General features: G+C 50.3%; 3 protein-coding genes and 2 non-coding genes across 8 annotated transcripts; 2 read left to right on the top strand and 3 right to left on the bottom strand.

Moving 5' to 3' along the window:
- Window positions 1-4,196: 4,196 nt before the first annotated feature.
- On the bottom strand, window positions 4,197-8,759 carry Gsdmd (gasdermin D). 2 transcript variants are annotated; one of them, NM_001400993.1, is given in 11 exon segments: window positions 4,197-4,598; window positions 4,733-4,809; window positions 4,899-5,043; window positions 5,118-5,290; window positions 5,417-5,506; window positions 5,798-5,851; window positions 6,086-6,188; window positions 6,431-6,599; window positions 7,127-7,319; window positions 7,533-7,756; window positions 8,441-8,759. In NM_001400993.1, coding segments are annotated over 10 exon segments (1,467 nt in total). In that variant the 5' UTR covers window positions 7,753-7,756; window positions 8,441-8,759; the 3' UTR covers window positions 4,197-4,355.
- Window positions 8,760-25,597: 16,838 nt separating this feature from the next.
- On the top strand, window positions 25,598-110,325 carry Zc3h3 (zinc finger CCCH type containing 3). Of its 3 annotated transcripts, XM_087556525.1 has the most exons (13): window positions 25,610-25,681; window positions 26,754-26,942; window positions 27,044-28,355; window positions 29,872-30,068; window positions 57,456-57,606; window positions 81,181-81,365; window positions 87,191-87,233; window positions 87,311-87,469; window positions 87,563-87,632; window positions 89,964-90,095; window positions 107,018-107,202; window positions 107,788-108,134; window positions 109,807-110,325. In XM_087556525.1, exons 3-13 carry the CDS (start codon window positions 27,361-27,363, stop codon window positions 109,836-109,838), a joined length of 2,496 nt encoding a protein of 831 aa, XP_087412651.1. In that variant the 5' UTR covers window positions 25,610-25,681; window positions 26,754-26,942; window positions 27,044-27,360; the 3' UTR covers window positions 109,839-110,325.
- LOC120093992 (small nucleolar RNA SNORA17) lies at window positions 104,740-104,874 on the bottom strand. The gene has a single exon (XR_015626262.1). It is a non-coding gene; the product is annotated as a small nucleolar RNA SNORA17 (small nucleolar RNA).
- Window positions 110,326-116,045: 5,720 nt separating the features above from the next.
- Mafa (MAF bZIP transcription factor A) lies at window positions 116,046-118,837 on the top strand. The gene is given in 1 exon segment (NM_001399773.1): window positions 116,046-118,837. A coding segment is annotated over 1 exon segment (1,086 nt). The 5' UTR covers window positions 116,046-116,439; the 3' UTR covers window positions 117,526-118,837.
- An 8,667-nt stretch (window positions 118,838-127,504) lies between these two features.
- Window positions 127,505-127,611, bottom strand: LOC120093904 (U6 spliceosomal RNA). Its single transcript, XR_015626273.1, has one exon. It is a non-coding gene; the product is annotated as a U6 spliceosomal RNA (small nuclear RNA).
- Between the last annotated feature and the right edge of the window lie 13,540 nt (window positions 127,612-141,151).

Below are 141,151 nucleotides of genomic sequence, written 5' to 3'. Positions count from 1 at the left end.
AGATGGCTCAGCGGTTAAGAGCACTGACTGCTCTTCCAGAGGTCCTTAGTTCAATTCCCAGCAACCACATGGTGGCTCACAGCCATCTGTAATGTGATCTGATGCTCTCTTCTGGTGCTGAAAACGGCTTCAGTGTATTCACTTTTTTTTTTTTTAAATGCCCCCTTCTTTCAATCCAACCTAACTCTCTGACTCCCTTCTTTTTTTTTTTTTTTTTTTTTTCTTTTTTTCGGAGCTGGGGACCGAACCCAGGGTCTTTCCACTGAGCTAAATCCCCAACCCGGCTCTGACTCCCTTCCTAAAGCTAAATTCTATACTGTTGCTAACCAAATAAGCTACAATATAACTTCCGACTTTGTGATAACAGTTCCCTTAGCCAGGACCCTTGCCATTTCCCCCAACTTATTAACCCTTTCCTGTCCTGACACTGCCTTCAGCTTAAACCTAATTTTATGAACTATTAAAAATAATTTAAAAAGTTAAATTAAAAGTTAATTATCAATTATGTCACAAGTAATCAATTCTTTAATATGTTCATATCTATACTTATAGTCGTGATTACCAAAACAAGCCTTATTTAGCCTCCTATACATGTTTTCTTTTTTTTAAAAGATTTATTTATTTATTTATTTATTTTCTGAATGTGAGTACACTGTTGCTGTGTTCAGACACACACAAGAAGAGGGCATCAGATCTCATTACAGATGGTTATGAGCTACCATGTGGTTTGCTGGGATTTGAACTCAGGACCTCTGGAAGAGCAGACAGTGCTTTTAACCTCTGAGCCATTTCTATAGCCCCTCTGGTTGTTTTCTAAATATAGACTTAAAAAATGTCTCTCATTGGGGTTGGGGATTTAGCTCAGTGACAGAGCACTTGCCTAGCAAGCGCAAGGCCCTGGGTTCGGTCCCCAGCTCCGAAAAAAAGAAAAAAAAATTGTCTCTCATTAAAAAGGTATGTCTAATCTATATGCATCCGGCCTTCTGAATAGAGGAAAGAAGTCCTCCTTCACGGTGTCTGATCATACTACAAATCACGATCAAGGGAGCTTTTGCCCCTTCTGTTTCATGGAAGGTTTGTCTTTCCTGAGCTCGCCTGAAAGACAGTTCATGCTTTCAACCCACAATAATTTTCCAAGCCTCTACTATGACACAAAGGTATGAGTCTACTGTTATTTCTACAATGTGAATTTCAGTATAGATTAGAAACAATGATGCACAAAACATCATGACCAAGAAGCAAGTTGGGGAGGAAAGGGTTTATTCAGCTTACACTTCCACATTGCTGACCGAAGGAAGTCAGGACTGGAACTCAGGCAGGGCAGGAACCTGGAGGCAGGGGCTGATGCTGAGGCTGTGGAGGGGTGCTGCTTACTGGCTTGCTTCTCCTGGCTTGCTCAGTCTGCTTTCTTATAGAACCCAGGACAACCAGCCCAGGGATGGCACCACCCACCATGAGCTGGGCCCTCCCTCTTGCTCACTAATTGAGACAATGCCTTACAGCTGGATCTCATGGAGGCATTTCCTCCTTTCACTGTGATCGCTCCAGCTTGTGTCAAGTTGACACACAGAACCAGCCAGTACAAAAGATAATGCAAATGTGTCTAAAAGTTACCTTTTTGTAAACTTAATAAGATTCTTTTCCAGTTTAATAAGATTCTTATAAGCTTCAGTGGCCCTACAAAACTAGAGGATCTTAACCTCCTCGTGACTGATAAGGGTGAGACCTGCATGATCCAGGGAAAACCCAGCCTCACAGAGACCCAGATTGACTCACTCCACAATTGTCTAAAGAACTCCACCCATGCAACCAGGACACAGCTCTATCCGCTCTTTTTTTTTTTTTTTTTTTGGTTCTTTTTTTTTGGTTCTTTTTTTTTTCGGAGCTGGGGACCGAACCCAGGGCCTTGCGCTTCCTAGGCAAGCGCTCTACCACTGAGCTAAATCCCCAACCCCTCTATCCGCTCTTTTTCGCAGCCTTTGCTCTTCACACAAGCCTAGCCCGTTCACGGGCCCGAGGATAAGAATCTATTTTTCTTCTAGACCCATGCCTTCTCCTCTTCTTCCACAAATGGAATTGTGAAGTCTCCAGAATATCAGTCAACCAATTGCTTCTGCACCCATACCTCCCTCCCCCTGAGCATGAACCCACCAACTCCTGACCCTCCCACCCCAGGCTATCCCTCTTCAGCAAGAAGAAGCCAGATCTGAACGGGAGGGAGCCTCTAGACCTAAAGAGGTTGGGATGTTAATCTGGAACCCCTGCTCATCTCTGGAACAAGTTAGGAAACCCCATATGCTTTTCCTTCCCCCAACTCTGCCTGCTTGGAGAAAATTCTGGGCTAACTTGTCATCACTTCTCATCTCAGAGTTTCTGGCCAGGGTCTCAGTTTTTGACCATGGATTGGACACAATCCCAGCTCCTAGATTACATGTCACCACCCCACATCCTAGAACCCTAAAGCACCCTTGCTTTAGCCTGGATGTACAACTTCACTGGCTTCCACCTGTGAGATCGGTGAACCCATCCGAGAGCTGCCTCCTAAGAAACCTGCCTTTATCTACTTTTAATCTGGTCTAATCTGGCCTATGTTTGCATCACTGAGAAAGAGAAAAATCCCACCAGAAAGAACCTCTTGCTTATTCACTTCTCAGCGAACTAATGTTGAGCTGCACTGTGGAGGTGGTGTGGTCCCCACCAAGTACCAAACACTTCTCCCAGCCGCACAAGCTCCCAGAGATGACCAGAACCCCTTGTCCACATCAGTTAGGAACATCTCTCCCTTGACACAGAACCCACGAACTACCCCCTCCTGTGCCATGAGACCTGTTGATTCGCAGAATCTGCCTGTCTGTAGGTCACACTCGTATGCCTGTGACATAGCACTGTTGCACAGGAAGAAGTCTGCTTACCTTAGCTGTGTGCCCTTTGTCCCCTGAAGCAAAGAAGGTCATCCTGTCCCATGTAGACTTACCCCTATACTGTTCTGGGGAAGTACGTGTGGGCATGTTGGGGGTACGGCCATGTCCCACATGTAGGTGTTGTATAGCACTTTCCATCCTTCAAGAAAGCTCCTTAAGACAGGAAGTGACTTTTTCTTTTTGGGGCTGGGCATTTAGCTCAGCGGTAGAGCACTTGCCTAGCAAGCGCAAGGCCCTGGGTTCGATCCCCAGCTCCGGAAAAAAAGAACCAAAAAAAAAAAAAAAAAAAGACAGGAAGTGAACCATATTCACTAGCTCCCTCCCTCCCCAAGAGTGTGTGAACAATAAAGGTGCGAACAGTCACTCCCTGTCAAGCCCAGTTGCCAAACAGACAAAGGCCAAAGAACTGCCCAGAAGAAGCAAAGATCAGCTGAGCTGCCTGGAGGACTTCAGACCAGTCAATCGGTAAGGACGCGCTCCAAACTACTGAGCTACCCGCAGGCTCCGGGTTTCCAGCTTCCAGGAGTTGTCACCCATGCTGGTGAGACCCTTTGGTGATGCAGCTGTCTTTGAGTCATTTTTGCTCCTGTAAGTTATCCCTCCCCCATATTCCTTCGAGTAACCCCAATACAATCAGTTAACTCACCAAGTCATACATTGGTTATACTCACGCTTTGGACTGTCCCTGGTTCTCTAACTGGGGTGTGGTGGTTTGAACAGATAAAACCTCCTCAGACTTGGTTTGAATGCTTGGACCCTAGGGAGTGGCACTATTAGGGGCTGTAGCCTTGTTGGAGTAGGAATGGCCTCGTTCAAGAAAGTACATCGCTGTTGGGGGTCTCCTATGCTCAAGCTACACCCAGTGTGGCACCCAGGCTCCTTCTGCTGCCTGAGAATCAAGATGTAGAACTCTAAGCCCCCGCTCCAGCACCAGGTCTGCCTGCAACCTGCCATGCTTCCTACCGTGATGATCATGGACTGAACCTCTGAAACTGTAAACCAGCCCCAATTAAATGTTTTCCCTTATAAGAGTTGCCTTGCTCATGGTGGCACGTCATAACAATAGAAACCCTAACTAAGACGCGGGGTAAGCAGACAATTGTTCATGTCTCCCCTGGAAAATTCTGTCACACAACAGGACAGGCTCACTTCGGCCTCTCAGGGAGACAGATGAGGTGATAGCCATCATATCCGTCTTGATTTTGGGTGGAGCAGATCCCACCCTTCTCCATCCTACTCATGATCCAGTACCCCTCAAAAACGCAGCACTGTGGGTTTTTTCTTTGTACATTTATTGAGTTTTTCCCAACTCCTGGGTCTTGCTGCATTCTAACCCTGTGACTGAGTTAGGTTCTTGGCCTAGAGGCTGGACTTGGCAAGTTTCTGCCCTGGAGGGTAGGATATGAAGATGTTGTGGGAAGGGTGGTGTGCAGGCTAACACGATTTCTGGCCTAGACTTGACAATAGGGCCAGGGAGGCATAGAGTGCACATATGGGGCCCTGAGATGTTGGTTCCCAGTATACCTGGGGGGGTTCCACCTGCAGCGTTAGGCCACATTCTTCTAGCAAGACCCAGGTGAGAGCCTCCTCATCCCAGCTGTCCCCAAGGAGCCTGGAGGGCAGGGGCACAGATCTCTGCTCCTGCCATGGGGTGCTCTGTTCCAAGACGTGCTTCACCTACCAACAGAAGAGTGTAAGAGGTTATAGATGCGGCCTGTAGTTTGAGCCTGAGGGATGCAACGCCTGCCTGTGTCAACCTTCCTCGCTGTACCCAGGGCCCCATCGCATCCCCCAATGCCATGTCCTCTCACCAACTCTAGCTCCTTTGACAGCACCGTTGCCTCCAGAGCCTTAGTAGCCAGTAGCTGCTGCTGGGTTTCACTCAACCCTGGGGGGAGATCTGGGCTGAGAGAGGGTTCCAGAATGCCCAATATAGAACCCAGTCCTTCCTTCCTGTCCCCTCCATGGGCTGCTTACCAGCCAGTGCTCCCAACAGGTAGAAGACGGGGGCTGCAAGTTCCGGCACCAGTTCTCCAGAGTCGAGCACCAGACACTCAAGGATGCTGCCTGCTGGGCCTTCCAGAGGCTCTACCTGCTCACCACTGCACAGACCCTGCTCTAGCTGAGGAAGGGATGAGGTAAGTGAGGCTGAGCAGGCTTGGGAAGATCCTGCCCACCTCCAACACTCTCACTCACTGAGGCCTCTAAGGCTTCCATGCTGGGCTGGTCCTGTAAAATCCTCCCGATGTCTACTAGTAGCTGTTGTCTCAACTCCATTTCTAAGCTCCGCAGTTCTGAAGAGCCTGCCTCCACCTCCGCACGCAGGCCTTGGAAGTCTTCCCTGATTACTTCTTCCTCATTGGTTCCATCTGGAGGGACAGAGGGAAGCACCACCTGATGCCCTTGACATCTTGGGGGACATCAGTTAGGAGCGGGAGATCCAGGGAGCAGACGCAGAACCCATGGAGTCCCATGATGGTCAAGTGGATACTGACCTGACTTGAGACTCAGCCGCTCCCCGATGGAATGGAGTACGGCAAGCAGACTAAAGTCATGCCGCCTCTGGCCCACTGCTCCTTTGTGGCCTAGGCAGCACAAGAGGATGGTGGGAAAAGAGCTGTTTTGTACAGTGACCCAGGGACCATTGTCTTGTGTCAAAGAGGGCTGAGATTTTTCCTGGACCCCTCTCAGATTCATCCTTCCTACTAATGGCAGTCCAGGGCAGATGGAAAGCTAAGCAGGCCTAGCCGCATCACCTGAGTTGAACCTCATCCATTGTGTACACGTGTATGTGTGGCATGTGCCCATCTCATGCCCTGAGCATAGAACGCCTCAAAGCTCGGGGGTATGTAGGGCCAGAGGGTCTGGGGCCTCACCTGAGGAGGGCAGCTCAAAGGTCCTCTTTTTCTCATTTGAGATGAGAAGAATATCTGGCAACAGGCAGAAGCAAGCAGGTCACCAACTCCCTTATCCCCAGGACTCCTGGGACCTCATGAGGTCCCGCCCCTATCACCCAACTATCAGTTCCTGGTGCATTTGACCATCCTGTCTGGGAGATCATGCAGCCAGATGCTCACAGCATCCCCTGGCTACCTGAAGCTTCCCAGACTTCCTGCTTCTCTACCACATAGTCTGGGCTCTAGGGACAGTCCCTTGCCACTCACCCCATTCAGAGCCAATGAGCAGCTGGGCCACTCGGAATGCAAGGATGCTGCCTGCAGGAATGGTCACCATCTTCTTCCGGCTTTGGTGGCCCTTGCCTTCACCCTGAAGGATGGATATGGTCTCAGGGGTGTAGAGTGAATAGCTATGAGTGGAGTGTTGGTGACGGGCTTGTCATTAATAATGGCCAATCCAGCCTTTAGCAGTTCCAGCTAACTGGGCAAGTGGGGCTATGGCTTGCTCCTGGAGGGGTCTTAGAAGAGTCTTCCACCACTGCCTGTGATGTTGCTCCTGCCATAGCTCTGTGCCCAAGCAGGGAGAGGCAGGTGTTAGGGCTAGCCACGCACCTGCAAGCACGAGGCTCCAGGCAGTGTGAACTGGCCTGAGCCCTCGTGGCTGTGGACCTGGGTGATCTGCACCTCCTCCTTTGTCTGCAGCACCTCGGTCACCACAAACACGTCATCCCCACGATTCCGCAGCTGTTGCAGGATTTTGTTTTCAGGCTGCTGCAGGTGCCTACAGAAAGAGTGCCGGGCCTTGCCCACTATGGACTGACTAGCTTCCCTCCCTACCATTCTACTACAGGTGAGATGGAAAGGCTACGTAATCAAGGAGTCTGTGGATCCCACACTTGGGAACCCTCCCAGGGTACCCCCAACAGTGTCTAGGTGGTTGTTGGGGTATGAGAAGTTCAACCATGGAGAAGTGGACACGTGTACCTGTGGAGGAACTCCATTATGGACAACCCATAAATGCTCCAAGTCCATGTCACTCCCTTTCCATAGCAACCAGGAGCTCAGCCTGATTCTAAGGGTCTTGGCCCCTGCTTCCATATCCTGATCTTCAGGACACTGTCCTGACAACTAAGGCTTAACATCCTTCCCAATCTGCCATTGTTTTTACTGTTCCCTTCCTCTGGGGCTCCCCTTGTTCGGTGCTGAGAGATACTGCCTCAGAACCCTTCTGATGCCCAGAAACCAGCCACCTTCCCAAGAAGCGTGGCTGTTCAAGGTAAGAGAGACGTCATCCCTTCAGGGGCTCACCTTTCACGTTGCATGATCTCCCAGGTCTGCTGAGTCACACGCAGCATACACACATTCATGGAGGCACTGGAACTGCCAGACACTGCAGCCCCACCAGAAATTTTCCCTTGTCCCGTGCCTGACAACGTCACACTGCCCTGAATGTTCCCATCGACGACATCGGAGACTTGGAAGTTGCCAAAACACTCCGGTTCTAAAACAAGACCAGCTCTGAGGTTCCTGTTCCGGTAGCCACTGCCTTGTCTGTCCTCTGTAGCAATGAGGACTTTAAAGAACTCCCTACTCAGGAACTAGGACCAGAGGAGTAGAGCTGAACATGCCCAGTAAAATGGCAGGCTGGGCTTCGCCCACTCCCTTCTTCTACTCAATCTCAGGATGGGGAAGAGGGGGCGGGGAAAGGAGATACCTGGTTCTGGAGCACTGGGCTCCAGGATGTCCTTGATTGACAGGTTGACACATGTATAACGGGGTTTCCAGAACCATGAGCTTGAGAGTTTCCTGCTCAGGAGGCAGTAGGGCTTGAAGCTGGTAGAATTCCGAAGGCAGTCCACTGGGATGAGCTCTCCTCCGCTGCCGCCCACCTCTTTGATCACATTCTTGACCACTCCCGCAAAGACTGACGGCATGATCCTGGAGGCAGAGGACAGAAGTCCATACTTAGTCACCTCCAGCACTCAGGTACCCATCCCATCAAAGTAGTCTTGCCTTGTTAGTCTCTCCACTCTGTGGCTCGCTTATCTGTCTCTCCCTGGGGCCATCAGCATTTGATTGAGGAGGAGGAGGAGGTAGCTAGCCTATAGCAGGTCCTGCTCTATCCACACCATTAATTACTGTGTGTAGCCCTTGGCCGCCTGCTAAAGTCTAAGATACCCTGTTGCCCTCCCTGGCTGAGAGCCAAGGCCAGGGAAGGAACACGAGCACCCAGTTCTGGGGAACTTGGCACAGGAGCCCACAGCACAGCCAGTGTTCCAGGGTTCCGTGGTTCCCTCCAGAGCGTTCATGTACAGCTCTGTGAGCTATCTGACCTGGTTGAACCTTCATGGGTCAGAAGCCAAAACAGGCATGGGACAGACAACCTGTGTAGTGTGGAGGAACAGTTCTACCCCTAGGAAACTGGGTCTCTGGGCTAACGGTGGAGAGTGAGGCAGGAAGGAAGGCTCTTGGGGATCAGGGAGGGACTTATGCGCCAGGGAATCAGCATTCAGCCCAGAAGCCTAGAGTGCCCCCCCTTCCCCGCCTCCCTCCCTCAAACCCCCTATTGTCAAGCCCAAACCAGGCTGGTCCCACTGTATCGCTAGTGGGTGGCCTTCATACCTCTTAGGGTCTCTTCAAGCTGTCTGGTATAGTGGGGCTTCTGGGAAGTGCTGAATCCCCAACTCAACAAGCAGGCATCCAGGCAATAGAGTAGACAAACCAGAGTAGGGGCGGCTGGGTTCCGGGAGGGCTGAATAGCAGGGTGGCTCACCACGATCTTCACCCCTGCTGAGGTATCTGGGCCCACCAAGCGTAGCAGGGCTGTGCCGGGGTGCCGAGGAGGGGTCTCTTGTCGGCTCACCCTGGGAGAAACGGGAGCCACGGGAGCCACGGGGAGCCACCAGCAAGAGCGGTTCTCGAAGAGTCAGGACACAAAAGTGAAACTGTGAAGCTGCAGCCCGACGTAGCGGCGCGTTCAAGGAGCCCTCCCTCCCGGAACAGCGGCGCAGCCTGCCCTAGCCTTCTCCTCCTCTCGAGAGCCCCCATGGGCTTCGGGAAGCCCCTGCGATCGCAATAGCGATCGCGGTTTCTTCTGGTCCGGGTTCCTACAACTTCGCAGCTCTTATTCTTTCTTAAACACCGGGGCCATAGTAAAAGATCTGAATGGGCTTTTCTAGAGTTTTACAACTGTATCAATTGCCAGCAAGCACATCATTAGTTATCAGGAAAATGCAAATCAAAACTAGATAGCATCAAGGCCTTTAGGCTGTCTGGCTGTCATCCTAAGTAAATAGTAGTAAGACTGTAGAAAAACAAACCTCTGAAGCTCTTGCGACAGGAAACTGAAAACAGTAGAGCTGCTCTAGAGAACACACAGGCAATTTTTCAAACGGGTGAATGTAGTTACCAGGTGACCCAGCAATAGGACTTGTAGGTGCATATCCAAAGCAAGGGGTCATCTTGGGGTTCAGGCTATCAACGGTAAAGCATTGCTTAAAAAGTAAGCAGGGGGGCAGGTCAAACAGATATGCGTACACCAATGTTTATGGTAATGTTTACATTTTTTCTTGAGATTTAAAGTTTTTTTTTATTTTATGTGTGTGTGAGTGTTTTGTCTGCTTGTATGAATGTGCACCATATGTGGGTGCCAGGAACTGAGTTCTAGTCCTCTGTAAGAGCACCAAGTGCTCTTAGACCCTGAACCATCTCTCCAGGTCTCCATGGTAACATTTTAAAGAGTCAAGCAAATAAACCTTGAGTGACCTGAATGTCCGTCAACTCATACGTAGATTTAAAAAATAGTAAATCTGCGCAGTATTTTGTCCAGTTCTGGCCCCTGCACAGACTAGGGAAGAACTAAGCTCTGTCACCAACCCACGATAGGGTGCTTGCATGGCAACTGGGAGGCATGAATATACTTCTAAGATACACTGCAGAACCCTGTGGTTGAACCCTGAAAACACAGTCACAAGCAGAAGCCAGACCAAAGCTAAACCACCCACCCAACAAAAACAAACAAGCAAAAAACCCACATGTTACTGTGCAAATCATTTTGTATGAAATTCCCAAAACAAGCCAATCTTTTTTTTTTTTTTTTTCCGGAGCTGGGGACCAAACCCAGGGCCTTGTGCTTGCTAGGCAAGCGCTCTACCACTGAGCCAAATCCCCAGCCCCACAAGCCAATCTTTTAGTGGTTGCCAATGGCTAAAGGACAAAGAGAGAGAAACTCCTAATGGTTTTAGAGTGTTTTTCTGGGGTGTGGGCAATAGCCACACACATTTACATATGTATGCATTTGCTTATTTAATTTAGTTTTGAGACCAAGTCTCTTTAGGTATCCCCTGCTGGCCTGGAGCTCACTAGATAAACAAGACTGGCTTTGGACTCACAGAGATTCACCTGCCTCTGCCTCTTGAATGCTGGGATTAAAGGCATGAACCACCCTGCCTACATATGTTTGAATATACTAGACTCACAGAATTATTCACTTTTAAGTAGCTGGAGTATATGGTATATAAATTGCTTCTCAATACCGGTATTTATTTTAAAAACTCTGGACTCCTTGGGGCCATCTCTACAGCCCAGGAGTTAAGGGCTTGTGCAGTTTCACAGAGGATTCTAGTTCAGTCCCCAGCACTCACATGGTAGCTACTGACCAAGTTCCAGACAATCTAGTGAGTTCTTCTGGCCTTCACAGGCACCACACATACATGGTGCACAGACATACAAGAAAACAAAGCATAAAATAAAAATAAAGAAAAAAATGTAAAATACATCTGGAGTTTAGTAGAAGCACTCAATCTAGCTACAGGCTCCCCGGGGCCATAGTGTTCTGGTATCAGGTGCTGTGAACCTACCCCCAGCACACAGTTCCATAAAACCAGCCCTCCTAGGCCTCTTAGGCTGTGGATTGGAACATTGTGTCTTGAGCCCCAGGTTTTATGTAGGGCTCTTGAGAGTGTCCCCTCTCCCAGATGTGGCCATGGTAGGAACAGGCTACTGTCAGGTCCTTTCCTTGATATCTCCTGGCTCTTCAGGGATGTTTGCCCCCATCTAACATTTCAAACATATTGCTAAACAGAGCTGTTCTCTACCAAGACCTCAGAACTCAAGAAGCTCATTCATATTCTGATTCTAGGGACTCGTAGGCCCTCCGTGTTGGAGGGCCCATACATGTGGTGCTAATCTGGTGTGGTCTCTCCGTGATGAAGACTGGGCATTGGTCTGGATGGGAGCTTGTCTGGTGCAATTCCTTGTTCACATTTTTGGTACTTTAAGAATAATCTGGAATGAAAAGTTTTGGCTTTCTTGGCTCCTGACTCTAGGTATTGGAGGCTTATCTTCTTTGCCTTGTCCCTTCCTGAGGGATTGGCATCTTGCCTTGGACAAGGGGGATGTAAACCAAACCCTGCCCCCCTGCTAATGCAGACCTTGCAACCTGACCTTGGATCTGGCTGGGGTTACCCAGGGCAGAGATGCCAAGGCAATGGATCCCTTTATCCCTTCCTGAGCTACTCCATTCTGCTGCTTTTAGTCTTTACCTTAAAGACTTGTTCTCTCTTTGTCTCTGTCCCTGTCTCTGTCTCTGTCTCTGTCTCTCTCTCTCTCTCTCTCTCTCTCTGTGTGTGTGTGTGTGTGCGCACATATGCATGCATCCCTGTGCCTGGCCTAGGACTTGTCCTGAAGGGTCTGCAAAAGTATGAATTAGCATACTTACTATGCTAAAGACACAAGCTATACTAAGCTAGGACTCTGTGTTTTCTTGTAGCAGGTTCTAGTGATGAAGAGGTCTCTGCCCTACCCTGCAGGTGATTTCTAGTGTCCCTGGAATGTTGCCACTGCCACAAAATACAGTTAGGTTCAGACAAAAGAGAAATTAGATCCAGGCAAAAGGGAAACATCTTGTGTTGACAAAACTCCAGAACCCCGGTTCATCAGGTAGAGGTCTGTGGGGCTTTGGGCACACCTTGAGCTCTGACTGGACTTATTTGCTGGTCATGAGTCCATCTCCTTGTTGGTTCAGTGGGAGTCTTCAAGGAGTGTAGGGCTGAGTATGGATGTATGTGTCCTCGTTTGCTTCAGCTGTCAACTGGATCCCACCGAGAGTCATCTGGGATGGGTACCTCCAGAATTGGCTAGATTAAATTGGCCTGAGGATGTCTGTAGGGCTGTCATCTTCAATGGTGATTCCTGTGGGAAGAGCCAGCCCTGTGTGGGTGGTATCATCCCTAGGCATCTCTAAATGTGCTTGGGCTATATAAGAAAACTATAGGAATATAGGCCTGGGAGTGAGCCAGGAGACAGCCAGCAGGCCGCTTTCCTCCCTGGTATGTGCTACAGCTTGAGCCCCTGTGCTAACTTCCTTCAAAAATGAACCGAGACACACAAACCAAAGAAATCCTTTCCTCCCCAGAGTGTTTTACCACAGCAAGAAGAAGCAAACCCAAACGGTACGTGCATGGTTGTATGAGTATGTCTTTATATCTGTGCGTATTATATTGACACATGCATGTTTACTTGTTTGTGTGTTTGTACCCCTAAGTGTATGTGTTCATGTTTCAATATAAGCATGTGCAAGTGTGTGTATCTGGAAATATAGATGCATTTGTGTTTATGTGTGCACATTTGCACACAATGCATGTGTTTGAGTGTATCAGTGGGGATTGTGCCAGGCCAGGGCTGTCCACTGCAGGAAGTGACTCCATCTCACACACCAGGTCTTCAATCTCCCCTTGGTCCTCTTCTAAGCAGTACTGACTCTCAGGCGCCCTGCCCAGCCTTGCTCCTTATTTTTACCTCTCCAGCAGGGCTAGCTCTAGTCCAGGGACAGCAGCAAGTAGTCTTTGTTTATTTGTTTTGAGACAGGGTCTTTTTATGTATCCCTAGCTGTCCTGGAGTTCACTATGTAGATCAGGGTGGCCTCGAACTCGTGGAGATTCGCCTGCCTGTGTCTCCCTAAGTGCTGGGATTAGGTGCACAAGCCACAGCATCCTACTGGAAGTGGCCTTTTGAGTGCAGGGTGGTTTCGTCTTGTGGGTTTCCAGCAGGTTGTGATAAGCTCTGATTCACTTCCGTTTTTATTTTTCAGTTTTTAAGAATTTGTATTACGGGGCTGGAGAGATGGCTTAGTAAGAGGACTGACTGCTTCTCCAGAGGTCCTGAGTTCAATTCTCAGCAACCACATGGTGATTCACAACCATCTGTAATGGGATCTGATGCCCTCTCCTGGTGTGTGTGAAGAGCGTGACAGTGGACTCATATACATAAAATAAATAAACAAATGTATAAATAAATATATATTAAAAAAGAATTTGTATTACACCTGATGTATTTGTGTGTGTGTGTGTGTGTGTGTGTGCACGTGCATGTGTGTGTGCAAATATGTACACATGACTACAGTGGGTTTGTTAAGTTAGAGGATGGCCCTCCAGAACTGGCCATGGGACTCAAGCTCAGGTGCTCTGGCTTGGGAGTGGGTGCCTTGTTCACTGAATCACCTTGCTGGTTGCTAGTCTACTTTTTTAGAACACCAGTGTGTGGAGAGTCAGGACTTTCTAGGCATGGAGGCCAGGTAGGTGCCTGCCATCCACAGGGAGGGCAAAGCAGGCTGTGACACATTGTGCCTGACCTCTGTAGACAGTGGCCTGAGGTAGCCACTGGCCTGGATGCTTGTGTTGCTGTTGCTGCTGCTGCTGCTGCTGCTGCTGAGTCCCTTATTCACACTTTCAGTTCTTTAATAATAATCCCAAACCAAAAGTGCAGGACTTGTTGGTTCCAGATGGCTGCTCAGAGACAACAGGGTGTGAAGAAGCACAGCAGGAAGCCATTGTGTGCAGGGCCAGTCTTCACACCCCCTCCCTCTGGCCCCATTCACAGGCTGAGGGGCCCTAGTTCCTCTTGAGTGTCCAGGAGTCTAGGACACATTGAGGCAACTCCCAGGCACTTTGTGTGACGGGCTTCTTTTTTCTGACTAGGTTATGGGGTTTGGGAGTCCATGGGGGGTGTCCAAGGCCACTCTGGGCAAAATCTGGACAGACCTTTGTGGTCGAACTGTGACCAGGGCTTGGGACCCTTGGATCAGAATTCTGTGGTGAGTGGGAGAAGGGTCATTTAGGCAAGGTGTGCCTGTGTACGCATGGTCCTGTTAAAGAGGAAGCATACTGCGCAGCCTCCGCCTGCCAGAATTGGCACTGCGTCAAGAACGCTGGCACCCGGCCAGTAACAGCAATGAACTCAGGGACTAACGACCCTGGTCACAGAGACAAGTTGTGGAACACAAGGCCAAAGACAAGAGGGACTCAGGACTAGTCCAGAGGCCAGCCTTGGGGTGGAGGTGGGGGAGCATGGTCAGGACTCTGTAACCAGAGGATCTAGGAATGTGAGGGAGGAGGTAGGGAGGAGCTTCTGTCTAGTTCCTAAGAGCTTGGTTAGGCTGCATGGTGGGCCCGGGAGGGAGGGAGTCAACAGTTTAGCTCCTCCTCCAGTCCTTCAGCTTTCAGCGCATCTGGCAAGCAGCAATGGGCGGCTGAAGCGGAAGCTGAGCAGACAGCGGCGGTGGGAGCAACGGGATAGGCTTTTGGGTCCAGGTGGGATGGGAGGGGTCAGGCGAGGCTGCAGAAAGACCCAAGGTTCTGAGGGAAGAGTGCAGGGAAAGTGGCCTAGCAGCTGTCCCCTGGAGACCGGCAGTGGAGGTTAAAGGGGTCCCATGTTACCTCAAGTAGCCCAGACCCACCTGTATAAGTGCCCAAACCTAGCACGTCCTTCTCGTTCTATTTCCTCTTGAGGGAGTCAGATCCCAGAACCGGCTGGGTGGGATACCCCCACCGACCCACAGCATCTTCCCCATGTCTTTCTGCCCCAGACACTGCTTTGGGAGTAGGGCTTGTTTTTCATCCGTTGGTGATCCCTGAAGGCCCAGGACTTAGCAGATGGAAGACTGGACAATGAGGCTGAGGCAGGATAGCAAAATGGAAATTCGTGAGGGCCACAGGAAGGGAAAGAACACCCCTCACTCATCCTGGGGTCCGATGGAAACCTCTCAGCAGCGGAGAAGCAAGATTAACATTTGCAGTAAAGGCCACTGACTTAGAGATAATATTCTCATATATAGGCAGTTGACCGTGAAAGTAGTGATGCCAGGTCTAAGGCCTGAATGTGTATCACTGGCTAGGGCCTCGCTCGTTACTGTTCATTGTCCACAGGTCCTTGCAGGTGACAGGCAAGGAAGCAAAAGGCTTGGAGAGATGAGAATGAGAACCCCGTGCAGACCGACTTGTCAACCTGGATCAGACTTCCGGGAGTCTAATGACAGGCAGTTTATGGTCAGCAGATTTAAAACAGTACAGTTTAGAGAAAGGTTTTCAGGCAACAACCAGTCCACTTCCAGATGCACAAAAAAGCTTAAGGTGTGTGCCCACATATAAATTCCTTTACAAAGTCCATGTGACCATGTGACCATGAGGGTGAGTTCTGTAGCTCAAAGCCTAGTATCTAGTGTGGGCTTTGTCTGACATAGTATAGAGGTCAGCAGGCCATAGAGTATGTGGGATGTCTCGTCTATGGATGAGTAATGGCCCAGGGAGGAAGTTTCTGGGACAATCATTCTGGGGAATTTGAGGGCTGCCTCTACAGATACACCATCAGGTTGTAAACAAAATCCATTCCTAGCCTTCAGGATGGGAAAACAGGGATTTTGAATCTTCCATTGAGATGAGGCCCCTGGGTGTTTACTATTCCTGGTTTCCCCATTGGTCTGTGAGCACGAGGACTTTTGTGCGCACAACAGATTGTCCCTGAGGAACCACCTGGGGGCCTCAGATTTCTTAGCAGCTTTTTGAAGAAAATTTCAAATCCCACCAAAATCCCATATCTGATTATTGTAAGGCAGGCAGCTATGCTGTCCCCGAGGAGCCTGTGCCTTGCTCTGAGTGATTTCTCTTTGAGAACCTCAGGGTCACACTTTCCATCTGAGCCCCTCTCATTGGTTTAATTCTGGTGCTTAAGCCTATCGTAAAATATGTATATCACACCCCAACTCGGATTCATATTGGCTAGTCCTGACATTCTTTAATGCATCAAAGGTACAAATCCAAATTCGGTCTGAGTTGAGGTCCCTAAGAGTCTAAGGGAACTCTTCAGGCAGCTGAGGGTGACACCGGGGAGCTATACCTTCTGTCTCTGACAAGTTCATACCGTCCACATATCCCCAAGAGCCTGGTGGAATGCCCCGTTCTAGGGTCAAGGAACGTAAACTTTACTCAGCCACCATTAAAAATGGAAGTTTGGGGCTGGAGAGATGGCTCAGCGGTTAAGAGCACCGACTGCTCTTCCAGAGGTCCAGAGTTCAAATCCCAGCAACCACATGGTGGCTCACAACCATCTGTAATGGGATCCGATGCCCTCTTCTGGTGTGTCTGAAGACAGCTACAGTGTACTCATATACTAAATAAATAAATAAATAAATAAATAAATAAATAAATAAATAAATAGTGGAAGTTTGATTCTAAGTAGTTTCTTTTTTTTTTTTCCGGAGCTGGGGACCGAACCCAGGGCCTTGCGCTTCCTAGGCAAGCGCTCTACCACTGAGCTAAATCCCCAACCCTTCTAAATAGTTTCTTATGGGTTGGAGAGATGGCTCAGTGGTTAAGAGCATTTGCTACTCTTCCAGAGGTCCTGAGTTCAATTCTCAGCAACCACATGGTGGCTCACAACCATCTGTAATGAGATCTGATGCTCTCTTCTGGTGTGTCTGAAGACAGCGACAGTGTAATTACATACATAAAACAAATAATTCTTTAAAACACACACACACACACACACACACACACACACACACACACACACACACCCCTATGCGTTGTGGGCCGGGCCTGCAAAGCACAGGTACATGTTTACTGGGGGGGAGGACTCCTGAGAAAGCCACTGTCTCAGACACATGAAGCTGAAGCCTTACTGTGTCTCGTTGTACCGAGTCTAGCCAGAGGGAGCTCATCTGAGATTATCCACCTTCACATTAACAAAGTAAGCCAGGAAAGCCAGGAGTCACTCTGTGTGGCTGAGAAGCTTTGCAATGGGGGCTGACGTGTTGTATGCTGGGTCCTGGCTCTCTCTGCCCATTTCCCTTTCTGTCACTTCGTGCTCTCCTTTGTCCAGGAGGTGTAGGACAGCTTGCCACGGGCCTTTTCCATTGCAGCATTTAGTATCATGCTCATCTGATGGCCCCAGCTTGCTGACGATTGTTGAGTTGGCCAGGGAGGAGGATGAAGAGCCACACCCTGAGAGTGGAATGGAAAAAATTCCCAAACTGAGTGCAGGCTGAGTCAGTGGAGGGGGGAGTAGATGCTTTTGAAGGAATGTGCAGTTGCGGACGACACGTAAACAGAGGATCTAACATTCTGTCCACATTCTCCAGATAAAAATACTTAAAAAAAAAAGTTGATTTTTAAAAATTCTCTTTACATTCTAGCCCCTTCCTTCCCCCCCCCCCAAGTCCCTTACAAATCTGCCCCCCCCCACTGCCTCCTCCCCTTCTCCTCAAAGGAGGAGGAGCCCTCCTTGGGCACTGAGACATGTAGTCCCAGCAGGACTAGGTACATCCTCTCCCGCTGAGGCCCAACCAGGAAGTCCAGTGGAGACACTTTCCCCTTAGACTAGTGCCGGGACACACTTTACTGAGGCAGTATCTGAGAGGTCTTGGGAGTTGAGGCTGGGAAGATATGTATGACCAGGCCTAGGGCACACTCAGGATGACTTGGGACCAGATCAGGATGAAGGTGGGAAGGCCAGAGGAAGCTCTTGCGTTGTAAGAGGTGGAAAGAGTGCAGGAGATGGTGCATAAAAGCAGAGGGGATGGCGAGGGACCAGACACAAATGTTCCCTGGGCAAGGACAAGAAGGAGCCTACTACAGCGTGGGCAACATGGATGAGTGACTCAGTTTTCTCTGCTTGCTGAAAGGCTGGATCTGTTCTCCACTACAACGTGCATCTGGGCTTCTCTGCAAGCAGGCATACTTCATGGAGGAAAAAAAACACAGGCAGAGGAGGCAGAGAAGGCAGAGGAGGGCAATGAAGGCGCGTGCCTTTAATCCCAGCACTTGGGAGGCAGAGGAAGGTGGATCTCTGAGTTTGAGGCCAAAATGGTCCATAGAATGAGTTCCAGAATAGCCAGGGCTACACAGAGAAATGCTGTCTAGAAAAACAAGGGGGCGGGAGGGGGGCAGAAAACCCAGAGGGAGAGCAGGCCATGGGTCAATGGCCACAACATACTGGCTCAGGGTAGGCAAGACAGGAGATGGCACAGCTGTCCTTTGAGCTGGGGGACAGGAAGCTGAGCCAGCATCATGTTTGGTGGGTGGGCGCTGAACCCGACCGACATTCTAACTGAAATACTGGCTTCAGATGTTGCCTCCAGGTCTGCATGAGATGGGGTTGTTGTGAAAACTGAGCCTGGGGGTTGGGGATTTAGCTCAGTGGTAGAGCACTTGCCTAGCAAGCGCAAGGCCCTGGGTTCGGTCCCCAGCTCTGAAAAAAAGAAAAGAAAAAAAAAAAAAAGAAAACTGAGCCTGTCACACCCAGGGATGTGGCTGTGTAGTGGCGAGCCTGCTGAGCACAAGGGTTGGCCAATTTGCGGTTTTTAAATTAACTTTTTGGCTTTTATGTGTATGAGTGTTTGCCTGCATGTTTTGTCCTGCAGTGCCTGTGGAGGTTAGAAGAGGGCATCACATCACTTGGGACTGGAGTTACAGGGGATTATGAGTGGCCATGTGGGTTCTGGAACTGGAACCTGGGTTCTCTGGAAGAGCAGCCAGTCCTCTCAACCACTGAGCTATCTCTCCAGCCCCCATATAAGTGCTTTTTAATCTTTGCGACAGAAGATCCCAATGTAGTCATTCTCGGATATCTTCCCTTCCCTGTTCTAAGTTTCATTGAGATCACACCTATCACACATATATGTGTACACATCATGTTAATTTTCTGTAAAATGTTATAAACAGATTGCATAGTTTTGGAATTCATTAACGATGTGGCACTTGATATTTTTATGTTATCCCTGCCCACGCTTGTTTCCTAAGAATAAAATACTCAAAAAGCATCATTGAGCTGGAGACATAGTTCAACAGTTGCTCTGATAGAAGATCCCAGGGGTTGGGGATTTAGCTCAGTGGTAGAGCGCTTGCCTAGCAAGCGCAAGGCCCTGGGTTCGGTCCCCAGCTCCGGAAAAAAAGAAAAAAAAAAAGAAGATCCTAGTTTGATTCCTAGCATTCACACTGGGAGACTAGACATCGGTTATAACTCCATCTCTTGGGATGTCCCATGCCTCTGGCCTCTATAAGCACCCTTGCTTATGTGCATACACTGCCACTCACATACATACATTCAAATAATCAAAATAAATATTTTTTCTTTTTTCTTTTTTTTTTTTTTTTGGGTTCTTTTTTTCGGAGCTGGGGACTGAACCCAGGGCCTTGCACTTCCTAGGCAAGCGCTCTACCACTGAGCTAAATCCCCAACCCCATATTTTTTCTTTTAAAGGTAGCTAAGGTCTTGACTCACATGGCAAACTACCCTTCAGAAAAATGACATGGCTCTTGAGATGACTGGACCATACACTTCCACTCCTGCTGTGAATTAAAAAAAACAAAAACAAAAACAAAAAACAACTTGGGTTGGAGAGATGGTTCAGCAGTTAAGAGCACTGGCTACTCTTCCAGAGGTCCTGAGTTCAATTCCCAGCAGCCACATGGTGGCTCACAGCCATCTATAATGGCATCTGATGCTCTCTTCTGGTGTGTCTGAAGACAGTAACAGTGTACTCACATACATAAAATAGATATAAATCTTTAAAAAAAAACCCAACTTAATTTAGTGTGCATGTATGTGTGTGTATGTACGTATGCCACAGAGTGCCTATTAAGGTCAATTTTCAGGAATTGGTTCTCCCTTCCACCACATGGGATCCAGACATTGAACTCAGATTGTCAGGCTTGGTGGCAAGTGCCTATACCCACTGAGCCATCTTTCTGGCCTCCGAAGTGGATTGCTTTTCTCTTCAATATGACAAGCATAACTGTCAAGATCATTTTCCGTAAAATAATTCTGACACTGCCCATCTCATTGACAGTTGCCCATCCTTGGACAAGTCCACAAGCCCTGTCCTCTTAGTAAATGCCCAAGGCTCTGTTGTGATGTCAGGACTGGATCCCAGGAGTTGAGAATTCATCCAGCACAGACAAGAACGCACCTTAGTGCTGGGCCTGTGAGCCTGTCAGTTTTTTTGCTGCAAATAAATCAAAATTAAACTTAGTTGCTTAACAAAATAGAAATCAGAAATCAGAAAACAAGGACTGGTGAGATGGCTCAGTGGTTAAGAACACTGACTGCTCTTCCAGAGGCCCTGAATTCAATTCCCAGCAATTACATAGTGGCTCACAACCATTTATAAAGGGATCTTCTGGCATGTAGACAGAGCTCTCCTACATTTAAAAAAATTAATAATAAATTAAAAATAGTTTTTAAATCTGCCACTAATTCTGGGAGTTGGTAGTTTGGGCAGGGTTCAGCAGAGATGACTCCATCTGTTTCCCCAGACATCGTTCAAGTCCTCTGCTCACAAGACAAGAGTGGCTTCACACATGTGGCAGATGGCTGGCTGTCAGTGCTACTAAACTGGCCTGCCAGCTAAGACTGCTCTAGATACTTAGACTAAAGTATTTCTCACAGTCCACAGCTCAAGAACAGATGCTGTGTGCATGGAACAGGACCTGGCAGATTCCTGGAGATGGGCTGGTCTTGCCTTGTCTACTTGGGAGACCCAAGGAAATTCGTTCCAGTATCAGTGGAAGGTGCTGCAGCAACAGGATAGGTGAACTCGCCGGGGACAGTGAGAGAAAGGAGGCAAAAGACAGTCTCAGTCTTCCACTTTCTTTTATCTGGCCGCCACCAGAAGCTGCCACCTAAGCTCAGGGTGACTCTACCTCCTCAAATAATCTGACCAGCAGCCTCTACAGCAGTGGTCAGATAGATGCTTGTGTTTTAGCTGATTCTAGATGCTGTCAGGTTGTCAACTAAGATGAGGCACCACAAGGGCTTACATCCTTGGGCGGTTTATAAGGGTCAGTCTTCTTGCTGTCGTCACATGGTGGTGAATGGGCTAGCTCTCAGGCCTTTCCTTCCAGGAGGCCAACTTTGACTTCTTTACAAGATGGCAGTGTGGGAGTTATGGGAAGTAAGGCTGGGCTGGGCTAATGTACAAGTGCTTCTGAAGAAAAATAGAAGTCTGCAAGTAGAGGTCTGAAGAGATAGCTCAGAGCTTAAGAGCACTTGTTGCTCATGCAGAGGATCTGTGTTTGATTCCCAGCACCCACGTGGCAGTTCATAAACGCCTGTAACTAGAGGTCCAGGTGATCCACTGCCCTTTTCCTGCTCCCTTAGGCACTGCACAGATGTGGTGCATAGGCACACATGCAGACAAAGCAAACACATCCAATCTTAAAAGACTGCAAGTGGAGAGTCCATCTCACACAATTTGGGATATTACCTCTTTCTTCTGAGTCTGCCAAGGCTTAAGTCTCATAAGTGTTGAGGGCAGGGCCAACCTATGGTTACCACTCCTGGCATATAAGTCTCTCATGGGCTTGTTTCCTTAGCTACTCCCTGGGTACAACTGGCTGAAAGTGACTGGAAAGAATCAGAAATATTCCAAAGTTCAGCTGAGAGTGTGAGAGTGAGGTGGGAGACAGACAGGACTGGGTAAAGAAGGAAGCAGGAAGCAACTATGGTTCTGGTAGATTCGACCTCTCCAGAGAGATGCCCTGCATGAGAGTGGCTTCTGACCTTACTTCTTGAAGCCTCTGCGTGGGCCATCCTCCTGCCAAGACTCCCCAGCCTGTTTGTTCTTTTGATCTGGAAAGCCAGGCTTTCTGTCTTGCATGCAGACCTCTACCTGCAGTCTTTTGTTTGATTTTTTTTTTCAAGACAGGGTTTCTCTGTGTTGTTCTGGAACTCATTCTGTAGACCAGGCTAGTCTGGAACTTATGAGATCCACCTACCTCTGCCTTCCAAGTGCTCAGACCAAAGGCATGTGTCACCACTGTGTCATGATCACAGAGATCTTCAAAGTCCCTGTCATTGCATGTAGGTGCCATGGGAGCTTCAGCGGGTGGGGTTCAGGCCATGGGTTATATCCTTGCCTGTGTGAGCAGATCCTTCGTTAGAAGCACAGTTCATGGGCTGGAGAGACGGCTCAGTGGTTAAGAGCACTGACTGCTCTTCCAGAGGTCCTGAGTTCAAATCCCAGCAACCACATGGTGGCTCACAACCATCTGTAATGAGATCTGATGCCCTCCTCTGGTGTGTCTGCAGACAGCTACAGTGTACTCATATATAATAAATAAATAAATCTTTAAAAAAAAAAAAGAAGCACAGTTCATGTGAATCCTTGACACTGTGGGCATTTTACTCATATGGTTAGTTATAGAAACATGAGTTTACTTATTTGTGTATGTGTGTTTGGTTGCACACCCATCATGTGCCTGGAGGTCAGATGACATTCTTTTTAAAGGATTTAATTAATTAATTATTTAAAAAATTTTTTTCTTTTTCTTTTTTCTTTTTTTTTCGGAGCTGGGGACCTAACCCAGGGCCTTGCACTTGCTAGGCAAGCGCTCTACCACTGAGCTAAATCCCCAGCCCAATTATTTATTTATTATATATAAGTACATTGTAGCTGTCTTCAGACACAGCAGAGGACATTAGATCTCATTACAGATGATTGTGAGTCACCATGTGGTTGCTGGGATTTGAACTCAGGACCTCTGGAAGAGCAGGTAGTGCTCTTAACCACTGAGCCATCTCTCCAGCCCCAGGTGACATGTTTAAGGAATCCTTCCACCATGTATATTCTAGGGGTCAAACTGAAGTCATTAGCTTTGATGGCAAGTACCCGTATCTACTGAGTCATTATATACATTTTTACATTATACATTCTATACATCCCTTCATACATAAAATGTTTTGCTGAAGATATTTGTTGTTGAGTAAGATGTTTACATTTAACTAGCACATTTCCACTCCCTGTTTTTATTACTGTAGAACTGAGTTCCCATAGTCAGTGTGAAGAAATTTCCTTTACTTTTACTTATTGTGAAGATCTGTGGTGGATGTGTAGGAAATAAATTGTTAGGGTTCATTTTTAGTATGAGGTGAGTTTACAGCTCACCACAGAGTTACAGCTAAGCAGGAAGCAATAGGTCTCCCTCTCCCCTGAGCTGCTTGACTGGTGTTGGCTTCACTCAGAATTCTGGGGGTTGGGAAATTGCAGCAGTCTGTGACTTAGGTAGGGTTTCCATTGCTGTGAAGAGACACCATGATGAAAGCAACTTAGAAAGGAGAACATTTAATTGGGGGTAGCCTACACAGTCAGTATTATCATGGCGGAAAGTAGGGCAGTGGCCAGGCAGGCACAGTACTGGAGGAGCTGGGAGTTCTATTGCCTTCACTCAAAGGAAGCCAGGAGCAGACTGTTTCCTGGCTCGGAGGAAAATCTTAAAGCCCACCCCCACAGTGACACACTTCCTCCAACAAGGTCACACCTCCCCGTAGTGCCACTCCCTGGGCCAAGCATATTCAAACTACCGCATTCCACTCCCTGGCCCCCACAGGCTTGGTCAAACACCTGACTCTAAGGCAGCCACACCTAGTTATAGCATAATGCAAAATACATTTAATCTAACTTCAAAAGTTCCAAAGTCTATAACACTCTCAACAATGTTAAAAGTTCAAAGTTCAAAGTCTCTTCTGAGAGTCATCCACACACTGAACTTATCCCTTATAAATCAAAATCAAAAAGCAGATCACATACTTCCAACATCATAGGATATATATACATTACCGTTCCAAACCGTCATAGTGAGGAAATCCTGAACAAAAGCAGGACCAAAAGCTAGCTGGAAAACTCCAAACTCTGCATCTCCATGTCTGATTCCAACTCACTTATGTTTTGTTGACAATTCTCTTTGGCTGGTTCCACTCCCTGGTAGCAGCTTTCCTCAGCAGGTATCCCATGACTCTGGCCTCTGGAATATCCTGGGGTCTTCAAGGCAACTTCATTGTTACAGCTTTTTCTCCCCAATGACTGGGATCCACACACAATCTTTTGGGTTCCTCCAAAGGGTTTGGGTCACATCCCCAGCTCTGTCCTCTGTAGCACTCTAGGCTCTGGTTGACTCCACTGTTGCTGCTGTTCCTGGTGGTCATCCCATGGTGCTACCATCTCTAAAACAGTGGGATTTCTCACTGCAATGAGGCTTCACCAATAATAGCCTCTCATAGGTTCCCTTTACAGTGCCCAACCTCAGCTTCTTTGCATGCCCCCTTCAGTCCTGGGCCATCAACTGCAACTGAGGGTTCACTTTCTCCAATGGCCTTCCCTGACCTCTCACAGTGCCAAGCCTCAGCTGCTCTCCATGACTCTTCATGCCTTCCAAACCAGTACCACCTGGGTGACTCTTATACATTACCAAGTCTGTCTACCAGCACGAGGTGCAACCTTGGTTATCTATTCTTGACTCTAAAGCTAGAGCCACATGGCTGAAGCTGCTGAGTTCTGCTGCTTGCTGGAGCTGGAACATGGGCCCCTTGTTTCTATTACATTATTACCAACCTTTTGTTTTCCAACTCCTTCACTGACTAACTTGGCTGTCCTGGAACTTATTCTGTAGATTAGGCTGGGCTCAAACTCAGAGTTCCTCCAGAGTGCCTACCTCTGCCTCTAGAGTGCTGGGATTAAAGGTGTGTGCCACCACTGCCCAGCTATCTACCCCTACTTCTTAATGTTGGTCTTACAGGCATGCACTACCAAGCCCAGTTTCTAGAACTTCTTTTTCAGGTTTAACAATAAACTGTGCAGATATAGCTCACTGGTAGAGACTTGGTTGGACTTGAGGCCTTAGCGCTACAGAGATACTGTACATCCTCGTGTAGTGGTGCACTCTTTTAAACTCTTTTGGGAGGCAGAGGCAGGCAGATTTCTGAGAGTTCGAGATGAGCCTGGTCTACATAGTGAACTCCAGGACAACCAGAGCTACATAGTGAGACCCTGTCTCTAACAAAACAAAACACTGGATAATATCCCATTTCCATGTGAACAGTCATTTGGGTTGCTTCTGGTTAGCTAATATAAATGATGACATACAAGTATGTTAGAATAGATGTTTTCTACTCCTTGGTTATACAACTACATGTGGCATTGTTTGATCACGTGGTAACTCTCGTGAGTTTTCTTCTCTATTTTAGCCTTTCCTACTAAATGACCTCGAGAATAGCCGCAAAAAATAGCCTCCGATTCTTTTCCTAATTCCAGGTCCGGAGGTAATGGAAAGTGAACCTCTGCGAGTTCAAGGTCAGTCTTATCTACATAGCGAGTCCCCCATTTATGTTTCTCCCCAGCCAGGAATACATAGTGAGACCCTGTGTCAAACAAATAAGTTGATAAAAGGAATTTCTGGGTGTAGGAGAAACTGTTACCAAACCATCTCCTCCAAGTCTTCCATGGAATCCCCACCCCACCCCCCCACCAGCGGTGGAAAAGAGGGGCAGGAATTGGTGTAGAAGCCAGACGGCTGCTACTTCCGGGCGCATCAAGATGATGAGTTTTCTCGTTCTGCGCAGGCGCCCTCCCAGGGTTGCCGGGGCGACGGTGCCTTCCAACCCCATATCAACGCATAGTGAAGATCGGCGTTCTCTCGGCCCCGCCCGCGGGAAACAGTCGCGCAGTGATGACGTTGAGGGGGTCTGGCTAGGCGTCGCGGACTCCGGAGATGGAGGAAAAGGAGCAGCTGCGGCGGCAGATACGCCTCCTGCAGGGTGAGCGGGCCGCGGTTCCGGCGTGTGTTCACTTGTTTCTTGTGATCGCCGTAGACCCTCTCAGAAGCGGGTGCTGTCGGTTGCGGTCTCCTGATGGTCGTCATGGGTGGGCATCGGAGCGGCCGAGTCGGGTGCGGCCCGCGGGTAACAGAAGCCACCAGGCTTCTGGGCAAATGAGCGGGCTGGACTTCAGAGGGCTGTCAAGAGTCGACAGCACGGTGGTCTACCCGCGGGTGGTCGCGTCAGCTGACCTCCAGGCTCGGCTGGTTCGGAAGCCTTTCTCTTCCGCTGCCGTTGAGTGTTTTTTGGCCCTATTCAGGCACAGCCCCCTTGTACTTAGGGCTGACTACCAGCTTCTTTAGCTTCAAATTTTTAGACCCAAGTTGGTCTTTATAAGTGTTCATGTCGTTTCCAAAGTTCTCTCCACAGAAAATACTTAGGGGTTTGGAAAGTATGTGTTAAGGAGAGTCCAGGTGGTCTGCCTATTTGGGGCTGCTTCTTGGGTTTCCTTAACACCCCACCTGAGGTGTCTGGCAGGGTTGAGGCAGGCTGTGTGTGTGTGTGTGTGTGTGTGTGTGTGTGTGTGTGTGTGTGTGTGTGTTGTGTGTGTGTGTGTGTGTGTGTGTGTGTGTGTGTGTGTGTGTGTGTGTGGTGGTGGGGTGGTTGGCTGGCAGGGTTGAGGCAGGTGGCAGGTGTTTGATTATTGGGGACCCAGTGAACCTGCTTGCGATCCTTCTCTCTTCCTCCAGTGCTCTATGAGTCATTTCATTGGAAAATCCTTGTGGTATTGGCATCAGGTGTGGTCTGTAGGAGATGTTTGCGATTGGGTCGTCAGTGGGTATATGTGTTGCTGTTTGTTTTGTTTTTGTTTTTGTTTTATTTTGTTTTCTCCTCTGTCTGTCAAGTACTGGGTTAGAGAAACATCATTCTGAGGAGATTACTAAGGTGCAGTCCTGCATTTTTCCCTTGAATGGGTAAACCACAGGGCCTCAGTGGAAGTCTTGTCCTGTTCTTATCCAGGCACCACAGCTTTCGGGTCCCTGACTTTTTTTTTTTTTTTTGTTTTGTATAGGGAGTGACACTTGCTCTCAAAACATTGTAGGCCTAGTAGGACAGTGAGTAAAAGCAGTTATACCTGTCTTCAATGCTGCCATCTTCAGGATAAGCAGACATAATAGTAATATTGATGGAGAAGCGTTTATAGAATTGACAAGCCTAGAGATTTGGATTGAACTCTCTGGTCAGCAAGGGGCTCAGGAAGGTGAGTGGGTCTGGGGTATTAGGGTAGGGGTAGTAGTCTTGATTGTTGCTGTTTTTATTCATATCTCCTAGGTAACTGAGCCTGTGATTCTGCCTTCTCAGGTCTAATTGACGACTATAAAACCCTCCACGGCAATGGCCCTGCTCATGGCTCCTCATCAGCTACTCGGTGGCAGCCACCTGTGTTCCAGGGTGGCAGGACCTTTGGCTCCCGCTACTCCCGTCCAAATCGGAGGGGCTTCTCTTCACACCATGGCCCTTCATGGCGCAAGAAATACTCCCTTGTGAATCAGCCTCTGGAATCTTCTGACCCAGCCAGTGATCATGCTTTGCAGGCATCCCTCCGTGAGGATAGCCAGCATCCTGAACCCCAGCCGTACGTCCTGGAGAGACAGGTCCAGCTCAGTCCAGATCAGAATATGGTCATTAAGATCAAGCCACCATCAAAGACAGGGTCTATCAATGTTTCAGGGGTCCAGCGGGGTTCCTTGGAAGACTGTGATGACCCCTCTTGGAGTGACCAAAGACCCCAAGGAAGCGAGGTTGAGGTCCCTGGTGGACAGCTGCAGCCTCCAAGGCCAGGAAGAACCAAGATGGGTTACAGTGTGGACGACCCCCTCTTGGTCTGCCAGAAGGAGCCTGGCAAGCCTCGGGTAGTGAAGTCTGTGGGCAGAATTAATGACAGCTCTCCTGAGCACCGACGGACAGTCAGTGAAAGTGAAATTGCCATCAAGGCACACTTCCCATCCTCTGTCCTACCCCAACGCACTGGTGTGGCTCTGGGCCGGAAGGTCGGCCTTCATTCTACCAGCTATTCTGAACAGTTTATTGGAGACCAAAAAGCAAATATTGGCCATGCAGACCGACTAGCTTCCTTGGGGTCAGTGGTGGCTCCAGTCAGACCAGCAACGGGAACCAGGCAGGTCAGGGAGGCCTCACTGCTAGTGTCTTGTCGAACCAGCAAGTTTCGGAAAAACAACTACAAATGGGTAGCTGCCTCACAAAAGAGCCCCCGGGTCACTCGGAGAGCTCTCAGTCCCAGAACAACTCTGGAGAGTGTGAACAAGGCCGCTTTTGGTATGGGTGTAAAGACCGAGAAGTCACAGCATAAGGTTGACCCAGGGGCGAGGCCTGAGAAACTGGCCACACCAGCCAAGGCTGGAGCCTCTCCCAGCAAGTACAAGTGGAAGGCTTCCAGCCCCTCGGCCTCCTCTTCTTCCTCTTTCCGTTGGCAGTCTGAGGCTGGCAGCAAGGACCATACTTCTCAGCTCTCCCCAGTTCTATCTAGGCCCCCGTCAGGGGACAGACCAGCAGGGGTACCCAGCAACTCGAAGCCCCTCTTTGGAGAGTCACAGCTCTCAGCTTACAAAGTGAAGAGCCGAACCAAGATTATCCGGAGGCGGGGCAATACCAGGTGTGCTATTTTGCAATGTGCTGTCTAGGTGGGTGGGGCGGGGCTCAGTAAGTGCTTTTGGTTCCTAAATTAGGGAATTTGGATTTTAGTTTCCAGGTTGGGAAAAAAAGCCCATGTTGGGTCTATTCAGCACCACGGATGTGTGACCTACTGGGAGCTTTGAGTGTGATTTTGGGTCATGCTTCTAGTAGGAGTAAGGCTGGAAGTGCTGTTGTCATATAAAGATGTGTCAGGTACAGATGAATGATTCAAGGGCTTGCATGGGGCCCCAGTAGGGTTGGGGAAGCAATTGGCACTGGTAATGCTGACAGACCCATCCTTTCTTCTCTTGGTGAGAACTAGGTTGTTTCCCTTCTAGGTGAGCAGGGTTCAAAAACGTATGGTGCCAAGCCAGGTTAGGTGCTTGGGGAGCAGCACCCTGGGTCTGTCCAGTGTGTAGCAGTAGGTGAATGCTGTATCACTGTTCTGGCCAGAGCAGTGGGCATGTGTCTGAGCTGTGGGTGGCGGACTAGGGTGCTGGGCTCGGTCAGGTGTGCCTAGACTTTCCTGCTCTGTTTTTACTTGGGGGCTTTAGGTTCTAGGAAGTCAGGCTTTGTGGAGCACTCTGCCCGGGTCCAGACGGAAGGATGCACCATTTGTGCTATGTGGAGTGTCTGTGAAAGGGACTGTAGCACTGCTATCCCAGGCTTTTCCTGCCTTGTGCTCGGTTGCCACCTTCCAAGTGTCCTGAACCGTTGGGCGTCCATTGCTCCAGAGGAAGCAGATTGACCTTACATCTCTGCTGGCCCTTTGCTGGTAGCCAAGTGACCAGGCCAAGCTACTGGTTTATGAGCACACATCACTGAGATTCTTACCCTTGGATGCTTGTAGGAAACTATAAGATGGCATCATAGCCCAGAGTATATGGTCAGGGGTCAGGAACTTCAGTTCAGCCACTGATGGCAAAGGTATTGTCTGCTTACCAAACAGAGGACCTGTCTATGCTATAAGACAGTGTTCTTCTAAAAGATATTTACTGTCCTTGTCATCAGTCCCACTAAGGAAGTTCTTCTGCTGTCTTACTTTGGTCCTTGGCTCTCTAGATGCTCACTTCCTCTGCCTCTGTGCTTCAGACATGTGCTGTCTGTGGTTTTCTGAGCCTGACTGCCATGTTCACTGTGCCTAGAGAATAGATTTCTTCTTATCATACTGGTGCCTTCCTCTGTTGTGGGGACCTCAGAGGGGGGATTTTGTGGCATCCTTGAAGATGTGCTTGGGAGATGGCACCTCTTTTTCAGGAATGCTGTCCTTCTCTGTCACCTTTTCTTGTAGTCTTGTACTGAAATCTTGTACTAAAAGTCCATGTGGCTTGGAGAAGGCCTGGGGCAGGGACAGGGACAGGGACAGGGGAGGGTCTGAAGCCACTCTGCTCTGCTTGGAGAACATTGCAACCTGTTCTGTCTCCAACATGACAGAGATGCTTGGGCAGATCTACCCAGTGACCCTGTTGGTAGTTTTTTGTGTTTTATCTTCATAGCCTTCCTGGGGACAAGAAGATCAGCCCCTCAGCTGCCACCACCAACAAAAACCATCTTACCCAGCGACGGAGACAGGCCCTCCGGGGGAAGAGTAGCCCCATTCTAAGGAAGACTCCTCAGAAGGGTCTGATGCAGGTCAACAGGCATCGGCTGTGCTGTGTGCCATCCAGCCGGACCCACCTCTCCAGCAAGGAAGGTATGACGCGGAGAGAGCTCTCGGTACTGGCTGAGGGTGGGCTGCACTGCACTGGGATGACCAGGAACCATGTTAGCAGAGTGGGGTATGGGACCCAAGTGAAAGGCTAGAGAGAGGGCTGGGCTGGACATGGCTGGGTTCCCCTTGGCCAGTTGAGAAGGATGGGTTGAGAGGCTTACAGCTTAGGGTAGAGAAGATGTATAGTCTGCTAGTGTTGTTGCCTGGCATTGTGTGGGGAAGAGCTGTGGAGTCCTTACTGGAATCTTCTAGGATAGCACCACTTGCTTGTGTCTGTGGGGTAGTCTATGGACATATCTACTGGGAACAGCAGAGATTGTCTCCTGCTGGCATCGCAGTGTCCTCCTGCCCCACAGGTGGCCAGAGAAGAGTGAAGGGTGAGGGGTCTTGAGTTCAATGGCTCTACCCATGGTGCCTTGGATATGTTAGGGGCCATTGAAACTGTTGGTGGTGACTCCACTACAAGTGGAGGAATGGATGGTCTCTAATTATAGACAGAAGTGATGACCACACAGTGTCCCTGGTATTTCTGTTGCAGGAAGGGCTCTGGGAATCTTTCTCTCCATTATTCACCGGCTTACCCACTAAGCATGTGATGGGCACCTTGGGGCCAAGAATCGTCATGCTGGTTCCTGGGTTACTGAGCCACATTCTATTGGAGACGAATGGCTGTCTGAGCCCTTGTCAACAGCCTGGACAGTTGGCTTTGGGTGGTAAAGGTGTCCTGAGAACAAGAAAGCAGAGCATATAGTTATGGGCTACAGGGAGTGTGTAAGCACTAGGCAGGCATTAGGAGTGTTTCTTGAGGAGATTTGAGTGAGGAGAGGAAATAGCGCTCAGCTCTGCAGGTGAAGACACTGGTGGAACATAGAGTGGAAGGAAGACCATGTAGCAATGTGCTCTGTGGGATCAGAAAAGGGGATTAATTACCCCAGTGGAAAGGGCACTCGGTAATGGGGGAAGCTCTTTTTTGCCACAGTAATGAAAGGGAATAGGTTCTGTGATTTCAGGGAAGGATGGATGAGGGAGCCGGGAGACAGCCTGTGTTGCTGCTCTTGGGAATATCAGGTGACAGGATTGGGCTAGCAGGCTGGAGTAGACAGGATGGCTAGCATGCAAGGCCTTGTGTGTGAGCTCAAGGGAGAATCATCATCTAAGCAGTAAACGAGTTGTGGAAACAGAAGATGCTAAGCCTGTGTTCCTCAGGTAGTAGGTCCAGAGACTACTACTCTTTACTACTCTAGATAGACAAAGAGCCCAGGGTGGGCTGTGTACAGGAGACGGGAGGAGATGGGAGTGACAGTAATTCCTCTGGGCTGGAGCCTGGATGGATTTGGCTTGTTTTAGGAACCGGCTTGTAGTTTCCTCAGCTTCCTCTTGCAAGACTTACTGTCTGCCTCCTTCCTTGCTTGTCTAAGAATCCCAGCTCTGGCCAGTCTGTTTGATTCCCTGGTCTGGAGTGCTTGCCGTATTGCTGATTAGAGCTTTTCTATCTCCAAGCAGGTGCAGCCCCAAGCTTATGACCCCAGATAGGTGGGGTCAGTGGATAGGGGCTGCCCCCTAAGCTAGTGCTTAGGGTCTTCTCTTTCTGCTTTCCTCCAAGAAAACATTTAGCCCTAGTTCCAGATTTTTCCTTGGTGCCAGTACGCTGGTGTCTAGGGAGGGACCTGATTGATTGCTCAGTAGACTTTGTGTACCAAGGAATTGGGTAGCCTAACTGCTCTGGCCAACCCCTCCTCCAGGTCCCTACCTGGTCCTATTTTGTGGCTTAGTAGCCAGCAGAGGGCGCACTTGCCCCTTTTATCCCTCCTTCCACCTTTTTCTGGTAATTGATTGCCTAATTTCCTCTTTATGTGAAAGAAAGCAGATATCAAGTAATTTGCAGCAATAACCTGCTAATGCTGGGCCAGTATCGAAACTCCCCTGTTCATTTCAAGTGGCAGATAAAACACTAATACATAATTATCCTTGCAAATTGGATTGTTTTAAATAACCAAAAGGCTACGGCCAGAAGAAAGCGATCCCATCTCCCTCGAGTTACTCTTGCAGCGTAATTGCCGCGTTCAATCAATTTCCCTGGCATTAGAAATTCCATCACAATCAACATTAAGCTTTATTCATTGTGATGGCTAAGAGCCGGGCCATTTCTCCTCTTTTTCTTAACTGGCAAAATTAATCAGGGAAAAGATTTTAAACATTTACCCGTGCGAAAGAGGTCAGCGCTGCCACTATATTGCTCAGCAGATAAGGGGGCTAATAAAAAGAAAATTGAATTACTAATGATCACCAGGAACCGAGTATATAAAACCTGGCAATCGCCAGTTCAGGAGAAGGAGAATCAATTTTCTTGGGACAAGGTGCGCTCATTTTTTATTTTGGCGCGTATTATCAGCAATTTAATTTGAGAGCGCATAAACAGGAGGAAACAGTTAGGGAATAATGAGCCTGGAGGTGTAAAGTGCCGTAGGATATATGCTGTACACAATTTATTTGGCACAACAGATAATCGCTTTAATTGAATTCAAAACTGCATTGTTCAGCAGCCATGGGGCTGCTCAGGCCTGGGGACTGAGAGTATCAGGAAGGTTCCAGTCTGATGTAGTGTCTCTCTTCTGGTCAGCCTTTGGTTATGGGCTGGGATGAGCCCCCGAGAGAGCCCTGAGGTGGTCAAGGAGGCATGTGTGCTCGGTCTGCTGCTGAGACCTGCTTAGTCTGCCTCCCATGAACAAATGTTAGAGAAGGCATCTGGGGAGAGATGAACCTTTAGGGATGGTGATTGGTAGTTGCCATGTGTTGCTCTTCCTCTGGTCAGCGTGGGGATGTGGGACCTGGGAGGCTTGGAGTGAGCTCCCACGCTCACTCATGAGGTGTGGCCTAGGCCTAGGATGTGGCTTGGCTCCCAGAGCTGTGTGCATGGGTGCTGTTTAATCTGATATAGCACCTACTGCTCTACCTTAGTACCAGTAAGTCATGGGCTTCTAACCAATAGCCTCTTGGAAGCATTAGCTGTCCGTTGCCAAGAAAGAGCCATTGTGGGTAGACAGGCTGTGTGTTAGCACCTCTCAGGGGTAGGCGTGAATAGGAAGGCCCTCTTCTTTTATCTGCACATGGTGGATATGTGGCCATTGCCTGTCCTTTTCTTCCTATAAGTATGTTAAAATTTTGGTCTTGGGGTTTAGTTAAAAACATTACTGCTTTTGCAGAGGACTCAAATTCAGTTCACAACTGCTTTTAACTTCGTCTCCAGGGAATCTGTCACCCTCTTCTGGACTTCATGCATATGTGCATGCATGCACACATACCTACAGAAGGGCACACATACAGAGATCATTTAAAATAAAATGTTTTTAAAAACAGGACCGGGACGATGGCTTAGCAGTTAAGAGGATGTACTGCTCTTCTAGAGTACTCCAGTTTGATTCCCAGCACCCGTTAGGTGGCTCACAACTGCCTGTAACTCCTGTTCTTGGGACATCTTAACACCCTCAGCTTCCATTGACACCCATGGCGTGCACAAACACACACACACACACACACACACACACACACACACACACTGTTAAAAATAAAATGAATTGCAGGGTGTGGTGGTACATGCCTTTAGTCCTAGCACTCTAGAGGCGAAGGCAGGTGGGTAGATCTCTGACTTCTACGGAGTCAGTTCTATGACAGCCAGGCTATACAGAGAAATCCTGTCTTGAAAAACCAAAAATAAATAAAATGAATGAATTATATAAAAATAAACAAATGATAAAATAAAATTTAAGAATTCTTTCAACAAACCTTGTCCTTGCCCTGGAAATAGTCTTCTTGGTAAAGGATTAATTAGGTGGGTTCTGGGTTAGGGCTTGCTAGACGACTGGATAATAAGGGCTAGGTGAACTTTGAGTTCACCATGCAGACTGACGCCTACCAGCCTCCTAGGTTTTCACCTGAGCCTCCTGGGGATAGTTACCTACCTCCAGGACAGAGTTCTTCAGCTTGTGGCAGGAACCATCCCTTAGTTTACTGGCATAAAGATAAGTAAGGCTCTTGGCTCCTTGTCTGGCCATAGATCACTCAGTGAAGGTCCTCTTGTCCTGCCTATGGTGAAAGCCTGCTGGGATGGGTGTTCATTCCCACATTCAATGGTTTTTAAGGAAGTGCTCAGGGAGTCTTCCCAGTATATGCTCTGTCAGCTTCACTCACCCTGCTACAAACTGGGTCGCTCTTTTGCTATCCTCAGCCTAGGACTGGAACCAATCTGAGGACTGAGGACCCCTTAGATGTTCAGTGTTCTCTCAGAGCTGACCTTACCCTTCATTTCTAGCCATTCTGAAGGCAGCCTCCCCAGAGCTCTGGCCAATCTTTCTTAGTGTCTGGGTGAGGCCTGCCTCCATACTGTGGTAGGACAGCTTCTCCGTTGCCCCTCCTGGCCATTTAGACAAATGTTTTTAAGTCTGATGACCTGATTTTGTGTGCTTTTAGGCCCTGCCCATCAGCTTCATTCTTTGGCCCTTAAAAAGGCCTTGCATCCCCTGTCCTGGCAGAGTTCCCAAGCAGGCTTTTTGGTATACATGGGTCATGGATCATTTCAGATCATGAATCATGATTTTTTTTTTTTTTTTTTTTTTTTTTTTTTAGCTATTCTGGGATAAGGGCTGCTTGCCAGGTGGTTTGGGATATGGGAGGAAACCTACCCATATTCCTCCTGTGCTCATAGCTTCACACTTAGTTTGCCCACTCATCCGTGATACTGGGGATTGAACTCAGGGCCTTGAATGCACAAGCACATGCTCTTCCACTGAGCTCCATCCTCAGTTCTCTTTTTTACTTTTTACTTTTTTTTTTTTTTTTTTTTTTTTTTTTCTCGGAGCTGGGGACCGAACCCAGGGCCTTGCGCTTCCTAGGCAAGCGCTCTACCACTGAGCTAAATCCCCAACCCCTACTTTTTACTTTTAGACAGAGTGTTACTAATCTTTTCAGTGTGGCCTTGGACTCACACTGTAACCCAGAGAGGCCTTGAATTGTGATGTGTATTTTTAAAACCTAGGCTACGTATGCAGCTAAGGATGTTCCTGAACCTCCTGCCTCTGCCTCCCAGTACTGCGATTATTGGCATGAGCCACCATCCTGACTTCTTGCTTCTGATTAAGCCTGCCTTCTCTCTGCCTAGACTTTGTCCTTTAAAAGCCTGCTTCTTTTTGAAAGCCTTACTCCTTCTTGGCCAGGACTTGTTCATTCATGGGCTAGATCCTACCCCTGTCAGTCAAGTCCCACCTCTTCTGGCCAGACACTAGACTTTGCCCCTTCAGTAGGCCCTGCCTCTGAAGGCTTTTCCCATATCCAGTCAGATGTTCCTTTTCTGTGAGTAGGCCCCACCTTCTCTGGCTAGCCATACCTCCACACTCCACATTTGCCTACTTTCTGCAGATATATAGGGTTCCTGCCTTTATTCAAGCAACTGCTAAGTGCCCATGGTCAGCCTTACAAGCCTATCTGCTTTAAGATCACCGTGGAATTCCCACTTCCTGCTTCATTTTCTGTATTGTGTGGATTCTGTGTTAATTGTCTGTATTGCTTCACTAGAAAGGCCCTGTATGAGGGCTTCGTCCTACTCTCGTCACATAGATGTGAGTCTCTTGGTGCCGAGCAAGAAGGTAGCGTATCCCATTTCAGAAGCACTGTCTGGGACAGGGATTCCTTCTGCACAGTATTCTGGATGAAGGTTTTTCTCTCTACTTCTCACCACATATGTTAGAAGCCAATTTCTGGCTTCAACCCAAAGCTTTTATTGGGTGAGCAACCCTGCTGGTTGGAGGATACCTGTTTCATCTGACTTAAGCTGGGTAGGGCTTGGTCAGTATGTGGGCAGAAAGGAGTGCATCGTGGCATGTTTGATGCCTTTTGAAAGCAGCTCTGCTCACTGGGAGATCTCAGGTCCTTCCAAGGCCTAGCCTATTGGAGCATCATTGTATTCAGCCTTTGAGGCTGAGAGTCTGAAAGGGACTGACCTGCGAGGAGAAACAACAGGCCTGCCTGTTGGGATATTATTCCTGCCCTGTGCCAAGTGTTCCTGGTGGGTGGGAGCCAGTAGTGGCATGCTAGAAGGGTTTATGAACATCCCATAACTCCGGCTGGCTATGGAATGGCATTGTCTCACCACTTGTGTCAGTGAGGGCAGTTGGGGAAATCTGGGAGCAGGAGGGTTAGCAGATGAGAATGCTCACAGACTGGCTATATAGCAGCAGTGTGATCTGCGGTCTCTCAGATGCCCAGTCCTCTGCTTGTCCCTGAGCCTTGTGGCCTTTGGGGAGCTGACTTCCAATAGAGTTGAGCCAGAGAGCAGTGTGGCAGTGTGGTTGTGACAGCATCCTTTCCTACTGACCTAGGCTTTGGCAGTAGCTCTTGGTGGTCTTGACTGGCTGCCTTCTCCAGTGCAGCCCAAGGCAGCGAAGCCGAGAGCTTCAATCGGGATCCCAAGTTAGACAGCAAGGATGCATGCTGCTTTTCTCTAGTCATAACTACACTGAGGCAGCAGATGCTATGGGAAGGGTTTTGGAAGTGCATTGAAGCCTCAGGTACTTTTAGGGTACACACGGTGGCTGGTTGCATGTGGTGGGATAGGGCTCAGGGCAGGGATCTGGAAAGAGGCTGGGCTTGATAGATACCCTTTAATGGTGGGTGCTGGGAGCAGCCACATCTGGTATTCAAGTTCTAGGATTTGCCTGAGATGTTGTACACATAAAGTACACATCCTCTCTAGGCTGGTTGGTGCCATTGTCTTCTGAGGGAGTTTGGATCTTCTGTGTTCTTTGCACTACTGTCTTTTTTTTTTTTTTTTAAACATATCCATAAAATTACAGGGACTCCATGCAGATCAAGGAGCTGGACCCTCCGGGTGTTCCCGACTTGTGTGATGTTGCTCTGTGGTGTTGCTCTGTGCTATGTGGTGGCCGCTGCCGCTGCCTGGGAAGCCCTGTCCAGTGCCTCAGGTCTGCGATCCATTGTTGCTCACTGTATGCAGCTGGACTGTTCGATTTTACTATGGCAAACACTATTAAAGGGCATGAGAACAGTTAAATCTGGAGTCCTGCTTTCATAAGGGAAAAAAGAAAATGCTGAATTAGGTTCTGAGAAAGGCATCCGCAGCGATCCTTGGATCTTGCATAAATTATCAGGCACGCTGGAGGCCTCCAATTTTACGTTTGTTGCAACCATGCTAATTAATTATTCCACAAGAATTGGCATGAACACACGTGTGTGCTACTCCTGGTGAGCTTGCCCCTTCTGACTCCTGGCTTGGGAAGATGGTGGCATCAGGGTGGCTGGTGCTTATATCTTTAAGACAGCAGGCCTTCGCCTCCGGCTTAGGACAGTTTGGCCAGCTCCTCTGGAAATCGAAGCGAGAGTAGTTTTCTTCTTTTGTCACTTTCTTCCTGGTCAAAGAATTGCCTATCTTCTCTAGGTCCTGACTGACTTTTGACCAAATACTGCCCCTTAGCCACTGAGCATGGCTGACTTAAGGGTCTCCAGAGATTAGCTTCATACTAGGCTTTGGGCAGCAGAGTTAAGCTTTGTCCATCTGCCCACAGAAGCTGATGACTCCCTTAAGGTTACATTACTGGGTACCCAGGAGTTTTCTCAGAGAACATGGCATAAGAACTGTCCTAGACACTGTCCCTATGGCCTGGTCTATCCTCAAGCACAGTTAGCAAGGCCTACAGCAGCAAGTGTCAAATGCTGGCATAGTGTGACAGGGAACCTGGTTTGGGTCACCAGTTCATGGCTTAGGCTGCCCAAGAGCTCTTCTCAGGTCTACCTTTTCATAGGAGAGCCTTCCCTCTGGAGCCATGCAGAGCCAGGGGCAGCAGCCCTGTGCTTGGTGCTCAGGGACATGAGCCACGGAATGATGCTGGAAGCTGCCTGGCTTAGAAGGGGTGCTCGTGATGGGCTTGAGAGCATCCCATGAGGAGTTATTTTCCTGCTTAAGACACCTGGGCATGGAAAGCAGCCTGGAGAGTGTTCCAGGATAGGCAGGGCCTCCTCTTGTCCTCTTGCCAGGGAGCCTTCCTGGGTTGCCTCCGCTCAGTGAAAGGACTCGACCTGGTCCCTCTGGTCAAGGACACTAAATAGAAAGGGTGTTATTCCTGCAGAATTCCACTGGAAACTCCAGGGCAGCACCCCAGCCATGGCTGGCTGAGGAAGATGAGCAGGCCTATGGGGATAGGGAATGCCTGCTGAGGCTTCTGGACTGGGGGCTGAATGGAGAGCCTAGCTCTCTCTTTGGGCTGGCCTTGTGCAAAGGAGCAGGGTATGACTGCCATTGCTGCTTGCAGGATGCACAGAGACCCTGTTTGACACTTGTGCTTGAGCCCAATGGTGAAATTTACCCAGGGTGTGTCTGAGTTTGACATGAGCAGCCAGCTGGCTGGGCAAGTAGGTCTGGGCTTTAGGACTGACAGCTGTGTCAAGGGTCTCTAAGAATATGCTTTGCGGGTTGGGGATTTAGCTCAGTGGTAAGAGTGCTTGCCTAGCAAGCGCAAGGCCCTGGGTTCGGTCCCCAGCTCCGAAAAAAAGAAAAAGAAAAAAAAAAAGAATATGCTTTGCTCAGAAAGATTGTTCTTAAAATAAACAAACAAAAAAACCCTCTAAAACTGTTCTTTGGCCTTTCCTTCATGCATGGGCGTTCTTAATTTTTAAGGGAAACACATGCCTGGGTGGGGTTCATCTGATTTTAGTTCAGGATGGTCTCCTACACCCATAACTTGATCTGGGCATCAGGGCTGCTGGGCATGGTTGGTGAGCGCCTGAAGGCAAGGGCTGTAAGCTCATCTTGACTCCTGTGTCATGGACCCTGATATGACCAGAGAATGAGGACTGGTTGGGGTTATAGTGCTTAAATGTGAGCAGGCAAGGAGACCGGACAGGGAGGGGCTCATGGTAGGACCCCACCTACCACAGAAGCCAGTCAGCGTGAGGGTCTGAAGAGGCATTGCATGGAACCCAGGCTTTAGATATCTAAATGTGCAGTCTGTTATAATTTCACTCTAGGTGTAGCTTTTCACAATTACTACATTTCATATTCTTGGGGTGTGTGTGTGTGTGTGTGTGTGTGTGTGTGTGTGTGTGTGTACACACACGTGCCATACCATGTATATGATGGTCACAGGATGCCTTCCACCATGTGGGCCCTGGGGATTAAACTCGGGTCAACCAACTTGGTGGCAAGAGCTTTTACATATTAAGCCATCTTGGTGGCTTGCTTTAGTTGTTTTCCGTAAGTTAATTATTTTTGTTTTTCTCCAGACACTTCATAGTTTTTAATGTGATTTTCCTCCTTTGACCTGTGGGTTATAAAAGGTACTTTTTAATTTGCAGACATGGGGGTTTTGAAGTTATTTTAACTAATGGTTTTTTACTTCAGTTTGTGTGTTCAATTGGATTTCAGGCCATTGAATGTTTCTGCAAATTTGTAGCTCAACTTGTGTAAATTGCATTTGAAAAGAATGTTGTTCTGGCTGGCCTGAAACTCAGAGAGGTCTACTTGGCTCTGCCTCCTGAGGACTGAGTCCTGGGATCAGAGGTACAACTCACCTGGCTTTCAATTAGTCCTTTTTTCAAGTCCAAGTCTGGACTTTAACTTCGATGTGCTGCAGCCTGAACCCAGGACCTCCTAAGGTGTTTTGCATGCTCTACTGCTCTGAGCTCAGCATTCACCTTTTATTCATTTTTATTCATTTATTTATTTATTTATTTATTTATTTATTTATTTATTTATTTTTTAAGGAAAACACTTTGCAGTCCGGGTCCTTTATTTCCTTTTTGTACATTATAACATGAATTCATATGGATTGGGCTCCAGCAGCTCAGGCTCTCTTCTGTTAGTCCCCACAGTGGCTTCTCTGGGTGGCACAGGCTGGTGCTCCAGTGGAACCCAGGTGCCCTTCTCTTTGGCTTCCTCTTTCTTCTGATCATTCTCCTTCACCTGCTTCAGGAAGCCGTCTCTGTTCTTTGAGTGCTTGATGTGCTCAATCCACACATTGATCCTCTTGGCCAGAATCTTGCTCTTAACTTGCTTGTTTACAGTGATGCCTGAGGCATGCTGGGTGACATTGTAGACTCTTCCGGTTTTGCCATGGTAACACTTATGAAGCATTCCTTTCTGAACAGTGCCCATTCCTTTGATGTCTACAACATCACCCTTCTTGTGGATTTGCATGTGTGTGGACAAAGGACCAACTCCGTGTTTCCTAAAGGCCTAGAGAACATAGACTGAGTGCCTCTCCTCTTTCCTTTTGTGTTTGTCCTTTTGGCGAGATACTGGAAAATGGCTGAAAGTGCCACTGTACTTTTAAAAACATTAAGATGTCTTGCTGTCTGTTGTGTGTGGGTTTTTTTCCTTAGTTTTGAGTCAAATCTGACTTGCTCCCATGTTTGGTTATTTTATAGAGAGTAGTAGACAATGCGTATGAGAGATTTGAAGCAGCTTGAGGATGGATGTCTTCTTTCAGTTTTATGAGCGGACCTACAGAGTCAGTCTTCTGGGCCAGTGGATGATTGTCCTGCCAGGGAGGGACTCTTCATTGGACAGTTCTGACTGGATATTTTTTACTGAGCCCCAGGAAGAATTGGGGTATAGGTCCATTAAGGTCCAAGGATGCTGGTAGGATCAAGAGTTCACTGTGCTTGATGGCCTGTTAGCTGAGCCGAGTCTATATTAGCTAGGCTTTCTATTGCTACAATGAAACACCATGACCAAGAGCAACTTCAGGAGGGAAGGATTTATTTTGCTTATACTTCTACATCACTGCAAGAAATTATTAAAGGACATCAACACAAGACCTCAAGGTGGGAACCTGGAGGAGGGAACTTAAGCAGAGGATGGAGGCATGCTGCTTATGGGTTTCTCCTCATGGCTTGCTCAGCCTGCTTTCTCATAGCTCCAAAGGTGGCACCACCCACAATGAGCTGGACCCTCCCTTACCAATCACCAGTCAAGAAAATGCCCTACAGCCTTGCCCCCAGGTCACTGGGGTTGGGGGTGGAGGCATTGTTTTCATTTAAGGTTCCTGCTTCTCAAGTGACTCTAGCTTGTGTCAAGTTTACATCAAACCAGCAGCAAGCAGAGTCTGTTCCGGAAGAGGAGGAGAGAGAACAATAGGAACCCCTTAGTGAAGCCCTGTGGCTTTATAAGCCTTGGACTCACTCTCTCATCGGCAGGCTGGGTGTGTGAGGTGCTCAGCCCAAATTGTCACTAACAGAAGAAGGCTGCTGTGTCTTGGTGACCTGTGTGTAGCTCACTGACCTGTGGCTTCTAAGAGTTTCTGGAGCAGAGTGGTGAGAGGGTTGCTTGGTGAGTAGGGCAGCTTTTGGGATCCTGGAGGCGGCCTTCTTCCTGCAGTTTTCTCCTTGTTCCAGCTCGAGGCCCCTGGGAGAGGCTTGTGAGAAGTCCGGCCTGGTTAGGATTCTGAATCCACTGTATCCACTGTAGCTGACCTGAGGTGTGAGGCTGCGGAGTTTGGTCCAAGTGGAGACTAATGATAAAGCTGAACTTGGGTGAGACTTTCTGTGTTTGCGCATCGCTCATAGAGTGGGCTGCTGGATGAGATTGAGTACTAGTTGCAGGGTAGTAGTGGGTACTGGTACTGATAGCAACTGAGGGAACTGCAGGGAGAGTCAGGACTTTGGAGTGCCCAGGGCAGTGGTCTCTGATGTTCAGGCCTGGGAGGAAGTGGTGAGTGGTCTCCAGTACTAATTTATGTTTTGCTTAAGTGCTGACTGGCTCAGGGACATTGTAGAGTACAGCAAAGGAATAAATAGGGATAACCCATAACAAGCAAGGCCTGGGTAGGTTGGGTCTTGGGTTTCCTGAACAGCTTGCTCCTTGTTCTTGTAGCCCATTATAGATAGGCTAGTGCTATTGTCAAGAAGGTAGCCAGGGAAAAGAGCTGGAGGCTGATGGGGCCACTCCTGGTCAGGAGACCAGCAGGGCCTTTGCTGTGTCCTTGCTCATTGAAGAGTTACCGAAATCAGAGTCTAGGTCAGGCTGGGAGGCCATTTGTGATGCTCTTGGTTGGAACTCCCTAGACTGAGCCCCTTGCTGGCCTTCCTCTTGACATCTGCAGTCTTCCTGACTCACATCCTCTTTGGGAGTATGACCCAGATGGAGTTCCAGCCTCTCATGATAGCTTGCCCACTGGAATCTGGAGCTGAGTGCCTTTCTTTCACTTAATGCTGGGGTCCCTCTGGTGATCCTGCCAAAGGAAGATCTTTAGGTACAGGATCTGTCTCAGGGCCAGGCTGTGTATGTCTCTCCTGTTGTCAGAGCATCTAGGTAGCATAGGAAACCCTGGAGAGGAGACTGCAGCCATTGTGGCCTTCTGCTTGTTAGGGAGTTTCTGATCGCTCATCCCTTCCTTCCCTTGTGGCCACGGGCATGGTGGTGGCTAAGTATTGCCAATAAGGATTTGTTTACTGTAAAGGGCTCTCATTCTCTGTATGAGGCTAGTGTCTTGCCAGGAGGAGGAGAAGGAGGAAGAAGAGGAGGAGGAGAAAACAAGGCATAGGTTAGGCTGCTAGAGAGGAAGTCTTCAAGGTTAGGAGTAGCCAAGAAAGCAGCACAGTCATATAGCTGGGGGTTTTAGGGCTCATGGCTTCCAAATTGAAGATTTAGTCTAAATGCATAGAAATTGATGGAATTTGCAAAGAAAATCTATAGCTGGGTCCGATGACTGTAAATCCAGCAGCTTGTGATCATTAAGTGTCCAGTTATTTGTGGCTTTGTTTGAGTGTCTGTCTCTTAGGCCTGGCAGATAGGAACCCTGGCCTTGGAGATAAGCCTGTGTCCCAATCTCCGTTCTGATACTTTTGATCCATCTGTGAGTCTTCGCCGGCTTCTTCTTTTTTTTTTTTTTTCCTTTTTCTTTTTTTCGGAGCTGGGGACCGAACCCAGGGATTCGCGGGCTTCTTTAGAGGCTTGCAGCTGTTCATGACCTGCATGCTTATTTCCATTGGTGCCTGGCCCTACAGGGTCAGTACAAAGCATCTAGTTTAGGTAGGTTGATGGGTAACTTGTGTGGGGGAGTCTTCTGACTAGAAGCCAACCACTGTCTTCTCCATTCTCTCCTACAATACTGAGTCCCAGAGCCTTCTAGCCCCAAGCAAGAAAATAAAGCTTCTCCTTTGTCCTGAAGGTGTTGCCTAGGTGGAGATGTTGGCGCGCGCACACACACACACACACACACACACACACACACACACACACACACACACACAGACGCACGCACGCACGCACGCACTCAGGGGGGCTAGTTTTTTTTGGGCACCTGTCACATAACCAGCCACAGACTGCCTGGCTTTCTTCTAGTCTGAGGTGTGTGGAGTAGGCTTGGGGCACAGCTGACTCTGAGCCTCCTGTCTCAGTTGGGTATCTCAGCCAGGTAGTGTAGTTCAACATAGGGCCCGACTAGAATCTTCTGTGTTCTTTCTACCTCCTCCTTGTGGGGCATTGTATCTAATTGGGACACTAGAGTTCAGATAAGTAGCCCAGATGTAGTCTGCTGTTTGTCCTGCTGTGGGTCCGTGTCACCTACAGAGCATAAACCCTGGGGCGAGACCTCTAGTACTTTTTGAGCCCTAGCCACCTGAGATGAAAGGTTTGGAAAGGTTAGGGCTGTCTAGCAGCTGGCAGTACAATCCTCATGAGTGTCTCTCAGAACGTCCTGGAATTCCGAATAGCTCACACGAGGACACCGAGCCCTTCTGAGCTATGGCCACACCACAAGTCTAGTCCTGTGTACAGTTGTCAGCATATGTTTAGAAGGTTGAAATTAGACTAGTGTTTTAGAGATTGTCTCCTGAGACTTGTTTGCCAGGCTCAGACCATCTATTTGCCACTCTCCACTCATAGTAGTGCTGTGAGCATTCTTCAAGCCCAGCTGAGGAGCCCATGCTGGGCTTGCCATCCTGGGAGGTATAGTTTTAGAGCACTCATTTCTTTTATTCTTTTCAAGACCCTACCTCCCCCGACTCCAGAGGCCAATTTAACACCTGTCTGTCTCCAGAAGCTCCCACCTTGCGTCTTGGAGAAGCCCACCTGGCTTCTGACTATGCCTCCTAGATGGCAAGGGCAGCAGTAGCAGCTCTGCCCTTATATCTGGGTTTCAGATCCCACGGTTCCTGTAGGTCTCGTGGTCAGGTGGGCCACGGGAGCAGGCTTGGGTTGTTGACACTGTTTTGGGATGATTCGGGGTTACTGCTACTGTGTGAAGCTTCCCTGTGGTGCCGTTAGCCCAGAGGAGGCCTCACCCTGGAACCCTCAGTCCTTGGGCTCTGTAGATGAATTAGAGGGCTGCACCTGTGTGTGTGTGTGGGGGGGGGAGGGTGTCAGTGCTGTTTGCAGATCACTCATCCGTCTGCCACCACAGATGTCTACCTAATTCGAGTTGACGACTACCTGGTGGGCTTTGCACCCCTTAGCCCTTCTCCAGACCATAGCATAGTTCCTTCTGCTCCTTCCCTCCCTGTTCCTACCTCATTGGAGGTTCCTGTGGTCAGAAGTATTTCTGGCTCCCACAGGTGCTGTGCTGTGTTGAGGACCTTTTCTCTCCAGGACACCCTTTCCCTGGCCTCATAAGCATTTGCTGCTTTTTGGCCTTAGGCCCTAGCAGGTTCTTTGTTCCAGGGTAGACGTTACCAGGAGATGTTGAAGCAGATTGTGCCATTGCTACTGGCTGGGAGACTCTTGAGGAAAAGAATGTATTTTTCACATTTTTTTTAAAGATTTATTTATTTATTATATATAAGTACACTGTAGCTGTCTTCAGACACACCAGAAGAGGGAATCGGATCTCTTTACAGATGGTTGTGAGCCACCATGTGGTTGCTGGGAATTGAACTCATGACCTCTGAAAGAGTAGTCGGGTGCTCTTAACCGCTGAGCCATCTCTCCAGCCCTACTTTTCACATTTTGAGGGTGATGGTGCTTATCCTACCAGTGGGCTTCATTTGAGGCCAGGGAGGGAGCCCTGCTGCCTGCCGGGATCTACACTGGGCTATGGGTTAGGGAGGTTCCTGCTGATTTCTCAAGACCCCAGTCTGTATCGACAGCTCTGTGGGTAGTGTACACACACACACACACACACACACACACACACACACACAAGTGTGAATGTGCAGAAGTACAGGTGAACATGTTTTCTGAAAGCTGTGATATGAACAAGATCTTTCCTGAGAGTGTAGTACACAGTGCAGACTCAGTGACATATTCCCAAAGAGTACTTAGTATTTAGCTCTAAGGGTTTCCCTCTGCAGCTGGCTTACTGCTCCATAGTAGAAGGCCAGGGTATTCCAGAAGGAAAGTGAAGAGTGGCCAAGAAGGGCCTGGTAACTCAGTGTTAACAAGAGGAATACAGCTTCTTCTTAGTTGTGCCTGTTTTTAGAGTGTGGTTTTCAGGCTTCTTTTCAGAGCATCTTTTCTTGGTAGTAAGAAGAGGGAGCCAAGAAAAGGCCAAGTAGTGGTGAACAGGATGCTTGTGCTCTCAGGGGAGGTTTACAAGATGGAGCTAGAACCTCAGGCAATCTGGCAGCCACTCAGCCTTGAGATCTATCCTCTTGACTTCTGAGTCTAGCCAGGCTCCACTAGTAGGAAGGTTACATGTGGCTCACTGCTATGGATAGGAGGGAATTAGCCTCATGATGGTTCAATCTATGGCTTTTTAGGGTAAGCTGAGGCTGTTTCCTCAGCTCCAATCTATTTCCTCAGATTTTCAATGAAATTATTTAATGACTTTAGGAGCTCAGGTTCTGGGGGCCTCAGATGCAGCCTGTCCTTTGCCCTGTCCTCCTACTTTGCCTTGAACACCATGATGTTCAAGGTGCTTACATGGCTGGTCTGGAGTTCTGGGGATTTAGTTAGCTGTGACTAACAGAAATTGAGGGGACCTGAATCTGATTTAAAAGGTCACTATGGCCTGTCCCTTGAAATTGAGTGAGGAGGGCCTGAGCATTCTGCCTATGCCTTACTCAGAGCTTGGAGGTGCAGTGCTGACACAGGCAGGCCCTGTCCTCTGTCACTATGCTTCTGCCCATGCATGTCTGTGATTTGACTAGCTTCCATGTGAGGGCTTGGTCTCTAGAGGGCTTTGGGACGTAAACATCCCAAGAAAGAGGGTCACAGGGTCTCTAGGTCACAGGGATGATGGAGCAACGATGAACCCACCTGGGCGAGTTGGGGCTATACCTATCTTTAGAGATTGGAGCATCAGGTTTAGGAGCATCTCTAAACCATCTCTGGTGTGTGCTGCATTATGGTTTGGGGGCTATAGGTGGTCCTGTGGCACAGGAGGAGCACTGTGCCTCTGCTTATTTGGAGCTAGTGTCGCAGCAGATCAACAAGGTGAAGCCATCATGATCCATAATCCAGCCAGGACTCACAATACAAGGAAGGTCCTTTCCCATATGCCCTATAGAATATTGAAGTGGAACAGGCTACCTTCTAGTCACCTGGGATCTGAAGTTGACTGGGTGTAGCTGTAAGCCAGTTAGGGGCTATCTGAGTGGTCCCCAGAAGTGCAGGGCAGGCCCACCTCTACTATGTTGGTGGCAGCTCTCTGATGGTGGGTGGCACTATCTTTCCTTCTTTTCTCACCAGCCTTTAAGGTCGGATAGAGTGATGGTTAGAAGGGGAGGGGAGATTCACCCCCCATAATCTATAGCGACTGTCACACAGCAAACTACTCCCATTTCATACAGGCGGGTCAGGTGTCGTGCACGATCGATGGCTAGCGCACAATAATTACAGGAACTAGCAGCTTGTGTTGCTTGAGTGACTTTAGGAAGAGTAGGGTCTCAATCTTCCCTCTAATAGGGCTCTGACAGTCTGAGGCGGCAGCCGCTTTGGTGGCTGAATGTTGGGCTGACAGTGTTGTCATTAAACACCAGGTAGTGTGGAACAACAGAGAACACGGATCTTGCGCAGGGGGACAGGGTGGCTGACAGCGGTTATTTATCATCACCGAGCTGCCCAAACTCCTCAGACTGCAGTGCGAATGGCTGCTTAGGGTGACTTATGGCTCTGTCTGGGGCTGCTGTTGTGATTTGATAATCTGTAAATGTTTGTCAAAGATGGATTTCTTGTTTCCATGGTGCTGCAACAAAGGCTGATGACAAGCCTGCTGTGGGTTAGGAGATGTGGACAGTCACTTGACCATGTACACTTGAAGAGACAGAGTGGCTGACGTTTCTAGGTCTTCAGGAACCTGTGCTGGGAGATGACACCCAAGAGACTCTTCCTCTCACAGGGCTGGCTCTTGCTGCTATTTCAGTGTTAGGTGCACACCTGTGTCACTGTCCCTTCTGAAGCTGGGAACTAGAAGACCAGTTTCTATAGCTGCCTGTAGGGCTATAGGTCCTATCTGCTGGCAAGAACTTGAGGCATATTTTTCTACCATTTTGGGATTCTGGCCAGGCCTTTCTAGAGCTAATGAACTTCTGCCTGCATGTTGTTCTGCTGCTGTTCCAAAGGGGCCTTCTGGACATACTAGCCTGTCCTTAGAGTACGGAGCCAAGGTGCTTAGGAGGGGCCTGAGATGCCCCTTGTGCTGCCTGTGTCCACCTGCAGACCCAAGGACCTGGCTGCTTGTGGCATGTCTTTCCCTTTTGATTTGCTGGGAACTATCAGGCACAGGAAAAGTAGAGTGATTTATTAGACTCATAAAAATTCATACTTTGTGATTCCAGTCATCCCGCATCTGAAGCTTGTTAGAGCACAGTCCCTGGCAGCTCCTGCCGCGCCAGCGTGGCTATGGGGAGGGTTCACCAGTCACTCCGTGCCTTAGCTGCCATCCTGCCTTATTTAGAAAAACAGACGGACAGGCTCTGGAAGCACATGAATGATTCTTTCTCAAAGGAGGGTGGTGGGAGGGCAGGAATTTTGTTGTGATAATACAGCTGTAACCTCCTGGGCCGTGTCCTTATGGGTGAGAGTTGGTGGGTGGAGTTCTTTGTACTAAAGACCTGGGCTGGGTCGGGTGTTGGAGCACAAAGTATGAGTGGTCTCTGTGGCTAGTTCAGGTTGGCATTATACCTATGTGCAGACAGGCAGCAAACTGCCTATTGTCTGTGGACATAGGCGAAGACATGGGTATAGGTAGAGGTGTGGACAGGTATAGGAGGCCAAGTTCAAATGGGCGGCCCTGACTCTAGCAGTTGTCATGATGGGGATGCAGTGCCTCTGTAATTATTGCCAGGCTGTGATAGTAGGAATTGAGCCCCGTGTGCCTTTTAGAGACTCTGAGAAAGGCGGTGTGACCTGGTGCCCACGTGGCCTGAGCCCCTGTGCTAGGTAGTATAGGCAGGCTGCTCTCAGTTCCTGTAAGTCTTGCTGTCTTCTTCTCATCAGTATCTTGAGGGGCTGACATGGCCTTCAGGGCTACCATGTGATTTACATTGTTTTATGTGAGAGTGTGAGAGGCAGAGAACTTTCTCCTTCTAATGACAGGGATGTCCGATCATCTGACTTTTGCCTTCCTAAATAGTTGAGCGTCTAGGGCACTTGGGAAGCCAGGGGGCAGGGTCAGACCTTTAGCTTTTTCTGGTTTGAGTTTGCTTCCTCTCACAGCCGTTGGTCCCCACAGCCTGCAAGTGCCACCAGCAGGGAGGCAGATGTCATGCATGAGCAGACTGGGATGCAGTACTCATCAGTACTGATTATTATCTCTTGTACTCTGAGGGGCCTTGCGCTGTTGACTGCCTGGCTGCCATGACTGAGGGCTAGAGGCAGTACATCCTCCATCCTTGGTGTCTGGAAAAGAAAAGCAGTTAGAACTTCCTAGCTAGTGTGAAGGATCGACCAGTAGACACATTGTTTACCTCTAGTAGTACTGGCCCTTATATTGTCTGGGTGTATAGAGGTGCGAACTGATAACTAGGAGGAGGGGGGAGAGGAAGCCATGCTGGCTCTACGCGTCCATGGTCCAGTGGAGGGAGTTACTGCTGGTGGAGTGAATGGGACCTGGTAACATGCCTCAGCTCTCTAGAAGCAGAAGCCACACACTGAACCAGCCAAGCCTGCCTGCACTCTTCTTTTTTTAATTTACTTTACATCCTGACAGTAGCTTCCTCTCCCTCCTCCTCCTATCCCCTCCCTCTCATCTCCTTTCCCCTCCTTTCTTACCTAGAGGAGAGGAGATGATGGAGATGATCAGGGATCCGAAAGATTGGAGATGGACATACAAAGGGACCCCTGTGCCTCTGGCCTGGGAGATGTGTGATCAGTCTTTGACTTTACCTGGTGTCGGTAGGAACCTGACCGCTGATGCTGTACTCAGATGTTCCTATGCAGGTATACTCATAAGCGTGAGCTCAGAGCTTCAGGGCTAGGCTCAGTAGAAGCTGTGCTTTCCTTTGTAGCCTCAGAGCAGGATGTCCCAGCTCTAGTAGCAGTAGCTTGGTGGCACAGAAACTGAAGATGCTGGTAGGATGAGAACTGGAGCTTTAGTTTTGCCTTATACAGGAGCTATGGGTGTCATAGTACTGAGCTACGGAAAAAGGAAATTATAGTGTGTCTGTGTGTGTGTGTGTACTGTGTGTGCGCGTGTGTGTCTGTGTGTGTATATATGTGTGTGTGTGTCTGTGTGTGTGTATATATGTGTGTGTGTGCTGTGTGTGTATATATGTGTGTGTGTGAGTGTGTGTGCTATGTATGTGTGTGTGCGTGTGCTGTGTGTGTATATGTGTGTGTGCTGTGCATGTGTGTGTGAGTGTGTGTGTGCTGTGTATGTGTGTGTGCATGTGCTGTGTGTGTATATGTGTGTGTACGTGTGCTGTGTGTATATGTGTGTGCTGTGCATGTGTGTGTGTGCTGTATGTATATATGTGTGTGTGTGCATGTGTGTGTGCTGTGTATGTGTGTGTGCATGTGCTGTGTGCTGTGTGTGTGTGTGCGTGTGCTGTGTGTGTGTGCGTGTGCTGTGTGTTTATATGTGTGTGTGCTGTGCATGTGTGTGCTGTGTGTGCTGTGCATGTGTGTACATGTGTCTGTGTGTATGCTGTGTGTGCTCTGTGTGTGTGTGTGTGTGTGTGTGTGTGTGTGTGTGTGTGTGTTGCATGTCTGTGCTGGAGGAAGCCTATGTGGTAGAGCCAGAATTTGACACTGGGAGGTGAGGAACTGAGGCAGCACTTGAGATAGGGCATTTGACTCTGCTTTGGTTCTAAGCATGTGTTGTTATATCAGAAATGGGAGAGAAATAGTCTTGAGCCAGAGAAGGTTCCAAGTCTCACGGGAATGGATTTAGATGGCTTGGGGATCCCCAAGGAGAATAGTCTCTTGTGGATCCTCTCTCTCCATTAGGGCACAGGAGTGCCAGAGCCTACCTTGTCTGACCTTCAGCTACTTCAGGGGCTAAAACTTGCGTGCGCACACACACACACACACCCATCATATATGGTCCTGATTTTGGATTCCCCAAGAGTGATGAGCTGTGGGCTGAGGCGATTTCTTCTGGTTAAGAAGTGGCTGGTTTTCCAGTCCTCGTTTTGGTTAATTCTTGCTATGTCCCCAAGCTCTGGTCACTGACTATGCCACCTGGCTACAGTGTGGACTACAGTGTTGTATATCTGTAAGGTCCCATCCCCAGGCCTTACAGGGTAGGGTATGCCTGCATAAGCCAGGAAGAGCCTTCTCACTCCAGAGCAGCTCTTGCCTGCCCTGCTTTCTGTGAGTGACAGAAAGTCCTGCTGACATTGCCTCTGCTCCCTCCTGCTGCACTAGTGGGCACTGTGTTCCTTCCAGGCTCATGGGGTTTGCAGACAGCTCAGAGGTACGTCACGGTTTTAAATGTAGGAGCAGAGGCCTTTCAGAAATGTGTGCTGCATGTTCTGTTTAGAATTTTGTGGCCATTTCCCCAAGAGTGCAATTCAGCAGTTGTTTGTGAAGAGGCAGTCTGATGGGCCCTGTGCTGACAGGGTGCACTCTACCGGCTTTACAGAGTCGGACCTGAGTGTTGGCCTCTTAGGCTCATCTCTGTGTAACATGTAGCCTTTCTGTAGGGGTTGTGGAGGGGGGATGAGTTGTTGGAGAGGACTGGTGTATCCTAGGGCACATGCTGACTGCAGCAGAAGAGAGGGACCTCTGGGAAGTGGAATTGGATGGGATATGACGGTGTCCCTTTCCCACTGTGCTGTCTCAGCTGAGAGTCTGCTCAGATGCCACTAAGCTCAAATGACTTCTCACTACCTCTGCTCTCTGGATCTTGTTCATCCCAGACAGGCAAGGGATCCATTCCTGCCCCTCCGCTGCTGGACCTTTTTGCCTTTTAGCCATTTCCTAGTCCAGCAGGAGGGACAAGACACTCACATGAGCTGGACTTCCAGGCTTAAAGACTCCTGACTTGTCAAGTATTTCTGAGTACCCACCAGTATGCTCTCGTTTTTGTCAATCTCTAGTTTCTCTCTGTCTTTCTGTCTCTTTTTGTCTCTCTCTTTAACCAGGGATTAGGGTTCTGCTGTCTAGAACTGTCCCTGCTTGAAGAAGTCCCTTTTTTATTCCTGGCCTGTGACTGTAATCCATGGCTACTCCTGCCCCTTCAGAACCAGTTCAGAGGTTGTTCTGTAATATCTGGAATGATGTTTCCTGTCTTGCCCGCTGTGTGTACATATGGCACTGGAACACCATCTATTGTAACACAACTAATTAGGCAATTAATTGTGAGAAGTCTGCTCTCACGGGAGAGTGCCTCTGCCTTAGCTCTGGAGCCCTTCGGCAGTTGTGGGGACTCATGCACATGAACTATAGGATGGCAAGAATAATGCATAAGGGAGAAGAAAAGGGCTTATAGGAAGATGGGTGGGCATGAAGGCCCGTGCTAGTCTTGGGTCACATTATTAGGGAGCACTTGCCAGGCCAAGGTGATATGCATAGCCGCATCTTTGTCAACATGTCCCTGAAGGCTCTTGTAGCTCACCACCACCTGTCCATGCTAGAGAAGAGTCAGACTGGTTCCTGCTGACGGGGCCTTTCTGCCACATGCTCATGTTTGCTGTCTCAGGCCAGGTGCATCAGGACAGATCCTGAGCTAGCCTCGAGCTTGCACCTCACCAGAAACTATGATAAGAGTTATACAGAAGAGAGTTGGATGTATAAATTTAGCGAGTGCCACTGAGAGCTGTTGGGGACCTGGAAGAAGATACTATTGATGGGCAGACAGGACATGTAGCCGGTGAGCCGAATGGGAAGGGAGCATGGTTTATGGGGCAGAGTAGAAATCAATGTGGCTTCTGCAAGGGCTAATCCATGATGACTTCTCAGAGTTGTCATCAGCCAGCGAAGAGTATAGGCAGTTTGAAGATATCGAAGAAGTGTCAGCATAGCTGCTGATAAAAAGCAGATTAGGCAATATAGGAAGAAAGTTGAATCGTACAGAATTAGGGGCAGAGAGCCTGACTGGGCAAGATGCCCTCAGTCCTGTAGCCATCTCTGTGGCCTGTCCTCCACCTGGGCAGTACTATAACAGCTCTGAGAAGCCAGCCCCAGAAAACCTCGGGTCTCGGCCCTGTCCTCACGCATCCTCACGCAGTCTCCCAGCGGATCTGACCCCTGCCTGCCAACTCCCAAGCGTCCCAATGTCAAGAACTTGGAGAGATTTTCATGGTTCTGTCAACAAGGTCATATTCTCCTTTGTAGGCCCTACTTGTCCACCGGCCTGTCTGCCTCACTCTGACTCGGGCACAGTCTGTGTTCAGGTGCCAATCTCTGGTCTCTTCCTTAGCTGACCCCCTCATCCAGTTGGAGCAGAAGGAGTTTTTCTTACGCCACTGATGATTCCTACTGTCCTGTGTTAGCCACCTCCATAGAAGCTGCTGATGTTTTACCTGCCTGTTTCTGGGGCCCCAGCTAAGGGGTTGGTGGACACTACTATTGGATATGCTCAGAAGTCTTTTGCACTCTGCTCCTGTCAGGGCAGGTTCCATTTAAGTGTCCTCCCTTTTCCTGAAGGGAGTTTGTGTGGGGTTTGTGGTGAGGACAGTCACCTTGACTCTTCAGCTAGCTGGAGCAAGAGGTGGGGAAGCAGCTTTTTCCTGGGCTACCTTAGGCATTTCTTTGCATAAAATGCTAATTCTTAAACTATCCTATTTATTAACTGGTTGTGAAATTAGCGACTTATTTTCTTCCTAGTCATTTCCCTTTGAAGTTCCATAAAAGTCTGAACAGCTTCTCAACTCCTGCCTCATGACGTCCATTGGAGGGTTCTGCCATTTGTGGTGGAGCATTCTAGAATGAGGGCAGTGCTGCTGGACAGTGACTGACTCCTAGGCCCTCTGCTCATCCACTTAGGAGCTGTCCAGACTTCCTGGGCTGAGTGGTCTCCCTCCTTCCCTCCTGGTAGGATGTCCCTGGATGAGGGTACAAACCATGCTCTTGAGGGTACCCTTGAGCTGCCCCTGACCAGCTCCCAGCCTGGGAATGAGGGTGTTGAACCTTACTGCCAGAAGGTTCAGTCTCGGACAGGAGCTGGAGCCCTGCTGATAGATGGGGCTCATATCCCATTCAAATATGATGCCAGCAGTTTTTTGTAGTTTGTCTTCCATTGCGGTAGTAAAGTTTTTAATTAGGAAAGCTAATGAGTTCGATTAGTCATTAGAAGTGACCTCTGGACGGCGGACGGAGAGGGCTGCATGTGTGGGCCTGATAACACAGCTAGGGCAGCGTAGGCAATAAAGGCGCGAGGGGCTTGATTTGAGTGAAGCGTGCCACAGGGGATACATCATGCGGAGAAAAAAAATTACAGCCCTGGGAGTCTGTAATGAAGGGAATTAAACCAACATCCTATCTAAATAACATGATTATCTACACAAAACCCTTCAGCCAGCAAGGCGGGGTGGGCTGCCCCCACCTGTGTCCTCTGGGAGGAGGGCTGAGGCTGTTCCTGACTGTCAGTCTGGCTGCCCAGTAGCTCTAAGTCTTTATCCCCTGTCCACCAGGGAGGGGCCCATCCTCTTTTAAGCCTGTCTGGTCCCTGTGTGCTAAGCGTAGTCTTAGAAACTCTTTCTCCTGCTGCTACTACATCTGAGGTTTTTCCTTCCTGTAGCCCATCTGTCTGACAATTTGCCCTGTGTCCCCAGGGTCATTGTTATGAATATATCTGAGCCGTCCATCTGGAAAAGGCCAGGGACTGAGAGTAGTTTGTGGCCAGACTAGGGAGATGTCACCCAACTAACTATTGAGTGACTAATCCTCTTTGTGAACCCCTCAAATAATTTCACTCTCATGGGAGGATTGTCCCTTGGGACCATTGTAGGTGTGAGGTTGTAAGAAAATACCCCACCTTGCTTTACAGTGATCCAAGGTCAGTGAGTCAGAGTCTACCTTGTGTTTCCTTGATGTGACAGTTGGTCACTACTAAGTGTAATACAGGAAGTTAGTGAAGAAATTTGACCCCAGGTTTGCTAGCAGGAGGGATGAGACCAGCAGAAGCCACTGCCACCCAGAGTGCTGACTGTTCTGAGCTGCTGCATAGAATTCAGTCCTGTGGGCAGTGGGGGTGTAAAACGTCCTAGAGGAAGCTGGATAAGAAAAGCTTTTTAGCTAAAAAGATGGCCATGGAATGGAATCAGAGCTGGTTTTGATTTAATCCAGGGTGTCAGAGGGAGTCTGGGTTCCGGAATAGTCCAGTCCAGCTTGGACTGCTGTGGAGCACATGGGCTATAGGACTAAGCTTTGGCTCTAGGCTGTGGGAGGGTTTTAGGATTTGTACCTCAGCTATGCAGGCTCAGGAGACCCACGAGCGGGGTTTGAACAGAAGTTGCTAGCTACTAATTGGGAACCCTGTAGCCGTTTTTTATGGGGAACCTTAGCATAGGGAGCAAACAGGTAGGACCTGAGCATTGCTCTGGCTGACTTGCCCCTGTCTACTGGGAGCACTGGCATCATGTAAGGAAAGAATGGTTCCAGTAGGCCACATTCTCATCTCAGAAGAAGCAGCGAGCCTTGGGCTGGGCTTGCAGGCGGTGAAGTCATGTTGGGGCTATTGACAATGAGAATGCCTGTATTCTTGAGCTCTTAGTTGAAACAAGCTTGTATTGATTGATTGTTGGCCTCTCCTTGCTCCTAAGACCTTGAAAATTCGATTCAACAAACATTTTTTTAATGATACCTACTACACACCAGGCTCTCCCCTGCGTCTTTCACATGGTGAGTTACGGGCAGTGCTCAGAGTTGCACATTCGTTTGGGTAACTCAGGATCACAGAATTCCAGGTGATGCAGCTTGTCTTGGATGTATTATTTATTTAGGTTTTTTGAGAGATGGCCTCACTTATGTAGCTCTGACTGATCTAGAACTCACTAGTAGACCAGGGTGGTCTTGAACTCAGAGATCTGCTTACCTTTGTTTTTGCTTCCTGAGTGCTGAGACTAAAGACGTATCTTGTGTGTGTGTGTGTGCGTGCGTGTCTGTCTGTGTCTGGGTATGTTCATAAGGGTGTAGGTGCCTATGAAGGGCAGGACAGGGCGTCAGATTCTCTGGAGCTAGAGTCATAGGTTGTTGTGAGTTGCCTGATGTGGGTGCTGGAGACCAAACTTAGGTCCTCTGCAAGAATAGTGTGTGCTGTTAGCTGCTGACTCCTCTTTTCCACTCTAATGCTTTGGTTCCTGAACTCTGCTTTTTTTTTTTTTTTTTTTTTTTTTTTTGGGGCTCTTTTTTTCGGAGCTGGGGTCCGAACCCAGGGCCTTGCGCTTCCTAGGTAAGCGCTCTACCACTGAGCTAAATCCCCAGCCCCTTTTTGCTTTTTTTTTTTTTTTTTTTTTTTTTTGGTTGGTTCCTGAACTCTGAACTCCTGTTTTCCCCTTGGTCTCCTTGAGACAGATAAAGATGGGAACAGAGAGAACCAGAAGGGGGAGGAAAAAATGAAAGTCAGAAGGCTGGTGAGATGGATAAGTGGGTAAAGGCACTTGCTGCCAAACGTGAGGACCTGAATTTGATCCCTGGGACCCACGTGGTATAAGGAGACTCCCGTAAGTTGTTTTCTGACCTCCGTGTGGGTGATGTGGCTCATGTGCATGTGTGCAGACACCTACCCAGGTAATAAATAAACGTAATGCACTCTTACCAGTATTTTAATAGAAAAGAAAAGAGAAGAGAAACTCTTGACAAGGGCATGATGGCAGGTGGAAGATGTTTGGGATGAGGCCTCTAGATGCTGTGATGGCATTGTTTTGGCTGGCATTTGCCTCTATTCTCTGGAACCAAATAGCTCTTGAACTGTCACTCTGAGGGTCACTCAACCTCAACACAACCCAGAGGCTTTGACCAAGTGACCCTGAGACTTTCAGGAAGCCCTGGAAGACTTTTCAGTAAGTGACTGGTTGCAAGTGGGACAATCAGTGTCTGAGGTGGTGGTGGTGGTGGGGGCTTTTGCTTATATCTAAAAGAAGAAGGGCAGTTGTGGTGTGGGCACAGTGGGCCTGTGAGCTCCTCTCCCTGGTCTTTCCAGAGGCTGTGTGGTTGAGGTGCTACCGCAGGAGGTTGGGATGTGGGAGCTCTGCTGATCTCAGGACTGTCACAGTTGCTGCTGGGTCACCCAGAGCTACTCCTAGCCTAAGGGCTAAGCAGAGACAGAGTAGTGTCTTTGAGGGTCCTGGGGCAAGAGGGAGTTAGGCACAGACCAAGGGGGGTCAGCCCACCTGGCTACGTTTGACTCGGCTCTGTTTAGGGCCCTGTGCCTCATGTCAGAGGGGAGCAGCCATGAGAGGCGGCCGTGTTAGCTTTAATTATCTGGGCAGTTAGAGCTGTACATTATGAAAGTCGGGCAATTAGGCGTGTTCCTTGAAGCTATGGAGAAATTGCTGGCTATCAAGTGGAAGGGAACTCAGGCAAAACAGATCCCTACTAATTGCAAGAAACATTCAGCAAGAAAAAGCCATCGTGGATATCACCCCACAGAATGTTATGAAAACAGTGATTAAGTACATAAATCTATTTGGGCATGTTGTTGGGAGGGACTGCAGAGGAAGTGTGTGTTCTGGTGCCCTCCCATGCTGGACTTATCTGCTCTGGCCTTTGGGACCCCTGGAGTTTGGAGTCTTGGGGGTTCCTAGTATGAACTCTCACTTGTGAGGCCTCTCTATTGCCCAGGGCTCACTTGCTGGACTTCTGCTCTTAAGTGTCCCCATCTTGTTTTGGTGGCTGTGAGGATGTTCTAGGCTCTCCTGGACGCTACACTAGCCACCTCCTAAAGCCTTCTCTGCCAGGCTAAGGAGAGAGGTAGCTAAGGCTACATCTGTGTGTGTATAAGGAGTGAGGCTGGAGGCAGGGTGTGATAGAAATTTCCTCTAACTCGGAGGATAGTCTAGCTCTTGCTGACCTGTGCAAAACCTGGGTTTTCCTTGCAGCTTCCAATGCGCACATACGGATTCCGCCCTCCAATAAGGTGATCAAGACCCGCTACCGCATTGTCAAGAAGACCCCAAGCTCTTCCTTTGGTGCTCCGTCCTTCCCCTCATCTATACCCTCCTGGCGGGCCCGGCGCATCTCGTTATCAAGGTAGGGAAGACCTTGTCTAGGCTTTTGCAAACCTCTGTACTGTGTTCACTGTCTGGACATTGAGGACTGAAGATCGAGGCCTTTGGGCTATAGGATCTCAGTTTCCCTCAAGGAACCACTTTGGGGACAACATCTTGGGTAGCAAACAGCTTAATTTTTTTTCATTTGTTTAGCAGTTTCTATACCATATACATGGCCAACTTGCTTATATTGCATGTTTACAAAGGTACGTGTGGGCATATGTCCACTGCTGATATCAGCATGCCTACTAATTGGTGGGACCTCAGGCACCGTGGAAACAGCTGCCCCCAAGATATATTTGGGTCCTTTATATGAGCTGCCCATGGATATCCTGCTGTGAGAAGCCAGGCCCTGAGCACCCTGACTGAAAGCTACCAACATGTTGTCTGTCAAGAATGGTGATGTAGGTTCCTTAGTAACCTGCCTCGGCCATCTTACACAGTCTTCCCTCAAAACGCACTGGCCTTGCTGGAGCTACCGTATCAGTCCGCAGCAATGTATCTGGCATTCTTGGGGCTCCCTCTGGGTCCCAGGAGAAGGCTGGGTCTTTTAGAACATGGTTTCCCACTCCTCTTTTACTTTAGGTGGAAGTGTCTTACTCCAGACACAGTAAGGGGTGGCATCCCACTGGGTAGGTAGGGAGCGGGAAGTGGCAGAGCATGGCCCTGGAGGAGATGTGGGTCTGGAGACTGGGCAGGCCCACTTGCTGAGCAGTGCGTTTCACAGCCTGCCGCCCTCCATAGTCCCGCTTGGTTATTGCTCCTGCTGCTACCCAGAGGATTCCGGGACTGAGGCCAGAGGTACATCATGCTGTGTGGACAGTCCTGCCTGACTCTAGGGCTTATGGTGGGTAAACCTATTTAACTTGTATGTCTAAGGCTAACCAGCCTCTTCCCTTACCACCAGCCATACCAGGTTTGGCCCTGTTACCGACTTTTCTGGAGGCAATAGCTGGAAGTATATTTTAAATTAATTTTACTGCACTTTTTGTAATATTTTTGTTTTAAATAGATTTATACGCAACTTGGGGGCTATTTCTACAAATTTATGAAGATAATTTTTACTCTCTCGATAAGGTTAAATTTACACCTGCTATTTCCATATTAATTCACATTGCTAAGTGGATCTAATTTTCTTCCGTTCCTCTATCTGGTGAGCATGGCCTTTCCTAATGCAATTTCCCCCTCACTAAATCACTGTGATCGGGAGTCATGATCGAGCTAAATTAACTTAAATTAATTTACTTAATAAGAGCCCCAGATCATCGTGAATGAGGTTCAGATTTATTGATTCTTAGCTAGTGAGAACCTCCCCCTCCTGCAGCCAGTATTAGGCCTGAATCCCTCCTCTTGTAGGGCATGGATAGGGGCCCAAGGTAATGCTCCTTGGGGCCCAGCCATCTTTTCCCTCCATCCTTGGAGAGCCAAACAGGCTCCAAGTTTCAGTTCAGTATGGTCTCCTAGGAGGACTCTAAAGGAGTTACTATGTAGAAACTTGTGCCTTGGCTCCTGTGGGCTGAGTCCTGGAAAAGGGAGGTATTTGTTGAGGTGAGGGGTGCACAGTCAGCGGGCATGTCACAGAGTTTGTTGTGGGGTCTAGGAGGTAAAGAACACCAAGTCAACCTGGCTCTTGTCTCTAAACTTCCTGTCCTACCTGGGTGGTACCCGGTGTGATTCAACTGTATGTGTGGGCAGGAGGTGGGGTAGATACTGCCTTTTGACAGCCCAGGTCCCACAGCAATGGGTGCCTGCCTGGATTGACTTCATGTGTTTGCTGTGCTGGCTAGCTCTTATGGACTCCAGGCCTCAGTGCTCTCCCTGTACTCAGAGGAACAGTTCAGCTTGGATACAGTTGTTGAAGATATGTAAAGGGCCCTTCCACTTTTTCCTGACCACTCGCCCTGGTCATTTTTAATCCTTTGCCAGATAGTTGAAACTCATGGGGGGTCATGACTTCTGTGCCTAGGGCTTGGAAGGGTACTAAGCTTATGGGTACAATTCTCAGGAACCTTAGAGAGAGTGGTGGCCAACAGGTTAGACCTCTCTTACCCAAGGTCACCCATTCCCTAGTGTCACTGCCTGCTCAGCAGAGTGGCTGCCAGCCAGTTGCCTGACTTGCTTCTGTCGGCTGCATACACTTGGGCTTGGCTTATTGAAGCAACAGAAAGAGGGTGTCTTTAAAGCCAGTGGTAGAGTTGGTGCCTGCTGCCTGCTGCCTGTGCCCTGTCAGAGCCGGGGCCACAGTGATTTTTTTTTTAACCAGGCTTGTTCCATGCCCCTCACCCTGAAGCCTTCTCAGGTCTCCTTGTGTAACAGGAGGGATTGGGACAGGGTTGGATTCAAGCCACTGCAGACTAAGGACTGCTGCAGTGCGATTTTCTGGGCCCATAGCTGACAACTACCCTGGGAAGGAGGGAGGGCATCTTCCCTACTCGGGTAGGTAGCCCTAGTAGTCTTAGAAGTTTTGATGGACATAGTTGAAGCCTGGTAAACACATGTGGTGGGGTGACTAAGCATGGGCATGAGATGGCGTCTTCTCATTCATCCTTTGCAGATACTGTGGGTAGAGATTTGGCTACTTCTGATCTAAATGACCTTGGCCTGAAGCCTCAGTTTCTTTTTCTTTTCTTTTCTTTTTTTTTTTTTTTTCCTTTTCTTTTTTTCGGAGCTGGAGACCGAACCCAGGGCCTTGTGCTTGCTAGGCAAGCGCTCTACCACTGAGTTAAATCCCCAACCCCCGAAGCCTCAGTTTCTAATCTGCTCTTGAATTGGCATTATTTATTCTGAAGTGTAAGAAACGGGATAGTGGGTGTAGAAGACATGGATAGTGAGTGGCAAGGAGGCTCCAGGGTTCAGGAAGGTCTTCAACAGACAACAACTTGTTGCCCTCATCCTAAGCAGGGCTTCTCAGTGAGTGGACTGAGTGAGCCTGTGCCACCTGACAGCCAGATAGCTTGGTTACATCTCTGCCCTCCTTAGGTCACCAGGATGATGGAGTGGGCAAGCTGGCAATGCCATGATTTATGCCTCCCTCCCACATCCTGTGGTTTCCTGTCTATGCTCTTCCCTCCCTGCCATCCACACCCTGGGCTGTTAGCAATGTTTCTGTTCTGGGAAAGAGCAGGAGTGACCATCTTCCCTTCTGGGAAGTTCTATACATCCTTTCCTTGGAGCCTAAAGTGGCAGTGTAGGGGAACTCCCATCCCATCTCTGAATACATTTTATGGTATGAGGTGATCACTATGAGGCCATGAGAAACTGGCAGGCATATACTTAGAGTAGTCACAGGAGGGGAGTTCTGCTGCTGCACACTCTGGGCTGGGCATGTTGGGAGTAAGCTCATGGCCTCAGATTTTTTCGATTAGTGCTTGTCTCTGTCCAGACAGAAGGCTGGGAGGCTGCTGAGCAAAGCCTTTAGAACTTTGAGGTATTCCCATTCAGGGTCTATGAGGATGGCCATGCCCCTTGAGGCTGTGGTTGGCAAGCTTACCTGCTGTCCTGTCCAGGGGAGTGCATAAAGGCCCATAACAGAAGGCCTCTCTGGTACTCTGACTTTGAGGGTAGTGTCTGTAGTTCTGATCTCTGTCTTCAGGTATTTGGCAATGGCTATTGGCTCAGCTCTGAGGTTTTCTGTTGAATGTATTGTTCAGCCCATGCCCAGGGGAGCCAGCAGGGTGGAACAGTTGTTCAGTTAGTTCAGTCCAGGGTCCTGGGAGCCCCCACTGCACATGCTGTCTTGGCCCCAGGTCAGCCTCCCAGAGCAATCCTTGAGACTTGCAGAACACTGATGTCTTGGAATAGGGCTTGTCCCTCGGGGTTTCAGGCCCGGAACCAGTCCAAGTCACACAAAGGATGCTGCTCAGTCCTAGGCTCTAAGATGCAGAGGCAGAAATTGAATGGGCCCTCAGAGAGGAGCCATCCCAGAACAGAGGCACACATCTGCATGGCAGGTGGTTTTTTTCCCTAAGATTTGTGGATTTGCCTGTGTCCTTGTGGCTTTCAGCAAGTTCATTAATCTGAACTGAAGCTGATGTGACTTATATCCCTAAACTGCCTGTCACTTTTTTTCTTTCACCAAATTCATTTGACATGAAAGTGCGAAATAAACAGAAGCCACTGTGCTTAAGCAGATGAATCGAGAGGCTTTTCCAGCCCTACTACAAATGGTCCTGTCACAGAGCTGCTGCTTGCTGGGTTGCCTTATTTTATTTTATTTTGTGCCTGTGCGGTAAATCTTAAGTAATCTCTGTGCAGTTTGACGAGGTTTAGGCCAAGATTTTGAAAGGCTGTGAAACGCTTCTCCAAAGTGACGTCTCATTAAAGAGGATTCAGCCAAGAATGGGAGGCATTTCTAACTGCACGGCTGGTTCCTATGCTCTGTCTCGATGTGTTTCCTTAATGAGCAGGTGCAAGCACTAGCCTGGCTACCAGCAACTGCCCTGTTCTGCCTCCTGCTTGCTCTCAGTGCAGGGTACTGTCTTGTCACTGCCAGGGCTGCCACAACAAACTGTCACCATGTGTATGGCTTAGAAGTGTGTATTTGCCTCTCTCTTCTGAAGGTCAAAGTCTGAGATCAGGGTGATAAGGGCTTGCTCTTGGCTTTCTGGGGGACATCTTCATATAAGGGAGAAGAAGAGAGCTCATGACAATTTATTTGGTCTTTTCACTTAGAGGACCCTGGTCCCATCCTGAGGGCCTTAATCCTTACACTTAATCTGACTCTGAATAGACTTCCAAAAGCCCTACCTCCAAATAACATTTCTTAAAGCTAGGGCTGCAGCATGGAGGTTTGAAGGGTACAACTATCCATCCGTCCATCCATGGCAGGGATGGTCCACTGTCAGCTAGAGCTGGAGTTCCCACAGCTTCCTGACTCCCAGGGAGTGCGGGAGTGAGAGGTGCTTGGAGTGACTTCTTACGAGGCCAGTGCTCTCTTCTTCAGATAGTTTTCATCCTCATCCTCCGCCTGGTCTTGAACAGCCCTCTAGGAGTTTACGAAGACCCTAGTTCAGCTCAGTATGGGGTCCTGTTCGTACTGATGGTCTTAGTTGCCAAGGAGCTAAGGGTATATTAGGTTAGGGGCCTCTTGGGACCCAGGTCTTAGTGAGGATGGCAGTCAGGAAGCACGTGGACAAATGAGACATGTGGTTCTGTGAGTAGCCACTGGTAGGGCACACTGAGGCCCTGAAATCTGCCAAAAATGGCGGGTTGGGACTTGGTCTTAGGGAAGACCCATCTGGAAGTAAACCTTTCAGGAGTTAGGGCAAAGGCAGCACAGGCCACAGCAGCAGGGCATTTCTGTGGCCTGGAGAAGAATTTAGAGTGCTAAGAGGAAAGGGGCTAGTGTGCAAGGCAGGGGCCTATGGGTCTGCTCCTGGGCCAACCCAGTGGTGGGTATCATGGGGTATCAGAAGGGGCATTACTCCCTCCACAGGTGAGGAGCAGCTTGCCAGTGAGGCAGCACTGTTGCAAGTCCTCCTTGGGGGTTGCCCCCTGGCTCTGCAGGTGAACGGTGTCCCTATTTCTGGCTGTAGTGGAGAAAAAGGTAGGGCCACTCAAGATAGCCCTCCTCCCGCTAGGGCAGAGCTGGTCCCCTCTGACTGTTCTTTCAGCCCAGGCCATGCTTTGGCCCTCGAGACTGATGCTAGTACAGTGCTGATGACTGTTGGACCACCGTGTCCTCCTGTCTCAAGACAACCAATTCTTCTACTGTCAGGCTCCCCTACAACCAGGTACTTGCTCTGCTTTTGCAGCTTTGAGCTTCAATGTCTGACTGTGAGGACCTCATCCAGAGGCCATGCATGTTGTCAGTAAGACAATGACTTACATTTGGGCCATAGCTCTAAGACTCACTCTTAGAGTCCTTAGAATACCTGATACTCCTGCATGAGTGCTCAGTCCCTACAGCATGGGTGTTAAGAGAGGTGGTAACAAAAGAAGATCCCTAGGGTGGTGCTGCAGATAGTGGGTACAGTAGTTAGAAGGATTACCGTTTATCCTGGAAGCCACTACACCCAGCTCTGACTCCCTTTCCTCACCTTAGTGTCAGTATTGGGAGTGATCGGGAGGCATTGGATTACATGTATGCAAACAGGTCAGGAGATCCTAGGTACAGGCAACCCTGTGCCTAGAAGTTTCCTGATTCACGCAAGGCTAGCAGCAGAAGAGGAGTGTCCAGTATTGCAGTATATGCTCTCTGGTCGGTAGCATAGAATGGTGATCATGTGGGTTGGGGTTATTCACCTGATTGACACCCATATTTTACTTGTTGACTGTGTGGGTGTTGTGGCTCAGGTCAGCGTCTTCCTGACTTTTCTTCTGAGCTCCCTTAAGTGGGTGTTGCAGGCAGGCCACAGGTGGGTGACTCCTCTCTGCTTAGGAACTAGATTGGAAGCGCCTGACAACCTGAGTTAAAGCCCAGATGGTTAAAAGGTTCCGCCTTGCTCTTTTTATCACTGCTTGTGTGTTCCCTTACCTGCCTACCTGGAAGCTACAGCCCAGCAGAAGCCAGCCTGAACATGAATGTGAAAGGTCACAGGCATAGTAGAGGATTTTTGCAGGGGAAATGGCACAGGCTAGTTTGGGAGAGCCTAGGGAGGCTAGGGAAGTACCAATGCAGATGCTCAGCTGGGTCTGTAGTAAGGAGTCTGGGTTTAGAGAATTACTATGGGGCCCTGGAGGGGCCAAGAGGGCCTAGATAGTGCCAGCCAGCTGCCCAGTCCCGGCTTTTGCTACACAGTGACAATGTGTTTATAATAGCTGTGAATGGGCTTAATGTAGCCGCTGTCCTGTGCAGGGCCCTGCTGACATTTATGCACTGCCCCCTGGGCCTGTGAGGTGGCCTGTTGATGGCTGCCCGCAGGTCTAAAACCACAGCTGCTGGGCCTGGGCTAGAAGTGGTACTAGTCTAGGGCTGAAGCTGTTTTGAATCTGTTCCTCACCTCTCTCCCAGTGGACCACAGGCTGCCTCCTCCTTGCTCCTGTGTCAGTAGTGCCCAGGAAAGGGAGAGAGAGGTTACCTTAGTTCATGGCTCACATGTTCTTTCCTAACTAGTTTTTTACTTTTAGTTTCTTTGAATAACTTTTTTTTATTTTGATGTTTATACTTAGAGAAAAGGCACAGAAATAATAAAGTATTCTAATATTCTTTACCCACGCCTACCAATTATTTTCATTTTGACCATTTACTACTGGTTCTTAAGGACTGTCTTTGTGGTCCTGCACAAGTCTCTAGGCAGGAGGGATGTCTGAGGCCTAACTTGGTCTCTGTGCTCATGTACTTGGAGAGCAAAGGCCCAGGTGTTGTGGGAATGTTCCTTTACTGGGCTTTTTTAATGTCTCTTTAGAATCTGTGTAGATTTGTTGTTGGGCGGGAATGTTGTAGAGGTTCTTATGTGTTCTTGGCTTGCTCAGTGGAGGAGCCACATGGTCCAGGAGCTCTTGGCTGGCCTGTGTTGTGCATGTTACTCTGATCCATTGGTAGGAGATTGTGAAGACTTGGCAGACTCATGCTCCCTGTCGAATTGTTGCTGTCCAATCATCTGGATCTATTAGTGATTTTCCAGTCCCTCCTTCATCCTGATGGGTTGATGGAACTCTACCTGTAAGTAGTGACCCCTTGCTTGTGTGTGTTTGTTTGTTTATAATGCTGTGGTCCTGAACTCACACTGTTAAGTAGGCTGTAATCTGTTTCTGTCATTATTTATTTAGGTCCTCAGTTAGTCTTATCCTTCAGACTGGGTTGGGTTTCTCAGCAGTCCTTATCATTCCCTGGACACTGACTTTCAGTGGACTGAAGGTGCTCCAGGTTCACCCTGGACTTTCCCTTCTATGGTCCTAAATCAGTCACTTCTTTACAAAACTTTGCCTCTTATGGTATGTCAACATTTGACCAGTCTTTGCAGTGTGTAGAAGCTTCCTGTGACCAAGTATTAGTAGTGTTGAAATTTAGTTCTGGGTGACACAGCATGCCATGTTGATTTCTTTTTCTTTTCTTTTCTTTTTTTTTTTTAAGATTTATTCATTTATTATATATAAGTACACTGTAGCTGTCTTCAGATACACCAGAAGAGGACATCAGATCTCTTTACAGATGGTTGTGAGCCACCATGTGGTTGCTGGGAATTGAACTCAGGACCTCTGGAAGAGCAGTTGGGTGCTCTAACCGCTGAGCCCTCTCTCCAGCCCAGCCATGTTGATTTCTGATCTGCTCAGTATCTGCTTGTGCTTGGATGTTCATTTGTTCACACCTGGAATGCAAGTTTCATTCTTTCAACTAAGCACTGAGAAAAGCAAGCTTACTCAGTAGAGTTCCACTTTGTTCTTGGCATGTGGAGAAATATAGAACTATAAATGTAGGAATTTGTGGGTCTTGCTGAATGCTGTATGTACAGTGCTTTCCTGTACAGAGACACATTCCTGTATGTTGCCCCGGTCAGTCTCATGCCTATTCCAGTGCCTCCAAACCCAGCAGCTCCCATCCAACTTTTCTTTTATCTTTTTTTCTTATAAGATTGATTGATTGATTGATTGATTGATTGATTTATTATATGTGAGTACACTGTAGCTGTCTTCAGATACACCAGAAGAGGGCATCAGATCTCATTACAGATGGTCGTGAGCCACCATGTGGTTGCTGGGAATTGAACTCAGGACCTCTGGAAGAGCAGTCAGTGCTCTTAACCACTGAGCCATCTCTCCAGCCCCCCAACCAACTTTTCTTCCTGTGGACTCATTAATTTGGGTTAGAATGAGACATATGTGACTGTCCCTTACTTTGTTTGCACAGAGCAATGGATCTGTTTTACATCATCTCTGGCTTCTGTACATTCTTTTGCTTATTCCACACTGATGTGAATTCTCCATGGGTGAGCATTGAGCTGATTCTTGTTTGAGAGGTGTAAATGAAGGCTGCTAAGCAGCTGTACACACCTGAGCTTCCCTTTCCTGTAGTGGGGATTGCTGGAATGTGGAGAAGACATGTGTTTAGGTATGTGGAATTGTCTCATCTTCCTTCCATAGGGTAGGATCCTTTCTGTCCCCTTATATCTAATATTATTAGGTTTTGTTTTATTTTGGTTGGGTTTTTATTTCTACTCTCAGTGTGTGGCAGTCTCATTCCATCCCCTGGTGACCATAATGTTGAGCATTTACTCAAGCTTGGTTATTCTTAAGCTATGGGGGTACATTTAGGTTTTTTTATAGCACCATGTCTCTCCCCTCCCCTCCCCTATTCTTCTTCAGCCTCATGGATTGGCTGAGGCTGAGGAAACAAGAAGGCTGTGGCTTCAGGGACCCCATTCTTGTGCTTGTCCCCCCTGTGTGTCCCACCTGCTCCCCCTCACCTGTCTCATGCGTGTGCGCGCGTACACACACACACACACACACACACACACACACACACACACACACAGTGTACTCTGCACACACTTCCCTTGCAGGCAGGCTGTCTGCTAGCACCATTGTGCTCTAAGCCGTGATCCCACGCTTAGACCTCAAGGAACATTGACTGGGTCCCACCCCTGCCAGCTCACTCATGTCCCTTCCTAGGCTGGTTAGAGATGCAGGCCTGACCGAATCTGTTTGGGCCCTGTATCCACTGTCTGACTGCTCACTTATATCCCATTTGATGTTCTGAAATTTTAGACATAGGTAAAGAAGCCAAAGTAGGATGTTGCCTGTGGGGAACAGGAGTTGCATTCTAGGCAGTTCTTCTCTGTGTGGGAGCTAAGCAAGCACGAGGTGTCAGTCTGTAGTAGGAGAGCTTTGGATTCTCTTTGGCCAGGGGAGGGCTCTTGAGGATGAGTCCTGGAGTCTTCCTCTCCTCCTGCTCTGGCCCCAACACGCTTCCCCACGTGGTGTTGAAGGAGGCCTCTTCCGGCAGGTTTTTTAGAATTTTATTTTATGAGAACAGGCGGTTACAGCTCCCCAAGTGCTGTAAAAGTTAATGTGATGGCCTCCCTGCGCCTGTGCTCATTTTTATAATTTTTTATTTTATGAAACAGGACAGGGAGCTTAGTGACTTATTACTATTCATTTCGTTTCAATGCAGTAAATATTGATTCAGTTGGGGGTTTTCAATTTAAACCACTCGGCGATTATATAAAATATTACTGGCTTCTGAAATTATGCTTACCGATCCCTTCGGCTGCTCATTAAGGAAGGAGTGCAATTTTTAGATCCCTTTGCCTTCATCATTCTAATAAATGGGCTGAGATACGTTTTTGCACGGAAGGTGCCACAGAAGTTGCTAGCAGGGGTTTGACAGCACGGATGCAACTCTTAATTTGGAAGTCATTTCAAAGCATGCCTTGGTTATTTATTTCTGTTTGAGGCAGGCAGGCCTTTGAGCTTGTGTCCTCGGTTGCAAGGCTGAGTGGCATCCTCCTGAGCCGGACACCTGCTGCTTCCACTAGAGCTGAGGCCCACACCCTTTCAAAGCCTTTCAAGGAGGGACTGGCAGGAGAGTTGTCTTGGAAGGGCAGCTTCTCGCCCCTGACTAACATTGAGGCTGGGAGATGCCTGAGGGATACACAATTCCCAGGAAGGGAAAACAACACTTTCTTAGAGATCTTCTTGTTTATTGTTACTTTATTATATTTATGTATAAGGAGCTTTACCTGTATGTGTGTGTATGTATCAGTTGCATGTTTGGTGCTTGTAGAGACCAAAATAGGGCATCAGAGTCCCTGGAACTGGAGTTAGAGACCATTGGGAACCACCATGTAGGTGCCAGAAATTGAACTCTGGTCCTCTACAAGAGCAACAAGTCCTCATAACCACTGAGCCGTCTCTTCTACCCCTTCTCAGAGATCTTTAAACTCGGCCCTTGCTAACTGGTGGGATAGAGCCAAGACTCAAGTCTTGAGCCCCTTGGGTGCCTGGGCTCAGCTGGTGCTGATGGCTGAATTGGTTACTACTGTTCTGTTCTTTAGTGTTCTGACAAGCAGTACATAAACACTGTGCTTTCCCAACAGGTACCTTACCTAGATGCTGGCCTCAGAGCAGGAAGCCAACTGGAGCTTCTGCACTCAGGTCTGTTCCTTTGCTTAGTCACTCCACATCTGAGTGATGGCTTCTGGGTGAGCTAAGGAATGGCCCTATGACCAAGACATGAAAATTCCCTAGGAGACTTCAGTGCTCCTGTGCTCCCAGGCTAGGGGTACAGGTACAAGTAAGAGTCTTCTGGACATATAGGTCCAGGGCCTTGGACTTGGAGTGGTCCCATGTTGAGGCCCTGTGGGACAGAAGGAAGGTAGGGCAGGCAACAATGATCTGTTCCCCTGTGTCACTTGGTCATCCATGGTCTCTCTGTCCCTCTAGTGAAGCACTGAAGATAGATAATAGATAGACCAGCATGAGGACATTGGGAGGTGGTAGGACAATAAGCCATACAAAAGTAGAACCTGCATATTCTCCCTGCTCAGGGTTCTGCGCTGACACCCCTCATGGGTTCTGTCTCCTGCCGGCCATTGTGGATGTCTGTGTCTCTTGACTCAATCTCAGTCTGGTGTGTCCTATGACTGCCTGCTAGTTACATGTGGTGTCTTTCCTTCCTCCTTTCTCTTTGCTCATGCCCCTCTGTGACATGCTCTCTCTTGCCTTCACGTTTGCTTCTTTGTCTAAGTGAAACTGTGTCTGACCTTGAGGCTCTGTGCACAAGTGGGAGGTGCTCTCCAGAATATGCTGCCAGGCACAAGGAGGCTAAGGCCTTCCCAGCAGATTTTCAAGAGCAATTTTCATGCCTGGGTTCCTTAGCCCCAGATGATGTTCTCTTGAGTGCAGGCTTGAGGGATAGCACAAGTGGGAGGCTCAAGCCTCCTCCAATCTGCCCTGGACCCAAGCCTTCTGTAGAAACCTTGCAGCCCAGCGGTTTCCCTTCCAATGGGAGTAAACTACTACAGCTCTACTGCACATGGGCAGTCTCCTTGGGTTAGGGTGCTGACAGAAGGCTAGGGCATTGGTCATGGGATTTTCTTTGTACCTACTGAGAAATTAGTGGACCTCAGATTGGGGCTGCCTTCTAAGACACTGGGATTTGCCTCTGTTCCTGAGCTCCATGAGGTAGAACCTGATCTAGAAGGTGTAAAGTGTCTGCCTTCTTTACCCTTCTTATTGGTTTGGGTGACTAACGTTTTGTCTGTTGTGATAGGCCTATGGCTAAGAGCATCACAATCAGACAGGAATGACTTTCTGGTTTGTGGATGGCTGTCCCTCTTCCTATTGTGGATGAATAGACAGTTTTAGACATACATACAGCAGAAAAATTGGAGATGCTATTCTAACAGGGAGAAAAAGTATCTTTGTCACTCAGTGCCACCTGGGTGTCTTACATCATTAAATGCTGTTTTAAATACCTCTTTTAGCCAGTTTTTAGAGGTGGTAGTAAAGTGTCATTCAAATAATCAATACCATATCTAATTTCCCATAAATCATCCTCCAGCTGATCTTACCTCAAAACATGTTTCACCTCTCATGGCTGGGTCTGGTAGGTAGTGACCTTACCTTAGAACTTGAGAAACTGGCACTTCTATGGATAGGTGCCCACGATAGCTACTATCTGAAGGGATCATGCTGTTTCTTGTGCTCCCTGTCAGGTGCTCATCCAGGTGGACTCACCCTGTGACCCCATTGTATCATGCTGGGGAGGAGGGTGGCCAGGGCTGGCAGCTCTATCTTTACAATACTTCCAAGACAAAGTGACACTTCCATGGGGTGTAAGTGTCCCCAGGGGGCATGGGCTCTCAGGCTAGTGAGGCCCTCTTTGTCCTGTCTCTTTCGCCTGCCTCCCCATCTCTCGTTTGTATTTACCCCCTTTTAATGCTTTGTTTGGGGATGTGGGATCTGGGTGATATCCTGTCTCTACCCTGAGGCCTCTTGTGGGAGAGCCTCCTCCTAGGTGCTTCAGTTTCTGACTTCCACAGCACCTGTCTCTCTCTGGTATTTGCTTTGGCTCTTGGAGGTCTTAGTACTTCATGTGCTTCCTGGGCAGCTAAGGCTCATGGTGGCCTGAGGTGTGTTTTGCTGGTGACATCATCGACCTGGTATATGGATTGGAGTAGACGTTTGTATCAGGAGCAGGCACAGGTACCCTGGTCAGCCTGCAGGTGTGTGGGTAGGTTGGGACCCCAACTCATGTTGAACTGCCAGTACCAGGCCAGGCTCTTGAAGGCTTTCCCCAAGTCAGCAGGGTGCCTGTGGTGGGTGACCGCCCCTCCTCAAAGCTGTAGTCCCTTGTGTAATTTGCAGTGGGATGCCTGTTAAGATTGCGTCCACTTCCCAAGTCAGCACTTAATTGGCAAGGTGCTTGATTTAACAGCGTGGGAGCCTCCACCGGAAAAATGGCTTGAATAAATCTCTGCCTGACGCCAGAAAATAGATATAATCTCAGCATTAACTACATTAATAGTAGCAGGAGCTGAATTAAGAAAGCCATAAAGCATAGGTGGGAGCATAAATTATGGTCCCTCCTCCCCTCCACATTGGGTCAGGGTGGTTGGGCCTGGGCGGGGTAAGGCCTCACCATAGAGCCTAAGCAGCAGCTGGAAGGACAGCTCTGATGGTCCTGACCTGTGGTCTCAAGTGTCTCATCTACAGGGAGATTGGTGGATGACCTAGCCCTTCCTCCTGGCTGTTTGTCCCAAGTCTGGGTAATCCTAGCAGAGTGGGCCAGCAGTGCCATGAAGTGCTAGAATAGCCCTTGTATGTCATCATTAGGAGTGACAGAACAGGACTGAGTTTTGCTAGAGCAAATTATTCCACACCCGATGCTGTCCTCTGGTATTTGCATCGAAGAAACCGTCTCAGAGGAGGACTGTCCCCCTGCTTGTGTGGCAGCTGAGCTCCCCTGAGGTCTGATTTTAAGGTCACCATTCTTCATCTTCCTGCAGTCCTCTTCCCACAAGCACTTTCGTGTGATGGCAGTGGCTCTGGCTAGGGCAAGTGCCATTGGCTGGGCCATTATTGTAGGGTCTGGTGCAGGGCTATTCTAGTTTTGGGAGCCAGGAGGTGGACATGTCCTGCAGAACTGTTCTGCCCTGTCTTTGTTGGCCACTGCCACTGTAAATGTACATTCCTGAGGTTTGATTTGGATCTTGAATTCAACCTTGTTTATTACTCACATGTGTCTAGCTTGCCTGTTTCTCATGGAGTTGTAGGGCCCTCTTAGAGTTCAGGGTGCCATCTTTGCCATTTACCTCAGTTTCAGTTTAAGGTCATCTGGCAGAAGGTCCTGTTTTCTATGCTGTGGAGTTTGCTTCCTAAGACTCCATGCATCAGTTTCTATAGAGCAGCCTTCCCTGCTCTGTAGAAACCCACCCATCTGCTTCCTATTACACTCTGATCTCCTGTCCTGGGACTAGAAACATGCAGCAGCCTACAAAGTTACTTCTTTTTACCCCTTGCTGTGGATTGGATTGTGTCCTGTTGGAATTCATAAGGTAAAGCCCTGACCCTCATGTGACCTTATTCGGAGAAGATGTCTCTGGGTGTGAGTAATAATAGGGGTCACACATGTTCTAATCCAGTCTGACTGGTGTCATATAAGAAAAGGAAGAGACACAGATGCACACCTGTAGAAAAGCCAGGTGACAACAGTGGGAAGGTTCCTTCTAGAGCCAGGAAGGGAGATCTCCCCTGAGAGCAGTCAGTGGCACCTGGGTCTGGGCCTCTCAGCTTCAGGAGAAAGCATGTTTCTGTTGTTGAAGCACCCATGCTGCAGCATTCTGTGGGGCAACCTGAGGAAGGTACCTTACCACTCACTGGTCCTCAGGCTGTCCAAGGTGCTGTGTGTGGTACTAGCTTTCTCTCATGGCTTGTCCATTTTGCTATTGATGGGTGTCTTGGTTACTTTTTGCCTTGGCATCTGCCCACAGAGCTGCTGTCAGCCTTGCTGGGCATGTCTTAGGTGACAGAGAACCTTCACGTCTGTGGCTCAGCCTTGGGGTGGATGAAAGAATTAGTAGATGAGACAATTAGCTCCTATGCTGCCGGCCCACAGCACAGTCAACTATAGCATAAATGTGGCCATGCTGCTGGCATGTGGTAGCATCTCACTCTGTGTGTGTGTGTGTACACAAATGGAGGTCAGACGACAGTTTGTGGTGTTCTATTTTCTCCTTTTACTGTGTGAGTTCCAGGGATTGACCTCAGGTTGTTAGGCTTGGCAGCACGAGCCTTAACCTGCTAAGCCATCTTGCCAGCCCTTTCCCTGAGGTCTTCATTTGTACATCTTGACAAGTAAATGGTGCAGAGTGCCTTCCACACTTAGTTAGCATCCTGTGGTGGTCCTTCTTCATGGAGCTTCGTCAAGTCTTTCTCCTGGGTTTGTATGTGTTTGCCTTTTTATTGATTTGCCAAAGTACTGTGTATGTTATGGATACTTACTCCTAGATGTCTTCTTGTATTGTAAAACTTGTGTTTTGTATTACTGGGGATGAAGCTAGGCTCTTGCACATGCTAGAAAAGCGCTCTACTGCTGAGCTACACCAGCAGTCTGAGAGGGTGCTTTTGAATGCTCTGATTTATCATTCTTTTCTTTTATGAATAGTGCTCTTTGTATCCTGTTTAAGAAAAATTAGCCTATCCACAGTCATATTTCTTTCCAGAAACTTGGAAGTCACAACCAAGTCTATAATCCTTCTTGGACTGAGTTTTATTTTATGGGGTAGGTTAACTCTCTTTTGTCTCCCAAAGGAAATAGAAAAAGGAGCTCCCTTAACTCACCCAAGTACATGGGATTCAGCTTTCATTTAGGCTCTTAAACACTAGGACTGTTATGCTCTCTGTTTTTTACCAATAGATGCCTTGTCCTTGAAATCATTCCTTAACACTGTTCTTTCAGGTGAACTTTAAGTATACTAGGTCCTGTTTGTAGCCTTCCCTAACAACCATCCTCAAAACCAAACTTTCTTCTTAGTGTTCTGCTTCTTGCACAGTTTGGAAAGCTCTGCCTTGCTGTGCGTGTTTCCTGTTGTCAGTGCTGCCGGGGGGGGGGAGGGGGGAGGGGGCGGTGCCTCTGTGCCCCCCCCCCCATGTGGGCCTGACACCTGCTGTGAAGTTCTTCTGAGTTCTCACTACTTTTTCTTCTGTATTCCACCTGGTTTTTGTTGAATCTTGGAAGGATATTGCTTCTCACATACATTTACCCGCTCATCCTTCAAATTCTAATGAGTTTTTATTGTTGAGCCTTGTGGTCTTTCCCTGGTGTTGCTATAGAAGCCACTTCTTCAGGAGGCTCCCCTCATACAGGGAGCCAACTGGATTTGCTATACAGTCTTGGAGGGCTTCTCCCATGGCATAGTGGAAGAGCGTTGTTATGGTCAACTTAAATAGTATGACCTGTGGATGCCTGAGGGCCTAGCCATGCCCCTCAGCATCTGGCACATCGGTATTGAGTGAGTCCTGTGCTGATGATGTGGGAAAACTGGTGCCAAGTTGCAGAGGATGGAGAGCATTGCCTGTGGTATGTGCCAGCCATTACCACCAAGGATAATTGTGTTGGCCACTGGGCTCCAGCCTCTTTACCCATGTTGCTGAACTCTGCACTCTGAGTAGGGCTATTAAGGCCTAGCAATACCTGTTTTTTGCAGCTAACATACAAAACACCAATGGCTTCAGCTGAAATGGATTTTTAAAAGTGTCATTTTATGGAGAATTTTACTTTCCATCTTGTTGTTTATTAGGCTCTTAAAGGGAAAGCTTGTAATGTATCCATTGATCGAAATACCAATTGAATAGATGTGAGCACATAAAGTACATAAAATCGCCCAGCCCCTCGTAATAGGGCAGTGGTGTTTGTAATGGAGGCAGTGCAATTAGCTTTACCCACCACCACTGGGCTGGGCTGGCAAGGGGTGCCCCTGAATTACTTACTCATTAGTGTGAGTGTGAGACTGGGGTGGAGCAGGATCCTGCAAGGAGTGACACCTGAAGAGTCCTTGGGTGACAGAGTAGAGCTCTTCCTTGGAGCCCAGTTCATGGGTCAGCCTCAGGCCCTAATTAGCCGACTCTGTTCCACCTCCTTCACCAACAGCATCCACCTGCATCCCCGCCTACCAGGTGGTCTCACCTGTCCCAGGTTGAGTTCTTTCCTTTGGTACAGTACACACAGTCAGCCTTCTCCATGCACATCCTTACCCTCACTGTGGCCCTCTGGGGCAAGAGTGCCCCTTCCTTTCCTTTGTACATGGTACCTGTACCCCAGAGATAATAATAAGTCTTCTTAGTCACCCCAAACCTCATGGCCCTGGCACTCTTCTTCCCAGGACTGTCCCATTTTGGGAACCTGAGATGCTGAGTTGTCCAAGTCATTGAGCTAAGCCTATTGAGCAAGGCTTCTGTCTTCCAGAGCATTTCACGTGCTGCCCTGCCCAAGATGTGCAGACACTGAAACCCTTAGGTAGGACAGCACTAGGGAAAAGGAGTGTTTACCCCCTCCCCCACCCATGCTCATGTACTTGCATACACATGGGCACACATACTAGCTCACTCTCCTGAGCTGAATGGCTCGGGTGGGGCGGTCTGTTTCTGGTGGAAAGCCCTGCTAAGCAGTTTAGTGCCTGTCACGGCGGCTCCGCCTGACCTACTTGGGGATTCGCCGTGCAAGCTGCCTCTTCTGCTGACTGCGCACTCTCTATCGCTCAGCTCCAAGCTTCAAAAACCGTGCTCCATTTCCTGAAAAATGCTTCCCTGGTTGTTTTCTCTGCTCCCCAGCCAGCCTGCCTAACTCCTGCTCCATCACCACCAGCTTGGGCAGTCTGGTCCCACATTCTCTGGCTAGCCGTGGTGGGGTCACCATTCTGCCCTCATGTGTCCTCTGACCCTCCTCCTCTTCTTTCCCAGCCTATTGCTTCCTTGGTGCTTAGCCTTTGATGCACAGATGGGTACCTTGCTTGCCAGATCTTCTTGCCCTCTCTAGCAAGTCCTCCTTGTTCTGTCTCCTGCTATCCCTGCCTATAACTGACTAGAGCTTTCAGAGATGCCCTGATCCTTGCCCTTCCTGAGATATCCTGGGAGCCCCATACTATATACCTCTGCTCCATCTGACATGTGTCCATTAGCACAGATTTCTAGAGCTTCCCACATTCCACACAGCATAGGCCCTGTCCCCTGTGAGTCCTAGATGACAGACAAATAGCTAGGTAGAACCCATGTCTTTCCTAGTCTGGGAGTGTCTCACTGTCACTGGGTATTGAGGAAAAGCTTCCTCAGGGACATAATACCTGAGCTTGGATCCAGATCTAATCATGACTTTAGGCAGAGGGACATCATGAGGTCCAGTACCAGGAAGTACAATCCTTCGTAGGCTCTGCACTTTCTAGGAAAACTGACTTTCTAGACTGGGGAGGGGTGGGTGCTGAACATGATTAGCAAGGACTAAACAGCCCAGCCCTGTGGACCCTTTGTGAAATACATAGACTGAGGAAAGTGAAGGGACCTTATCAACTGTGTAGTTTCAAACAAATGGTCAGGGAAGAGTGGATGAAGGGACCCTTAACCTGACTCATTGGAAGCCAGGCTGGGCTCTAGGGCGTCAGCAGAGGACAAATAGATGAGGCCTGGGGTTGGAGGGGAAGCAGCAAGGCCTTTGTTTCTTAGAGGTTTGGGAGGCAAAAGGTACTGGGGATGGAAGTGGACAGCTTAGAGCAAGAGAGTGAGTATGGGCAGAGCTGGGCGGGACAGGAAGGTTCTGGGTAGAACTCTTCGTGGTTTTCACCCTTACTGTTAGGGGTCGGATTTCTTCTATCTGTGCAGTTTGGTATGCTGGAAGGAAATGAATCTTAGTTCCCTTCCCCTGCCACTCAGGGCCTCTTCTCCATAAGAGCCATACTACTTGCCTCAGCTATTAGAGTAAGTCTCTTCCCTCAGCACTAGTCACAGTAGAGACCTGGCTTTGATCTCAGTATCTGTTGTTCAAAGATGCCATCGGACCTGGTGTGTATAGGCTTCCGAGTTTAGAATTACTTGGCTGTGGCCTGGGCCTCTGCATGTCACTTGACTGTCCCTTGCCCAGAGGTCCTTGGCCTCCTTACTAACTGTACTGGTCACACTGGTCTCTAAGAGAGAGGGATGTGTTGCATGTGGAAGTCCCATGCATGAGATTACAGAGTCAGGAGAATAGTGCCCAGAGTGTGGGGTCGCAGAGGCCAGGCTGCCTAGGAGGGTCTAGACAGTTGTTAGGAAGAGCTGTTGGCCAGATACCTGTCCACTGACCTCAGGCTGCTGCTGCTTATTCAAGAGTTGGAGTATCCTGTTGTGTGCAGATCCTATAAAGGCTAGGGAATGCCAGGCTTAGCCACCCAAGTACCCCCCACCACATCACTACCTCTCTGCCAGGCCAGTCAGCTTCAGGCTTGGAAGTTTCCACTGCTCATAAGGAAGTGGACACAGCACTCCCCCCCCCCCTTCTTTCTTTTTAAGAAAAAAGAAAGAAAAACCTACTTTTGAGGTGTGTGTCTTTCTCCCCATTATCACTGCTTTTCATTTAAAATGTTATCTTCCCCTGCCCCATCCTTTGTGTGCCCCCCCAAGGGTAAGAGGGGAGGCCCAGCCTCACCCTGGTGTAGTCAAGGTTATGGTGATAAATCCTGGGGCATTGTCACTTCTATTCGGAGTAAATTGGCTGGCCGCTTTCGGGCTGAAGGAAAGATAATTTGCTGTAGTATTTCAAATGGATTAGAAATGGATTTGAAGGGAAAGTTCATGCCTCCCATTACAAAGGCGAGAAAGAAGACTATCTTAAGGCACTGTTCCCTCCCTGGCCTTCATTATCCACGCTTAATACCTTTCCTATTTTCCAGCGTTAATGAAATTTCCTGGCGGCATGGGCCTGCTGGACGGATGGGAGAAGCCTTTAGATCTGCGGCTCCTATTGCAGAAAAGGAATTACAGAGCCGTGCCGTGAGGGCAGGCGCTTGCAGGGTCCTTGGCCCTGCTATTATCTCATTAATTTTATCCCCTCTTCTCTGTACAGTTCGTTTCCAAAGGCTGTCCTCTCCATTAGGGTAACAATTTACTGGAGTGCTGTGACACCCGTGGCAGTAAAAAGCTACAAGGCCCCACCTGGCGCCCTCTGTTGTGGCTTCCAAAGCCAGTGAGCTAGCAGGGGTGTGGGTGGTTGGGTGAGGGAAAGGCCTTTGCCTTGCCGGGTTAAGCCCCAGGGTCCAGCCAGATCTCCTTGAGTGCTCATCCACATCAACGCCCCAAATGTAGCCTTTTCCGTACAAGGCTTCCAGGTTCTTGGCTGAGCAAAGCAGCAGGTAGTACCTGTCCCTGTTCCATGCAGAACCTGGATTCACAGACCTTTGCACACAGAGACTGGGATAAGAACAGAGGGGCTGCTGTTCTGCATCCTGTCCAATGAGATCCACATATAGCCCACAGTTGTTATCACTACATAATGAGCAGTGTTTCGTTTGTTTGTTTTTTAAAAAGGAAGAGAAAGAGACAAATGGATATTTCCTGATCATCAATAAGAATTTAAACATGTCAAGCCATACATGGTATATACCTGTAATTCCAGCACTCAAGAGGCTGAGGGAGAAATGTCTCTTGTTTGAAGTCATCTTGCCCTACACAGTAAGACCTTGTCTCAAAAAAATCAATGCAAACCAAAACAAAATAAACAGGTAGAATAACTAAGACTGTTTTGGGAAGAACTGTAACCACAGCTCTCAAGACCAATCATGTTCAACCTCAGGGTGAAGGCAGAGGGAACCAGGTCTGAGCTGAGGCATTCCTAGCCCAACCTTATACCCATGCTGGCTCTTGACTCCTGTTTCTTTGAGGCAGGTTCTTGACGGTCTCCAACTCAAGACTTCCTCATGCATAAGGGAGGGACTTCAGGCCTCCTTCTTAAGCAAATCCTTGAAAAAGAAAAGGAACTCCACAGTTCTGGCTGGACCTGCCTAGGTCTCAGGCTGCCTCACAATGTTTTAGCCTGTGGTCCTTTTCTGTGGCTATATCTAGGGAAGACTAGATGGGAATCCCATTCAGGGCTCGCTGTGCATTAGCACAGCCCTCTAAGAAGCCTCCAGAGGGAGAGCATCAGGTATGTTCTCACAGGACCCAAGACTGTAGTTGAGCATGAGTGTGCTTATCTTCTGACCCTTGTATTTCTGGTGGCTGTGTATTTGCTCATATAGATGGCTATAGGGATGGAGTGTTTAGGAGAAGTATTATGAGAAGAGAGCCTGCATAGAGTCCAGTCAGGGACTCATCAGTCTTTTGGTAAGGATCAGAGCTGGCTTCTAGTTCCAGTTGTAGGGTGGCCAGAAGCCTGGTGAGAAGTCACCACTACAGAATGGTACTCTCCAGTCCCCAGTCTCCTCTTCCTCAGAATGCTACTCTAGCCCCAGCCTGGTGGGTGCAGGGATATTTTCCCTGTATTCAGGTTGACCAGACTCCCATCAGCTGCTGCTCTAGTCCCAGTTTATTCTAACTGAGTGTTGAAAATTAAGTTGAACATCCCTTTGTGAAGTGGACACAGATCTGATGGGAAGGCCTGCATACCACTAAGCCTCTAAGACTGACAAGTAAGGGGCTGGTACAGTAGAAAATCGTTTGTGGTTGGGCCTTTCCTCATACTCAGTGACAGCCAAGGGTACAAAGTCTGATAGACTAGCTCCTGGAGGTCCCAGCCTCTTAGGATTCCCCATCTAACCCACTACAGGGCCAGTGAAGTGTGTGATAGTGGGGCAGGGAAAGGCCAAGCAGACTGATCACTACTGCCTGGCTTCTTGGAGACCTCTTTCTTTCCAAGATTGGTGGTTGTGAACTTGAATTTTAATTAAGAGAAACTGGGTTAAGTGCCTTCTGTGGCCTCCCCACCACTGTGTTTGTACTTACACCGCAGCTTTGGTCCCCTGATATCTGCCTCGCTTTGCTCACATTATCTCACTAATGAGCCCTCTGAGGCTACTGGCTGGCAGGAGGAGACTAACGCTCAAAGAAGTGGGTATGGTGCTGAACGTTAGAGTGGTGGCTGAGTCCAAGTACATGGCTACCCTCCCCTAGTGATTTTCTTTCTGGGCAGCTCCCACTGTGGGTGGCAGGGTAGGCTATGGTGGACAGTGCTGCAGGTGTCTTGGCAAGGCAGGCAAGCAAACCCCCTCTGGCTATTACTCTACAGCTCAGCTCTGGGGATAACCTCCTTGACCCTAGTTTGCTGGAGAAGGTAGGTTTTTTTTTTTTACAGCTGTGGGATCTCAGACCTCTCAGGAGCTAGGCCTGAATAGGCTACAGGGCCATGGGAGACAGTGGGAGTACCCTGTGAGATCTGGAAGAGATGGGTCACAGCCTTGTACCAGGCAGGATATGCTTGCCTTGCCTTCAATTTTAGCTCTTCTCTGGGGAATGGGGACTGCTGTTATGAAGACCTCTGTGTGCTCTGCTGATATATAGCTGGTGCCCATTGCTCCCACGTGCCACTAGAGGGCAGTGATTGCAAGTTGTGATCATGTGATAAGTAGTGTCTGATTTACATAAATAAGACACCACCAAAACAGTTCCCTCCCTCCCTGGGGACACTCTGCTCGAATCACAGTTAAGCAGGGGGTGTCACATTGGTGGAGGACAGAGGCCTTCTCCCCAAGTGATAGCAACTTTAAGGCCCTTCCTCATCTTGTTTAGTGCTTGACCCTCCAGGGGTCCTAGGGTGTCTGGTAGACCTGAAATCTTGGAAAGGGCAATAGGGAGGCCTCTGAGGTCCACCAATCCTACAGCTACTTCAGACTCTGGGATAGCAGTTCCTTCCCTGTTCTTTCCTTCCCGCCCACCCCCACCTCTTTTGTTTGTTTGAGACAGGGTTTCTCTGTGTAGCCCTTACTGTCCTGGAACTCATTCTGTAGACCAGACTAGCCTTGAACTCAGAGATCTGTGAGCCTCTGCTTCCCAAGTACTGAGTTAAAGGTGTGTGCCACCACTGCCTGGCTTGAACAGTAGTTTTTATTCTGTATAGTGGGCCTGTAGGGTGGTGGGACTGCCCTGATACATTGTCAGCACAGAGTTCTCTAAGCAGTGGGTAAAGAGAAGGGCATAATGAACAGTAGTCCCTGTTGGTCCCATGGCATCTCTTGTCCTGGGGCAGGGTCTGCACCAACCTTGGCAGAAGCCCAAGTAGGTGTCATATACTGGTGTTGGGGCCAAGGCCCTGCACAACTTTTCAAAATATAGGTGCCCAGACATCTGCCTTCTTTTGTGCCCAGGGAACCTCCCCAGTATAGGGATCCTCACTAGTGGCCAGGCTAGGAGACAGTCTCCAAGGACAGAGTGTGTTGGAAGACTCCATTCCCCTCTGGGGCCCTTTGGGAGCTCATGATTTCCTAGCCAGCTTGTATAATACTGTGCTTTGGAACTCCTTGGCTACTGCTACAGAAGTGTCTCTATGAGAGGGAAGGGGGCAGAAGTCTCTTGGCAACAGTTGGACCAAAGACCCCCCCCCCCCAGCCACTCCCAACTACAATACAGCAAGTGCTTCAGGCTGGGTTTAGCCCTAACTACCAGATCTAGAGCTTATTCTGGGCCGTGTCTGATAAACAGTTTGTTGTCTCTGTAGGTCTCTAGTGCTGAACCGCCTTCGTCCAACAATCACTGGGGGAGGGAAAGCACCACCTGGTTCCCCTCGATGGCGTAACAAAGGCTACCGATGCATTGGAGGGGTTCTGTACAAGGTGTCTGCCAACAAGCTCTCCAAGACCTCCAGCAGGCCCAGTGACAGCAACAGGGCCCTCCTCCGAACAGGTGAGTGAGCTGGGATGGTGAAGAGTAAGGGGGTGGGGTGAGGGGTGGAGTAGACACCAAATGTTAGTGTTTCTTTTCTCTGGACCTTGGTTCTACCCTGAAGCTTTCAGCTGTGGGCATAACCATGTAAGGAGCATGAGGCCAGGGCCCTGGAACGTCTCAGCTAAAGAACAGATAGACCCAGAGAACTGGATAGACACAGGGCTTTAGGAACGTTCCCTTATGAAACTGAAGGGGCAGCCAGAGTGGGGCAGTGTTTGGAGGCCCTGCAACCCTAGTGCCCCCTGGGAGTCAGAATGGCGCTTGCCTCTTGCTTGGCTGAGCAGCCCTAGATTTTCTATGGGAGACGATGCAGGAGCGCCTGTGTTTTGCTTTTGGACAAAGGATGAACCAGGTATAGTAAACATGCCCGGGTGAGCGAACACCTGGGGCCATGGCACCCTTAATCACATTGGTGATGCCTCACCAACTGCATCTGGAGGCAGGCACCACCACTGCTGCAAGCCCCCCGCAGCCTGGGGACAGGCTGAGGAGAAGGAAATGCTTTGGATGTGCTTATTGTACAAATCAACGAGAAAAGTATTTTGGTTTCAGTCCAATTTTACCCTCTTTTTTTGCCCATCAAAAAATATGGCAAGATTGTGGATTGCTATGGGATCGCAGAGGCTCAGCTGTGCCCAGTAGTCCTGTTTGCTCACCAGAGGGGCTGAAAGGAGCAAGGCTCAACCCGGGAGACAGCAGTGCCCAGGGCAGGAGACACATTCCATTTGGGGCAGCCGGCTTCTCTGTCCCTGCCAAGCTGTGCTTGAAAGCTGCTCTTGAGGAAAGGTGTTTCCAGGTGCTGTTCTCTGGGACATGACGCACAGGGAACATGGCAACTGTGGTGTATCCCTTGGGTGTATTCTTGGGGGGATGGAGGTGGGGTGGGGCTGATAGACTGACTTGAGAGCTGTGGTAGTAGCCTGGGCTCCTGCCCTGACTCTGACATGCCCTTGGGTCTCTGCCTCCCTACCAGTACCCACTGTGGTCTCCCTGTGCCTGTGACTTTGCCCTGCCTCGTACTCTAGCTTCCTAAGCACCAGGCTTGGGTTAGGAAGAACCTTGAGCTGGGAAATAAGCCCTCTCATCTCTCTCCCTGTAGTGACCACCATAGTGACTGCCGTATGATCCCGTCCTCAGATACTTGGACTGGCTATCTTGTGCTGCATCTTGATTTAAACTGCGTCAGGCTGGATGGGCCTAGGGCCTGGGGCTACACTAGCCACCTGAGCTTCTTGCCTCCCTTGTCTGGGCAGGTGGAGACGAGAGATGTAAATTCTGGAGGGCAGATGGCTGTGCTGGATTTGGCCCCTCATAGTCGTGTCCTTCACTGGGTTCTAAGCTACAAAGAGGGCTGGGCTGCTTCCCTCTTACTCCTTACTGGGAAGCTGTCTGCTCCTGTGACCCAGGGGCCAGTGCTGAGTTCTGTTGACTCTGTCCTTCTGTCTTCCACACTCAGAGCATCCACATCACTGTGCTGTGAGCAGTTCTTCTGGGTCTGTCTGTTTGGCCCTTTTTTTGCTATAGACCCAGCTATGAAGGAACCTGTGTTCCCATGAGCCCTTGGAGCCGTGTTCCCCAATACCTGAGCATCTGCCCAGAGCCTGTCTCCATTCAACCAGTTACCTAAGGGAACGTGATAAGAGCAGGCTGGGAGTCCCAGTGGGCCTCTCTACTGTTATCTCTACTCCTGTCCCTGCTCTGCCAAGGCCTCAACCTGCTGCAGTCAAGACTATCATGGTCCCCGACTTTCCAGCCTGACCAAGCCTTGGCAGCCACTCTGGGACCCTTCTGGGGCTTGGCTTTCCCTCCTTGGAATGGGATAAGAGACACACAGCCTGGCAAAACCTTCTGAGCCAGGGGAGATGATCTGTGGGCTGGATAGCACCTGATGCCCAGACAACCCCTCCATAGACCCCCCACCCCACAGTGAAGAAGGGATATTGCTCCCAACTGTGTACTACTGCTGACTGGCCCACTTACAGTAGTCATAATTAAAGAAATAAATTTCCTTCCCTAGTGTCAGCAAACCTTTGACTTCAAGAAAGTACAACCCTTCACAGGAGGGATGGGGCACTGACTCCTCTCCTGGCCCCCCTCCAGCCCCTTAAGGACAGAGTCAGCATTAGCCATGGCTTTCTTGACTTTCTGAGGTTTAGCCCACCTTCTCAGGTTTACCTGCTATTCAGATGGCTCAGTTCCTGCACCCTTGCCCTGTAATTTGGCCTGGGACCTGTGTCCTTGGTTGGCTGGACTTGCTGAGGGCACAAAGAGCCTGTCAGCTCCTTCAGTGAGGGACGTAAAGAAGTCTAGTCTCAGGCTAGCCCTGGCTTCTTGAGGGACTCCTGGGTTCTCAGGCCAGAGAAAGGCAGGTGTGTGATCTGTATTTTTTTCGCTGCTGACTAGCTACCTACACGTTCCTGAGCAAATGAGGTATCTGTAACTTTTTCTTTTGTTTTTTGAGATAGGTCCTTCTATTATATAGATCTGGAGGCCCTGGAACTCCTGCCTCAGACTCACAGAGATCCACCTGCCTCTGCGTCCTGAGTCCTGGGATTAAAAATGTGTACCACCAGACCTAGCCCTCTGTAGCTAATTTTTTTGCCCTGCCTGGGTGCCAGGAGGTTATATAGAGGGACATGCAGGGAAGGAAGCCTTGTCAGCTGCGCTCCAGGGGGGCAGAACTGCTGGGTCATGGAGAACCTGCTCATATGCCGTTCCTACTGACAGTTCCTCTGCCATTTTGGTTTTCTTTCCAAGACTGCAGCTCTGTGCTTTTGTTGGATGTGCCCTGCCTGGACCTGGCAGAATGTCAGCCAAGCAGACCTGAGCTTCGGGAGGCCCTTGCTTTAACCTCCTGGGAGCAACTAGTCAGCTCTGCAATGGAACTCAAGCAAATACCTTGAGCTTGGTCCCTTGTTTGCCTGAGGGGCTCTGCCAGAGTGGTAGCCACATGCTAAGGAGGCTTTGACCTCTCAGAAAGATGAGCTCCCTTTGAGGACCAGAGAACAGACAGGGCACTAAGCGAGGGTGGAGCTGGAGGGAGCCAGTATTTATTTTGGGAAGCTTCAGGAAGTGAAAGTGCTCCAGAGTGCACAGCAGAAGCAGCAGCTTGTGCTCCCAGGTCAGGGCTATGCCTTTTGCACCTCTGGCTGCTTCTTTTCAAGCCAGCTACTTTATGTGCATTTTTAACACTGCAAAGCATTTGGAAAGGTGCCTCCTATCCTTGTCAAAACTCCCACCGTGAACCCCACGCTGATGTGTTTTTAAAAGCAGAAAGTGGAAAGAGGAGAAAGCAGCTCCCTACCAGGTCCTGACAGGTGGCACGTGATGCCCGCGTGTCCCTGTCTGGGAGCAGATGGTGCCAGTGCCACCAGCAGGCTGGGCGACAGCCCGGGAGCCAGTGCTCATTGACAGACTATCACATTGCACGTCACTGGTTACAAAGACTGGCAGGTGTGAGTGTGTGTCTGTGCCACCTAGACAGTACTCCACTGCCACCCTGAGGACAGGTGTCCTTCACTGGAAATAGAGGCCACCTTAAATGCTTTGCCTCTACATGCCCTGAAAGCCTGGTCTTCCTTCCTTTCTCCTTGCTGCTTTCTCCTCAGACCCTGTAGTCTTTCCTGTGCCCTCAGCTCCCTGTACCTACCTACATCCATGCCCCAACTGCCTGAGCTGGCATAGTTATTCAACAGGGTCTCTGCTTCCCACTGGGACCCCACAGATGCTCTTTTCAAACTCAAGGGCACCGAGATTAAGTATAGGACAATTGTCCTCTGGCCAAAGAATCCCACAAAATCCCAGGAGGGCACTATCCAGACTCGTAGTTCATTTAAGCAGATACCCCAGGTACTTCCTAGCACCGGGCAGATTTCCCTAGTAAGTCTGGTCTTGTCTTAGGCCCAAAGTTCCTAAGGTATCAAGGTTCAGCAGAACACCCAGCCCTGCCTAGGGAGGATGTTAAAAGAGTGTGAGGAGCTCTCAGAGCCAAGTAGCTTCCAGGGTTTCCAAGGGAGAGGGTCTGAGTTTTCAACCAGTGAGGCGTGAAGGGCCGCAGTGGATCTGGGGTAGACTGAGGAGTGCAGCTCTGGAGCCGATCACATGTTCTCATGGAGGAGCAGGTCCTGGTTCTGTGGCTTCAGGTGCTTTAGAACATCCCCTTTTAAAACCTAGATGGCTTTGTCATCACCTCAGGTCCTCAGAATTTCAGAATGATGTCATTTGTGCCTCTTAGTGCTGTATTCATTTCAGCAGCTGTTCTGTAGGAAATTGGATCTGGTCTGGGAATGGTCATGTGCGTATTTGAGGAACCAGGGAAGCCATCCTGAGCAGGTCCTCCCCTGCCTGCCCTGTGATCCTGGGGTTGGCCTGTGTCTTTAAGAAGTGGGCAAAGCTGTGCGGTGAGCCTGGGCATCCCCCTCCCTGTGGATCCTGGAAGTTCTCAGGGATCCTCATCCCCATGCCATTGTCTTCTTCACGCCACACAGACACCTCAGACCCTGACACCCTTGTCTGCAACCACTGTGCTGTGTCTTTCTCCTCTCCTTCCCTCATCCCCTTCTCTCTTCAGTCTTCTCCTCCTCTTCTTGTTCTTCTGTCCCTTTCCCCCTCTCCTTCTCCTCTCCTTCCTCCCTCTCCTTCCCCTCTCCTTCTTGCCTCTCCTCCTCCTGTTTTGTTTCCCCATCATCATCCTTCCCCTCTCCCTCCTCCTTCTCCTCTTCCTCTCCCTCCTCCCTCTCCTCCTTCTGTTTTGTTTCCCCATCATCATCCTTTCCCTCTCCCTCCTCCCTCTCCTCCTCCTGTCTTGTTTCCCCATCATCATCCTTCCCCTCTCCCTCCTCCCTCTCCTCCTGTTTTGTCTCCCCATCATCATCCTTCCCCTCTCCCTCCTCCCTCTCCTCCTCCTGTTTTGTCTCCCCATCATCATCCTTCCCCTCTCCCTCCTCCCTCTCCTCCTCCTGTTTTGTCTCCCCATCATCATCCTTCCCCTCTCCCTCCTCCCTCTCCTCCTCCTGTTTTGTTTCCCCATCATCATCCTTCCCCTCTCCCTCCTCCCTCTCCTCCTCCTGTTTTGTTTCCCCATCATCATCCTTCCCCTCTTCCTCCCATTCTTCTACCATCTTCCTTTGTTTCCTGTTTTTCCCCCTCCTCTCTTCCTTCTCCCTCTCTTCTCTTTCCTCTTCTCTTCTCCCTCTAAGTCTAAAACCAATTTTTCTCCTGTATATCCTGGTCCATCTTTTTTACCCTGATATAAGCCGCCCTTTCTGTTTCTTTCCCAGGCTTGACAAAGTGAGGTGCCATCACCCTTTGTCATTTGCACAGTGGCCTCCTTGGTAGCCAGGCCAAGGATAGAGCCTAGAAACATTTCCATGGCCAGCCACTACCTCAGTCCAAGAACCTGCCCCATGAGCCACCTGGACACTGAGGGGAGCAGGAAGTTGGGAAGCCAGTAGGGAACCAGTAAGCAACAAATTGATCTTAGGGAGCCTAGCTGGTTGAAGGCATCAGGGGCTGGCAGACTGTTCTAGTCCTTGTCCTGGCATCCAAGGCTGCCCACCTTTGACATAAGCCATACACAGGGCCCAGCAGTTCCCCCACTCTTGCTACTTCGGCCCTCAGGGAGGGCTCCTGGAGGAAGCATCTATGCCTGGGCTAAGCGCTGGGGGTTCAGAACTCTTTGCCAAGATGGGTTGATAGGAAGAAGGTGTGAGCCAGCCAGGGAAGGGTAGGTAAGGGTTACAGTTGGCCTGTGGCCTGATGGGGCCTGTTCCTTTTCTCTATAGGACGCCTGGACCCTGCCACTACCAGCAGTCGTTCCTTGGCCAGGTGCGTCCCTTGAGGCTGGGAAGGTAAGGGCTTCCCTGCCCACTTATGGGCTTACAAACCCCTCTCCCTGTGTATAGCCGGGCCATCCAGCGGAGTCTGGCTATCATCCGGCAGGCGAAGCAGAAGAAAGAGAAGAAAAGAGAGTACTGCATGTATTACAACCGTTTTGGCAGGTGTAACCGTGGCGAATGCTGCCCCTACATCCATGACCCTGAGAAGGTGGCCGTGTGCACCAGGTGCCCTGTCCTACTTTCCTGACAACTTGGGGGGAGGGGGTGTTGTGGCAGAACCTGCTACCAGCCCTCCCCAAACCCTATCCCATGCTGCAGATTTGTCCGAGGCACGTGCAAGAAGACAGATGGGTCCTGCCCTTTCTCTCATCATGTGTCCAAGGAAAAGGTGAGTGTTGTGTGGTCCGCAGGCCCTCTCTTCCAGACAGCATGCCAGCCAGCCTCCAGGCAGATTGCACTGTGTAGTTTTCCTGGGTCTTGAGTTAGTGGCTCCCTCCTCATGTGTCCCTCCGACTCCCTGCTCATTGCCATGCCCTGGCTGTGTTGTGTTGCCTCTTCGTCAGCTGGAAGTAGCACCAGGCCTGGGCCCCAGCATTCCACACTCAAGAGTCTACTTTTGTCATCACCATTGCCCCAGGTCCTGCATTGGTACCACACTGCTTCCCAGCTCCACCGCACGTACAGGGGAGGGAAGCCTAATAGATGCTCCTAGACTATGGGACCAAGGTCTCAACCAGCTCCTGCCATGGATGGCATAATGGTCGGGAGAGCATGGCAGCATAGCCATGATTGCCATGCGCAGGTGTGCCCAGCCTGGAAAGCCTGAGAGCACTGCAGTCAGGGCCCAGTGCTAGTCACAGACCACTTGACCTTCCTTTTACCCACTGCCCTCTGAGAAGATGGCTGTGAGTGTGAGGGAGGGCCTGGGGCCAGGGCCGCAGTACAGAGGAGCTGGGTGGGTGAGGTCTGCTGCTGCTCCGACAGCTTTTCCCCTTGAGAAGCTTGGAGAGAATCAGCATTTTTCTCCCTAATCGAGCTTCGAAACTCTGTCGTGAGCAATTTGGAAATTCACGTCGAGTTTCAGGTTCATTAAGCGCCAGCTCCAAAGCCCGTGCGCACTCCAAGCTGTCTAATGTGTGGGCCGCACCAGCGCCCTGAATTAATGTTATTGTTATTTGTGTGGACGTGGCGGGGTGCAAACAAGGTTAATTGAAATGAGAACGCAGTTTCCTCTTGGTAACGGCCCCGCTCTGACAGCCAGGAGGAGCTCTGTTTGGTGCAAGAGTTGGCTTTATTATCCCTTTTTATTAGAGCTAATTTGGGCTCTATATCAAAAACCACATTAAGGGAATTGTCTATAGCTTCTCCAGCACCAGCCCAAACGGGGCCCCCAGCCCCTCTCCCCTCTGTGGCTGCAGTTAAAAGACAATTAAAAATAAACTCTTGCTCAGTAAATCACCCTTTGTTTCTTCGATTTCCCCTCCTCTCTCTACTCCAGGACTGCTGCCCCAGCCTCTTCTTCCTTAGCCTCAGATAGGCTCCTGCCTTCCCCTCCCACCTTGCCCCAGAAAAGTGACTTTTAAAGTCCACGAGCTCCTTGGGACAGGGAAGCACTCCTCAGACCCATTGCTAGTCCAAATGTGGACTGCCTGTCAGAAGGCTGAGGTGTGCAGTGTGTGGTGTAAGTGACTGCCTGCAGCGGAGGAGGACATGCTGGGCCAGGACAGTGACAATGCCATTCTCCAATCAGTCCAGGGAGGGCTGGTGGATGTCCCACAGGAAGGGAAGGTACAAAGTTGCCTGGAAAATTCAGAGGTAGTTTCTACTGTGGGTGGTCTCAATCCAGGACCTGTGTTACAGGTTTTGCTCATCTTGGGTTGCCCTTCTTCCCCTTCTAGGCCACATGCAACTGTGGCCAGCAGTCACCAGGGCTGCTGGAGCTCTCTTCTGAGAAAGGAACAGGGTATATCTAGTTCCTGGGCCGAGTTGCTTGCCCAGGCCTGTCTACCACAGCTGCTAGGGTGCGTCCAGACTGCTTGCTCCAGGACCCAACCTACTGATAGGTTAGGCCTTAGTGCTACCAAGTGGCCAGTACCTAGCCTGATGTACTGGATGTCCAGCTTCAACTATGCCCCAAGTAGGTAGTAGGCGCAGTTCCCAGAGCCCCTACCGATCCGTGGCTGGGAGCCCTGTTTCCTGTGCTCACATGTAGAGAATAGCACACCTTGGGAAAGTGACAGCTACAGACTGCTTAGCTCTTCCTTTGTATAAAGTTAGAGCAGGTGAGGGAAGTGGAGGTCTGCTATGGGGAGGTGGCTCCCTGGCCTCCAGCTGCTGCTGCCTGGCATGTGTGTTCATTTCTTGTGGGGTGTTTCTTTCTTTTTCTTTTTGTCACTCCCACCTTCCATGCACTGAAATCTCACTATGCAGCCCTGGCTAGCTTAGCGCTTGCTGAGGAGACCAGGTGGGTCTGGAACTCAGAGGTTCACCTGTCTCTGCCTTGCAAGTGTTGGGATTAAAAGTGTGCGCCATTACACTCAGCCCTGTGTTCATTTCTCCCTCAGGAGGGCTGGGGTGATGATCTCCGGCAGATTCTGGGTGGCTGTTGTCCAGGTGTGGGACCCTCTCAAGGGCCTACAAATTGTGGGATTTTGACTTGTAAAGTGAGTATGGTACAAAGTACCTTTGGGTGCCCACTTCTCTTCCCCTCTCCCCACAGATGCCTGTGTGCTCCTACTTTCTGAAGGGGATCTGCAGCAACAGCAACTGCCCCTACAGCCACGTGTATGTGTCCCGCAAGGCCGAAGTCTGCGGTGACTTCCTCAAAGGCTATTGCCCACTGGGTGCGAAGGTGAGGTCTGCCGTTGGCATGGGACAGATTGATAAACTGTGCCTCCTTCTGCATTGGCTTCTGTAGTCTTGCTCAGCTTTGAGGTGGTCACTGTAATTCCATCCATCTCACAAAGGACTGAGAGGTGCACCAAACTGCCCAGAGTCCCCCAGGGCCACAGTATCCCAGGGTCTCTTGCAGGGGCAACAAGGAGTTATGAGAGAGATATAGTGGCTCAGACAGCCAAACCCAAGGAGACTGCTGAGGGTTAAGGCTAGTAGTGACTGAAGCAGATGTCAAATGTTAGAAGCTCTATAGGACTGAGGTGACTGCCTGATGCTGTGTGTGTGTGTGTGTGTGTGCGCGCGCGCACGAGTGTGCGCGTGTGTGTACATCTCTCACTTCCATCTCACCTTTGATAGAGGGCAGCTATCCTCTATCCAAGAGGCTAGGGCTGGATTCCATTGCCCATTGGAGATACATACCCAATATGGAGTTAAGGGCTAGGGAATGGTCAGGAGGGCTGCCACCATATGCCTGGGAAGCTGGCATGCTGCCCTCTCCTAGATGCACAAGACTACTTACTCGGCTGCCCAGGTAGCTCAGGCCTACCTCCCTGCTCTTACAGGAAACTCTATAGCTGAGCCAGCAGATCTTACCAACTGCACATCTTCAGAAGAGCCCCAGGAGCCTAACCCTCTTCTCCATGCTTCTTATACCTCAGCTCCTCATACTGAGGCTCTATGCCTGAGGTGGGCCTAAACATGGCTAAGTACTCTTGGAGAGTGTCCTTTAGCCCCTAGTACCCTACAGTAGAGCCATTACATACCACTCGAGGACCTATGGAAAACGCTTTTGCTGTCTTTCCTGTCCCCAACCTCACTTTGCCAGTGAAGTGAAATCAAGACTAACAGCCAGTGTAGGGTATTTAAGTGCAAGGCCAGCCCCTATCCCTCAAACCCTGTGGCACGGGATAGCTCTCTGTTAGGAGCTTCACACCACAGGGGGCAGCAGAAGCACAGTGTATGTGCCCCATCATACCTGGGCATAAAGTTGCTTGAGCTCTTTGATGCTTTCTGTCTTTTATCCTGCCCCCCCACAAAGTGGCTCGAGACTCCCTTCCAGGGACACAAGAAATGACTTCCTTGAGCTCACTGATGCTTCAGTATTGCCACTGATACCATAGCATGACAGGAGCCGTTAGGTCACCTTGAAGGGCACTGATCCCTGGCAAGGAAGCCCTTCCGGGGAGGTGCGGACTGGCAGGCCCTGGCAGGGGCACTTTTAGGTGCTGGCCCAGGTGAGGGGCAAGACCCCATGGAGGCTGCAGCTGATTATTGTAAAATATTTCAATTTAAATGAAGATATCAGAGCGATATTTAAGTCCTGCTTCTATTAGTGGAAGTGCTTACTGCGTCCCTTTCGGCGTGTCAGCGCTGCGTCCCTGCTGCATGATGGATAGCAGCTTGTAATTATATATGGGGGAAAGCGCTGAGCAGGCCAGATCCAGCAGGAGGGGAGGCAGCAGTCTGGGCCTGTGAGGGTTAATTTTATTCTCTAAATAATATAAAAAGTGCTGAGTCGTCACCTTGCGCCTGAAGTAGAAGTCCTCAAATGGGCCCTGGAGAGTTTATAATATTCCACTGAATCAAGTGAAACTGTTAACCTTGCTTCATAAAGCCAGGGCTTGTTAAAGAGGCACGTTCCCTTTCCTTTTGAATAATTTAGCTGGGAGTAAGTCTCTGCTCCTTCCCTTTCTGGGGACCACGGGGCTGTTCCAGGTCCTACCACTCAGAGGGTAGCCTCTGCCAGCTGGCAGCCAACCCTCTTGGACTTGTGGACAGATTGGTAACTGCAGGTTGCTGCCTGTTTTGTAGTGTGCCTTTCACCGTCATGGTCAGGGTTTCACTGTAGTAGAAAGTGGCAAGGGTGGCACTGTGTCACTTCTTCCTGCCCCTGGTTGTGACCTAGGGCACACTTTCATCACTCAGCTGGGTGTGGTGCCAGCTTTGCTTCACCATGGCTCTCCTTGGATCATGAGTGTGCTGTGTGCGCGTGCTCCAGGGCATGGGAATCTGTTTTCTGTATAATGTTTACCCGTGTATTTGGTATGTGTGGGCCTTTGGGCACCATCCTTCTATCTGTATGTGCATGTGTGTAGACAGAATGTGTGTCCTAGGTTCTTCCACTTCCTGCTGAACCTGCCACTCGGCTCCCCACTCTCCAGTCAGTGCCTCCTACTCCCTCATCCCCTGCATGTGCTCAGGCCCCGGGACAGAGAGTTGGGTTCCCACCTGCACTAATCCATCCCCAACACTCATGGCTACTGAAGCACCGAGTCCTCCCACAGCATCCTTGGTTTCCCTGCCCATTGTTGTCTCTGCCTTCAGTCAGCCCAGAGCCTTACTTTGTGTGCAGCCCTTCCATTTTCCCCATAGTCTGTATGCCGAGTCTGTTGAAGGGCTTATCTTCAGCTATAATCGTAGTGAGCAACCATGTTTGGTACTGCTGACTCCACTAGCTGTGCTGAGGTGACTGTGGGTAAGGAGGGGTCAGACCCCAGTCCAGCTTGCACTGCCACTTGCAGCCATGACCCTGCATAGGTCATGACACTAGGGATGTTTCCTCTTGTGGGTTCTAATTCCTACATGTGCTGGTGAAAGAGCCATATGGTAGCTGACCATCTCTAGTGAAGGCTGCCACACACCCTGGGGACGCGCTGTTGTTGATTTGCTTATCTCATGAGGCCTGCACTCAGTGCGTCTTTATGTAGTGAGCATGTATTTCAAATGACATTCTAACCTGTCTTCCTGTCCCTTAGCGGAAAGCACAGCTTCATTGACCTGTAACTCACACAGCACGCCCACTTGTTTCGGTGTCATGGCCTTTGGTGTATTATTTTTTGTTTCTTTTCAGTGCTTAGGATTGAGCCTAGGCCTTCATGCACACTACAAGCACTTCACCACAGAAATGAGCCCTTGTCATTCATGGTTTGTTGTGTCTTGTTTTTTAATTATGGCATGAAGTGAAACAGAGCTAGGATGTAACTCCATAGTAAAGAGCCTGCCTAGCATTAGCAAGGCCCCGGGTGTGAATCCCAGAACCCCAAACAAGTCTGTGTTATAACACACATAGCAAGGCTTGCTATTTTATCCATTCCTAAGGCAACAATTGCCATTGATTAATTAGATTTACAATAGTGAATCAACACTTGGGGTGTAGACTTGGGAAGATCAATACACATTTATGCCTAGTCTGATCTACATACTGAGTTCTAGGCCAGCCACGGTGACAAGGTCCATCTCAAAAGTAAATAACTCTTCACAGTAGTCTGCATTCACCACCACTGTGCAATATTGTCAGGCCCTTCTCAGCACTTCAGACTGAAAGGCTGTAAATACAGTAAGCGGCAGCTCCCTTTCCTCCCTATCCCCAGCTTCTGGCAGCCTTGTCTGGGCATTCTCCATGATAAACTCGGGCAGTATTTGTTCCCGTGTCTGGCATGTAGGTTCTTTTTCTTTCTCAGCATAGTGTTTTCAGGGTTCATATATATATATATATATATATATGTATATATATATATATATATTAACTTCATTCCTTTTTATGGCCAAATAATATTCCATCACACGTGGACAGGCCCTCTGTTCATCCCTGCATATCTGTAAATAGACATGAGTTAGTGCCACCTTTTGGCCGCTATGCATGATGCTATAACGGACACTGGCATACAATATCTGCTTTTACTTCCTTGCTGGATCATATGTCAATCCTATATTTGTCTTTTTGTAGACCTGCCAAACTGGGTTCATGGTGACTGGACGATTTCATATTTCTATAAACAGGGCATCTTCCCCACCACATGTTGTGAATTCATTTGTTAACGCTAATATTTTTTATGGGTTCCTTAGGATTTTTGAAGCATAAGATCTATCATCTGAAGGCAGACAAAATGTTACTGCTCCCGTTTCAATCAAAAGGCTTTTTGTTTCTTTTTTTTTTTTTTTTTTTTTTTTTTTTGGTTCTTTTGTTCGGAGCTGGGGACCGAACCCAGGACCTTGTGCTTGCTAGGCAAGTGCTCTACCACTGAGCTAAATCCCAACCCCTTTTGTTTCTTTTCTTTGCCTGGTTGTTCTGGCTGGAAAGTCAATCCTGTGGAGTCAAGGTGGTACCAGGGGAGCCCTCTTCCTATTTTCTGCCACTGGGCGTGCTGCTGGCCGTGGGCTTCTGTTGAAGTGTGATGTGGTGGTTTCTAGGTAAAGCTGACCTTATGGGAGAAGTTTAGATATGTCCTTCTTGCCAGTTAGGAAAGTTCGAGAAAAATTAGTGCTGATTCTTTGTTAAATGATGTAGTAGAGCTCACCAGTGGGGCCTACAGTCTGCAGTCGCAGGCTTTCCCTGGGGAAGTATTTTTACTCAGTGCTGTGTGAGAGTCAATGTCAATAGAAAGTGTTTCTAGAAATGGACTAGTTTCATCATGTCAAATGTGTGTGTGATTGAAGTGTTTTCTAATTCTGTTTGTGGTGTCCAGGGTCTAATGAGTACCCCTTTCCTGAACTTGGTGTGTTTCCCTCTCACCTGTGTGGCTGGAGTTTGCTGATCCCCTAGACTTCCTCATAACCTCTCTGGCTCATTGACTGTTCTGTTGGGGCTTTCTTCCCTTTTCAGTTTCACTGCTTTTTGTTCTTTTCGTTTTTATTTCTGCTTGCTTGGCATTTATTTTGCCCTTTTCCTCCTCTAGGTGCTTGAGTTTTCCCTTTGTCTAAGTATATTTGGTTAGCTGTGTCCCCAGCGCTGTCCTGCTGTGCTCTCAGGCAGGACTGCCTGTCTCTGTGCTGCCGCTTTCTGACCCGTGGTTATTTAGATGTGTACTGCTCAGTTTTCAGGATTCTAGAAATGTTTCTTGTTGTCTTTCTGGCCTTGATTCAATGCCCCTATAGTAAAGAATATACTCTGCATAATTTTAGTATTCCTCTCTGCCCCATCCTCTATCCAGCTTGGACTCAGACCCATGCTAGTTAAATGCTCTACCCTAAGTAACCTTATATCCCCAACTATTTGTGTTTCTTTGGGCCTGTTTCCTTGATTGGTTTCGGTTTTGGTTTTTGTTTTTGTTTTTTTCCGAGGCAGAGTTTCTCTATTTCATCCTGGCTGTCTTGGAACTCAGTCTGTAGACCAAGCTGGCCTCAAACTCACAGAGACTTGCCTGCTTTTGCCTCCCAAGTGCTGGGATCAAAGGCATGCCCCACCACAGCCTGGCTTTTGGGGCCTGTTTTTGTAGCTCAGGGAATGAGCTGTCTTGCATTTTTTTCTATTAGAACAGGATGGGAAAGTGTAAGTCCCAGGACCCACCTTCCCTTCTTAACTGCTGGTTTCTGACCAAAACACGTGGCTTATTTTGCTGACCTTGAGTTAGAAGCAACTAGCGATTCACCTGTAGTCTCAGATACGTTGTCCATTTGTGTCCTTGTGTTCCTTGTGTATTTTATACTGGATTTTTTTTTTTTGAGACAAAAATCTAACTATGTAGCCAAGACTAAATTCAAACTTCAAACCTATTTGTTTTCCAATGATGAAACTACAGTTTGTCTCAGCTGTGCTTCAAAACATCCTAGACCACAAATGCCAGTTTTCTTTTGTTCTGTGAGAACATTAGGCCTCAACAAACATCACCATGTAAGGAAAAAGGAGGTGCTGTGGTGCCTGGGGGAATATGTCTTGTTCTTTTGTTGGATAAAACATTCTGTGATTGCATAATAGATTTTGCTGTTGAAAGTTTTTTTTTTTGAAAATTTGTTATTATTGTATGTGTATGTATGTACGACTGTATCGTGTATGTTTATTAAGTGGCCAGGTTTGTACCATCAAGCTCCTTCACCCACTGAATTGTCTTGCTGGTCCTAAAGATATTTTGAGTTCTGTATTGAATCCTTTCTGAGTTTTTGTCTAGCTTTCTTTTTCTCTTTCCTTTCCTTTCTTGTTTTGAAACAGGGTGTCTTGTAGCCCAACTAGACTTCTAACTCAGTATGTAGCTAAGGATGGTCTTGAACATTTGATCTTCCTGGCTCTATATTCAAAGGGTTGTGATTACAGGTATGTGTCCCCTTGCCTGAGTTATGTGGCATGGGAGACCAGAACCTGGGGCATTGTGCATAATAGGCAAGCATTCTGCCGATTGACTGTCCTTAGCCCTTTGTATCAAGTTCATCTCTCCTTTGCGTCAGTCGATTTTGTTGTGGTTGCTGTGTATACACATATGCATGTGTGTGTGTGTGTGTGTGTGTGTGTGTGTGTGTGTGTGTGTGTGTGTGTTCTGGCATGAGTTCACATGTGTGCATATGTATGTAAAGGCCAGAGAGTGACATTGGGTGTCTTCCTTGGTTGCTCTTTAGTTTTTGAGACAAGATGTCTTAGTTTCTGTTGCTGTGAAGAGACACCATGACTACAGAAATTCTTATAATGGAAAACATTTCATATAATGGAAAATAGTGGTTTAGACCATTATCATCATGGCAGGAAGCATGGTGAAGCGCAGGCAGACATCGTGCAGGAGAAGGAGCTGAGGGTTCTACATCTCGATCCACAGGCAGTAGAAGTAAATGCCACACCGAGCCTGGATTGAGCATCTGAGACCTCAAAGCCCAACTCCCTGACATACTTTCTCCAACACTACACTTATTTCTATAAGGCCACGCCTTCTCCAACAAGGCCACACCTCCTAATAGTGCCACTCCCTTTGAGCTTATGGGGGCCATTTTCTTTGAAACCACTACACAGGGCCTTTCACTGAAACTGGAGCACATCTGTAAACCCTAGGGATCATCCCGTCTCTGCCTTCCTGTCACTGAGATTATAAGCATGTTGCTGTGCCCAGCTTTATATGTAAGTTTTAGGACCAAACTCTCAGGTTCTTCAGCTTCTACTGCAAGTGCTTTACCACACCAGCCGTCTCTGTAGTTCCCATGTAGCTCTTTTATAAGGCTGGAGAGATGGCTCAGCAGATAAGAGCACTTGCTGCTCCTTTGGAAGACCTGGGTTTGATTCCCAGCACCCACATGTTGGCTCATGATCATTGGTAATTCCAGTTCCAGTGGATCTGCTGTTTTTCTGACCTCTGCAGGCACTAAGCATACACATCATACAGATACATACATTTAGGCAAAACACTAATACACATAAAGTGTTTTGTTTTTAAGAAAAAGCTCTTTTGTTTGGTACATTTGCCTTTTGAGTTTTACTTTATTAGGCTGGGCTTGTTGAAACAGGATGTCTGTGTAGGACTAGAGCTCACTATTTAGAGCAGGCGCATCTCCAGCTCGTAGTGGTTCTGCTCCTGCTTCTCAGTGCTGGGATTACAGGCAAGTGCAAGCACGCCAGGCAGGCCGCATGCTTGGAGTTGCCGCTCCCTCTTAGAGATTGTCCTTTTATCATTGTGTAAGGCCTTTTGGCTCTGCTTTCCTCGATCTGCGGCCTCCCTTTCAGACTGGATTGTAGCCGTTCCCCCCCCCCCCTTCTCTCTCTCTCTCTCTCTCTCTCTCTCTCTCTCTCTCTCTGTATGTGTGTCTATCAAATGTATGTATGTGTGTCTATCAAAAATTTGTTTGTTGCTTGTTTTGTTTTTGTTTGATTTTTCCCCCAAGTCTGGGTTTTTTCTGTGTAACTCTGGCTGTCCTGGAACTAAACTCTGTAGACCAGGCAGGACCCAAACTCACAGATATCCGCCTCCTGAGTGCTGAGATTAAAGGCATGCACCACCACCACCTAGCACTGGTTTTATTTGTTTTTACTGTGTGTGTCTTGAGTATTTGCCTGTCTGTCTGTCTGCGCATTGCTTGCATGCATGTAGTGTCTTAGTGCCACTCCCTGTGAGCTACTCCCTGTGAGGCCAGAAGAGGGCATTGGACCCTTTGGAACTATACTACAGACAGCTGTAGGCTGCTCTGTGGGTGTAGCCAGTGCCCTTAACCTCTCTGAGCCATCTCTCCAGCGTGCACCCATCCACACATCTTTTTTCATTTTCATTTTATTTTTAATCATGTATACTTGTGTGTGTGTGTGTGTGTGTGTGTGTGTGTACGTGTGAATGCAGGTATCCATAGAGGCCAGAGGTATCAGATTTATCTGGAGCTAGAGTGATAGTTGTGAACCACCTAACATTGGCACCAAGAACAGAACTTTGGTCCTCTGGAAAAGCAGCCCATACTCCAAGTCACTGATCCATCTCTCTAATTCCTCTCTGTATATATACGCGTGCACGTGTGTGTGTGTGTGTGTGTGTGTGTGTGTGTGTGTGTGTGTGTGTGTGTGTGTTTGTTTTAAAAAAAAACTAACTGTTTTCTTCCTGGCCACTTAGTTTCTATCAGCAATGACTCTGAGACTAATTATTTATTAAATGCATAGACCATAAGCTTTGATTCATTTCTTGACTAGCTCATAACTTTTTTAACCCATTCAGACTATTCTATGTTTACCACCTGGTTAGTTGCCTCTCTCAGTCTCGGCCCACTTCTTCCTTAGTTTCTTCCTCAGCATCTCTGTCAGCGTCTTCCTGAGTTCATCCACCTGCTGCTTTATGTCGTTCAACTTTCTGCGGCTGTCTCAGATCTCTCTCTAGTCTTTTCCTTATTCTATCCTGAGTTCAGCTACTTGGTGGTTTATGCCCATTTCTCTGGGGCTCTCTTGAATCTCTCTCTTATCCTCTCACTATTTTCCAGAATCCTTTCTTCCTGCCGGCGTCTTACCTCCTGTTTCCTGCCTGAGCTTTTTTATTGGCAGGTGTTGCTTACACAAGAGATCACACACACACACACACACACACACACACACACACACACACACACACACACACCAACCAGCCTTAATGATATAATCCTGGCTGGCTATAGCAGGCTGGCTTTGAACTCACACTGCTTCCCAGGTGCTAGGATTAAAAGTACACACCACCACACCCAACTTGCATATTTGTGTTTTTAGCTTGTCTATTCAGTTTTATAGACAGCAGATAACTAAGTCATGTTTTAAAATGCATTCTGCCAATATTTGTTTTTTTAAATTAGTGAGTCTGTACCATTTATATTTAATATGTAGGGTCAAACATGAAATCTCAGCACTCAAGAGGCTGGAGCAGGCTTGCCTTTGGCCTGTGGAAAGCTTGACTACATAGTAAACCCTGCCTGAGGCAAAATAAGTAAATAAAAATTAAAGCACACTCAACACTCTAACTTTCATTTCAAACACAATTTAGAAAGCTCAAAAGAGGACAGAAAGCTGGGCATAGTAGAGCATGCATTTAATTCCAAATACTCAGGAGGCAAAAAATGAAGGCTGATCTCTGAGTTTGAGGACAGTCTGGTCTACATAGCAAGGGTCAAGACAAACAGGGCTACACAGTGAGACCCTGTTTCAGAAAGCAGACAGACAGACAGATTCTGGCTTAGCACTATTTCATTTTTGTCTTGAAGAAGGCTATGCTATTTCTCTTTGGTTGCTTTCAGGGGTCTTTCTTTGTCTTCAACTTGTATGAGGTCTGATCATCATGCATTCTAGGATGATTTCTTAGCCTGTCCAGTTTGGAGTTCACTATACTTCTTGCACTATGTATTTGAGGGGTTGTTGTTTATTGTTTGTTTTTTCCGTTCTGTGTCCTCTACTACAGGGCAGTTAGGTCTCCTCGCTATCATCACATGGGGTAAAACTGCTGACTGCTCTGTCTTCTTTGTCTACTGTCCTCCTTAGTCGAAGACAGAAGCTTCTGGGGGTGTTGCCTCAGTAGGTCGGAAGCCCTGAGTTTGCCATACATGGAAGTACATGTCTGTAATTACTTATTTAAAAGGTAGAGGACTGGAAATTGAAGGTCATTCTTGGCTACATAGCAATAGCAAGTTCCAGGCCAGCCTGGGCTACAGGAGACCCTGCCTCAAAAATAAACAAAATGTCTCTGCACACTGCCCCTCAACCCAGAGCCATACCTAACAACAGCCTCTCCCCTCATCTTGGTCTTCTACCTAACTTTTTTACTTTGTCATTCCTGTGATGTCCCTTTGGCAGAGTCCTATGTCCTTGTTGGGTTCTCTTCTTCTAAACCCCTTGCTGTTCTCCCCATCACATACACAACTGCCCTCTGCCTGCTTCCTCAGACCCTGCTGATCTTGCATGTCCAGCTCACTCAAATTGGCACCTCCCTCACAGCCAAAGGCCTCAGTCTCTGCTCTAGAACATCAATTCATTTCCTAAGGACCGTACAGCCCAGCCCCATCTGGAAGTAGATAGTTCCAGGAAACACTCTCATCAGCTATCCATATCTAATGGCCTTGAACCTGGAAGTCCCTAAGAAGCACAGTTTTCCTTTTGCCCCATGCACTGTTCCTGATGTGAAACTCAGACCCTGCCCTGTGGGGCTTTGGTGCTCTGGTGTTCTCCAGTACTGGTTGAATCTGGGCCCGTCTCAAGGCTGTACTTGTGATTCGAGTACACTTCCCACACTGCTGCTGCTGTTCCCTGCTCTCCCAAACCTAGTGCCAATAGACACTTACGTGATGAATAAACTTTTACTCTGGAATCATTATAGATTTACCAAAGGTATGCAAAGATCCCGTGGTCACTCGTGGCTCCTTTGCTGCTGATACCTCTGTACCCATGTCTGGTCAGCAGCTAGGAGGAACTTGTGGAACAAACCAAAAGCCCATTAGAGAGGCCTGCTGCTCCATTTATGTGACCTGCTGCTGCCAGCCTCTGTCACCATCTGAACACACTTCACGTGGGCTTCTTCAGCTTCCCACCCATCTTCCACTGCATTTATTCACCAGTTTCAGGTGAAGGAGGCTGGGTGAGTGGTTGTGACTAGGACAGGACAGCAAGAATGGACAGGGCTCTCAGAGGGTCCATCTGAGCTTTAAGGTGTGGATGCAGATCTAATTTTAGATGGTGGGAATGAGGCTAGAGCTTTCCCTGAGGATAGGGGCCATGAGCAAGCCATCTGGTGGAGAGAGTGCTGGCCATGACTGCAAGCTGGGTCTCAGGAAAAGTTAGCAGATGTAGACGTCAGGAACTAGAGGTACGGGCAGCTCAGTTGTTGTCCACAGGCCTGTGGAGACAGCCTGTTCTTGGCTGCAGGGAAGCATTCTATACAGATCTTTATCCTTTCACCCTTCACAGTAGCTACAGGAGTGCAAGCTGCCTGCTAGTAAAACTGCTGCCATGCCTGTGCTAGTCTAGAGTGGGCAGTTGTGGGGAATGGGCAGTGGCCCTCACTGTGGCACATTCTCCATAGGGTAAGCTGGATATAGGACAGCCTGGAGCCATTGTGGGAAGCTGCAGGCAGAGGACAATGGGCAGGGTGTATGCACCCAGCTCTGTCATCCATGAACATGCTCAGCCAGCATTCTGCCAGCTTCTCTCTGGGCAGCCTCACAGATGTTGGCATTTCCTTCCAACCACTGGAGGCATTGGGAGTTTTCTTGGACTGTTAAGCTGTATTTCTCTGATGATTGTTTTGCTTTGTGAGCCCTGTGTGCCTTTCTTTCTGATAATTTTTGCTCAAATGTATAGTCTCCCTTTGGGTTTTTAGCCTTACTGACTTGGAAGAGGTTTGCTAGCACATGGACATAGGCCTGTAAGAATAGCCGCTAAGCATCCTGGATGTGATCTTAGTGCGAACCTTCACTGCGAGTGCTCACCTTCTCTCTTCCCTGCTGCTAGGCATCCTTTCCCTCTTGGTGCAGCTTGGTTTGTTTGAGACAGGGTCTTCTTACATAGCCCAGGCTTGCTCAGACTCAATTGCTTAGCTTTCTGACAGATGGGAACACAGGCATGACTCACCCTGTGTGATTTCCTTAGTAGAATGTTTTTCTTTTTCTGAAAAAAATATTATTTCATTTATTTTTCTGGCATATTTTTGAAGAACAAAAAAAAATTTTTTTTTTTGAGACAGTTTTTCCTGTGTAATCCTGGCTGTCCTGGAATTCACTCTGTAGACCAGGCTGGCCTCAAACTCAGAGAGATCCACCTGCCTCTGCTTCCCGATTTTGGGATTAAAGTTGTGTGCCTCCACACCAGCTAGTTTTCATTATATTCACCCTCATTCTTCCAAAAGTATATTTTTCTCCCTTCATTCACTCATTCATTCCTTTTTCCTGTGCTGGGCAGGTGTAATACCACTGATCCAGGATGTAAAGTTGAGAGTCACTTTGTCAAGTTTTTTTTTCCCCCCGGAGCTGGGGACCGAACCCAGGGCCTTGCGCTTGCTAGGCAAGCGCTCTACCACTGAGCTAAATTCCCAACCCCACTTTGTCAAGTTAAAAAGATACTTGGGTTGTTTTATTTGCTCGTTGGTTTCCTTTTTTATTTTTTATTTTTATATTTTTCTTGAAAGCAGAGTCTTGCTAGCCTCAAACTCAGGAGTCTCCTGCCTCAGCCTGCTGAGTGATGGGATCACAGGTGGACCTCCCACCCCTGGCACACTGGGAGTTCCGTCTGTGCATCAGGGCAGTGAGAGTGGACATAGGCCATTATCACTGTGCTTTCCAGCCACTAAAGTGACACTGTTACTATTACAAATAGAATAGAATGGGCTGGGGATGTGACTCAATTGTAGAGCTCTCACTTAGCATACATGAAGCCCTGGTGTTTTTGTTCTTGTGATGGTATATATGTTGAAGTCAGATGGCCTCCATGGGTTAGGTCTCTCATTCCAAGCCTTTGTGGGTTCCAGCAGTTAAACTCAATCTGTCAGGCTTCCGGGCCAACTCTACCCACAGGACCATCTTGCCATCCCCAAGTCTGTCTTTAACTAGCTTTCTGCCTTTTGTTTGGTTGTTTTGTTTGATTTCCTCGAGGCCCTGGTAGGTTAGGTCTCTTCATGCAGCTTCTGATGCTCAGTGTGGGCCCAGATGATCTCCTCATGACAAATTCTTTTCTTCAAGACTGTTCTGGCCACATAGAGAGTGGTTCTTCTCTCTTCCGAACTTCTATGACTTTGATTTGTTCCTGAAATAGGATCGCCTTGTAAATTCTTGGAAAACTATAATGAAAACCCCCTGGGGTTGGAACTTTCTTAAATCTTAATTGAAGTTCCTTTATGGCAATAAGAACATCCAAATTTTGTTATTCCTTGTTAATTTTACCTGTGTATTCAGATTGATGGCCACACAAAGCTTAACAATGATCTCTCTCTCTCTCTCTCTCTCTCTCTCTCTCTCTCTCTCTCTCCCCTTTAACTTTTTATTGGTTCTTTATGAATGTCTCATCATGTACCCCAATCCCACTCATCTCCCCCTCCCCTTGTACCCACCCTTGCAGCTCACACCCCCAACAGAAGAACAATCCCATCAGGGAAGCGGTGGCGTCACAGTGTCCCACAGTGTAGTCTTTGTCCACATTTCTTCACTTGCAAACTCTCGTTGCAATGACTGGTTGGTCTGGTTTGAGGCTTCTGGCTTCTGCTACACTGTAAATACTGGAACCTCACTTGGACTCCTCCTGTTGCTGCCCTGTGCCATGGAGATCCTTAGTTTCGGATCTGTAGGCCTGGCCACCTCATGCCCTCCTGCGGTCCATGGATGGGGTAGATGTTGGGGTGGGCCAGCTCAAAGCCCTGGATCTGGGCCTGAGAGGTGTCTGATCTGACCCTGCTGGCTCTCCTGCTCTCATGACCTCAAGGCCTACTCACCACAATGCCCACAACCAGGGCCAGCCCTACCCTGCTGCCCAGACGAGGTACAGGGCCCACTCTCCTGGATGTTACAGCTGGTGAGGGACACAGCCAGTTTTCCCACTCTCAAGACCCTGGGGCCAGCTCTCCTCTGCCATAGATGGTGAGGGGTGAGGGAGTGGAGGAGATGCAGGGCCAGCTCTCCTGTGTTCACACCCTCAGGGGTGGCTCACTGACAACCTTTACATCTATCTGGGGCCAGCTCTACTGTGGTACCCAGGCAAGGTACAGGGCCCACTCTCCCAAGTGCTGCAGCCAGTGAGGCGCAGGGAAAGCTTACCTGCTCTCATGCCCCCGGGGCAAGCTCTCCGACAGTGCCCAGGTGAAGAGTGGAGCCAGCTCTGTGCAGCCCTCAGACATCAACATGGTCCAAGTTGGCAGCCCAGAGCAGGGAAGCCTGTCTGGCCCTTGGTGGTAACAGACTCTTCCTGCTGCAGAACCATGGACCCAGATGTGGCTCCTGATGACAGCACCCCACTATAGTCCCAGGTGGCATCACCAGCTAGCTACTCACATCAGGCTGTTCCTCACTACCCTTGAATCTCCAGTTCTGTCTCTCTTCATTGTGCCCGCATCCTTCTGTTTCTCTTTCTCTTCCATCTCCTACCACTTACTTGCTCCTCTGGGGTATCTGGGGTCATCTCGGGAGTGCTCTGTCCCACTTCTGCAGTATGGCGCCAGACAGGGGTCATCTGGGGAGTGGTCTGCCACCCCTCCCCCCACAGGCCTGTGTGGCACCAGACTGGTGTTCATCACAGGCTGGCACCCTGTCCAGACCCCCATGGCACTGGTTTGTTCCTTGCTCGGTCTGCCTGAGTGACCCTTGCAAAGGTCATCTGTCTTGAGCTCATTCCTACCTGGAGCCATGGTCCTAGGTGGGAATCTTCTAGTCTCTACTTGCTCTCTGTCCTGGATGACTGGAAGTGTCAAAATGTCTTAGGTTCATTCTTTTCAGGGAATATTAGACTACTAATCATTCAGATGTCAGAGGTCAGAACCCAGAGCATGAACATCGTGTCCCTTCTCTCTGCCACCTACTGACACGCCGCACGTATGACACAGCAGCCACACCTGCAAGGCCTCTGGGGCAGGTGGTCTTTTCTTTTTTTAGTGTAGATGGTTGACTTTACAGACATGGCTTACGCTCTGCCAGTGAGCTGTGGCCTGCCTCATATCTCTGTGTCACCCCAGCATCTGGATGGGATTCGCTCCTGTGCTGCCATTGCTTCTGTCCTCATGCCTTGCTTCCTGGTTATTAGTCACGAGAAGGTGCACCTTTTGAGTTTCTTGGCTTTTATTCCTGCTGTGTTTTACTTCTTTCCTTCTCATTTCTTTGGTTCATTTTTCTGCTTATGTAATAGTGAGAGCCTAACCCCAGGTCCTCGCTTAGATTGCTGGTCAGGCCTTTGCAGCCTGGGAGGGAGGTGGTCCCTGCCTCTGCTACCTAAGAATTTTCATCATAGCTCTTGGATAATGTAAGGAAGTTCTTCACTTTTTTCCTAGAGTTTTAGGAGTTTTTCAGGAGTATTAGACTAGCTTAAAACACTTTCAGGGAAGAATGCACATGTGTAAAAAAAATGTGAAGGGAGGAGAAACTAAGTTATTTTTCATTCAATCTATCAAAGATTAACATGTAATCAATGGAAAATATAATTCCATATTGTACATACTGTAAGGTCAATCATGTTTGACCTCTGCAGTGCATTTCTGCTGACATCCATTTTAGGTGCTTGTGGGTCGTAGTACAGAGCGGTAGGGCCCAGCCTGCCTCGGAGCCAAGCTCTGGTGGTCTGTTATAGCTTTGACAAAGCATGTCTGTGGGGCACTTGGCACCACTCTAATGTGACTGTTTACATCGGACACACCCACGATGGCTCACGTGGCCACATGCTCACATGCGTGCTGGTAGCAAGTCTGGCCGTCCCGGCCTCCATTCCCTCTGCCTGTCAAGCTGCCCTTAGTTTTAAGGCCCAGGTTGCCGGCTGGGCCTGGTGCATAGGAGCTCACGTCCTTTAAGAATGAATAAGTGAGTCTGTGAGGGAGGAACCTTGCCTGTGCCTGCTTGTGGAGCAGGTGGGGTACCCACATGACAGGAGTAAATCATTCTAGGGTGCATGCTCTGTCCAGTTCCTCTCACTGCAGCCGGACACCTGTGGAGAAGTGTATATACCACTCTGTGTGAGGCACTCTGCCAGGCTTTGTCCTACTTATTGAAAGCAGGGTAGGGACACCCCTTCCCTCATGTGATACATTCCAATAGGGAGGTCATAAGACCCGTGAGGATGTGGCTCTAAGACTGTGAGACCTACTTCCTGCTGGCCTTCCATTCTGTAGCCATGACTTGGGCTGCGCCGGTATCATGTCAGATTTTGGATTTTAATTCTTGGCAAATCCCATGAGTTCAGTGGGGGTGTCTCAGTTTGACCTGTGGCTTCTTGTTTCCTGGTTCAATGGAAGGTATAATTTGGATGCCCACAATTAATTAGACTTGGCTCTCTCTGCCAAGTTGTGCCTATCTGAACTATGAGGAGAGGGAACCCCTCCTTTGCAGAGGCTTTGGATTTGTAGCAGGAGGGCTACAGAGTAGAGCTTAGGTGCACTGAGCTCCAGTCAACATCCCTGAGTCTCCCCCTGGCTGGCCTTGCCACTATACCCTGGGCAGAGGCTTCTGGAGGCCCTGATATGGTCTGGTAGACAGAACTGAGTCTAAGCCTTGGCCTGGGACACCTGCTGCCTGGCATGGCCCTCCCCCTCCCCTCTACACTGGTATAATTAGCCCCATGACAGGTGCCATGGATCGAGTGCCTGGCCCAGCCCTAACCCAGTGATGCCCGGCCTCAGCCGACCTGCTTTCCCTGCTAGCCTGGGCTCCTAGCCCAAACCCTATCCCATGAGGTCCCCTGAGGCCTCAAGCCCCGCCCACCTTCCTCTGCCCTAAACACACCCACTGGAGTGGAGACAAGCAGACAGAGCAGACAGGCAGAGCCCCAGCAGTAGCCTGACCTCAGACTCTGGGAATCCCCAGGCAGGTGCTGGCCCTGGCCCTGCCCTCAGTGCGTGTCCAGGTGGAACAGCTCTAGCCTGGTGGCCTCATCATTCCAGCAAGCCGCCTTTAGATCTGAGACTTGGTGGGCAGCTTACAGGGTCAGTGGGCTCTCACTGGGCTGTATTTGGCCCTCCTCTCCGTGTGTAGCCTCGTATCCACAGTCCTATCAACTGTTAATTCTTCCCCTAGTGTAAGAAGAAGCACACACTGCTGTGTCCTGACTTTGCCCGCAGGGGTGTTTGTCCCCGTGGCACCCAGTGCCAGCTGCTTCATCGTAACCAGAAGCGACATGGCCGGCGGACAGCTGCACCTCCTATCCCAGGGCCCAGTGATGGAACCCCCAGAAGCAAGGCCTCAGCCGGCCATGCACTCAGGTGACATATCAGTGGGTGCTGCATATGTGAGTTTATGTGAGCTGGAGGTGGCCCATTCCTGCTCTAAGGACATTTAGGACCCTCTGGTAAAGTCTTCCTCCAACACTGTGGGCTTTAGATCCAAAAGGGAATCTCAGTTGGAGGCAAGAGCCTTAAGATACCTACATTCTGGATCCCTGAGTGTGCAGACTCACAAACACCCCCATGCATGGAGGCTTTCTGAGACCCACTCTACAAGAAAGGGCATGAGCCCCTGAAGGACAGGGCTATCAGAGTTGTGCCCATAGCCTATGGATTCTAGGGATTCCCTACAGATGAACCCTGGGCTCTAGAAGATGAGAAATAGAGCTGGAATTTCACAGGCTTTAGCCCCATCTGCCTCAGGTGAAAGTCTCTGAAACCAGCATGTCCTTGGACTGTAGGCCAGCCTTAGATCTGTATAGACATGCCCAGTGGCCTCTAGGGTTAGGTAGGGCAGTCAGGGACTGGGAGCCCTATTATAGGATCCGGATCATGTAAATAATTGGCAAGCACCCTCTCTCTCCAACATTGCTCACCCTCACTTTTGTTCCCCCTTTCCCGCAGGAAGCCCACTACTACTCCGCGCCCTGCCAGACAGATGTCCAGTGGTCTGGCTTCCAGAACGGAGGCCCCAGCCTCCCCTCCCCCCTCCCCAAGGGTATTAGCCTCCACCTCTACCCTGTCTTCAAAGGCCACTGCTGCCTCCTCTCCTTCCTCTTCTCCCTCCACTGGTTCCTCCACCCCTTCCTTGGATCAGGAAGAAGCTGTCTCTGGGACAGGCGGGGCAGGCTCAGGAACAGGCTCTGGCAGCCTCTGCAAGCTACCATCCTTTATCTCCCTGCATTCCTCTCCAAGCCCAGGAGGCCAGACTGGGCCCCAGGCCCCCAGGAGCCCCCGCCCGAAGGACTCAGGTGAGCAGTCTGGCCCCTCCTGGGTCTTTTTAAATGTACACTCAGAGTGGCATCTCTGGGTAGGGCCTGGGAACTAGTGTACCGGGTGCCCAGGGCAGGCCACTGAGGAGCAAGCACAGCAGTGGCCGCCTTGAAGACCACCCCAGCGAGGGCTGATTTAATTAGAAAGCACCCATTTCTGTTAATTTGTTCTGGAAGATCACCGCACACTCCTGGAGAGAACAGATGTTCCTCTCCCCAATGAGCGTTTGGGGCCTGGTAAATGGCCCCACTCAGCCTTGTTTAGGAGAGAAAAGAGGATTTTATGGCTGCAAACGACCCTTTCTGTAAACATTTTACAGCTCTCTGCGCGTTTGAGTGACGATAAACCCCACGCAGCTCGGCGGGCTGCAAATTTGCGACCATACGGCTATCATTTTATTGTCATATTTCACGGCCGTAATGTTAATGGAAGATGCTTGCTGCAGGCTTCTCTAACAGCCCCACTGAGCACACTGAAGTGCCTGCTGGAGGGGCTGCCTCCTGGTTACATCGTCCTTCTTGGGTGCAGAGTAGATGATGCCAGGCCCTTGCCCACCTGGAACCTAGGTGGACAACAGTTCCTTCCGTGTAGGTGGTACTGTCTGGGGAGCAGCTGGGGACTCTGAGGCAGCATGTGTCTCTTAAAGAGCAGGAACCCAGAAGTTAATCCCAGGAGGAAAGGAATCACAGGGTGCGAGTACCCTGTGTGTAGGCTGGGCAGACTAGCACAGGGCTCCAGGAACTCCTGAGGCTTCTTCAGCCAGGAAGGGAGCTGGAGGGGCAAGTGCAGCTGCGCTGGGACAGCCTCTGGCAGGAAGCCTGGCTGTGCCTGTTGCTGCAGCCCAGGGGACAAATGGGGGCTAACCTGGCCGAGGCTGTTGACTCTGCAGGCCTGGGCCCAGCTGCTGGGCCTCACTCCTGTCTTTGGCTGGCTGAACAGTGAATGGAATTAACAGCCCTGGAGAAAGGAACCCCGCCATGAGAGAGGCCTTACAGGGACATGTGGGCCATGCCACAGAGCCACATTGAAATAGCTGTGACCATCAGGACACTGGCACCTGGGAGAGTGACACAGAACATTTATGAAAAGAAAGCTCCCTCCAGGCAGGAGCCCTCAGTATATTGCACCCCAGGGACCTTCCTGCCTTCAGACCTGTCAGCTTCTACTGGTCTACTCAGCCCACCGTCTGGGGCCACCTGCTCTCATACGCCTCAGTTTTCCCTGTGGAAAGCACACCTGCCCTGCCTGTGTCTGGCAGCCTGCTCCCAGGTGTGAGTGTGGCATGTGCCTGCGTGTCTGCGCGCACCAGTATTTATAGCTCAGCCTGCAGAGTGTTGTGGCTCCTACCTGTGGGCCCGCCCACTGCACAAGGGCTGCCTGGCCCTCCTAAGCTGCCACTTAGCCCAACAAGACCTTGAATTGGCAGAATCCTGGTCCCTTTCCTCTCTCTCTGCTCCTCTCCTCAGATCCTGGTTCATTGCAGGAACTGAGGAGGTAGATAAGACCTGGGGCTGGCTCCTTGCAGACCTTTGCTGGACAGGCCTGGGCTGGTAGTTTTCCGAGAGGCCTGAGCCTCAGCCAGAAACTTGAAGTGGGGAAGTTCCTGCTGGGTTAGAGTGGCTTGATGCTTGACCTTTGCTCTCTATATAGGGAAGCCGCTACACATCAAACCACGCCTGTGAGGCTCCCTGGGGACCAGCCCGCACCTACCTCAGACCCTCACCCCTGGAGAGAATGGAGGCTCTACCCACCACTGCTCCTGAGGAGAAGCAGCCTGCCATTGAGCCCAGCTGGGGCTAAAAGCAGGGATACATAGCTCCTCCCATTTGGCTCACAGCCGCTGGAGGCCTTTGTGTGCCCAGGCCTTGTTCTCCCTCAAGCCAAGGCCCTGTCCGTTCCCTGTTCCTCTCCTTCCCCTCTTCCCTTTTTCCCCTCCTCCCCTCCAAGGCACCCAGCCTCACTCTAGGACTTGTCCCTGGCTCCCCACCCATAAGGATGCCATGTGAGTTCATCCTAGCCTGTCTCCTGTGGTGGTGGCAGTGGCAGTAGTTGTAGGACTGGTGTCCCCAACCCTCCCTACCCAGGACTCCTGCCCAGGGAAGAGGCTACTGGCCAGGCCTCTCTGGTGGGCATTTTATGTTCAGCAATAAAGGTTTTATCCTGTGTCTAGTTGGCTGTCTTGACTACCACACAACCACAGGACTGTGGACATGTCAGGGACACAAGAGTATGGCCTGCTCTTGCCAACTCTTGTGGGGCTCAGAGGCAACCTTTCCCCTTGGCCAGGTCAGTGTAAATGGGGTGTTCTGGGTTGCAGGTTATCGTCAAGTTACATGGGACAGGCTGGGACTGAGGCACAGGAAGAGAAGGCCTGGCTACCCTGGGGAAGGGCATGGCTTGGATAGACCTCCCCTCTGCAGGTGTCTTCTAGAAGACTGGGTTGAGATCTTGTTTCCTCCCACAGAGATGCTGGATGGGGAAGACTGGAGACACAGGGTCATTCAAGTGGCCTTTCCAAGGATGAGACATGTATCATCAAAGAATTTGTTTACAGGCCTGCAGTGATGCAGGCCAGCCATGCCCTGGTGTCTGTACTGATGTTTGTACCAGTCAGCTACTGCCTCACGCTGCCCTGTAGTAGCTTGAGTCCAATACGCCCTGCAGTGACTTAATACCCCAAGCCCCTCAGCCTTTGTTGTACCAAGTCTGTCCTTCAGGATCCTAGTGCCCACCCCACACACAGGTGGCAGTGACCTCTGTCTGCCCTTAAGACTGTAGGAGGTATAGGTATGCTGTTTCACACTCTACCACAGCCCCTGCCCAGGAGGGGGTTCCCTCACCCAGGCTGCAATAAAAAAACTGAGGCCAAGCCATGAAAATGTCCAACACTGGAAGGTCTAGCCGTGTACGCAGAGACCCCTCACCATCACTGCATCACTTTATCAAGGGCCTGCTGTAGCAAGTTTAGCAACATAGACCAGTCTAGAAGAAAAGCACGAGACCTGTCGGTGAACGGATTGGAGTCCCCTGATACTGGAGCCCTGGAGTTTCATGGGCAGGGTGGGCCTTCTGGAGGTAGTGTGTAGCTCAGAGGTAGAATGCTTGCCTAGAATGTGAGACACTAAGTCCACCAAAATGAAGCATCTATACCACAGCCATCCAGTACCATTGGGCCTGCATCATCCTCCCCATGCCTCTGGGGTTCCCACCTATGAGAACAAAGTTTCTGGTCTCCCTCCTCTTCCTGGGTAGAAGTAGAAATAAGCAGAGCTGCAGGATACCAGGCTGTGGCACTCACCCATTCCCTGCTCCCACCTCTTGCCCTATGGCTGATGCTCCATGGGCTGGCAAAAGGACATGGCTGGCTTCAGGCTAGGATCCTTGAGCACTCTAGCTTCATAGGTAAGTTCTAAGCGAGCACACCCTCACTTCCCCAGTGAGCATCACTATAGGTAGGGGTCCTGAATGGGTACCTACTTCTGACATAGCCTGAGACAGCCATGGTGGAGCCATCCTTTGTGTTCAGCACTTAGCAAGCACCTGACAAGAGTTGCATACAACAGACCATACTGCATTGTCTGGAGGGGCTCCATCTCAGAAGCAGCATGCAGCTAATCCTTACATGCTCTAAGTCCCAAGGAACTTAGTGAGACATTGGTGTATGTGAGCAGCCCCAGGGGCAGGGCCTGCTGGACAGAACCACACATCAGGAATTTATGTGCTCCAAAGCTGGTCCCCTGAGACTAGCCAGACAGCTTGTCTACCTCCCAGCTGAGGAGCCTTGCAGCTACACTGATCAGAGGGCCCAGATACGGCTTCTCTTCCTCTAAGTGGAGGGCCCTAAGGTAGAGAATGTGCCCAGAGGTGTATTTGTAGAGGTCTGCTTCTATGTGCTTAGAAGAAGCCATGGGGACCAGGGATGGGAATATGGGTTGGGGGTGCGGGGAGGGGGTGTCACTGGCTGCTACCTGGGGGCTGCCAGTGGGCCTCTTGATTGGGCCTACTGCTCCCAACTGGTGTCCCTTTATATTCCTTATGGAGTGTGCACCCACTAATGGTGCCTGGATTATAGCCAGGAATGGGGATAAGGATGGGGCAGAGCAATGACCAAGCCAAGGACTCATCAGAAGCCTGGGATGCTGCCTTCCACCCTTTGCTGGAGACAGATTCTGTCCTTGTCTATAACTTTATCATGTAGTTCAGGCTTAGTTGGCCTGCAAGTTTCCAGGGCTCTTCCTCCACGCTCCATCTGGCCATCACTGGGGTCACAAGCGTATCACCCCACATAGCTTCTTACTTGGGTTCCAGTGATTCAACCTCAGGTCTTCATGCTTACAAGACAAGCACTTAACTGACTGAGCCGTCTCCACAGCCCAGTCTGTTTCTTTATAAATGGTCCCTAGCAGGTCTCCTCATCTTAGCTGCCGTGGGATTGTGCAGCCTCCACCGGGAAACTACTCAGCGTGTCTGTGGGACAGGATATTTTTGCTGTTTTGAGACAAGGCCTCATTTGTCCCAGTCTGGTCTTGAACTCAGTATGTAGATGAGATGACCTGAACTTCCGGCCCTCTTGCCCCCACATCCTGAGAGCAGGGATTTTAGGCCTGTGCCAACATGCCCAGCTTTGAGATTCTGAAGATCAAACCCGGGGTTTCATGTATGACAGACAAGCAGCTAAGCCAGATCTCTAACCCGAAACAGAAGTTTAGAACTTTCTGGCCTGGTATGGTGGTACGTTACGGTAACCCCAGTATTCCGCAGGTAGAAGAAAAATTAAAACTCTGTTTTACAAAGAGCTTTTCTAACAAGGGGCAAAGTGTAGTTTGGGCTCTGGGTAGTCTGACACTGCCTCACTCAGTGACCATGTTCCCGTGAATTAAATCCAGCATGACAGGCCACACTTGCACACATCACAGTGCTTTCTGCTGGGTCGATGTTTAGAAATTCTACCTCCCGTGGAAGTTAGATCAGCTCTGCCTGTGACTCACGTGGTGCCATCCAGTAGTTGTTGGATCTGCTGAGCTGAGCCCCTCGGGCAGTGAGCCCAAAACAAGCCAATAGCAACCAGCAGCACTAGGTACTTACTCGTAGGAAGTAGAAGGTACTGGTTGTTGTGGGTGGCTTGACGGGCACCCCAATGTCCCCATCACTTTTCACAGCCCAGTTCCCCTCTGTCCAGAGCCCTTGGGGAATCCCTGAGCCACACACGGCCTCTCAGGCTCCTCCTCGGCAAACCCCTGCAAGTCTAGCCTTAGTCTACCTGTCCTACCATTCCGCCAAGCGGTCCTTCCCAATCCAGGCTCCTACCCCTGTTTTCAGGGCTCATCCTTCCCTCATTCACTTCTGAGGCTCCCCTGCCTCTTCTGCTCTCCCCACACTTCACTCAGCCAACTCAGCAGCTACCAGCCAACAGCAAGTCAGCAACTGTCCTGGAGTCAAAAAAAAAAAAAAAAAATACCCTGTCCTAGATGAACCACAGCTCGCCGCAGCCTGGGGAATGCCAACAGGGAAGCCCCTGTTGGGCCCTTCCTAGGTTCCTGACCTGACACCCTGAAACAGTGAGGGAACATGCTCTTCTTGAGGTGCTAAGCTTGTGATGGCACAGTGGAAGGGAATCAACACATCAACTTTCTCCTCTTTCTTTTCTTTTCCTTCCTTCCGTCCATCCTTCCTCCCTCCCTCCCTCCCTCCCTTCCTTCCTTCCTTTCTTTTCTTAGACAGGGTTTCTCTTTGTAGCCCTTGCTGTCCTGGAACTCACTCTGTAGACCAGGCTAGTCTTGAACTCAGAGATCTGCAAGCCTCTGCTTCCCAAGTATTGGGACTAAAGGTGTGTGCTCCCATACCCACACCAGGAGTGGGGCCCAGAGAAGGCAGGCTGTCCAATCTCATCGTCTCCTTCCTCTGGACCCTTTTTAGTGTGCCCAAGACTACATGGGATGCTGTACCCGGACACATAGCTCGTCCTCAGGCCCTGAGCTGGGACTCAGGCTGAGTTCCCTGGTCCAATGCCTTTGCCATGCTGCAGGAGACAGAGAGCTGAAACGCTGGCTCACTTGATGAGACTTCATGCTCTAATTCAAAGGCTCTCCTTTGGCCACAGGTCATCTTGGACAAAGCCAGTTACCTTTCACAGCCTTGTTTTCTCCTCCGTAGAAAGGGCACGATTACACTGACAGCTGTAGCTCCCACCTCGGCACTGTAGAGCCTCAAAGATAAACATTCCACCAATGGCCCCCTGAAACCTCCTTTGGAACAGGCCAAGGGGAGACTCTTGTAGGGGTTTCCTTGTGCTTTTGTTTGTTTGTTCCTGAAAACCAAGCCCTGCAGAGATGAATATGAAGGTGAGGAGTGTCCAGACACTGAAGGAAGGAGCTATTCACTCCTAGCTCCCAGGCATCCCCTGTAAAATAGCAGGCACCTGCAGAGGGAGCCGGCAGAGCTGCTGGCACCATGACGTCCTGGGATAGGAATCCTGTGATTATCCTTTTAGGCTTTTTTTTTCCTGTACACAAATGGTTTATTTTTTTTTTTTTGGTTCTTTTTTTTTTTTTCTTTTTTTTTTTTTTCGGAGCTGGGGACCGAACCCAGGGCCTTGCGCTTCCTAGGTAAGCGCTCTACCACTGAGCTAAATCCCCAGCCCCCACAAATGGTTTATATTTAAGGACTGATTGATTGATTGATTGACTGATTGATTTTTGGTTTTTCGAGATAAGGCTTCTCTGTGTAGCCTTGTCTGTCCTGGAACTTGCTCTGTAGACCAGGCTGGCCTGAACTCTCAGAAATCTTCCTGCCTCTACCTCAGGAGAGCTGCAGCTAAAGGCCTGCACCACCGTTGCCCGGCTGATGTTTTTAATAGTCAACAGCATATAAGAATATAGATAACCCAGAGGAGAAAAACCCACTCTGGGGCATGCCCAGCTGTTGTTCCTGAGTGCACTCCCTTTCTATCTTCGGTCTGGATCTGGAATTCTGGGAGGGTCACAGAACTCACATCTCGTCACCCACCCTCCGTGTTCTCCTTGTGGCTTGGCTTTCTTTTGCTCTGAGCTGGCCTCCTAGTAGGTGTGTAGAGACATTCAGCAAGTGTGAGGGTAGCAATCTGTGTTCAACGTGACACTTCGACTCGCGCCCACCCAGGAAGGCCCCTCTAAACGTTCCCAGTGGGCAGCTGTGTCTGAGCTTCCTTGCAGGCCTTTCCGCAGGCGTCCAGAGACACCAGCCCCATGCATTCAATGGGCCCTCTACGCAGGTAGTCTCCAAGACCTGCTCCTTAAGCCCCGTGGTGGCCACAGGCGTCTATCCCACTCCACCTACCACACCGTGGCTCAGAGGCCTGCGGTTCCACCGAGCATCCCGCCGCCCGAGGTGCCAGCAACTTTGTTGACTGAATTCCTGAACCGGTCCCAACCACAGGATAAAAATAGCCGGCGCTCCCGGGCAGCTCGGAGTCACCGGTGTCAAGATAGCTAGAGGTCCCCGTTCTGGGGACTCCAGGCCACTTGGGTCTGGTACAGGACACAGCCAGCTAGGCCACTTAATGGATCCCAGACACCGAGGGAGTCCCCTGGACGAGGTCCTCCCCAGCTCTCCTGCGCTCCACTGCGATCCTGGAACCTCAGGTTCTGACACTTGGTCTCGCGCCCTCTGCTGTGCAGTCCCATGCGGCGGCCACCAGGGGGCCCTGCCCACTCCTCTTGCCGGCGGCCCTTCCCCACCCCACAGCTGTTTCCCGCAGGAGATTGACAGCTGGGCTCCGGGTTGCCATGGGGATAGGCAAATGAAGGCGGCAGGTCTGGGGCTCCGATTGGCCCGGGGGCGTCGGCCCCCACCTGGGGAGGCGGGCCCAGAAGCGCGTCTCTATAAAGGCTTGTGCCATTCTGCGCTGGGCCGAGGGAGGCGGGGCCGGCCGGCAGCGCGGGTGGGGCACGGGGCGGGGCCGAGCGGGAGAGCCCCGAGCGCGGCAGAGCCCGGGGCGCGGCCTCTGCACCCTCCAGGCCAGGACAGCCGAGGAACAGGAGGAGGAGCGCAAGATCGGGGCCCTGCGCCCGCCCGCAGCGGGCCGGGGGGCCGCCCGAGAGGCCTGGCCCGCGGCGTCCCCTGAGCGCAGCGCAGAGTTGACAGCACGAAACTTTTGCTGCGCCCTTCGGCGGCGCGACCAGAGCCTGCACCCACCGCGGCCCGGGGGGAGCTAGGGGGAGAGAAGCCCGCGGCTCCCCCCACGCTCCCCCGCCGCCCGTCGGGGCGCGGCCGGGCGCGGCAGCGGCGGGGCTGGGGCCCCGGGCGATGGCCGCGGAGCTGGCGATGGGCGCAGAGCTGCCTAGCAGCCCACTGGCCATCGAGTACGTCAACGACTTCGACCTGATGAAGTTCGAGGTGAAGAAGGAGCCGCCCGAGGCCGAGCGCTTCTGCCACCGCCTGCCACCCGGCTCGCTATCCTCGACGCCCCTCAGCACGCCCTGCTCCTCGGTGCCCTCTTCGCCCAGCTTCTGCGCACCCAGCCCCGGCACCGGCAGCAGCGCGGGCGGCGGGGGTAGCGCGGCTCAGGCCGGGGGCGCCCCGGGGCCGCCGAGTGGAGGCCCCGGCACTGTCGGGGGCGCCTCAGGAAAAGCGGTGCTGGAGGATCTGTACTGGATGAGCGGGTATCAGCACCACCTGAACCCCGAGGCGCTCAACCTGACGCCGGAGGACGCGGTGGAGGCGCTCATCGGCAGCGGCCACCACAGCGCGCACCACGGCGCGCATCACCCAGCGGCTGCTGCGGCCTATGAGGCCTTCCGGGGCCAGGGCTTCGCGGGCGGCGGCGGCGGCGGCGCGGACGACATGGGTGCCGGCCACCACCACGGCGCACACCACACTGCACACCACCACCACTCTGCCCACCATCACCATCATCACCACCACCACCACGGAGGCTCTGGCCACCACGGTGGAGGCGCGGGTCACGGTGGAGGCGGCGCGGGCCACCACGTGCGCTTGGAGGAGCGCTTCTCCGACGACCAGCTGGTGTCCATGTCAGTGCGGGAGCTGAACCGGCAGCTCCGCGGCTTCAGCAAGGAGGAGGTCATCCGACTGAAACAGAAGCGGCGCACGCTCAAGAACCGCGGCTACGCGCAGTCGTGCCGCTTCAAGCGGGTGCAGCAGCGGCACATTCTGGAGAGCGAGAAGTGCCAGCTCCAGAGCCAGGTGGAGCAGCTGAAGCTGGAGGTGGGGCGTTTGGCCAAGGAGCGGGACCTGTACAAGGAGAAATACGAGAAGTTGGCGGGCCGGGGCGGGCCGGGGGGCGCGGGCGGGGCCGGCTTCCCTCGGGAGCCCTCGCCAGCGCAGGCTGGCCCCGGGGCAGCCAAAGGCGCACCCGACTTCTTTCTGTGAGCGCGGGACCCTGGGCCTCGTCGCCGCCGGGGACAAGTTTGCGCAGGCCGCCCCGGCCTCGGTTCGGACTCTGAGGCCCGGGACGCGCGCTCCGGCGGTGCAGTCGCAGCAGCCCGGGTCCTCCGGTCCGCCCTGCGCGCCCCGCCGTGAAGCCCCAGCTCCAGGTACCTACCGCGGTGCGCCTCTCCCACCGGGCCCCGGTCCGAGCGTCTTCAGGGTCGCCGTCTAGACTTTGCCGGGGTCCCACGGCGCCCCGAGAACGGTGAATACTTAAGGGAAGCCCGAGCCAGATCTGACTTCCTTGGCAGCCTCCACTTGTACAGACGTGGAGCGCAGTTCTGCGTCCCAACCTCAGCCCAGCTGCAGCGGGGCCGCGCCGCCACCAGCTCCCGGTAGCCTCCGCCGGCCCGGCGCTCCTCTGTCGTCTTTCCTTCTGCCTCCGTTTTCTTGCCCTGTTTTTACTCCTACTCCTCCTTTTTAAAGCGGTCATATTTTCGCAACATTAATATTTATTTTGCTTGGTAATTAGAAAACCCGGAGGAATTCCCTGGTCCCCGTGCGCCCTCGGAGGTCGGCGAGTGCCCGCATGTGCCCCCCTCCTCGCTCATTTGCTCTGAAGGGTCCGGCCCTGCCTGCCTTCCAACCCGCTTGTCCCCACCCTGTTCGCTGCTCCCTGTAGAGGAAGCCGAGGAACTTACCTGCGTGTTGGTCCCACTGTCCTGCTATACTCGACTGGGGGAGGGGGGTGGGGGGTGGCCGTGCTCAGCCGGGTTGGGGCTGGCCCGGACTCCCGCGCTGCTATTTCTCTATGCACCAGATCGTATTTATGACTCCTGGGGAAATATATCTTATTTTAACCTTCCAGAGAAGCGAAAGAATTTAAAAAGTAATGCACAGTTCTAGAAGAAAAATTTTTTTAAAGAGGAGGCTTAGGCCTGAACCTCCTGGCATGGGCGGGTGGAAAGGTGTTTTTATTTAATTTAAATTGTGTTTCGTTTGTGGAATCTTTTTTAAAGCTTGGTCGCTTTTTTGGACTAGCCGGAAGAGAGGCCCGGTGGAGGGTGTTCTGAGATGGGCGCGTCTGCACCGGCTGAGCTCTGGCTTGATCCCGGGTTCTCTGAGGCTCCTTCGTCCTTTGCTGCTCCCAGGTGGCTCCTGCTGAGCCTTCTGAACAGGACGCTAGACAAATCGTTGGGGGAAATTTTTTGTGTTGTTGGTTTTTGTTGTGTTCTTTTTTTTCCATTTGTTACAAAACTGAGGAAAGGAAGAAATTAAAAAAAATAAATCTGTTTAGATCCAAAAGTCACTGGAACCTGTTGTGTCTGTGACTTTCATTTTTGTACACGTTTCTCTTGGAATAGAAAAATACAAAAGTCTCTGGATTGGGTTTTACGGGAGCTGGCATGTCCAGATAGGCAAAAGCAGGGAGGAATTGACTAAGAGGCAAATGTGTCTGTCAGCAACCAAGACATTCTGTGGCTGGCCGGCTAGGAGCTCCCATCGAAGCAGGTCAGGACAGAGGCTCCAGGCGGCCTTGGTGGTGACTCCAAGTACATTGCAGTTGTGTCCTGATGGCCTGAGCAGTCCCAGCCATTCTTGCTAGCTGTTCCTTCCCGAGGGGCGGCCCAGCTTCAATTCTCCAAAGGATGGAGATTGGGTAGTTAAGAAAGCTCTGAAAAACCTCACCCTGCTCTCTGGGCAGCTGCAAACTTTGAAATGACAGTTTCCTCCCTCCATCAGAGCAGAGTGTAAAGTTCTGAATTTGGCAAGTTTGGAGCCAGCCAGGCTCCTGCCTCGATCTCAGTTCTCAGTCGGAAGTCGGAAGGTCCACATCAGTTGCTCAAGCAACTGCAGTTTTTTGTGGGCAGAAAATGTTGGAGAGGGAAGGAACCTGGGGGCTGAGCTATAAGAACTAATTCAGAGCAGGTTCCAGCCAGCCTTGCTGCAGAAGTTCACAAAAATTGTCTCCCTGAGAAGGGATCTAAGTTGAGGGCAACTTGGCTGCTAGGGCCCAAAGACAGGTCCTGTTTAAGAACAGAAGAGTCATTACATAGACCCACAGAGCTGTTACAGAACCATTCTCTCTTAGAGGACACACGGAGACAGGTCCAGCACGAGTGACCTCCACTGGATTTCTTTTGGGGAAAGATTGCAATAGCTGTTTCCACCCTACCTGCTCAGCACACTGGCCTGTTGGCCTCTCAGCGTCCAGTACTCCAAGGCTTCCTCTGTCCCATTTGAGCATCTGGGACTCTGCTGTAGCGCTGCTGGGTGTGGTACTCAGGGGCCACAGGATGCTGTTGTGGGCTTAGGGTTGCCCCATGATCCTGCCTCATTTGTGAGGGACTAGATCTGAGTTCACTTACCTTCTCTACCTCTCTCTCTTTACCCTGCTTTTTCTCTAGGACTAATGAGGCATACAAATGAATATGGAGTTCAGACATGGTTTTTTCTAGAAGTTTTTTGAGGAGTTCTGAAACCCGGGGCAAAAACCCCACGTGTGGGAAGTTTCCTTTGGCTTTCCCTTGTCTTGCACAGGGAAGGAAGTCCTGGCCTGTGACAAGAACATGGGTACTCTCACACAAAGCCCTCCCGCTGCCACCTTTTTCTTTTTCATCTTCTAAGACAGGGTTTCTCTGTGTAGCCTTGGCTGTCCTGGAACTCATTTTGTAGACCAAGCTGTCCTGAAATAGAGACCCACCTGCCTTTGCCTCCCAAGTGCTGGGATTAAGGGAAGGAGCCACCATACCAAGCTTAGGGCTTCCATTTTCTCTGGAAGTCTCAGTGTGTTTTTGAGGAGCTTGCTGAGGATGGAAGGGTTTCAGACATCCTATTTCCTAGCTTGGAGGTTGGGGTGGGCTGTCAGGGACATCAGGGAGCCTTATAGCTCTATTTAAGATGGGCTTGAGAGTCCTGCAGGTGCCCTGTGTGTGTGTGTGTGTGTGTGTGCGCGCACACATGCATACACACTCGTGCATGCTTGTGCCTGTGTGTGCGCTTGCCCATTCTGTGTTGGTGTGTCAGGGCAATAGCTGTACCAGGACCTATCTGGACCGCTTGGGCTAGAGGACAATGTGGTTACGGGACTAAGGCAAAGGTGACCATAGTGTAGGCAATGGGATTAGCCTTCATTCAACTTTGTTCACTGTTCATCCAGAGTCTCGCCTGTGCTGTAGATGCTCTAAGACGCAGTCATGAGCCTGGTTCTCTTGAGCCTCAGAGCAGATCAGGCCCCCAGTCCTCTCCCATCAGCCATTCTAGTCTGAGGACAAGGCGTGGGTTGGGGTGGGGAGATAGCTCACTGACAAGGCTGCCTGAAGACAAGATCTGCTCAGTCTATACTCACACCCTGCACCTAAGCAACACCCCCCACCCCACATCCTTCCACCTGCCTCCTCTGGACCAACGGGGACTAAAATGACTGACAGCAAGCCTAGCATGAGAGCACAGCAGTGACCTAGAGGAAGGTTTGGGGCTGCCTAGCCTTTTCCTGTGGTCTGCAAAGATCTCACAACCCAGCGTGGACCCCAGAAGACTAACCTCACAGAAAAGTCTGTAAACCTGGATCCAGCAGACTTACTGTGCTTTAGGTAGCTCTATCTTGACCCTGGATCCTGGATAATTCTGGGCCCCCCATTTACAAGCTCCAGAGCTGCCACTTGGGGACTCCCCTCATCTCATCTCTGCTGCAGCTGGGCACTGCTCTATCCTCCTCCACTCCCGCCTCTGCATACTGAAGCCCTGAAGCCTGTCCCCTGTCTCTTATCTATAGATGGCTCTAAGGCTGGGGCAAGACAAGACCCAAGTGTCCCCACCACCCCACAAAGAGGCACACCACGACATGACGCTGTGTACATACATGGACATTGCCCCAGCACACATGACTATGTATGTGCATGCAGAGAGCCACACATATGGGTGCAGAAAATGTGCATACAGATACCTCCCATCCCAGCACATGCAGGAGGCTGACTCCAAGCAAGGGCCTAGGTCCTTGAGTACACACCAGCAGATGAGGCCCACGAGCCTCACACAGTAGCCAAGGGGGAAGAGCAGGGGTTTCATGTGTGATGGTCCCCCGGTGCCTGGCCCTGAGCATGTAGTTGCTGCTTGGATGGGGCAAGTGCAAGGAAGAAGCTGACCCAGGCCTCAAGGTAGGGATTTCTTTCAGCCATGGAAGCCATGGTGAAGGGACACCAGTCCTTCAGGACCTACAGCTCTCTTGCTCACCCCGCTCCAGCCCTGTCCTCAGATCTGAGCTGCCCAGTCAGCAGTTCCAGAGGCCATGGAGTCAGGCTAGAAGCCAGGGGAGCCCTGTTAGGTGGAGGGACTGAGTCTTTGCCACCCGCTCTCCCAGACTCAAGCCCAGCCCAGGCCAAGGTAAGATGGTGGGGCATACTATGACCCACCATCACAATCGTGCCCCTGCCTCCTGCCAGGTATGTCCTGGAAAAAGTGAGAGGGCCTGGAGAGCATTGATCGAGCATCTACAGTGTGATGCAGGCTCTTAGAAGGTGGACCATTCTGGACATGACAGAGCCAACCCAGAGGTCTCCTTCTTTGAGAGGCAGATGTGCAGGATGGAGTGATGGGGGGAGGGGAATATACAGAGAGTCAGAACTAGGATGGCGTGGCCAGGGAAGAACTTCCCATGCAGAGGGAACTGGGGTGCAGCAAAAACTGGCGGATGTATAGATTAATGGGCAGTCTCGGAGGAATAGATGAAGATGAGCCCCACTTTCATTGTGTGACACCCTAGTGTGTGTATGAACCCAGAAATGCTTCAGGTTCAGAAGCCAGAGGAGGAACGGGGGACAGACACTGTGTCAGTGACCGTGGGAAAGGAGCGCTGGCTTTCTGAGCAGAAGTGGGTATACCCCAGGTCTTAGGGTGTCCTGTGGTAGGGGCCAGTGGCTACTCTAGGAGCCCCAGGTATCCTCTAGGGCTCACTGAGGGGTGTTGGAAACCAGAAATGCATCTCGGCCATCACTAGCTGGTGAGACCCAACCTGAGGCTGGGGTGCAGGGAAGAGGGGGCAAGGCAGATCAGGGTCCCCCCCGAAAGATATGAGGTGTCAGGGGTCAAAGAGCTGTGGGAAGGTAAGACCCTTGGTCGACATGAGCAGAAAGGAAGGAGACAAGTGTCTGCACTCTCTGGCCCAGTGCACTACCGCCCTGCCCAGGTGCAGGCATACCCAGGAGCCTACAGCAGCTCACCAGCCCTGTATGTAGCACAGCAGAGGCAGAGTAATTTGCGACTGGCGGGCTCAGCGCCTGCCTAATTCACAGCGACACTGCTCAGCTGCTGAGGGCTTGAGCTGTCACAGCCAATTAGCCTGGAGCTGGGGAGATACGTGCTGGGGTGGGTTGTGGGGGACCTGAAACCATAGCCAAGGCTGGAGACCTGATCCTTGATGCGAGCATTAAGTCACTAACTTTAATACCCCTCCACTCAGCCTGGCTCCTCCAGTGCAGTCACCTCTGTGCTGACTGCTGTGACTCCAGTGCTCTTGTCCACTGACACCGAGGTCTGATGTCAAGAAGACAATTAGAATCAGCTCTAGCCTGGGGTGACTCCTCCCCATCACCTCTGAAGGAGCTGAGGGACTCAACGCTGTCACCCTCTGTCCTATGTCCCTCAAGGTTGTCCAGTGATCAGGTGCAAGTCACCAGAGACCTGACCTACCTCCCCAGCGCCACCCAATAGCAGCTTTGTCCTGGTTCACAAGAACAGCCAGCTCTTTTACTTCAAACCTGTCCTCAGAGGTGAGCTGTAGACTAGAGGACTCTGAGTGTGCCAGACAAGCATGATCTGCTTGGACACTGGAGTGGTCTGGGATGGCGGGCACTGACTATACTGATGGGGCTGCTGAGGCAACTCCATGCCACCTGACTGGTGTGCTGCCGAGGTAGCTCCAAGGCACCCCTTAGGGGCCCCTTTTGGTGGTACAGCTGCCCCAGGCTACACCCCAGATTTTCCTGATTCTCTGGCAAGACCTCTTTAACCCAAGATAGGCTGGCTATACCCAGGTGGAGGCCATCACCAAGTTTCTTAAAGCAAGACCATCATTGCTGCAGTCTGAGTAGTGAGGAGTTGTTCTCTTTGCCTTGCCCACTGCCCTGCCTGTTGTCTTGGTCTTGCCTGATTGGCATTTCCCACTCCTCTGCTACAGTTGGAGCAGAGGTAGAGTGGAGGAGGCTATGCTTTGCCAAGGCTGGATGTGACTTTGGCAGATGTGTTGAGAGAGGTCACGTGCAGACACATGCATACCTTGTGTAGGTTGGTGTGTGAGAGCAGACTGGGCTACCCCAGGACCTGGAACCCAGCAGTATCCATAGGATGTTATGTCAGAGTGGCGGGTAAGTGTTGCAGCCAACAGGGGGCAGTGCGAGGGGATGGCTCGGTTCAGAGGACAGGATCGACGATGCGGAGGTGAGGCAAAAAGAGTGAGGAGGAGTGTGGAGGGTGGGAGAGAGAAAGAAGGATTGGGGGAGACATGGGGGAGGAAGAAAAAGAAGAGGGTCGATTGGGGTGGGGGAAGAGGATGGAGAAGGAAGGGAAGGAGGGGTAGAAGATGGAGGAAGGGAGAGAGGAGGTAAAAAAGGAAAGAAAAGAGGGACAAGGGAGGGCCCAGAGAAGAGAAAGCAAGGGATCTGAGAGAGAAGAGGGATGAAAGGCTAGGAGGGAGAAGGCAGAGGAAAGGTGGCTGGGAGGGCGGAGGAGGGGGGAGGGGCAGGGAAGAACAGAGCCAGAGGGAAGAAAGGGGAGCCTGACCAGGAAGGAGGATTCAGCTCAGGTGACTCACTGGGCATCCGCAGGGCACCTGCTTCTGTGCGGTCAGTTTTAGGAAGGCAGCCAGAGCTGCAAGAAAAAGGGCTGCAGGCTTAGCACTCACAGCAACTTCTAGCCATCCACTGGGTAGTTCCAGTCATCGTAAGCCCTCTATGGTGGAAGTCACTATAGTTGAATCCACTTCTCCCTGTGTCCTTGGGGACTGAATGGGCCAAGGAGGCGATGGTCTCGGCAGGAGAGGACATACAACCTTCACCTACTGGACAGTCAGGCTAAGCCCACTTCTAGCCCTGCCACATCCCATCCGCAATGACACTGAGCTGTCCCCACTCACTCTTTTACAGGGGGCCAAAGTAAGATCCTGCAGAAGGTCTCTTCACAGTCCGTAGGCACTCTGAAAAGCTTTGACAAAGGGGGACACAAAACTGCTGTGCCAGGATGGCCCCCCCATCCATGGCGAGAAATTTATCGGCCATGTTTATGGGGTACTTGGAGAGCTTGGAGCATAGCTTCTCCTGAGGGTAGCCTGACTTCTGGCCTGTCAGTAGGGATGGCGCTTAGCTGAGCTCTGTCCACACAATAAGCATCTTCCTGCCCTCTTCAGGAGCTGCTATGTCCAATATGAGCCTGTCCCCTGTGGGTCCTCTCCAGCAGGCAAAGCCCAGCCCTGACCGGTCTGGGAGTAGTGTTCTGGAGACAGTCTATCTACCCTAACCTCTTAGGGGTTTCTGGTTGGTGGGAGATAGCTGGTTTGAAGACACTCTGGAGCCCTGCACTTGGGATCAGATGGAAGTCAGAATCCAAGGAGGCCTGATCTTTAGAACCCAGAGAGAGTTACTCTACAGGAATTCACAAGAAAAGCCTTGAGTTATTCACAGACCCCACTATCTGGCATATTTTCAACATCAAACCCATACCCACACATTAAACAACCTTTGAAATGCATCACCTGGTGGCAAGCAAGCAAACATTGCTTATTCTTACCTAGAAAGGCATTTGGAGAAAAGACCGTTCTTAGAATCATTTGCGGCCCACAGGCTGAGTCCCGGGGTAGAGAGCCATGCAGGAAGGCTTCGGGGCCCTTCTGCTTAGAGCTCCAATTCTTGAAGACAAGGAGAAAAGGGGCTTTCTCCCTAGCCACATTGGATTTGGGTGAGCCTATCTGTATGGAGGAGGCTCACCCACTCGTCCACTCTTGCAAAGCCCTGGCACCATCCGTCACCAGGGCCCCTTTGAAGACCCTGACACTCATGTTTTTACTGCAGGGGCAGCAAGTTGGGCCTCCAGGGTCATCCCTACACGTTAAAGACACTCCCACTTTTGTCTGTCTATCATTCATCTTCTAATCCTGCTGGTGAGTCCATTTCCCCGTTAACCTTTCTCTGGCTCTATGACTGCATATCTCCCTTCCCCTATTGCTAACTCGACCACTTCTAGATTCTTCGACTTTGGGGAGATGTCTGTGACCTCATTCAGCCTCAAGCCTTTTATAAGAGTGCTGCTGACCTCTGGGGTCGCACAGGAGGGGCTGAGCATCCTTCCCTTTCTCAGGGCCTGGGTCTCAGGGCCCGTGCTGTCATTGTGTTTGTTCAGACTCCATTTCTCTGACTATTTGGTCTGCTCCATGTAGGGGACATTTTTTACTTTCTTATTCATTACTCTTTAAATTATGTACATACACGTATGTCTGTGTGTGGGGTATGTGCACATACATGCAGGTGTCCTGCAGACCCTCTGAGGTTGGAGTTCCTGATGGTCGTGAGCCACCTGACAGTTCCTAACATGGGTTCTGGAAACCAAACTCAGATCCTCTCAAAGACCGGTCTATGCACGCTCCTAACTGCGGAGCTGTTTTCCAGCCCCATGTCCTGGACATTTTATCACCTGCCTGTTCCCTACTCGGGGTTAGCTGTCCTGAATTAGTTACAAGTAAGACACAGCATTCCTTCCTGGAGGAGGCCAGGTGTTGGGGAGGCAGGGCCTCCCCACAGGTGCCAGCCCATGGTCTGGCAGCTTCTTGGAAATCACTGTTGCCAGTGGCTGGTCGTTTCTCTATGGCTGTGGGAATCTTTCAGAGGAGGCTTATCCACCCTTCTTCCCAGGTGAAGGACTCTTGGTGTCCTTGATAAAAGGAAGAGAGACGGTTTGTAATGCCACTAAAGCCCTTGTCAGTGAGGACCTCCTGCCTGTCCTTAGTCTCTGGTGGCTGAAACCACAGAGATCCACCAGTTCCCTGTCCCTTCACCCTCCAGCTTACCCGTATTCCTCAGACTACAGCTCTCTCCAGACTCTACCTTTTTGGTGGCATTTGGGAGACGTCAGGGCCTGAGCTCAGGACACTGTCTAGAGGATGTTTAAGTTCTTGAGATTTGCAGGCCATGAACACTGTTCTATGATCTCAGGAGAGGGTTTTGTGAAGGCTGTGGGGTTCCAGATGTGGGAGTTCTGGATATGGGACTGAGGAACGGGCTGTAGCATCTGCCCATAATAGGCCTGAGGCAAGCCAGCCTTCACCTCACTCTGGGGCAGCCCAGCGGGCTGTGGTGTTAAGGCTCTGGCTGCTGCCTACTGGCCATCCCCTGTCCCCATTAAGGGACAATAGAGAATAAGCACTTTCCCTTCTTCATTTCCCCTGCTGTCTGCTAATATCATCTTGATGATAATTTCTTTTAATGGGCTATTTGTGGTAATTATGATACACTGAGTGAGTAATTGTATGTGACTCTGAGCACCCACCATGGGCAAGGGAGGTCTATAGGCCTCCACACTCCTGGCCTGCCACCACCCGCAGCCCTGGCCCCTTGGCTCTGCTGAGGTTTCAGCCTCTGCACCTTCTCAACCCCTATGCCCCAAGTTGGGCAGAGCTATAGACCTGGAAAAGCAGCTTCCTCCCAGGGATTTCTCCTTGAAAAGCCAGGAGGGGTACCCTGGCTAGCCTGTTTGCAGGAATGCAGGAGTGTGTCCAGTCTAGCTACGAAAGCACTGACACCTGCCCAGTGCCTGAGCTTGCCTTTGGGGAAGAAGGTCTCCCGGGTGAGAGTTCTAGGCACAGCAGGAGTCATGGGAGGACTTTCTTTCCAGGCCTCCTGTATGGAGGGTGATTTTGTACCTTAGCCTCTTACTGGGTTTTGGAGGTTGGTTTCTGCCCTCTCCCAGGCTCCTGCCTCTTTTTTTTTTTTTTTTCTTTTTAAGTACGGAACGCTTCACGAATTTGCCTGTCATCCTTGCACAGGGGCCGTGCTAATCTTCCCTGTATCGTTCCGATTTTAGTATAAGTGCTGCTGAAGCGAGCACCCTGCCTCTTCAGTGAGCACTGCCACTCTCTTTGCCAGCCTGTGGTGGTCTCTCCAGGTCTGATCACCGACAGGTGACCAATGATTGGCACCTCCCATGTGCCAACTTGCCAGCTCAAGTAGACCTCCATGGTGAGCCAGAGTCTTGTTGTGAGGTTTCCCAGCCATGTGTGTGTGTGTGTGTGTGTGTGTGTGTGTGTGTGTGTGTGTGTCCTATCTAGCCTCTAACCAGGACCTTGACTCTCAAACATCCTCTAAGAACACTGGGGTCCTACCTTCTCTCTGGACAAGGGGAGGCCTCGACACCCTGAGCCCGTGTTCAAGACACAGACTGCTAGAGTCCCCAGGCGTTGATAGGCAGAGCCTGGGAGGGCAGGGTGGGCAAGGTTGGGTTACATAGGCATCATTCTCAGCCTCAGGTGCACAGTCCCCAAAGCCTCTTGCCTCTGCTCTTACATTAGCACCACCACTCGGGCATCACCACCACCACCATCACCACCATCACCACCATCACCACCACCACCATCACCACCACCATCACCGTAACTACCACTATCATCATGTCCTTTACTCTCCCCACCACCACCACCATCACCATCACCACTGCATGTCAAGGCCTTGGGTTCAGTCATCAGCCAATCCCCTCTCCACACTCAAAGAAGAGCAAAGCTGGCCGTAAGACGGTACCCACACCTGCTCCTTCCATGGAGTCCTATGCATGATGTAATGACAAGGCAAGGAAGGGGCATGGGACTCAGATAACTATGAGGTAGCAACCCCGACCGCAGAAGCAGCCTCCCTATCTACTACCCTGTGGACATGAAGGGCTAACATCTAGGTTTCCTCCAAAAGAAAATATGATTGTGGTAGGGAAGGTGGGATGTACCACGCTACTGTACCCCACAAGGATTCGTGTGCTAGAAGCTTGCTCTTCAGCGAAGTTGCATGAAAGATGCCGGGGCCTTTAATAGGTGGAGTCTAGAGGTGGTTCTCAGATTTTGGAGGGCTTCCCTAGGCAGAAGAGGCTGGTGGGTCATGTAGGGAATGACTGGGGACACACACATGCACACACACACACACACAGTGACAGACACACACAGAGACAAACACAGACAGACACAAACACATAAAAACACACACACATAGACACACACACATAAACAAACACAAACACACACAGATACACAGACAAACATACACACAGACAGACAGACACAAACACACACACATACATAGACATACACACATAGATACACACATACACATAGACAAACACAAACACAGACACACACACACAGAGAGACAAACAAACCCTGACAGAGAGACACAGACACACGCACAGACACACACACACAGAGAGACAAACAAACCCTGACAGAGAGACACAGACACACGCACAGACACACACACACACGCACAGACACACACACACAGAAACACACACACACACTGGGTTGAGGAGCTCCTTCCTGCTGCCTGCCCTCCTCCACCAGCCCTGCCAGCCCACGGTCTGTGATGACAGCTCTTCTCATGTGCCTGTTCTGGTCAATAACCCTCAGCTCCCGGAGGAGGCTGATGGCACTGCCCCCTCTGTCATAATTAAGCTCATGATGCCTAATTAATTGAGTGGTCAGGATACTAATTATCGTCTTTATTGAGACTGGAGGAGGGTGAAGGGCAACCTTGGCATTGAACACCCCCTGTCTGGCGGCTTTGCTCTTGAAGTTTCCCCAAAAGCTCCAGTGCCAGCCCCAGCTCCTGCCACCCCTTGGGACCCACTCCCACCCCCAGAGCCCCACCCCCATCCCAGCCCTAGTCTTTTTGCTTCTTCATGGTTCCGGTTCTGGGTCTCAGAACATGTCCTCTCTGTTTCTTAAACATCAGGTCCGCTTGTGTCTCTCAGAGCTCCCACAAGTGGCCCCAGTGACCAGCAGCTAACAGTGGCTTTACAACTTGACTGTTCTTTAAGCAGTCTCTCCCTGACTGGCTCCAGGAATGCCTGGAGGGACCGAAGGGCAGGAAAGGCCGCTGATTGGGGAGGAGCCAGGGGTTGGAGTTGGCTAAACCCCACCCCTGTTCTCATCCAGCCCACAACCAATGGGTCTACTCTGCCCATCTTAGTGTCAACGAGGGTCCTGGCAGGTCACACTTCTTCTTTTCTGGGCTCGCATAGGCTGGTCGCATCACTACCTCTCTAAGAATTGACAAGAGTTGCCAGAGAAGCTCAGTGTGATCCTACATAGAACCCTGTAAGGTTGGCAGCTAGGGGAGGGAGGCAGGGAGAGAGTGGGGAGTCCTGGGAAAGTTGGGAGGAATGAGCTTGGAGAATGCCCTCAGCTGGCCTCTGAGGGGAGCATCTTGGGCCTCAGGACAGTGTTTGAGGAGCAGCTAAGCAGTGGGGATTAGGGAGTACTCACACCCAGCAGGGGTCAGCTGGGCTGGGGCAGACTGGTGCTAGGACCGGATTTTAGCAGCAGGTGAAGGTCCAATCCCTGGAGATTGGGAGGACCAAGGCGAAAGGTCTCGTGTTGGAACACGGGGCCCTGGCACTTGCTGTCCCTTGCCCTCCCCCAATCCCCGGCACTGGTCTATCCTCTGCCCAGAGACTGTACTTCGAGAAAGAAGGGGCCCACATCATAGCCTGAGCTCGGGGACTTGGGGCTCTAGGGACAGGATGGGAGCACAGGCTTGGCCCAGTTCATGGCCTGGCGCGGTTCCATCGCCGACAGATGGCAGCATGTGAGGGGGTCCGGGAGCAGCAGAGAGGGGTGTCAGATGGCGCCGCCCGAGGAAGCGCAGCGGCCATGGGCTCTGCGCATCTGGAGGGGCTGCGTGCCCGCTGCGCCGCGCGGGTGGCACGGGAGGTGACACGATGAACTGCCACCGCCAGTGCCCCGGGCTGTCCCAACCCGGGCAAGTGGGATAAGGTGGGAACCGCGGATCACACAGCTGTCTGCACGCAGCTGTGCGCCTTTGGAAGACAACTCTTGCGCACGCGCTCAGACCTATGCGCGCGCGAGGGGGTGGGTACTGGGGGAGCTGAAGTACAGAACCGGTTCGCGGATGCGGACCATCGTGTTCACAGATCTCCCATCTCACTGTTTACAGCCCAGTTACCTGCTCGCAGCTGACCTTGTGACCTGTGACTTGAACACTAGTACAATCTGGATGGAGTATAGATTGGTCCCAGGAGATTGGGGGTTGGGGGAAGTAATCTCAGTAGCAGAGATAGAGGCGTGGGGACAAATTCCCGTCCCTCCGGAGCTCTCTCTGATCTGAGCTTAGAGTACCTAACCCAGCTGCTATGATTTTGCCTCTTGCTAGAAATCGAGAAACAATTCCTTCTCGGGTGAGTCTGGTGCCAGAAGCTCCTCACTAGGTATCCTGCAGAAGTGCTAGGTTTGAACAGCAAGCTGAGGGCACAGCCTAGCTGGCACAGTGCAGAGTGAGCTCTGTATAATCCAGGCAGGAGCTTCCTGAAGATTGGGTTTGGCGCAGCATTGAATCCCCCTGCAGCAGTGAATCTCTCTGCAGGGGATCCCTTGAGGCATGTCGGATGGGACAACTGGACAATTTCAGAGACCCCCCTTCACTCAGGCCAGGGCACAGTACTAAGACTTGACCAGATGTGCAGGTAGTGCCATGTCTCCCTAAAATCCTAGGTGCTGGACTCCACCCCCTGCCCCCAACAGAAGGGCAAATCTTATTTCTTGTAGAGCAAATAGAGCACCTGGTGGAGGTGGGACTAGGGCACAAAGCACAGGACTCAGCACAGGGAGCCATTGCATGGTGTGGAGCCAACCGTGGAGTTGTCCTTGAGTTGGTGGTTCTAAGCCCTGAGGGGGCTCAGCTATGACTGTTAGAGCTAGCTGAACAATTGTCTTCAATCCTCGAAGTTCCAAGGAGGATGGACAATGGCCTTCATGGCTGGACTCCAGGAAAGAGAGCAAGGGACCTCAGATCCAGGGCTCAGAATCAAGGTGGCAGCATGCAACAGTGTTGTAGACCAGCAGAGCTTGAGGAGAGACCCTGCAGTTTCTTTCTTCTGCCCATCCCCCTCCACACGGAGGACAGGGGCTTCCGGGCAAAAGTCTATGAAGACAGCACTCTCTCCTATCATAAAGAGCTCACGGTGGAGCTCAAGGGCATATGTGGAGTTATCCCTATTTAGCCGAAGCTGCGGGGGTGGGGGGCAGCCCCACTAGGACAGAGGCAGTGGGACTGGGAGGGGGGCTGGGTAGAGAATCCTCCCAGAGGCAAGCATCCCACCAAGCCAGGCTAGGGGTGCTAGTGACATCCATGTTGGTGAGCTGGAGAATACTGTGGGGTCAGGTCCTAATGTCACTGCAAAAGCCCCGAGGTGGGGGGTGGGGGTGGGGAGGCAAAGTCATTGGATCAGGTTGCAGAAGAACCCGGAAGCTTAGACATGTCTCTACTGCTAGGCAGACATTGTGCTGCCCTGGGCTGCCACAGGACTTCTTACACAGTCCTGCCTCTAAGGAGCCCCAACAGAGTAAAGAGCCAACTGGAAACCATGGGGCAGGAGCATCAAAGCAGTAGGTAGAGCCAGGCTCTTGACTACAGGGCAATGGCCTGGGGTGGCTTTGGGGCCATATGATATATATATATATATATATATATATATATATATATATATATATATATATATATATACACACACACAATTTTATTTTATTTTGTGATGGAGACCTCTTTATGTAGTCATGGCTCTCATGCAACTTGCCATGTAGTCAAAACTGGTCTTGAACTCACAGAAATGTGCCTCCTTGTGCCTCTTCCTGAGTCCTGGGATTCAAAGTGCCATTACTCCTGGTTCCACTATACCTGGTTCTACATGCTTTCTTTATTAAACAGAAAAATTAACGATGCCTGGTTCTCAGTGTGTTTCCTCACAGTGAGGAGACAAGCTAGACAGTTTATCCATCAAACCCCCAGGGCATGTTGTAGAGGAAGGAGCTCCTCATGTCTCAGGATATGAAAAGTCAGGGAGGTAAAGTCTTTTCACTCAGATATTCCAGTCCCTCCAGGAGGATTCTGGGACATCTCTTGTGACAGACTTCATCAAAGGTACCCACAGGCAGGCCCAGAGCACAGGAACTCCCCTGGGCACCTTTCTTGCTTCCACCATGGGAATCTAGGAGCACATGGGGAATGAGAGTCTGCATTATGACAAACACCCTTGCAATGTTGTCACCTGCTCCACGAGGACACAACATGGGTCAGGCATGCAGGGGGCAATGAGCAGGATGGAATGGGAGACAAAGAGCTGTGATCTTCCGGGGAAGGCAGGGTGACCGTCTATATGGGATGGGGAATCCTAATTCCCGGGTGATAGCAGCGGGTTAGAGATAGGACTGTCCAGAATTTGCCCACCAGGCTTGGGACTGGTACTCAGGGGCCAGATTGACATGCAGCTAGCAGAGTGGAAGGACTTCGTGGGGGACACAGCTCCTGCTGTGGAACCTATGCTAGGCAGAGGCCAGAGCTAGGGTGAGCAGATCCCTAGCTCGGTGACCACAGTCCATGCTGTCTTCTCTGGTTACTGCTTATCTGGACCTCTACTATGTCTTCTTCACTGACGGGGGGCTTAGGAGACACCCCAAACCAGCCTAACCTCCTTGGTGGGCCAAAGGGAACTTACTGGGTTGGGTTCCAGGTCACTCTGCCAAACTATGAGCAAAACAAATGATCAATACTAAAGGTGGGCTTAACTCCAGAGGCTGTCCTTAGGCCTCCGAAGGCTTCCTGTCTGCTGCCCGGAACACCATTACCACCCGCCTCATGTTCCTCTGTTGGGTTCTCCATAGGGTGTGTGTGGAAGAAGGGCACAGTAGTTGTGGCCTGGGCTGGGCAGGGTTGGTCTTCCTTCGGTGAGACCAAAGGTCTTTGGTTGTCACCCAAAGCACTTAAGATTGGACAGGACCGAGCAGGCTGTGCTAAAGACAGGAAGACGGCCCCTCCCAACCCCAGTAAATGGGCTCAACTTTGCTGCCTGGTAGAAAGAGACCCAGACAACCATAAAATTTGACAGTGCTGAGAGCAGAGAAGATACTGGAAGGTTCCATCAGGGTAGAGTAGGGGCATATACAAAGAAGGAAATCAGAAAGGTAAGGTGCCTCATCGGGCGTGCACCCTCCTCCCGCATGTAATTACCAGACTCATGACTGCAGGATAGGGACCTCTGAAGTGTTCTGAGCCTCAAAAGTTTGCCTGCTGGAGGTCAGGGTACCCAGAAATGAGAGGGAACTAAGCAGGAGCCGAGTGAAGCAGCCAGGAGAGTCACCACACCATCCAGGTGATAGGCGTACAGGAGAGAAGGCTCAGAAAGGACAGGATGACAGTTGTGAGGGGTCAGACCACATGTAGGCAGGACCCAAGGCTGAAAGCATGAGAGAGGAGGGGAGGGTAGGGGAGGATACAGGAAAGGGAGGGAGAGGAGGAGAGAGGAGAGAGGAGAGAGGAGAGAGGAGAGAGAGCGAGAGAGAGAGCGAGGGGAGGGGGGGAGGCGGTTCAACTCTGACTTGCAGGATGGTTCTCTATGTGACCAACTGGTCTGGTAACTAGAGCCAGAGGTGACAAGGAGTCCATAAGGGTAAGGGGACGGAGGCTTGTGTTGGGCAGTGGTGTGCACCCCCGTGCCCCTAGGTGGTACAGACCCTATTAGGCAGGAGCACACAGGTCCCTTGTAGCCCAGAGCCTCTATGGAAGGGCAGGTGGTTTCCTGCCAAGGGAGCTACAGGCCTCAGCAACGGTGGTGCACCGTGGCTTTTGCCGGCTGGTAAAAAAAAAATCGCCACCAAAGTCACACAGTGTTCCCAGCAGCTTTGTCTGGGGCGTCCCAAACTGAAGTAGCCAAGGTGTTCTTCAGCAAGTGATACAAGAATGAACCACAGCCCATCCGAACCTCAGAAAAACGATCCAGCCCTGAGGAGAGGTACCCTGCAAAGCTGGAGCACACAGGGACACTCCTCTGCCAACCAAGGGCAGATCAACCTCACCGAGTCGGGTGTGGCGATGCGTCCTGGTCCTTGGCAGAGTCACAGGGACCAAGTCTAAGGTGGAACGTGGCTTTGGGGTTGTGACCAGTCACCACACGACCGCAAGCTAGAACCACTCAATCACTGTAGTGCAAGCTGCGGCTGACAGGGGAGACCAAGGGGACGAGGAAATCCTCCATCATTCGTCTACAGTCTAAGGCAGCTCAAGGAAATAATGCGGTTAATTACGTGTATGAGAGGAAACTGCTGCGAACAGGCATTTGGGTCTGGCATGGCTCCCGCCTCTGGGGGAGGGAACACAGGCTTGGGAGTCTACCTGTCCCAGGAGGGTGGAGCTGTGTCTGAGCCTCCTTTGCCTCCCCCTCCCCTCGGCACTCCTCCCCCTTCCCCGTTCTCCTTCCTATTTCCCCCTCCCCTCTCCATCGCCAGGGCCAGCTCCCCTGATGAGCTGATCAATGCTCATCACCATTTTGTGGAGAATCTAACTCAAGTGTGGCATCTCAATCAACACGGCTGCCGTCCCAAGCCATCAATGAGCTGCTTGTGGACAAATGAGCCCTTTGACCAGCCCCTGGCCTCCTGGAGCCTACCTGGGTTCCATGTGCCTTCTAGTGGCCATGGGGGGAAACACAGCCTAGAAAGCTATGGGAGGAGTGGAAGGTAGGGTGAGGGAGGAGACGGATCTCGGATCTCGGTGGGCAACCTGCAAGTGGCACAGCGGAAGTCCACTCTGTGTGGGCTCTGGTTCCTGACCCTCTCCAGTCACACCCTGCACAAGACACCTTTCTTTATGAGACACCAGAATGGGGCAGTGCTGCACACTTTAATCCCAATTCTTGGGGGCCGAGGCGTGTGGTTCTTTGTGAGTTCAAGGCCAGCCTGGTCTCTAGCTAGTTTTAGGCCATTCAGAGATACAAGGTGACAAACAAACAAACAAACAAACAAACAAACAAACAAACAAACAAACAAGAAGTTCCATAAGACACCAGAGGGGTTGGGGATTTAGCTCAGTGGTAGAGCGCTTGCTTAGCAAGCACAAGGCCCTGGGTTCGGTCCCCAGCTCCGAAAAGAAAAGAGAAGAGAAGAGAAGAAAAGAAAAGAAAAGAAAAGAAAGGAAAAGAAAAAACAAACAAACAAACAAACAAAAAAACAGACACCAGAACATACCATTTCCAACATGGGCAGAGCACTCTCCCTGTTCCTATTCTCTAACTCTAGTAACACCACAGTCCCACAGTCCCCCTGGCTGGTCCCGTGCTTGTCTCCCTTGTGTTCCAGACCACCCTGCTGCCCACAGTGCCTGCCTCAGGGCTTTCACATGTGCATGTCTGTAGGCAGACACTTTTCATCATGTCTGTGAGCTCCAATGCTTGTGACCAAACCCACCCCACCCAACCTACACCCCAGCCTTGCAGCCTGCGCCCCGGCCTTGCAGCCTGCACCCCAGACTTGCAGCCTGTACCCCAGTCTTGTAGCCTGCACCCCAGCCTTGCAGCCTGCACTCAGCCTTGCAGCCTCCACCCCAGCTTTGGGCTGTTCCAGAAGGCGGAACTGGCTGATAGCTGTCCTCAGAGCTTGGTACATAGTATGTCCACTGTTGATTGAACGGATGAAATAACCAGGTAAGAGCAGGGGCAGGAAAGCCTGGTGGTCACCGACGTGAGTTTGGAGTCCCCTGCAGGATGCTGACACCAGCTCCTGTCCTCCTGTCCTCATCAGAGTTTAGCCTCTCACCCGAGGAATGTCCAGAGCCATCCGCTGAGGTTGGGTCCTTCCTGAAGGAGGCAGCATGGTGGGCTTTTGGCAGACAGCATAAAGGCACCCAACCCACATGAATCCTAGGAACACAAGCAAATTCTGGGGCTGTGAGGAAGCTCAGCCCCACCTCGCTACCCCTTCCTTCTCTAATATGCGGAACTGTGTGGCTAGTCTGGAGAGGCAGAGATCAGAGACCTCGTTCACCCTCCTAGCTCCTCATCCTTCTGGTAGAAGGGCTGGCACAGCTAAAAGGTGAGGAGCCTCCCTGGCTCCCTCATCCCACCCTACCTCAGATGCCCCTGGGCTCTCTGAGCATTAATACTGCAGGGGCTGGGGCCCCTGGAACCTCGTCTAATATACTATTTATCCACACTGACTTCTGAACCAGTTGGTCATCCGGTGACTGCCTCTGCCGCCCTATTGGTAGCCTGGATTAGGCATGGTAGGCACGTTGTGTGTGCATGGTCAACTGCCTCTCTGGCCCAACTTCTTTGTCTTGTCCTCTGCCTGGGTCAGTGACACCTGAGCTATGAGGGTTGCACAGTGGGTGTGTGTATGCAGAGGTCATCCTACTGCCTATTCCCCTCTCTCCTTCTCCAGTTCCCAGCAGAGACTAGTAGGCCCAAGGTCAGTGGACTTCATATTGACAATGTCTCTTCACCCTAGGCTGTCGGTGGGGGAGGAGGGGAGGGAGAAGGCTGCTTGGCTCGATAGAGCCCATCTCGTGAGACAATAAATTTGGCCATTGACCCAGCAAGCAGACGTCGATAAATGAACGGTTAATATAAACATTGTCCTTCCCAAATTAATCCAGGCTATGGGGGTGGGCCTGGGAAAGTGGGAAGCTGAAATATAGGAGGTCTGAGGACAGGAGCATCTCTGGGAGTTTCTCAACCTTCTAACACACCCCTGTGAGAAGGCAGAATGCACCTTTCGCCCCTCAGTAAGTGTGCTCCGAGGCAGGTATCTGCTTCCCTAATGCAGAATCACAAAGGGACGTGGCAGAACAGCCGGAGCCTAGGTGTGTCTCTCTGCTTCCCTCACCCTGGTGTCACTTGAGATATGTTTAGCTGACAAAGGGTTCACTGCTGTGTAAACACATGGCTTGGAGTGTCTGTTTTCTGGAGACCCTAGTGCTAAGAGTAGACTTATCCAGCCTGTGCTGGCCACCCCCACTTTCTGAAGTAGGATCACAGATCTGTGAAGAATGCTGCATGCTCAATAAATGTGGTTGTCACTACCCTCAGGTAACTCAATGGCCCCCGTGGTTTCCCATGTGGTAATTCAAGCCTTGTGGTGGTTTGAATGAGAATGGCTCCTGTAGGCTCCTATACTTGGCCCACAGTTGGTGGAACTGTTTGGGAAGGATTAGGAGGTGTGGCCTTGTTGGAGGAGGTGTGTCACTGGGGGTTTTGAGGCTTCAAAAGATTCAGACTGTTCTCTTTCTCTGCCTACAACTTATGAATCAAGATGTGACTGCTCGGCTGCTCCTGCTGCCAGGCCTTTGTTCTGCCTTTAACCCTCTGAAACCATATGCCTCAAATTAAGTGTTGTTTGCTTGAAGCAGAATTTCTCTGTGTAGCCTTGGCTGACCTGGAACTCACTCTGTAGACCAAAACTCTAGCTTTTTTTTTTTAATTCACCTTTTCTCTTGATTGATTTATTTATTTATTTATTTATTTATTTATTTATTTATTTATTTATTTTATATGAATACACTGTCACTTTCTTCAGACACACCAGAAGAGGGCATCAGATCCCTTTACAGATGGTTGTGAGCCTCCATGTGGTTGCTGGGAGTTGAACTCAGGACCTCTGGAAGAGCAGTCCACTGAGCCATCTCTTCAGGCCCCAGAACTCTGGCTTTGAACTCACAGAGATTTGCCTGTCTCTGCCTTCCCAGGGTGGGTATTAAAGGTGTGTGCCGCCACTGCCCAGCACATTAGGTGTCTTTTGAGGTTGCCTTGGTCATGGTGTTTTGTCACAGCAGCAGAAAAGTCACTAAAATGAGGCTGGAGGTGCTACTTACTCGGAGTGGCCCAGGCTGTGGCTCAGAGCCCTGCTCTGCCCTCTGCAGTGTGGCCTCTGGTATCTCGGGGACCTGGGTTGCTGTAGCATCTCCCCAGAAGTCTCCAAAAATTATAAAGCGCATCTATAACCATGTCCTGAGTGCAGGCCTGGACCTTGGGCAGTCGCTGAGCCAGGCCAGGCAATATCCTGCATTCAAAGCTGCCTCACATCTCCCAGAAGAGCAAAGGGGCCAACAGCTATTCCTGAAGGCTCAGAGAAAGTTCTTGGAAGCCCCCAGAATCTGGACAGTAAGCCAGAGAGGTTCAGAGAACACACCAAGGGAGTCTAGAAGAGCCGATGACCTTTTTGCTTTTGTCTTTTGGCACTCGCGACCAGTTGTATTCGGCTGGCTTCCCATGTCTTGTGTCTAGGCCTTAGGAAAACTGAGGCCCAGAGCTCCCTGGCTGGGCTGTGAGGCATGGAAGGCCACTCAATAGATAGACTGCCAATGACATAGGCAGTTGCCCATAGACTGTGGTCTTCTTCCAGGTAAGGATGGTGGAATGTGAGGTGCTACTGTTCCTGCTTCAGGAAAAAGATCCAACTCCCCCCCAGGCTCTCCTCATTTTGGCTTCCTCTGTGGGAAGGCTGCTTTATGAAGAGAGCAAGGTAGAGTCCATGATGGATGGGCACTGGTCGGGGGTGGGGAGTGGGGGGTGGCCTGCCCTGACTGGGCAGATGGGAAGTAGCTGTCAGCACCTAATGGGCCTGTGACAAATGGGGTGGGATTCAGTGGTAGCTACCTCTCCTCGCCTGCCCCCAGAAAGGCTCCAAGAGTGGCTATTTCCAGCCCCAAACTCAGGAGTCATTATGTGAGTCTGGGGAAGCCCTGGAGAGGGCTGTGTCCATTTCCTTGGTTCCGGGGTGGGGGGTGCAGTTTCCCCGATCCCCAGCATGGACAGAAGCAAACGGGTGGGGGCTGGGGCCTGAGGTGGGCTTCAAGTGGCCCACACCCTACTGACTGGCCAAAGCAACTGCTGAGCTCAGCGCTGGCTGACCCAGGGCTTTAGGGACCATTAAAAACATTCTGGGCTGCCGGCCGCCAGAGACATCAATCTGTGCTGGACACAGCTGCTTTTACCTCCCCCGAGCTCCTTCCAGAGCCTCGGCTCTCCAGCTTCGCTTTGGCCTCTCTCAGCTCCTATCCTCCTAGATGAGGGTCCCTCTGCCCTGCCACTCCAGAGATGCCTATCCCCACAGCCTCAGGCTACACGCTGCTGAGGGCTACCCTGGGGAACATTCTGGGGGTCCCACTCTCAGGAAGCTGTACAGGAGAAGGGGGTGTCCAGCTAGGGAGGTGCCATCAGTGCGTCAGAGGACCAGCATGGGAAGATGGGAAGCTGGAGGTGACAGCGGGGATGGCCCTAGTGGCACTATGCTTAATGTCACTGACCTTTGCTGAAAATGGCTGAGAGGAAACTTTGGAGTATTTTCTAATAGGCTGTGGAGGTCCAGTTCCAGCCTGTCTGGGCAGGATCTGGGGTAGTTGTCTATTTCTCAAGCTTGGGTAGGGTCCAGCTGCCCATCCGAGGACCCTGGGATTGAAGAGACGATGACAGAGGTGGCTGGGCCCGGGCAGCAAGTGTGGCCCCTGGGTCCCATTCACTGATCCAAGGAGGAACAGCAGAGGGACAGCAAGCCAGGAACTTCCTGGGAGGCTGCTGTGAACGTTCTGTGTAACCATGGAGGGGTAACCATCCCAGGCCTGACTTAGGAGTCTTAGGGCTAGGGGGACATGCCATTGCCACCCAGAGAGGCACTTCCAAGGGAACAAAGCAGGGCTGGGCATGGAAGACAATTCACTGTGGGAAGAGCACTTCATGGTGGCAGTGTGGGATTTAGTCCCTCCTGCCCATGCTGTGCCCAGTCTGTAAGAGAACCTGAAAACGCCCCTAGGTGGGAGGGAACGGGCCAGGCAAGCAGGATCACTGGGACCCTGCTCTCACCAACCTTTATGGTGCCCTGGGATCTCTGGAAGGTGGGGCAGAAGACAGGGTGTTGATGTGGCAGGGATCATGGCTGAGTTAAGGGAGCCATTTTGTTCTTCGTGACCTGAGTTGCTGCATCCCCAGCTTCCCAGTACACCGAGCCAAGGTTGCTGACCTGGCAGGGGCAGAGGGCAGGCTGCCACTGAGGCCGAGACGGGCGCCGCCAGTCCAGAGGGCTGCTCACTCACCATTGATCGGCCAGGAGGCTCTTCTGAGGTGTATGATGCTGCTTGTCCTGGTCAGGAAAAAAAAAAGCGGCCTTGCTCTGGGTAATTGATTGGTCCTCCTCTTTAAGAATATTCATACAGCTCAGTTCCAAGAACAGGCGAGTCCCAGGCCCTAGTCAAGCCAGTCATGAGGTGGGGAACACAGGACGCAACCCATAGCCTCTCCCAAGCACAGAGTCCCTGCTCCTGACAGGAACAGCTACGGAACAGGGGGGAAATGCTGGTGGTAGGAGGGTGGGGACTGCCTTCACATAGATGCTACTGCCTACCCTGAACATTTCCAGGAGATAAAAGGAACAAACCTTACTCTGTATGCTGTGTGATCCTGGCAGGTCTCTGAGCCTCTTTGGTGCTAAAACAGGAGCCCAAGACTAGCCCAGAACTTGTGAAGTAAATCAGAGTCCCAGGCACCTCCCCTCTGTCCCTCTAACCACTTCTTCACAATAACCAGGTGACGTTTTGTCTATAGATCCTCTTCT

This window comes from Rattus norvegicus, chromosome 7, assembly GCF_021556685.1.
Source record: "Rattus norvegicus strain SHRSP/BbbUtx chromosome 7, alternate assembly SHRSP_T2T, whole genome shotgun sequence".
NCBI classification, from domain to species: domain Eukaryota; kingdom Metazoa; phylum Chordata; class Mammalia; order Rodentia; family Muridae; genus Rattus; species Rattus norvegicus.
This window is presented reverse-complemented; position numbering and strand designations above follow the sequence as displayed.

Bases quoted from the DNA above. Each gene is read 5' to 3' on its own strand.
- Zc3h3 (XM_087556526.1), top strand. From the start codon at position 27,361: ATGGTCATTAAGATCAAGCCACCATCAAAGACAGGGTCTATCAATGTT. The intron at 87,234-87,310 runs GTGCGTCCCTTG...CCCTGTGTATAG, and splicing joins AGCAGTCGTTCCTTGGCCAG to CCGGGCCATCCAGCGGAGTC. The intron at 90,096-107,017 runs GTGAGGTCTGCC...TTCTTCCCCTAG, and splicing joins ATTGCCCACTGGGTGCGAAG to TGTAAGAAGAAGCACACACT.